The sequence below is a fragment of the Somniosus microcephalus genome, chromosome 9 (genome assembly GCF_052327205.1).
Source record: "Somniosus microcephalus isolate GS21.2 chromosome 9, FLI_Smic_1.0, whole genome shotgun sequence".
Taxonomy (NCBI): Eukaryota; Metazoa; Chordata; class Chondrichthyes; order Squaliformes; family Somniosidae; genus Somniosus; species Somniosus microcephalus.
The window spans coordinates 99,212,320-99,356,498 of record NC_140995.1 but is presented as its reverse complement, the minus strand read 5'-3'; positions in this window follow the sequence as shown (position 1 = coordinate 99,356,498).

Here is a 144,179-nt window from a genome sequence, read left to right as displayed (position 1 = left end):
TCTCTGGACTTATGTAAACAGTCAACTGGAATATCTCCAAAACAAGTTCTGTGTAGTAAGCTCCTTTGCAGTGACCTTATGGGAATATTGATGTCAAGCAGCAACTATTCCGGAATTGTGAAATAAAATTATGCTGCTGTACATCAAAAAAATGTATAGCACAATTATGTTGATCCGATAGTAACAGGCAGCAATTTATACTGTTTTAAATGTTGGTCTTGCCAATAACTGCAGGGATATTAGTGAACAAAGACTGAATGGGCCCCTTAATTACAACAGAATGGGGCTTTAATGGGCCTAGGCCAAAATCTGTATTAGTTTGGTCTGTTTGTTTTGCACTGACCTGTGGAGCCATTGTCTGGTATATGTTTTTATGTTACAATTTAATCAGTTTATTGAGGTTTAGCTTTCAAAACTGACACTTCTCAGCCAGTTTTACATGCCAAACTTGTGAAAACTGACTGAGTTTACTTTTACCTGACCTCCATCCAAGTTCACTGCACATAACAAATGCTTCTATGGAGTATAAAGTATAAGGTTTGTGTAAATGCCCCAAGATGAATGTTACAAGATTTATGCTTCAGATATTGTCCATTAAAATCTTACTGTGCTCCAATACTGTCACCTAATTATCCCAGTTATTTCATACCCATTGCGATCATTGCCTTGTGTAAATAAATGCTGCCCTCCTTAGGGGACTGTAGCACAGAGAGTGTTAGAAGTGTCTTTTCATCTCAGGAACTCATGTTTGAATGCAGCCCAAACTACGGGGATAAAGGTCCAATCTCTTATGGCAGTTTTTGATTCCAGCGCGGAATTCGCAGTTCAGTTCCTAATGCGTACAAGTTCACAGCATAAAATGGTCTTCCCAATGTGGTATTAACTGATTCTGATTTTGGAGTCTTATTTAGAAACTCCACAAGAATAATAAAGATCAGATAGTTTGATGCATCCCTCTGCTCCACTGTCAGTGACAAAACTTTAATCCATTACACACCCACACTCTGGAATTTCCTTTCTAAATTTTGCTGTCTTGCTACATTACTCCCAATTCCTGGGACTAGGGACAGGGTCACTGGCAAGGCTTGCGAAGCTAAGCAGAGCCAGGCCTGGTTAGTACTTGGAGGGGTGACCATCAGGGAAGACCAGGTGCAGAAGGTCACGGAAGGAGCCCCGAGGAGGGGCGGTTGGTGAGAAGGTCACGGAAGGAGCCACGGGAGGAGCGGCTGGTGAGTAGGCCTGGGCGGTGGGCTGAAGATTGTCAGACAGGAGGAATGGTGGAAATGGAATGGTGGCGTGCACCGACGCAGCGGCTTTGCTTCTCCCAGTCATGGGAGCTTGCAAGATCACATTTCGTTGTTCATGTACTTGTGCAATGACAATAAAGTTGAATTATTATTATTATTATTATTATTATTATCTATAAAATCCTCCTCAATTCCTAACTCTTTGATCATGCCTTTGGCCACCACCCATAACTTCTATTTTAAATCTGCTCTATGTTTGTTATTTCCCCCCACCCTTCCTCCCCCTGGACCTTTTTTGAAGCACCTTCGAACATGTTGCTACAATAAGGGTGCTTTATAAGTGCAACTTATTGTTAAAAGGATAAGTTGGGAAGAATTAGTATAGAACATAGACTTTCAAATTGGGGACCCTGGACCTAGGGGGTCTGGGACAGATTCTCAGGGGATCCCCAAAGTCATATATTGTTGTGTGTTGATAAATGATTGCACTATTTTCGTTTGGCTAATTGACATTGGCCCATATTTTCCGATCGCAGGCCTCCCGCGGGCGGACGCCTGCGATCTGGAAAAATCTGCGCCCTTACCTGAGGGCTCCCAGGACGCACAGGCTTCAGCTCCTGGGCTTCTCCAAACTTGAAGTGCGCAGGGCCCACGTATCCCAGAGGCGCATGTAGTTCGCAGCATCCCTGGGATCACGTAGGCCATGGGGAGCCAATCACAGAAGGGAATCTCCCTTCATACACTTAACAGGAAGACCTGTCAAATATATGAATGGAGATCAATGAAAAAACATAGTAAAACTTTAAAAAATTTTTAAATCACATTTTTTAAATGACTTGAAATTACAGTAAATTTAAACAAAAATTTAATTTTTGAAAAAAATTAAAGTTTTTTATGGGGCTAAAAATAAACTTACCTTTTTTAAAGTATTTTTAAATGATAAATCAGTGAAAAAATTTTTTTCAACTCTTATCCTGGTAAAAGCAGGCCTTACGCCTGCTTTTACCAGGCGTAAGAATTGTAAGGGTTTTCTGCGAGCGGAGGGTCTCCAAAAAGTGGAACTATCTGCCCGCAGAGGCCCTTCTCCAGTGCAGCCAGAGGATCTGTCAAGACCATTCTTGACAGATTGGAAATGTCGGTTTTCAGCGCATGCACTGTGTATGCCTGAAACCGGCATTTCCGATGTCTCTCCGGGTGGCTGCACAGCTCGTACCCACCCATAGGGATCGGAATATCTGGGCCATTGTCTTTTGGAAGAAGAGCAGGGGGCACCTGGGAATGTGTCAGTATCTACAGTGAATCCCCATACAGAATCTTTTAGAAATCATTAGTATAGAGAATCAGGAAATAGCAGATGTGATTAAATAAATTCTTCATATTAGTCTTCACAAATGAAGGCCACAGTCCAATCATGTTATGAAGAAACACAACTAATTAAATATCTAGAAGGCAGTTAGACCAGTGCGAATCACCTTAGAATCCTTAAGAAAATTAAAGAGGAAATGGATGAGTCCCAGTTAGAGCACAACAGCAGAGTGTTAGAAGACTTTCCAACTCAGGAACTTATGTTTGAATGCAGCTGGGAAATAGTTATTATTTGTAAGAGCTTCATAAATATGGATGCTATACTTAAAGACAGCAGGATAACAAATGTAGCATTTTGGGTTTTGCCGACATCATGTGAGCAGGAGGGAGTCTACAGCTTAGTGGTAACATTCCCACTTCTGAGCTAGAAGGTGCAGGGGCTGAGCTCTGCTCCAGGCAGTCTTGGCGATTGGAGACCTGAGCTTCAGTTTGAAATTCTGGGTTGACTTCCAGCTGGATAGTCATGTCAGTGGGTGTGGGTGGTCCTCCACCTCATTGTGTGGGATGTGGGAGCCCATAATATCCTCCCGCCATATAGGACTAAGAACCCAATCAGCTGATATAAAAGATGGCTAGTCATGGAAGGGGCATTCACATCACAGCTTGTCAGACTGCTAATCAGTCTGCAAATTCTTCCACTAATTCACACTCTTCTCCAAGGAGAGTGTGAAGATACAAAAACCACAATAATTGAGCACAATTTTGTCAATTTATAATATTTCATATGCATTAAATACAGCCTTTTGTCTCAACATTTAAAGCCATCCAACATGAATCTAAGTTATTGCTAAATAGGAAATAATGGGAAACCATTGACTTCACACCCTGGTGGTAGCATTGTTCCCAAGTGGGAACAGCCATCAAACTCTTCATTTGTGCATGTGACTGTAGCTTCTAACCCAATGGGGTTCAATCAGCAAAGGGTCATATCATTAAAGACATGCCTTTGGACATTGTTGGTCTCCTTTGTTTTCAGTCAGTGTGGATGGAAGATTCATTGTGGGTTAATTAAATCAGAAAAGGCTTTTTATACACATATTTAATTAAAAAAACATTTTTAAAATTCATTTATGGGATGTGGGCATCGCTAGCAAGGCCTGCATTTATTACCCATTCCTAGTTGCCCTTGAGAAGGTGGTGGTGAGCTGTCTTCTTGAACCGCTGCAGTCCGTGTGATGAAGGTACTCCCACAGTGCTGTTAGGTAGGGAGTTCCAGGATTTTAACCCAGCAACGATGAAGGAACAGCGATATATTTCCAAGTCAGGATGGTGTGTAACTTGGAGGGGAACTTGGAGGTGATGGTGTTCCCATACACCTGCTGCCTTTGTCCTTCTAGATACAGGTAGACTACCTTTTATCCGAACTTCCGAAAACCGAAACCCTCTAAAAACCGAAGGTTTTTTCGTTCAGCGTAAGTCGTGCGCACGACATGACCAGAGTGGCGCACGACTTACGCTGAGCAGAGGGTCAGCGTAAGTCGTGCGCACGACCCCGACCCCCGCCGACGACCCCCCGCGGGACCCCCCCGCGGACCCCCGCCGACCCCGACTCCCGCCGACCCCCCCCGCGGACCCCCACCGACCCCCCCGCCGACCCCGACTCCCGCCGGGACCCCCGCCGACCCCCCCGCCGACGCCCCCGCGGACCCCCCCGTGGACCCCCCCGCCGACCCCGACCACCGCCGACCCCCTGCCGACCCCCCCGCGGACCCCCGACGACCCACCCCCGACAAATTTCCCAGTCTTATAAAATACCTTCCGAAATCCGAAATTTTCCGAAAACCGAAACACAGCTGGTCCCGAGGTTTTCGGATAAAGGATAGTCTACCTGTAGTAGAGGTTGCAGGTTTTGGAGATGCTGTCGAAGAAGCCTTGGCGAGTTATTGCAGTGCATCCTGTGGCTGGTACACACTGCAGCCACAGAGTGCCAGTGGTGGAGAGAGTGAATGTTTAAGGTGGTGGATAGGCTGCCGATCAAGCAGACTGCTTTGTCTTGGATTGTGTCGAACTTCTTGAGTGTTGTTGGAGCTGCACTCATCCAGGAAAATACAGAGTATTCCATCACACTCCTGACTTGTGCCTTGTAGATGGTGGAAAGGCTTTCAGAAGTCAGGAAGTGAGTCAGTCGCCGCAGAATAACCAGCATCTGACCTGCTCTTGTAGCCACAGTATTTATGTAGCTGATCCAATTAAGTTTCTGGTCAATTGTGACCCCCAGGATACCTCAGCAAGAGAGAGATTTCTTTCCCTAGTTATCTCATAATTCTCAACGAATATACATTCCCTTGAGGAACAAAAACTCCATGGGAAAAGTAGTCCAACTGTAGCTACCTAGAGAAGTTAAGGATAGTATTAGTTAAAAGAAAAGGCTTACAATGTTGCCAAATAGAATAGTAAGCCTGAGGATTGGGAAGGTTGTAGAAATCAGCAAAGGATGACCAAGAAATTGATAAAGAGTGAGAAAAGAGAATATGAGAGTAAACTAGCAGGAAATATAAAAACAGATTGTAAGAGCTTTCATAAGTTTGCAAAAAGGAGGAGAGTATTGAAAGTAAACATGGGTCCCTTAGAGACAGAGACAGGAGAAATTATAATGTTAATAAAGAAATGGCAGCGAGGCTAAAAAAATATTTTGTATCTGTCTTCACAATAGAAGACACAAAAAAATATCAGAAATAATGGGGAACCAAGGGTCTAATGTGAGTGAGGAACTTAAAGCAATTAATATTAGTAAAGAAAAAGGACTGGAGACAATAATGGGACTAAAATTTGACAAATCCCCTGGACCTGATGGCCTATATCCTAGGGTTTTAAAAAAGGTGGCTGCAGAGAAAGTGGATGCATTGGTTTTGATCTTCCAGAGTTCCCTAGGTCTAGAACGGTCCCCGTAGATTGGAAGGTAGCAAATGTAACCCCGCTTTTCAAGAAAAGAGGGAGAGAAAAACAGGGAACTATAGGCCAGTTAGCCTGACATCAGAAGTAGGGAAAATGCTAGAAGGTATTATTAGAGTTAACATGGTTTTATGAAAGGTAAATTGTGTTTGATAAATCTATTAGAGTTTTTGAGGGTTTAACTAGCAGGGTAGATAAGGGGGAACTAGTGGATGTAGTATATTTGGATTTTCAAATGTCATTTGATAAGATGCCACACAAGAGGTTGTTACACAAGATTAAGGCTCATGGGATTAAGGGGTAACATATTAACATGGAGTGAGGATTGGTTAATGGACAGAAAACAGATGAATAAACGGGTCATTTTTGGATTGGCAGGTTTTAACTAGTGGGGTGCAGCAAGGATCAGTGCTGGGGCCTCAGCTATTTACAATCTATATTAATGACTTAGATGAAGGGGCCAAGTGTATTGTATCCATGTTTGTTGATGATACAAAGCTAGGTGGGTAAGTAAGCTCTGAGGAGTACACCAAAAGGCTGCAAAGGGATATAGACCGGTTAAGTGACTGGGCAAGAAGTGGCAGATGGAGTATACTGTGGGGAAGTGTGAAATTATCCACTTTGATAGGAAGAATCAATAGGCAAAATATCTTTTAAAAGGTGAGAGACTAGTAAATGTTGGTATTCAGAGGGATTTGGGCATCCTTGTAATTCACAGAAAGTTAACATGCAGGTACCGCAAGCATTTAGGAAAGCAAATGGTATGTTAGCCTTTGTTGCCAGTGGGTTGGAGTATAAGAGTAAGGAAATCTTGCTGCAATTATATAGAGCTTTGGTGATACCATGCATGAAGTACTGTGTACAGTTTTGGTCTCCTTACCTAAGGAAGTTACCTTAGAGGGAGTGCAACAAAGGTTTACTAAATTGATTCCTGGGATGAGAGGGTTGTCCTATGAGCAAAAATTGAGTAGAATGGGCCTATATTCTCTGGTGTTTAGAAGACTGAGAGGTGATTGCACTGAAATGTATGAAATTCTTAGAGGGCTTGACCGGGTAGATGCTGAGAGGTTGTTTCCCCTGGCTGGAGAGTCTAGAACTAGGGGTCATAGTCTCAGGTTAAGTGGTCGGTCATTTAGGACTGAGATGAGGAGAAATTTCTTCACTCAGAGGGTTGTGAATCTTTGGAATTCTCTACCCCAGAGGGCTGTGGGATGCTCAGTCGTTGAGTATATTTAAAACTGAGATTGATAGATTTTTGGACAGAGGTAATCAAGGGATATGGGGATAGTGCGGGAAGGTGGAGTTGAGGTAGAAGATCAGCCATGATCTTATTGAATGGCAGAGCAGGCTCGAGGGGCCATATGGCCTACTCCTGCTCCTATTTTTATGTTCTTATGTTCTTAACTGGACAAAGACTCCAAGCTGGCATATGAACAGGTACAGCCAGTAACAGAGAAATATATGACCAACTAGTTTGAGATTAGCTAGCTTGAAAGTGAGTTGTCACCTAGAACAGAGGCGTGGCTGCCATTTATTATTCTACATGTAAAAGCAGTGGTAGAAAATTGATGAATCACATTGTGAAAACTGTATTCTGTTCATTTCTGTAACGTAAACCAGTTAGTTTACAATTGTGCCTCAGTTTATTAGAGCGCTTTTCAGCCTGCACTCTATACAGAATGGAAAATAAATGTGGCAGCACATATGAGATTCAATTGCGATTACTTGCCAGCGAGTGTTTCCAGAATGATAGTGGTGTGCTGCATTCTGCACAACATTGCACAGCAGAGAGGATTGCAGGTGGAGAAGGACAAAAGGGTTCATCACTCATCTTTGGAAGAGAACATAAAGGAGGAGGAGCAGGAGCAGGATGAAGATGGGGCACCCTTTGCCAGACCAGCTGCTTACATTGCTGCCCGGGGTGCCAGGGATGCCCTAATATTGTGAAGGTACACCTAGTGTGAATCATAAGAAATGAAATCCTGCGGTTCGCTCCCACCACCAGGACCAGCCCCTCTCCCTTTCCACGAACAGTCCTTCAACCACTCATCTGCCAAATTGGCCCTGTCATGTATTTACATTCATCATGAAAAAAGGGAAATGGCGAGTTGATACCCGGAATGCAATAATGGGCAAGATGTGGAAATGGTGCTAATCAATAAATTTTATGTGGCAGTATAAAAGGAAACTAAACAATGTAACATTTTGTCAAGCACCCATATGCATACCATTGGTGAAATACAATAGCTTTCCCTTTTGCTTCCTGCCACTTCTACGTGTTAAGAAGAACATATTAGCATAAGAATTGGGAGCAGGAGTAGGCCATACGGCCCCTCGAGCCTTCTCTGCCATTCAATAAGATCATGGCTGATCTTCGACCTCAACTCCACTTTCCTGCCTGATCTCCATATCCCTTGATTACTCTTGAGTCCAAAAATCTATCTGTCTCAGCATTGAATATACTCAACGACTGAGCAACCACAGCACTTTGGGGCAGAAAATTCCAAAGATTCACAACCCTCTGAGTGAAGAAATTCCTCCTCATCTCAGTCTTAAAAGGCCGACCCCTTATCCTGAGACTATGCCCCCTAGTTCTAGACTCTCCAGCCGGGGAAAACAATCTCTCAGCATTTATCCTTTCGACCCCCCTCAGAATCTTACATGTTTCAATGAGATCACCTCTCATTCTTCTAAACTCCAGAGTATACACCCAATCTACTCAATCTCTCCTCATAGGACAACCCTCTCATCCCAGGAATCAATCTAGTGAACCTTTGTTGCACTGCCTCCAAGGCAAGTATATCTTTCCTTAAATAAGGAGACCAAAACTTTGCACAATTGGTCTCACCAGAGCCTTGTATAATTGTAGCAAGACTTCCTTACTGTAGTACTCCAACCCTTTATTTGCCTTCCTAATTGCTTGCTGTATCTGCATGCTAACTCTTTGCATTTCTTGTACTAGGACATTTAAATCTCTCTGAACACCAACATTTATTAGAAGATCTGTTTTTCTATTCTTCCTACCAAAGTGAATAACCTTACATTTCCCCACATTATACTCCATTTGCCACCTTATTGCCCACTCACTTAAACTGCCTATATCCCTTTGCAAGCTATTTGTGTCCTCCTCACATCTTACTTTTCCGCCTAGCTTTGTATCATCAGCAAACTTGGATACATTGCACTCAGTCCCTTCATCTAAGTCATTAATATAGATTGTAAATAGCTGAGGCCCAAGCACTGTTCCTTGTGCCACCCCACTGGTTACAGCCTGCCAATCTGAAAATGACCCGTTTATCCCTACTCTTTGTTTTCTGTCTGTTAAGCAGTCCTTTATCCATGCTAATACATTACCCCCAACCCCTGGCGCTAACTTTTCAATCATTTTTGACTTAGCGCCCCAAATGGCCCTCATGGGGAATTTCTCCCCCCTTGTGTCGTCTATTGTGAAGACCGATACAAAACATTTGTTTAAAGTCTCTGCCATTTCCTTGTTCCCCAATATAATTTCTCCTGTCTCAGCCTCTAAGGGATCAATGCTTACTTTTCCTATTCTCTTCCTTTTTACATACTTGTAGAAGCTCTTACAAACTGTATATATATTTCTTGCTAATTTACACTCATATTCTATTTTCTCCCTTTTTTTCAAATTTTTGGTCAATCTTTGCTGGTTTCTAAAGCTCTCCCATTCCTCAGGCTTACTACTATTCTTTGCAAAATTATAAGCCTCTTCTTTTAATCTAATACTATCCTTAACTTCTTTAGTTAGCTACGGATGGATCACTTTTCCTGTGGAGTTTTTATTTCTCAATGGAATGTATATTTGGTGAGAATTTTGGAACATTTATTTAAATGATTGCCACTGCTTATCCACTGTCATACCTTTTAATCTAATTTCCCAATCCACCTTATCCAACTTGCCCCTCATACCTATGTAATTGGCTTTGTTTAGGTTTAAGGCTGGAATTTTGCCAGTCCTCAGAGTGCGGGATTGGAGGCAGGACCGCTGTCAAAATCGCAAAGATTGACAGCGGGCAGGAACCCCATTGTCAAGCCACCTCCAATCAATCTTCCTAAGTGCCGGGTCCCCAATTTGTGCAAGGACCCGACACCTAGCGGTGGGAAGAGGATTATAGCCACTTACCTGGCTGTTAACAGGTACTTGATACTTGTTAACAGGCTCTTTTTCAATTTTGCTGCTTCTGCCTCAGGTTCCCTGACATCCGGTCACCATGCCAGGTAAGTGTGGCGTTTTGTGAGTCTGATGTAATGTTTATGCATTGATGACAGCTGCAGAAGTGGTGTGAAGGATCCAATGGTGCACTGGTGAGTTTCAGAGGTAAGGAAATGTTGGGAAAATCATTTTTAATGTATTTACTCTTTTCTGTAGGTAAGATGTTTTGAATTGGCTGTCTAGTCCCACCTCATTGGGAGAACCTCTCTCACCAGTGACAGATCGCTTCTGTAACCGCACCTGCAGCTGCCATCTGTTCTAGCCTAAGGAGGGAGTCACTTGAGAGCCTGGGTGCAAGAGCTCACCTGTGAACAGTCACCGTCAGTGTTTGCAGCACCTCAATGTTGTCAAACACTTAGAAATGAGCTGTCAAAGAAAAATTGTGCGTGGTCCCTTTAAGAAAACCGGCGGATGACGCGTCATCAAATGATGTCATCTGACCGGCTTCTTCTTAATTGGCCAGCAAGCCCACAGGGCAGGCTTAACAAGGCCAATTGACATAAAATCACGTCCATTGGCCGGATGCAGTTGGGGGCGGGACTGGAACCCGGAAACTATCTGACCCGCTCCCAAGCCGCATCCATTTGCAAAATCGCGGCCTAAGACTCTAGTGTCAAACTTAAGAATGTCGGTTTCAAACTCAACGTGAAATTCTATCATATTATGATCACCCTTCTCCAGAGGATCCTTTACTATGAGATTACTAATTAGCCCTGTCTCATTGCACAAAACAAGGTCTAAAATAGCCTGTCACCTGGTTGGTTCCATAACATATTGTTCTAGGAAACTGTCTCGAATACATTCCATGAACTCGTCCTCCAGACTACCCTTGCCAATTTGATTTGCTCAATCTATATGCAGATTAAAGTCCCCCATGATTATTGGCCCAGAAATTCGGCTCTCCCCGGGTGAGTACACACGGGGTACTCACCCGTAGGCTGAATGGAATTGCCGGTTTCCTGCATGCACTGCGCATGTGCGGGAAACCGGCACTTCCGATCCTCTGAATGAAGAGATTCAGAGGTCGAATGCGCGCGCAGGGGAGGCTGCGCGTGCGCTTTGAACTTAGATTTTTTTTACAGGCTTTCCCGGGAGGGTAAGCCTGCAGGATTTACAAATTTAAAAAGCAGGTGTAAGGCCTGCTTTTTGCAAGGTAAGTGGTCAATTAATTAAAATTAATACATTTTTTCCACAGGTTTATTATTTTTAAATACTTTAAAGCAAGGTAAGTTTATTTTTAGCCCCGTTATAATATAGAATTATTTTTTTCAAAAATTTAAATTATTGTTTAAAATAGTTATTTAATGTAATTTATAGTTTATTTAAAAAGTGTGATTTAAAAAAAATGTATTTGAAGGTTTACTGCTATTTTGGGCCCATAGTATTTATAAGTTTTGACAGGTCTACCTGTCAATCTTACGAATGGGCTTTTCCCTCCTCCGATTGGCTGCCCATGGCTCATGTGATCCCAGGGGACGCATCCCACTAACTACGCACCTGGGACACGCAAGCATAGTGCGCCGGCAGCTGGGCCAGGCCCCGGAGTGGAATTCCATGGGGCTCTAGAGCTCAACTGCCGGCGTGCAAGGTAAGTGCAGGTCGGGTGCTTACACCCGCGGGAAGCCCCGGACCCGAATTTCTGGGACATTATATTACCTTTGTTAGAAGCTCCTATTATTTCTTGATTAATACACTGTCCAATGGTATAGCTACTTTTAGGGGGCCTATAAACTACTTCCACCACTATTGTCTGCCCCTTTTTATTTCTTATCTCCACCCATACTGATTCTACTTCCTTATCTTCTGAGCCAAGATCCTTTCTCACTACTGTCCTTATGTCGTCCTTAATTATCAGGGCTACCCCCACTCCTGTTCCAGTCTGCCTGTCTTTTCAATACGTCAAGTACCCTGGAATACTTTGTTCCCAACCCTGGTCACCTTGCAACCATGTCTCTGTAATGGCTAATAGATCATACCAATTTATCACTATTTATGCCACTAATTCATCTATCTTGTTACGAATGCTTTGTGCATTCAGGTAAAGAGCCTTTCGTTTTAACCTTTTACCATTATTCACTGATGCATGATTACCTTTAAACTCTCTGTCCCTCCCTGTCACACACTGTAATGATATCAGCAAATAGAGATGGTATTTGCCTGTTTGATTATGATGCCTTAACAGCATGTTTGCATGTATTGATTGCTTGTGCCTGACCAGCAGAGGGCATGTGACCGAGACAAGCAAGGCAGTTTAGTTTGGTTTCAGTTTAATTCTAGATGCATCACAAGCATTGTGACTCCTGTAAAGCTGTATAAAGAGTTGAACAGACTTTAGATTAAAACTCATTCTCTTTCATAAATGTCTCATCATTGAACCCACAAAGAAATCAATACATGGTGTCAGAAGTGATTGAAAGAGATGAGAAAAAATCTGAAGTTAAATCAGCTCTCCACAGATTAGCAAGCCAAAAGAGAACATCGTTACTTACCAGTAGAGAATAGCTAACGAAGTGAAAAATGGAAGGTTTACTCCCACCGGCGACGCTTCAGTTGACAGGTAATGTGGCTGAAAATTGGAGGAGATTCAAACAACGTGTGGGGTTGTATTTAGCGGCAATCGGAGCTGACGAGCAAAGTGATAATAAGAAATCGTCAGTGTTCTTACATGTCGTGGGTGATGAAGCGCTGGAGGTGTATAATAACTTCACATTCGCTGCTAATGGAGACAAAATGAAGCTAGATAAAATAATGGAACAGTTTGAGGCCTACTGCATACCTAAATGTAACGTGACGTTTGAGAGGCACAGATTTTTCACATGTGTACAGAAAACGGGTGAGACTATTGATCAGTATGTGACTGAACTGAGAAACAGAAGCAAATCGTGTAAATTTGGGGGACTGACAGACTCGCTGATAAAAGACAGACTGGTGTGTGGTATTCCAGATAATGGTCTAAGGGAGAGACTGCTAAGAGAGCAAGATCTAGACCTGGGAAAAGCCATAGCACTGTGTAGGGCAACAGAGACTGTGAAGTTGCAGGCAAAGGAGCTGTTCAGTGACAGTAGCTGCAACGTGGATGCAGTGAGTAAGAACGGACACAAACCGTTTAACAAAAAGAGCGCCAATGTGAAAAAAGAGGCGTGGCCAGCGAACGAAAATGAAAGGGACAATCGAAAGTCATGTAGTCGATGCGGTACACAGCATACACCAAAAAAGTGTCCAGCATATGGTAAAACATGCAATAGATGCAACAAAAACAACCATTATGCCCGTTGCTGTAAGAACCAAGCGCAACAAAGCAAGGTCCATGCAGTAGATGAAAGCGAGATAGAGGAGTTCTATGTAGATGTTGTGTCTGATAACAAAAAAGAAGAAAGAGACTGGATGTTGACACTAAAAGTGAATGACATATACATTCCATTTAAATTGGATACTGGAGCACAAGTTAATGTGATATCAGAGACTGATTTTAAGAAAATTAGACCCAGACCAAAGATACATGGAATAAAAGTGAAAGTGACAGGATACTCAGGTACTGATATACCAGTGAAAGGAAGATGCATTGTCAAAGTAACACACAAGGACAGAGAGCACATGCTAGCATTAATCGTGGTGCCAAAGGATGTGCAAGCCATACTAGGTTTAAAAGCCTGTGAGAGACTGAACCTGGTAAAGAGAGTCCTCGTTGTGGAAAGCGAAGGAGAGACAGTCTATGATGAACTCATGAAAGAGTACAACAACCTATTTAAGGGTCTAGGCTGCCTTCCAGGAGAACACACGATCAGAGTAGATAAAAGTATGACACCGGTCATACATTTATGCAGAAAAGTTCCGTTTGCTCTTCAAAAGCAACTGAAGGCAGAGTTGGACAGGATGGAAAGCCTGAACGTGATTCAAAAGATAGATGAGCCAACTGAGTGGGTGAGTTCCCTCGTCGTAGTGGACAAAAAGAATGGAAAGCTCAGAATTTGCCTGGATCCAAGAGATCTAAACAGAGCAATAAAGAGAGAGCACTTCAAGCTTCCTACACATGAGGAAATCATGGCACAGTTTGCAAATGCAAAATATTTCAGCAAGTTAGATGCATCATCAGGATTTTGGCAGAGGAAGCTGGATGAAGCAAGTTCAAGACTGTGCACGTTCAACAGTCCATTTGGCAGATACAGATTCCTAAGGTTACCATTTGGCATTGCCTCAGCTCCTGAAGTGTATCAGAAGACTATCCATATGATCTATGAGCACCTGGAGGGAGTTGATACATCAATGGATGACATCATAGTATGGGGAACCACGAGAACTGAGCATGACGAGAGACTGAAAAAAGTGCTGGAAGCAACAAGGAAAACAAACCTGAAGCTGAATAGAGAGAAATGCCAGCTCGGGGTGACAGAACTGACATTCGTGGGAGATATCCTTAGCAGTGAGGGCATCAGACCAGATCCCAGAAAGGTGTCCGCCATTGAGAATATGCCAAAGCCACAATGCAAAAAGGACGTGCAGAGGTTTAATGGAATGATCAACTACATGGGGAAATTCATATCCAACCTCTCAGAAAAGATGGCGCCACTGAGAAGACTAACTGAAAAGAACATAGAATGGGAATGGAATCATGAGCATGAGAAGTCATGGAGCGATCTAAAGAAACTGCTCACAGAGGAACCAGTTCTGAGGTTTTATGACCCAGCGAGACCCATCAAGATATCATCAGATGCATCACAGAGTGGGCTCGGTGCCGTTCTTCTGCAACAATATGACTACTGGCAACCTATTGCATATGCATCGCGCTCAATGACAGACGCGGAGACGCGATATGCTCAAATAGAAAAGGAGCTGCTCAGCATCACATACGCCTGTGAAAGATTTCACCAATTTGTGGCAGGACAAACAATCAGTGTAGAGGCTGACCATAAGCCCTTGATTGCATTGTTCCAAAAGCCACTAAATAGCTGTCCGCTTAGAATACAAAGAATGATGATCAGGCTGCAACGCTATACACTGAATGTTGCATACACACCGGGTAAGCTTATGTATACAGCAGACACGTTGCCCAGAGCTGTTGACCCAAGTGAGCCCGCAAACACCACAATGGATGAAAAAGTGAACGCCTACGTGGACATGATCACAAGTGCACTGCCCATAGCAGATGCAAAAATGGAGCTCATAAAGACTGAGACAAACAAAGATGAAACAATGAGACGACTGAAGAAAAGCATCTTGGATGGATGGCCCAACATGAAGCAAGACTGCTCACCTGACATGGCAGAGTACTGGAACTGCAGGGCGGAACTATCAGTGGTCGAAGACATCATCTACAAAGGAAGTAAAATAGTTATCCCAAAAAGTCTGAGAAAAGAGATGCTAAAAAGGATCCATGGAGGACATCTGGGAATCGAAAAGTGTAAGAAAAGAGCACGAGAGTTGATGTACTGGCCACGAATCAACCAAGATGTGACAAATGAGGTGTCAAACTGCACAATATGCCTGAAATATCGAGCAAGCAATCCGGTAGAACCATTAAAGCCACACCCAGCACCAGACAGACCTTACCAGAAGGTAGGCGCTGACCTATTCGTATGTCAAGGGAAGGACTATCTTGTAGTCACAGACCATTACTCCCTGTATCCAGAGGTTTGTAGACTGCACACCACCACTGCAGATGCTGTGATAACATGTATGAAAGCCATATCCTCCAGACATGGTGTGGCAAGCGAGGTCTTCACAGACAACGGACCTCAGTTTTACAATGCAAGTTTCCGACACTTTGCCAAAGAGTGGGACTTTGTCCACACAACGTCAAGTCCTCACTATCCACAGTCCAATGGACTAGTGGAAAAATCGGTCCAGACAGTGAAAAGACTGGTGTACAAGGCAAAAGACAGTGGAACTGACTTCTACCAAAGCATGCTTGTATACCGCACAACGCCGCTCGAGTGTGGTAAGTCACCAGCCCAACTCCTGATGGGACGTCAGCTAAGGTCAAACCTACCCATCCCGGAGAACCTCCTGAAAACAAAAGAGGGGGAGAAAGTGAGGAAGTTCAAAGAGCAACAGAAAGAAAAGCAAAAGTACTACTATGACAGAGGAACACAAAACCTACCTGAACTCCACACTGGTGACCAAGTAAGGTTCAAAGACAAAACAAACATATGGACTCAGAAGGGAACTGTCCTGAGTGAAGTTCAACCAAGATCATACACCATTCAGACAGATGAGGGTGCTGTTCTGAGAAGAAATCGTCGAGATCTTCTCATGGGACCAGCCACAGCAGGTCAAGAGACTGATACTGTTGAACAACCTGATCACACAGCTGAGAACACATCATCTGAGGCAACAACTCAGATTCAAGGACAATCAATCAGAAAATCCTCAAGAAACGTGAAGCCTCCTGAGAGACTCATTGAGCAAATTTAAGGACTATTGTTATAGAAGGAAGTAATGTTATCTTATTCTTTCTTCAAGTTCTAGTGTATTGACATATTTCATGTGAACACACAAAGCAAGGTTAAAAAACCTTGATCATGATAATGATAATGTAAGTTCATTAAGTGTTACAGTTAAAATGCAGATTAATACAAAGAAAACATGTTGTTAGTTAAAAGTAAAATACTTTTGTTTTAAGAAAAGGAGATGTAATGATATCAGCAAATAGAGATGGTATTTGCCTGTTCGATTATGATGCCTTAACAGCATGTTTGCAGGTATTGATTGCTTGTGCCTGACCAGCAGAGGGCATGTGACCGAGCCAAGCAAGGCAGTTTAGTTTGGTTTCAGTTTCATTCTAGATGCATCACAAGCATCGTGTCTCCTGTAAAGCTGTATAAAGAGTTGAACAGACTTTAGATTAAAACTCATTCTCTTTCATAAATGTCTCATCATTGAACCCACAAAGAAATCAATACAACACACTGCTTATCTTTGCCCTACACTGCTCCATTGCCTTGACTTTTCTCTTTAGATTTCTAAATTTCCCCTCACCTGACCCCTACCCTCCCTTTTTTAGTTTAAAGCTCTATCTGCAGCCCTAGATATTCGATTCGCCAGGACACTGCTCCCAGTCCGATTTAAGTGGAGACCGTCCAACCGGAACAGCTCCTTTTTCCCCCAGTATTGGTGCCAGTACCCCATGAATCGAAACCCCTTCCTCCCACACCACTCTTTGAGCCATGCATTTAGGTCTCTGATCTGTTTGTCCCTATGCCAATTTGCGCGTGGCTCAGGTAACAATCCAGAGATTATTTCCTTTGCGGTTCTGCTTTTTAATTTTGGACCCGAGCTCCTCAAACTCTCTCAGCAGCAACTCATTCCTAGTTCTACCTATGTCATTGGTTCCTACGTGGACCACGACAACTGGATTCTCTCCCTCCCACTCCAAATTCTTCTCCAACCACAAGGAGATACGCGTAACCCTGGCACTGGGGAGGCAAAACAGCCTTTGGAACTCCCGGTCATGGCTGCAGAGAACAGTATCTATCCCCCTGACTTTACTGTTCCCCTACCACTACAACATTCCTTTTCACTCCCTCCACTTGAATGGCCTCCTGTACCAAGGTGCCATGGTCAGTTTGCTCATCCACACTGCAGACTTTGCCCTCATCCACACAGGCAGCAAGAGCCTCATACCTGTTGGATAAGGGCAAAGGCTGAGACTCTCCCAGCATTGCACCTGGGGTCCCCTTACCTGCCTGAGTTGCAGTCACACACTCCTGTCCCTGACCACTATCCACACCTGTACCACTACCTAACCTAAGGGGTATTATGTCCGTGATTAATTGAGACACGGACTGCAGGAGTTGATTATAACAAATCTTTACTGAATGGGGACAACCTGGAAACTGAAACTACAGAAGCCTGCTAGGGCCTTTTATACAGGGGTGGTCACTGCCGGTACTGCAGTCTGAGACCAGTTATTCCCTTAAAGGTACATACACAACAATTCCTCCCCTTTTAGATAAACAGTACATAACATCATTTAACAACTAAATAATAACTAATTACAATTACAATTACGGTTGCTAGATACATTGGTTGAAGTTAAGCAATTATAAGTTCAGTCTTTGAGGAGGCTTCCTGATTCTGTCTGGGTAACGCCTCTTTGGGATATCAGGTTCTTCTGGCAAGGTTGAGTCGGGAGCAATGTCGTGGTTTGGTTTGTCTGCTTCCAATATCACCGATTCTGTGGTAGATGCTGTTGTATCCGTGTGTTAATGGAGACACGGAATGCAGGAGTTGGTTTAACAGGTGTTTACTGAACAAAGTCTGGAGGTGAACTAAAAGATACAAGACGCTATACAGGCTTATATACCCGAGTGGTCACTACCGGTATTACAGTACACAGGGGCTCTTAAAGGTACATACACTACAATTCCTCCCCTTTTAGATAATTAGTACATAACATTTTAAGTAATCATTAATTAACATGTTTACAAGAACAATAATCTACACATTTGCTGCAGTTAATGAATTATAAGTCAGTCTCTCTGGAGGCTTCCTGACTCGGTCCGGATAATGCCTCGGTGGTGTAGTAGTTTTTGGTGGTGTAGTAGGTTCTTTTGGCAAGGTAAATTTGGCTTGAATGCCAGTGTCGGGTTCACCTGGTTCCAGTATCACCGGATCGGAGGTAGATACTATGGGTATCTCTGCTTCATCATTAGGCGTATAGAGTTGTGGTGTAGGTTGTCCCTTTTCGGATGACTCTATGATCTGGTCAGCATGGCACCTTATTATGCTTTCTCCAATGTCTACGGTATACATCAGCGGTCCTAGTCATGTGCAAATAGTTCCAGGCTGCCATTTCTCGGTACGGTAGTCCCGGGCCAAAACTTGTTGACCTATCTGGAAGGTTCTAGTTGGCCTTTCATTCATGCCTTGAAATTGCCGGTTCTCTACGTCCCTTCTGATGTTTGGCTTGATCAAATCCAGCCGGCATCTTAGTCTTCTATTGAAAAACATCATGACGGGAGTTTGGTTTGTAACCACATGTGTTGCATTCCTGTACGCAAACAAGAAGTTATCTGCCTTATGCTGTAGATTTATGTCTTCATTGCCCATGGCCTTCATGGCCTTCTTGAAGGTCTGGACAAACCTTTCAGCTAATCCATTGGTGGCGGGATGGTATGGGGCGGACGTGTAGTGCTTAACCCCATTGTTTTTTAAGAACTTCCTGATTTCTTCGGACACAAATTGCGGTCCATTATCAGAACAGGTCTGTTCAGGCAGCCCATTCCTGGCAACTATGGTCCTTAATACTGTGATGGTTTTTTCCGTGGTGGAGGAGGACATCTTTATTACCTCTGGCCACTTGGAGTGTGCATCAACCGCGATTAAGAATATTGAGTCCATAAATGGACCAGCAAAGTCGATATGTATCCTTTGCCATGGAGATGAGGGCCACTCCCATGGATGTAGAGGGGCTTGTGGTGGGGCGTTTTGGACCTTCTGGCATCCTAGACAGCTCTTGGTCATTTCTTCGATGTCTCCATCGATACCTGGCCACCACACAAACGCTCTGGCTAGGTTCTTCATTTTCACTCCACCCAGATGCCCCTTGTGAAGCTCCTTTAGCACTTTATCCTGGAGTTTGGGTGTAATCACCACTCTGGATCCACACAGCAAGGTTCCTCGGCACACTGACAGCTGTTCTCTTCTTTGCGAGAATGCTGGCAACAGTGGTTCGCCATGTGCTGGCCATCCCTTCACCGTTAAATCATAGACTCGCGAAAGAGTCGGGTCATTTCGCGTTTCCTTTTCAATGGTAGAATTTGTTACTGGTAGACATTCTACTATGGTTGAGTGGAACATCTCCACTGGGTCCACTGTAGGTGCCTCTTCTACCGTTGGCAACAGTAGGCGCGATAAACCGTCAGCATTCCCATGCTGTTTTGATCCTTTGTGTTCTATGTCATATTGGTGTGCCCCTAGGAAAAGGGACCACCTCTGTAGCCTTTGCGCTGTCATAATGGGAACGCCCTTTTTAGGGTTGAATATGGAGACAAGGGGTTGATGGTCAGTCAACAAGGTAAATTTTTGTCCGTGCAGGTAATGGTTGAATTTCTTCACTCCCCACACCAGGCTGAGTGCTTCCCTGTCGATCTGGGCATAGTTATGCTCAGCTGAGTTCAATGAGCATGACGCAAAAGCTATCGGCTGCTCCGAGCCATCAGGGAATCTATGCGATAATACCGCTCCTACGCCGTAAGGGGATGCATCGCACGCCAGTCTGATTGGCAGTGATGGGTTGTAATGAGCCAACACTTCCTTGGACGTGATCAAGCCTTTGCATTTATGGAAGGCACGTTTACAGTCTTCGCTCCATTTCCAAATTACTTCCGTTTGTAGCAGTGCATTAAGAGGGTGCAGAACAGTTGACAAGTTCGGTAAAAATTTATGATAGTAATTTATCAATCCCAGGAACGACCTTAATTGTGAGACATTTTCAGGTGCTGGGGCTTTTATGACCGCTTCAATTTTTTCAGGTGACTTGTGCAACCCTTCTTCGTTAATTATATGGCCACAATATGATATTTGTTTCTGGAAAAATTCGCACTTGGGGCGATTTGCTTGTAGGCCCCGTTCTCTCAGCCTAGTGAGCACCTGCTCCAAATTGGCAAGGTGCTCGTTGTCATTTTCTCCTGTTACAAGGATGTCGTCTAGGTAGCATTGAGTCCCCGGAATCCCTTGCAGGACTTGCTCCATAGCTCTTTGCCAGACAGCTGGAGCTGATGCTACTCCGAAAACCAGTCGATTGTACTGGTACAGGCCTTTGTGTGTGTTTATCGTGAGATACCTTTTAGAGGCCTCCTCAACCTCCATCTATAGATATGCCTGTGCCAAGTCAATTTTGGTGAAACGTTTCCCTCCGGATAGTGAGGCAAAAATATCATCTATCCTCGGAAGAGGATACTGTACCGTGTGAAGGACTGGGTTTACAGTCACCTTGAAATCCCCACAGATGCGAATTTTTCTCTGTCCTTCAGATTTATCATTATTCAATGTTTTCTTCATGACCGGGACGATGGGTGTTGCCCACTCGCTCCAATCTACCTTGGATGACACGCCTGCCTTTTCCAAATTCTCCAGCTCTGCCTCGACTGCTGGACGAATTGCGTATGGCACCGGCCTTGCCTTTAAAAACTTGGGAATTGCTGCATCTTCTACTTTTATTGAGGCAGTGATGCCTTTCAAGGTTCCTAGTTCCTGTTGAAACACTTCTTTGGCGTTGGCCAAGATGTCTTTTAATCGTTCAGGTATGACGTCATCATCATTTTTTTTCTTACTGGTCACCGTCAGTGCCTGAATGGAGTGCCAGTCTAAACGTATCTTCCTGATCCATTCACGTCCCAACAGCGGTGGACCACCATCTTGCAGAACGTATAAATACAACTTCTGTATTTCCTTGCCGTTGTATACAACAGGCACCTTTATTTTCCCCCTGGGGTATACTTTCTGCCCCGTATATGTCTTCAAGATAATGGATGTGTCTTTCAAAGGTATATGCGGAAATAGCCGCTCGTAATCCCGTTGACTTATGACGGTCAGAGCTGATCCTGTATCTAGCTCCATTTTAACCCAAATGGTCTGGTAATCTTCTTTGGCAATTACATTATGTAATTTGAGACAGCTTAGTCTCTTGTTTCCGGAGTCGCTATCGCTCATCTGGTCTTCGGAGTTACTGTCCGTCATCATTTGTACCTTTCTGTACTTTTCCTTATTGATTTTTTTTCTGTCAGTGGATTTTTTGTTTCCAGATCGGCATACACGTGCGATGTGTCCCATCTTTCCACATTGCCTGCATGCTTTGTCCTTGAACCAGCAGTCCCTCTGGTCATGGGTGGATCTGCCGCAGCGATAACATCTCTCGAAACCCCGTGTCATTTCATGGGTGCCAAAGTCCTGTGGCTTTTGCTGTATCTCTGCAGCTCCTCTTGCTGCTGCTTCGTATGATACAGCCACGCTGAAAGCCTTGTCTAGTGTCAAATCTTTCTCAGAAAGTAGCCTTTTCTGTGTTCCTTCACTTAGGAGACCGCAGACAAATTTGTTTCGTAGAGAATCTGCCAGTCCTGCCCCGAATTGGCAGTGCTTTGACAGCTTTCTTAATTCGGTGAGGTAATCAGCATTACTTTCATTCTTGTGCTGATTCCTCCTGAAGAATTTGAATCGTTCCGCTATCAGCAGCGGTGTTGGGTTTAAGTGCTCCTGTAGGGTATCAACAATCTCCTTAAAATTCTTGTCCATCGGTTTGGCTGGAGTGATTAAGTTTCGTAACAGCCCGTATGTCCTTGCGCCCATCAGATTTAGAAGTACCGATGCCTTTTTATCATCCTCTACTTCATTCGCTGTGCAATATACCTCTACTCTTTCCACATATGTGGTCCAATCCTCTATATCATTATCGAAAGCAGTAATATTGCCAGTCTTAGGCATCCTGAAAATCAAAAATGGCGCCTCCCGCGCTTTCCCGCCGCTGCCGCTGCTGACAACGCTGTTCTCCGCGGTTTTTATTTACACAGATATTTTTAATAGTTGGAGACTCGTTCCCGCCGGACTCTCTGGGACTTTTCCCTCCCTCTGCTTGGTCCGAACACCGACCTGCTTTGCAGCGCCGGCCGTCTCCCGAGTGCTCCACCCTCCGTCTCTGTTTGCCTCCGCCTTCCGACTCGCTGCTCGGCCCCGCTGCAGAGCCACCTGATTGAGCCCCAGCCCACCGCCCAGGAAGGATTAGTGCAGTACCTGCCACCAGCCCGGCTAGCTGGTGAACTCACAGTTTTTTTTTTTCTTCGACCTTCGTCTGAGGAATCGATCTCCTTGAGCTGCTGCCGAATTGCAGGTAAGTCCGTTTCCAATTTGTCGCCACTGTTGTATCCGTGTGTTAATGGAGACATGGAATGCAGGAGTTGATTTTGTAGTGTATGTAACCTGTTCCACCTTAAGAGGATACCTTAAGGTGATGGACTACTTTTTGATGGCTCCTGTACATTGTAGTACCGGTGGTGACCACACCGGTATATAAACCCTGTGGAGCAAAGTGTATTCCAGTTCAGTCCTGACCCTCAATTACTAAAGACCTGTTTAATTATTTCTATAGTCTGTGTCCAGTTATTCAGCATAACTACATTTGGAAACACAGACTCAACAGTGGCGACGAGTCTGATCTTACCTAGCGGCAGTTGCATCAAAGGAAGCTTCGCCTCTGAAACGGGCGTCGATCAAGGGCATCCACCCTCAACATCCTGCTGGGCACTGCATAGCACAGGAGGCAATCGGGAACCCGGGTTGGTTTCTGGCCACGAAGTCAAACATCAGTGAACATTCCTTCGACGACAGCGGCGGGTAAGCCCGATCGAGCGGCACGGGGGGGAAGTCGGCCGAGTTGTCAGTAAGAGAAGGGGAGGGAAACGACGAAAAGGGCAGAGAACACGACCGCAGCCGGTGTCAGGGGCCGGACTGCAATCGGGGCAGAGACGCGCAGCAGCCAGAAAAGCGTTTATGTCCACAAGAACCGCGGGAGCGGCGGAGAACAAGAGCAGCAGCGTAGGGGAAAATAAAGGACCGTTGGGAGGCGAGAAGCCAACAGTGCGGTAATCGCCATTTTGAGTCGGCGGGGGAAGAAGACAAGCGCGGGAAAGCCGCCAAGCACGGGAAGCCGCCATTTTGAAAAAAAAATAAAATAAAATAATTATCATATCCGAAGGAAAGGAAACTCAACAAGGATGCCAAAAACGGGTAACATCACTGCTTTTGATAGCGATGTGGAAGATTGGGCCACTTATGTGGAACGCGTCGAAGTTTACTGTACAACGAATGAGGTACCGGAGGATAAGAAAGCACTAACCCTATTAAACTCGATGGGTGCGAAGACGTACGGGTTATTAAGGAACCTTGTAACACCAGATAAACCGGTAGGAAAGAGTTTCGCGGATATTGTTACTATCCTGCAAGAGCATTTAAACCCCACGCCACTGCTGATAGCGGAACGATTTAAATTCTACAAAAGAATTCAACTTAAAGAGGAAAGCAACGCTGAATTCTTAATCGAACTGCGCAAGTTATCAAAGTACTGTCAGTTCGGTACAGGACTAGCAGACGCACTGAGAGATAAGTTTGTGTGTGGGCTCCTAAGGGAAGGAACCCAGAAGCGACTGCTAGAGGAAAAGGATCTTACGCTGGACAAAGCTTTCAGCATTGCAGCATCGCACGAGGCAGCAGCACGAGGCGCTGCAGAGATACAGCAAAGGCCATTGGAATTCAGCACCAATGAAATGGCATTGGGCACAGCAAAGTGCTATCGTTGCGGAAGGACAACGCATGACCAGAACCAGTGCTGGTTCAAAGATAAAGAATGCAGGCAATGTGGCAAACTTGGTCACAGAGCGAGAGTATGCCGGTCAGGAAAGAAGACCAGCAGCAAAAAGTCGCCGCAGGAGAAGTACAAAAAAGTACACAAGGTGACAGAGAACAGTTCGGATGAACAGAAGATGGATTCAGACTCCAGCAGTAAGGAACTGGGTTGTCTAAAAATACATAATTTGGGTAACACAGCAGACCACCAAACTATCTGGGTCATGCTTCGGATAGCAGGAGTCCAAGTGAAGATGGAATTGGACACTGGATCGGCATTGACGGTCATGAATAAGAAAGATTACAAAAGGTTATTCCAACATATTCCCCTACGGGATACGGAGATTGTATTGAAAACATACACGGGGCAAATAGTATACCCCATCGGAAAGATAAAAGTAAATGTGGTCTACAATGGTAAAGAAAGTCAGGAAATGGACTTGTATGTGTTACCTGATGGAGGTCTGCCACTACTGGGACGGGAATGGATCCGGAGAATAAATGTGGACTGGCATTCCATACAAGCACTGACTGTAGATTCCTGTAAAGAGGACGACGTCAAACCTAAATGACTGTCCAAAATATTGGACGATGCTAAGGAGGTGTTCCAACAGGGACTGGGAACACTGAAAGGAATTACGGCAAACATCAAGGTTGAAGAACATGCAAACCCAAACTTTTTCAAAGCCAGACCGGTACCTTATGCGATACGACCTGCTGTGGAAGCAGAGCTGGAAGGGCTAGAACGTTCAGGAGTACTGTCAAAGGTGGACTGGAGCGAATGGGCCACACCCATTGTTCCTGTCATGAAGCGTTCATTGAGCAACAAGCCGGGGGAACCTGGGAAGGTTCGCATCTGTGGCGATTTCAAGATCACTGTTAATCCGGTTCTTCACACGGTGCAATATCCGCTTCCGCGGATTGAAGATATCTTCGCTTCGCTGTCTGGCAGGAAACACTTCACCAAGATAGACCTGGCGCAGGCGTACCTACAGATGGAAGTTGATGAAGCGTCACGCCAGTATCTCACGATCAACACACATAAGGGCTTATATCGGTATAATAGACTGGTTTTTGGAGTGGCATCGGCTCCAGCGATTTGGCAAAGGGCCATGGAGCAGGTATTGCAGGGAATTCCAGGCACACAATGCTACCTGGATGACATTCTGATTACAGGAGATGATGATAAGGATCACCTCGCGAATTTGGAGCAGGTGCTCACCAGATTGAAAGAATATGGGCTCAGAGTTAATCGCCAGAAATGTGAGTTCTTTCAAAAGCGAATCTCGTACTGCGGCCATGTCATTGACCAGGAGGGGCTCCATAAGTCACCTGACAAGATCGAAGCTGTTGTGAAAGCTCCTGCTCCGGAAAATGTATCCCAGTTGAGGTCGTTCCTTGGGTTGGTTAACTATTACCACAAGTTTCTTCCAAATTTATCCACGGTGTTACACCCACTGAACACTCTTTTGCAAATGGGAATACCATGGAAGTGGAGCGATGATTGTAAGTGGGCTTTTCAAAAAGCAAGGCACAGATCACCTCTAAGGAAGTGTTGGCTCACTTTAACCCAACGCTGCCTATTCGTTTAGCTTGTGATGCTTCTCCATATGGTATCGGGGCAGTGCTCTCACATAAGTTTCCAAATGGCTTGGAAAGGCCAGTCGCGTTCGCATCCAGATCATTGACCTCCGCAGAGCGCAACTATGCTCAGATAGATAGGGAGGCTCTCAGCCTCGTGTGGGGAGTTAAGAAATTTAACCATTACCTGCAAGGCCAAAAGTTTACGCTGCTGACAGACCACCAGCCGTTGGTTTCCATTTTTAACCCTAAGAAGGGTGTTCCGGTTATGACGGCGCAGAGGCTTCAGAGATGGTTCTCTGTAAACTTTCATGCCAATAAAGCATTTGAATTGGTCCCTTTTCCTAGGGGCACATCAATATGATATCGAATTCAAAGGTACAAAGCAACATGGTAATGCTGATGGGCTGTTGCGCCTGCCACTACCTACAGTGGAAGAGGCACCGGCAGTTGACCCTGTCGAGATATTTCACTCGACCATCTTCGAATGCTTACCAGTCACCAATGCGGGTATTGAGAGAGAGACCCGAAATGACCCGACACTGTCTCGGGTCTATGATTTGACAGTGAAGGGATGGCCAGCACATGGCGACCCACTGTTACCAGCATTCTCAGCCAGACGAGAACAGCTGTCCGTCTGTCAAGGAACATTGATGTATGGAACAAGGGTGATTATTCCTCCTAAATTAAGGGAGAGAGTTCTGAAGGAATTGCATGAAGGTCATCTGGGGGGAGTCAAGATGAAAAGCCTTGCTAGGGCTTATGTGTGGTGGCCAGGTATCGACAAACAAATAGAGGATCTGACTAAAAGCTGCTCAGGGTGCCAAAAAGTTCAAAACGCACCTCCAATTGCACCGCTGCATCCGTGGGAATGGCCTTCAACCCCATGGCAACGTGTGCATATCGACTTTGCAGGTCCATTCATGGATTCCATGTTTTTGATAGCAGTAGACGCACATTCTAAATGGCCAGAAGTGATTAAGATGTCGACCACTACCTCTGAAAAGACGATCGTAGTTCTAAGAACCATATTTGCAAGGAATGGGTTGCCAGAATAAATATGTTCAGACAACGGACCACAGTTCGTGTCAGAAGAATTCCAGAAATTCATGAAAAAGAATGGGGTGAAACACTATACATCTGCCCCATATCATCCGGCTACAAATGGGTTGGCCGAGAGATATGTACAAACATTCAAAAAGGCGATAAAGGCCATGAGCGAAGACCATATTCCACTACAACACAAGGTGGACAATTTCCTGATGGCATATTGAAACGCCACGCATGCAGTGACAAATCAAAGCCCTGCCATAATGTTCTATAACAGAAGGTTGCAGTCCCGGTTGGATTTGTTAAAACCCAATGTGCGTAGGGAAGTCGAAAACAAGCAATTCCAGCACGTAAATAACAAGGCCACTCGGAGTTTCGAAATAGGACAACCAGTGTTGGCCAGGGACTATAGGAATGATAAATGGCAATCCGGAACAATTCGTGCCCGACAAGGACCCTTGATGTACACGGTAGACGTTGGAGAGAACGTAATACGACGTCATGCTGACCAACTTGTGGAATCGAGAACAAGGGTCGACCCCATGTCTACGGCAGAGACACCAGTTTAGGAAGTTATTGAGCCTGTAGCATCTACCTCAGACTCGAACGTACATGATGATGTTCAATCCATAGGAGATCAAATGGATGAGTCACCCCAGCAACGAGAACCAGAGACCCCTGAAAGGCGTTATCCGGCCCGGATCAGGAGGCCTCCTCAGAGACTGAATCTTTGAACAGTTTTGTGTGAAAGTTGTATATATGTTATCCATGTAATGTTTAAATTGGGGTATACACTGTTAAGCTAAAAGGGGAGGAATTGTAGTGTATGTAACCTGTACCACCTTAAGAGGATACCTTAAGGTGATGGACTACTTTTTGATGGCTCCTGTACATTGTAGTACCGGTGGTGACCACACCGGTATATAAACCCTGTGGAGCAAAGTGTATTCCAGTTCAGCCCTGACCCTCAATTACTAAAGACCTGTTTAATTATTTCTGTAGTCTGTGTCCAGTTATTCAGCATAACTACATTTGGAAACACAGACTCAACAGGTTTAACAGGTGTTTACTGAACAAAGTCTGGAGGTGAACTAAAAGATACAGGCCTAGAAATTCACTAGCCTTAGCGCCGCTTTTGAGGCGCTAGAGGGACTAGCGCCAGAGTTATGGCCATTAGAAAAATTGAGTGGGGCCCTAAAGCGGCGTTGCACCGGTAGCGCTGCGCCGGCACCGATGACGTCATCGGTGTGCGCAGCGTCCCGGTTGCCGTGGTAACCCGCCCGAACTCCAAAATTGAGTTGCGGCCGCCTCGCCCGTGGCAGCCGCAAGCAACGTTCTGTAAAAGGTGCCTTGCTGAAGTTAGCGCCGGCGCATTAAGGTCGCGCGGCGGCCGGCCGCTTCCCCGGCGGCCGCCTGCCCGCACCTCCCTCCCCGGACTCCTCCAAGACCCCCCCGCGGCACAGATGCATGTGGGCCGCGAGCCCGGCACTTCTCCGAGGTGCCGGGCTCATTTTTATTCAGCCGTCAACGGCCAGCGGTCGGGTGCAGGCAGCTCCTCCTTAACGGAAGGAGGAGGCCTGCACTTCCCCAGCCTGCCGCACCGCATCGGGCGCCGCAGCGCCGGAACAGCGCCGCAATGGGGCAGGTAGCGCCCATTGGGAGGCGCTGAAACCCTCCAGTAGCGCCGGCAGCCGTTTGGGCGCGGCGCTACTGAATTTTTGGCGCGCGCAGGGGGACTTAGCGCCGGCACTAACTTCCGGCGCTAAAGCCCTGGCTGCGCCAAAACCCAATTTCTAGGCCACAAGACGCTATACAGGCTTATATACCCGAGTGGCCACTACTGGTATTACAGTACACAGGGGCTCTTAAAGGTACATACACTACAGATGCAATTGGTACTTCGGTTTCATCGCCAGGTGTATCAGATCGTGGTGTGGAGTTGACGTTTTCCAGTGACTCTAGAATCTGGTCAGCATGGCGTCTTACAATGCTCTCTCCAACATCCACGGTATACATGAGAGGTCCTTGCCATGTACAGATCGTTCCTGGCTGCCATTTCTCTGTGCGGTAGTCCGGGGCCAAAACTGGTTGACCTATCTTAAAACTCCTGGTCAGCCTTTCATTCATATTCTGAAACTGCCTGTTCTCCACATCTCTTCTGACGTTTGGATTAACCAAATCCAAGCGGCATCGTAGTCTTCGATTGAAGAACATCATGGCTAGAGTTTGGTTGGTAACCGCATGTGTCGCATTCCGGTAGGCAAACAAGAAGTTATCCACCTTGTGTTGTAGGGGTATATCTTCATTACACATTGCCTTGATAGCCTTCTTGAATGTTTGAACAAACCTCTTGGCCAATCCATTAGTGGCTGGATGATATGGGGCGGATGTGTAATGCTTAACACCATTGTTCTTTAAGAACCTCCGGAACTCTTCAGACACAAACTGTGGTCCATTGTCAGAGCAAATCTGTTCAGGCAGCCCATTCCTGGTGAATATGGTTCATAAGACTGTGATAGTTTTTTCTGTGGTGGTTGAGGACATTTTTATTACCTCTGGCCACTTTGAATGTGCATCCACCGCAATTAAAAACATCGAATCCATAAAGGGACCAGCAAAATCAATGTGCACCCTTTGCCATGGAGATGAGGGCCACTCCCATGGATGTAGAGGGGCTTGTGGTGGGGCGTTTTGGACCTTCTGGCATCCTGTACAGCTCTTGGTCATCTCTTCGATTTCTCTATCGATTCCCAGCCACCACACAAACGCTCTGGCTAAGTTCTTCATTTTTACCCCTCCCAGATGACCCTCATGAAGCTCATTGAGCACTCTATCCTTCAATTTGGGTGGAATTACTACTCTGGATCCACACATCAAGGTTCCTCTGCACACTGAGAGCTGTTTTCTTCTCAGCGAGAATGCTGGCAGCAGTGGTTCGCCATGTGCTGGCCATCCCTTCGCCGTTAAATCATAGACCCAGGAGAGTGTCGCGTCATTTCGTGTTTCCTTTTCTATGTTTGCATTCGTCACAGGGAGACATTCGACTATAGTCGAGTGGAATAACTCCACTGGATCCACTGCCAGTTCTTCTTCCACCGTCGGCAACGGTAGGCGCGACAATCCATCAGCATTCCCATGCTGTTTAGTTCCTTTGTACTCGATGTCATATTGGTGTGCCCCTAGGAAAAGGGACCACCTCTGTAGCCGTTGTGCCGTCATTATCGGTACGCCCTTCTGAGGGTTGAAAATGGAGACGAGAGGTTGATGATCAGTTAGTAGAGTAAATTTCTGACCGTGCAGGTAGTGATTGAACTTCTTCACCCCCCACACCAGGCTGAGGGCCTCTCTGTCAATCTGGGCGTAGTTACGCTCGGCTGAAGTTAACGAGCGTGATGCAAAAGCTATCGGCCTCTCTGAACCATCAAGGAATTTATGTGACAGTACCGCTCCAATGCCGTAGGGAGACACATCACACGCCAGTCTTATCAGTAGTGATGGGTTGTAGTGAGCCAATACTTCTCTTGAAGTGATTAGATCCTTACTCTTCTGAAAGGCCCGCTTACATTCATCGCTCCATTTCCATGCTACTCCCGTTCGTAGTAGGGCGTTCAGTGGATGCAGAATTGTGGACAAATTCAGCAAAAACTTATGGTAGTAATTCACCAATCCAAGGAATGACCTCAGTTGCGACACATTTTCAGGTGCTGGAACCTTAACTATCACTTCAATTTTGTCAGGGGACTTATGTAACCCCTCTTCGTCAATCACGTGGCCACAATACGATATCCGTTTCTTAAAAACTCGCACTTGGGGCGAATGGCTCGCAGCCCATGTTCACGTAGTCCAGTGAGCACCTGCTCTAGGTTGGCAAGGTGTTCACTGTCATCTTCACCTGTCACTAGGATGTCGTCCAATTAACACTGAGTCCCCGGAATCCCTTGCAGGACTTGTTCCATTGCTCTTTGCCATATCGCCGGAGCTGATGCTACTCCGAATACCAGTCGATTATACTGGTAAAGACCTTTGTGAGTGTTTATCATGAGATACTTCCTAGAGGATTCTTCAACCTCCATCTGCAAATATGCTTGTGCTAGGTCAATTTTTGTAAAACGCTTCCCTCCAGATAGTGAGGCAAAGATATCTTCTATCCTTGGAAGAGGATATTGTACTGTGTGAAGGACTGGGTTCACTGTCACCTTGAAGTCCCCACAGATGCGAACCTTCCTTGGCTCCTCAGACTTATTGTTTAATGTTTTCTTCATGACAGGAACGATGGGTGGCACCCACTCGCTCCAGTCTACCTTAGATAACACGCCTGCATTCTCCAGATTCTCCAGCTCTGCCTTGACGGCTGGGCGAATTGCATATGGTACCGGTTTTGCTTTGAAAAACTTGGGAATTGCTTTCTCCTCTATTTTTATCGAGGCGGTTATGCTTTTAAGAGTGCCCAGTTCTTGTTGAAATACCTCTTTGGCGTCAGCTAAGGTTGTTGACAATCGTCCAGGAGTGACGTCGTCATCCTTTTTACCAGCCACCGTCAGTGCCTGAATGGAGTGCCAGTCTAAACTTATCTTTCTGTTCCATTCACATCCCAATAATGGTGGTCCACCATCTTGCAGAATGTAGAGATACAATTTCCGTATTTTCTTGCCTTTGTATTTGATAGGCACCCTTATTTTTCCTCTGGGGTATACTTTTTGCCCCGTGTACATCCTCAAGACAATGGATGTCTCTCTCAAGTGTATGTGTGAGAATAGCCGCTCGTAGTCTCGTCGATTCATGACGGTTAGAGCTGATCCTGTATCCAATTCCATTTTGACTTGGGACCCTGCTATCGTGAGGGTGACCCAAATGGTTCGGTGATCCTCTTTTGCGATTACGTTGTGAAGTTTGAGACAGCTTAGTCTCTTGTTCCCGGATTCACTATCGCTCATCTGGTCTTCGGAACTACTGTCCGTCATCTTTTGTACTTTCCTGTACGGTTCCTTAGTAGCCTTTTTGTTGTCGTTGGTCTTCTTCCCAGACCTGCAAACTCGTGCAATGTGTCCCATCTTTCTGCATTGCCTGCATATTTTGTCCTTGGACCAGCAGTCCTTCTGGTCATGGTTTGTTCTGCCGCAGCGATAACATTTTGCAAATCCCCGTGTCATTTCGTGGTTGCCGTATTCCTGTGGCTTTTGTTGTATTTCCGCAGCTCCCCTTGCTGCTGCTTCGTATGATACTGCCACGCTGAAAGCCTTATCTAGCGTCAGCTCTTTCTCTGAGAGTAACCTCTTCTGGGTTCCTTCACTCAGGAGTCCACAGCCAAATTTGTCCCGTAAGGTATCTGCCAGTCCTGCTCCGAACTGGCAGTGCTTTGATAGCTTGCGTAGTTCCGTAAGGTAATCAGCATTGCTCTCATTTTTATGCTGATTTCTCCTGTGGAATTTAAATCTTTCTGCTATCAGCAGCGGTGTAGGATTTAAGTGTTCCTGTAGGATAGCAACAATTTTGTTAAAACTCTTTGCCTTCGGTTTGGCTGGAGTAATCAGGTCCCGCAATAGGCCGTACGTTCTTGCGCCCATTAAATTTAGCAATACCAATGCCTTTTTCTCATCAGCTATTTCGTTTGCCTCGCAATATACCTCGACTCTTTCCACATACGTGGTCCAGTCTTCTATTGCATTATCGAAGGCAGTGATATCGCCAGTCTTTGGCATCTTGAAAATCAAAGATGGCGCCTCCAGCGCTTTTCCTTCATCCCCGATGGATCAAAATGCCGTCTCCCGTGCTTTTCCTTCTTCCCCGCCGAGTTAAGATGGCGCCTCCCGCGCTTTCCCGCCGCTGCCGCTGCTGCCAACGCTGTTGCTGGCGATTATATTTATTTTACTATCCTGTAATGGCGACGCCCTAAGATCTTCGCGCCTCCCCGATCGCTGCTGCCAACGCCGCTCTCCGCGGTATTTTTATTTTTCTATCGCGCTTCAATATTTGCTCCGTTAATTGAAGAACCATTCCCGTCATGGAGCGGACCCTCTGGGACACTTCCCTCCCTCTTCTTAGGTCCGAACGCTGCCCGGCTTCAAAGCACCGGCCGCGCCCTGTGTGCTCCACCCTCTCTCTCTCTCTTTGCTTCCCGACTCGCTGCCCGGCCCCGTTGCAGAGCCACCCGATCAAGCTCTAGCCCGCCGCAGCCCAGGAAGGATCAGTGCACTACCTGCCACCAGCCCGATTAGCTGGGAAACCACAGACTGGAGAACCAAGCCTGGCTCTCGACAGTCTCTCCTGCGACTTTTCAATTCGATGATTTGGAGAGCGGTTGCCCACGGTCGACGCCCGTTTCTCGAGTTCCTTTGGATTATTTTTTTTTCTTTTTTCTGGCTTCGACCTTCAATAACGTCGTCTGAGGTGCTGCCGAGTTGCAGGTAAGTTCGTTTCTTACTCGTCGCCGGTATTATGTCCGTGTATAATTGAGACACGGACTGCAGGAGTTGATTATAACAAGTCTTTACTGAATGGGGACAACCTGGAAACTGAAACTACAGAAGCCTGCTAGGGCCTTTTATACAGGGGTGGTCACTGCCGGTACTGCAGTCTGAGACCAGTTATTCCCTTAAAGGTACATACACAACAAGGGGTGTGACTGCCTCCAGGATCAAGGTGTCCAGGTAACTCTCCCGCTCCCTGATGCCCCGCATTGTCTGCACCATGGACTCCAGCTCACCAACTCAGAGCTGAAGTTCCTCAAGTTGCAGACACTTACTGCAGACGTGGTTGTCCGGGATCGTAATGCTCACCACAAACTCCCACATGCTGTGTAGTGTATGTACCTTTAAGAGAGAACTACTTTTACAGCTCCTGTATACTGTAGTACCGGCAGTGACCACACCTGTATATAAGCCTTGAGCAGGCATCTGTACTGTTAGTTTTTAGACTACCCTCATCCAGTAAATACCTGTTGATTGTTGATCTGCAGTCTCCGTCTATTTATTGAAGAACACCATACCATAAGATTCACGGATTCAACAGTGGCGACGAGGTCGATTCGAGTCTACCTGCAACTCTGCATTTCCTCCCAGGGATTCGCTCCTGGAGGACAGTGGAAGAAAGTCGAGGCCAGAAGCACGGGCGTCGACCACGAGCAACCGCCCAGTCATCCGGCAGAGAGTGAACATCGCAGGGGAGGCTGTTGAGAGCTGGGCTTGGTTCTCCAGCCACGACGATCCAGCAACAGGCTGGCAACAGGTACAGCGCAGGCCCTTCCCGGACAGCGGCGACTGGAGCCGACCGATGGCACAGAAAATGCCGAGCAGCGTCGACGGGGTAAGAGAGAGGGTAAAGCGCACAGGGCGCAGCCGGGGGTTGAAGACCGAGTGGCGTCGACGGAAAACAAAAAGAGAGAGAGGGTAAAGCACAGCTGGGGTTCAGGGCCGAGCGGCGGCAACGAGAGAGGCGCACAGGAGAACGCGCAGAGCGCAGCCAGAGCTCAAGGGCTGAGCAGCATCCGCGGGGAAAGAAAGGAAGTGCGGGAGACGCCATTTGAGCCGCGGAGAAGAAGGGAGAGCGCGGGAGACGCCATTTTTGAAGCCGCAGCGGAGAAGAAGGGCGAGCGCGGGAAGAAAGGAAAGCGTGGGAGACGCCATTTTGAGCCAGCGGAGAAGAAGGGAGAGCGCGGGAGACGCCATTTTAGCCAGTCTAACCACACCCAGGGATGCTGAAGAGTGGCAGTGTCACAGCATTCGACAATGAAGTCGAAGATTGGGCGACATATGTGGAACGCATTGAGGTGCACTGCAAGGCGAATGAAGTGCCAGATGCCAGGAAAGCACTGGTTTTGTTGAATTCCATGGGTGCAAAAACGTATGGCTTACTGCGAAACCTAGTAACCCCAGAGAAGCCAGTGGATAAGGATTTCGAAAGCATAGTGGAAATCCTACAGGACCACTTAAACCCCACACCGCTGCTGATAGCAGAAGGATTTAAGTTCCACAAAAGGAACCAGCATAAAGATGAAAGTAATGCTGAGTATTTAACGGAACTGCGCAAGCTATCGAAGCACTGCCAGTTTGGAATGGGACTAGCAGATACGTTAAGGGGCAAGTTTGTGTGTGGGCTTCAAAGTGAAGGAACCCAGAAACGGCTTCTATCAGAAAAGGATCTTACGCTGGACAAGGCTTTCAGCATGGCAGTATCACATGAAGCAGCCGCACGGGGCGCTGCAGAGATACAATGGAGACCGCAAGAATATGGCACCAATTAAATGTCATATGGAGCAGGGAAGTGTTATCGCTGCGGCAGAACAACACACGACCAGAAGGATTGTTGGTTCAAGGACCAAGTGTGCAGATAGTGTGGAAAAGCAGGACACATAGCAAGAGTCTGCAGGTCAGGGAAGAAAACCAGCAGCAAGAAATCTCCACAGGAGAAGTACAAAAAGGTACATAAGGTGACGGAGAATCGTTCAGACGAACAGAAAAGTGATACAGACTCCGGAAGCAAGGAGCTGGGTTGTCTGAAACTACATAATGTAATCAAAATGGAGGATCACCTGACTATCTGGGTCACGCTCAAGATAGACGGAGTCCAAGTGAAAATGGAATTGGACACAGGATCAGCCCTAACAGTCATAAACCGAAGGAACTACAAGCGGCTATTCTCACATATACCCTTGAAAGCTACAGAGATTGTCTTGAAGACGTACACAGGGCAAAAAGTCTACCCCAAAGGAAAAATAAGGGTGAACGTGATATACAACGGCCAGGAAATACCAAAAATGGATCTATATGTATTGCCAGATGGAGGACCACCACTACAAGGACGTGAATGGATCCGGAAGATACAATTAGATTGGCATTCCATACAAGCACTGAAGGTTGAGGCCAAAAAGGATGACGACGTCACACCTGGACGACTGTCAAAAATGCTAACTGACGCACAAGAAGTGTTCCAGGAGGGACTCGGAACATTAAAAGGCACAACAGCGACGATTAAAATAGAGGAAAATGCAAGCCCAAAGTTTTTTAAGGCCAGACCGGTGCCTTATGCGATCCGCCCAGCTGTCAAAGCAGAACTGGAAGGTTTGGAACATTCAGGAGTACTGTCCAAAGTGAACTGGAGCGAGAGGGCTACCCCCATCGTTCCTGTAATGAAGAGGTCGTTGAGTAATACGCCTGGGGAACCAAAGAAGGTTCGCATCTGTGGAGACTTTAAGGTGACATTGAACCCAGTCCTTCACACGGTACAATATCCACTTCCGCGGATTGAAGATATTTTCACCTCGCTATCTGGAGGAAAATGCTTCACTAAGATTGATCTGGCCCAGGCGTACCTGCAAATGGAGGTAGAAGAAGCCTCGAAACAATACCTCACGATCAACACTCACAAAGGTCTCTACCAATACAACCGACTGGTGTTCGGGGTAGCATCGGCTCCGGCTATTTGGCAAAGGGCAATGGATCAAGTCCTGCAAGGGATTCCAGGGACCCAGTGTTATTTGGACGACATCCTCGTCACGGGCGAAAATGACAGTGATCACCTCGCCAACCTGGAGAAGGTGCTCACTAGATTGAAGGAATATGGGCTCCGAGCTAATCGCCACAAGTGCGAGTTTTTCCAGAAGCAGATCTCGTATTGTGGCCACGTTATTGATGAAGAGGGGCTACATAAGTCCCCTGAAAAGATTGAGGCAGTAGTCAAGGCTCCAGCACCGGAAAATGTGTCACAGCTGAGGTCGTTCCTCGGGCTGGTGAACTACTACCATAAGTTCTTACCAAATTTGTCTACAGTATTACACCCACTGAACACCCTACTGCAAACGGGGGTACCATGGAAGTGGAGTGACGAATGTAAACGAGCTTTCCAGAAGTGCAAAGAATTGATCACATCAAAAGAGGTGTTGGCCCATTTCAACCCAGCACTACCAATTCGGTTGGCGTGTGATGCATCACCCTATGGTATTGGAGCGGTGCTATCGCACACATTCCCAGACGGGTTGGAGAGGCCAGTAGCCTTTGCGTCTCGGTCACTAACCTCGGCCGAGCGCAACTATGCCCAGATTGACAGGGAGGCCCTCAGCCTAGTATGGGGAGTAAAAAAGTTCAACCACTATCTGCATGGGCAGAAGTTCACCTTGCTGACTGACCACCAACCACTTGTCTCCATCTTTAATCCAAAGAAGGGCATTCCGGTGATGTCTGCACAACGGCTACAAAGATGGTCCCTTTTTCTGGGGCGAACCAATATGAAATAGAGTATAAGGGCATGAAACAGCATGGAAACGCTGATGGGCTATCATGCCTGCCACTGCCTACTGCGGAAGAAGCACCAGCAGTGGACCCTGTCGAAATATTTTATTCGTCGATAATTGAACACTTGCCAGTAACTAACGCGGATATAGAGAAGGAGACCCGAAATGATCCGACACTGTCTCGGGTATATGATTTGACGGTGAAGATATGGCCAACACATGGCGACTCACTGTTGCCAGCATTCCCATCCAGAAGAGAACAGCTGTCAGTATGCGAGGGGACAGTGATGTGTGGATCCCGAGTGGTAATTCCACCCAAGTTAAGGGAGAGAGTGCTCAATGAGCTTCACGAAGGCCATCTGGGAGGGGTGAAAATGTGAAAGCCTTGCTAGGGCTTATGTGTGGCGGCCAGGGATCGATCAACAAATCGAGGACCTAACAAAGAGCTGCTCAGGATGCCAGAAGATCCAAAATGCACCACCACATGCCCCTCTGCACCCATGGGAGTGGCCCTCCTCTCCATGGCAACGGGTGCATATTGATTTTGCTGGTCCATTCATGGACTCAATGTTCTTAATAGCAGTGGATGCGCACTCGAAATGGCCTCAGGTGATCAAAATGTCCTCCACCACCACGGAGAAAACTATTGCAGTCCTATGGACCATATTTGCCAGGAACGGCTTGCCAGAGCAGATTTGCTCTGATAACGGACCACAGTTTGTGTCCGAAGAGTTTCAGAAATTATGAGAAGGAATGGGGTAAGACATTACACATCCGCCCCGTATCATCCAGCCACAAATGGATTGGCTGAGAGGTTCGTACAAACCTTTAAAAAGGCAGTAAGGGCCATGTGCGATGATGACATTCCACTACGGCATAAGGTGGACAATTTCCTGTTAGCCTACAGAAATGCGACACATGCAGTTACCAACCAGACCCCGGCCATGATGTTCTTTAACCGAAGGTTGAGATCTCGTCGGGATTTGCTCAGACCAAATGTGCGAAGAAATGTTGAGAATAAGCAATTCCAGCACATCAATGAGAAGCTGACAAGGAGCTTCAATGTAGGACAACCAGTCTTGGCCCGCGACTACCGAACAGAGATATGGCAACCCAGAACGATATGCACACGGCAGGGGCCACTAATGTACACAGTGGATGTCGGGGAGAACATTGTGAGACTCCATGTCGACCAGATCCTAGCGTCACAGGAACGAGTCAACCCCATGTCTCGCGTACCTGGGGATGAACCCGACATACCGGTAGCATCTACCCCAGAAACAGTAGCAGCGGAAACTGATGAACTAACCGACGACAGGGGGCCAGAATCGCCTCCGCACCAAGAACAAGACACTCAGGAAAGGCGCTATCCAGAAAGGATCAGGAAGCCGCCCCAAAGACTGAATCTATAAATGGACTATTTCAGTTAATGTGCATGTTAAAGTGTTAACTGTTATTTGAATGTTATGGTACTGTTAATCTAAAAGGGGAGGAATTGTAGTGTATGTACCTTTAAGAGAGAACTACTTTTACAGCTCCTGTATACTGTAGTACCGGCAGTGACCACACCTGTATATAAGCCTTGAGCAGGCATCTGTACTGTTAGTTTTTAGACTACCCTCATCCAGTAAACACCTGTTGATTGTTGATCTGCAGTCTCCATCTATTTATTGAAGAACACCATACCTTAAGATTCACGGATTCAACATGCTGCAGTTGTGGCACACCACCTGTGCTGCCATCCCTTTATAAACTTGTTTTCATTATTTAGTTAATTAAAGTTTGTGGGCTAGAAATTCATTATAGCCCAGGAATGGGCGGCATCATTAGAAAAGTTTGAGAATTAGCGCCAGATGCTAATGCTTTAGACTGCATGCAAAATTCATTCTCACTGCTCAAAGAAATGATAGGAGTGCTAATTCAAGTCTTAAAGGCCTCGGGGGATAAATTGGGTGCCTTTGTGCCTCCCGTTAGTGCCTCCGGGGCGCTACTGGCTTTGCTAGTACCGACGGCCACGAGATTGAGCTGGAGGTTTGCGGCCACAGTAACCACTTGCGCCACAATCTCCTGCGCCCGGAGATCATGATGTCATCCGGGTGTGCAGCGCCCCAGCTCAGAAATTGACTCTCGCCCCCTGCCTGAGCACCTGCCGTTAGCAACAACAGGTATAGGGAGGCGGTTTGCAGTCAGATGGGCGTTGGAGGAGTGCTATATAAAGGGGTCAACTTCCGGGGTTTTATTTGTTGGCAAACAATGCTGTCTTGTCAGTTTGACAGAAGCAGACAGGCGTTTTGACCCATTTGACCATTTTCAACTTGAAGGAGTATTCTGGCTGAGAAAAATGTATCACTTTAATTTGGGTTACATTTGATAGTGCCACATTTCCATCATTTAATGGGGGCTGTACTGGCACTGGACCTCGCCCTCCAGCTTCAACGTCAGAGGCATTGGAGGCAGAGCAAAAGATTGCAAAATGTGGCCAGAGGGAGGAGGACCAACAGGGCTCTCAACAGGAGGCCTTACCCTCCCAGGGTATTCCGGGAGCACTTCTCCTACATTTATCTCTCAGAGGAACAGTGCCTTAGAAGGCTCCGCTTCAGCAAGGATGTGGTCACAGAGCTTTGCCACCTCCTGCAGTCAGACCTCCAGCTGTTAAGTATGTGTATTGTATTGAACAATTAACACAAAGACTTAAACGTATAACTCAAACAGGCCTTTACTGGTTGGAGGTAGGGACTGCACATAGGTCTTTACTTCATGCCCACAGGCGGGAACTGAGGGGAATCAGTACCCACAGTACTATTTATACCCCTATGGCCAGGAGTGGTACTGCGTATCACTACGCCCAACAAGTAGTGCAGTCCTGTCCATAGGTTCAAAGTAGCACACATATTACATACACAACATTCCTCCCTTCCTAGCTTTACAGTCATCTCCCCATTTAACATAACGTAATAACATATATACATATATAACTTCAGGTTTACATAACAGAATAACATAGATACATAGATAACTTCATGTCAAAAACAGATCACAGATTCAGTCTCTGCGGAAAACAGTTCACAGATTCAATCTCTGTGGTGTAGTCGGTTCACGTTGCTAGAGTGACTCATTCAATAGTCCTTCCATGGATTTAACAGTTTGAACTTCCGAACTGAATTGGCTCCGTTCGGAGGGACCACGTGTGTGATCTGGTAGAGGTGATAATGGTTCAGATGGGTCATCTTCTGTTTTTACTTTTCCTTTTCTGCTTCTTGGAGACTCTCTGGGCTCCATTGTCAGCTGCCACAGCTGCCAGCTGCATGCGCAGTTCCTCCTTCTCTTCCTCCTGTTTCCGTCGTAGAGCCAGCTTCTCCCGATGTTCCGTAGACTTTTGGTGCTCCTCCATGATTTCTGCACTTTGGGAGTCGAAGTTACAAGCTGGGCAGGACAGGACATCGTAATATTCGGTGTCGTCCTGAGCTAGACCAGTGAGAGGGTCGTCTATTTCCTCCATACCTAGCTGGACGTTAGCCAGCTCTTGTTCCAAATCCAGACATCTTTCCTGAAGAGACTTCTTCATGTGTACCTCTGCATCCAGCTTTTTCTGGGCTTTCAGCAAGTCGTTTACTAGTGACCTCATTTGTGATTTTAATACTTCAACTTCCTTTGGAGATTGATTGATCGGACTATGCAATCCCTCTACCGGAGCAGCTGTTTCAGCGGTCTGTTGTTCTACGTTGACGTGAGTCAGCGTACTTTTGGCATCCAAGGGCTGCTCTGTTGCAGTCATCTCAGTCTGTGTTGCCACCTCAGCTCTTCCAATAACCTTTGAGAGCTCCGAACCCCTTTCGTTTGAATATTGAAGTTCATGTTCAAGTTTTTCCCATTTCAGAGTCCTGTCCTTCAGCATATGCAGGAGTTGGCTGACCGTTAACTCCTCTGACATCAGACGTTTTGTGTGCTCCTGCTCCATTTTTTCCATCAGCTGCTTCTGTTGTCTTTCCAGATTCTCCAACTCTATATCAAAGAACTCTTTCGTTGCATTCAACTCTTGCTCAAAACGGCGAAGCATTTGTTCTAATTGCTGTTGTAGTTTGAAATGGAGTTGAGTTCGAGCCCGGTGTCCCTCAGAAATGGGCACATCAGTAGACTTGCCAGACTCAGAATCCACAGTTAAACTATGTTGTTGTTGCTCAGTGGAATTCTGTGCTGAAACTTTGTCTTTTGCACCTGAGTTGGGCTTACCATCATCCGTTCCAGAGTCTGGGCCGACTATCTTCACCGAGTTCTCACTCGTTATTGTTTGTAGGAAATGCCAGTCCATATTCATTTTCCTAATCCACTCCCGTCCTAGTAGTGGAGGACCTCCTTCAGATATCACATATAAGTCCATTATTTGACTGTCTTCGCCCTTGTGGGCCACTGCAACCTCTATTTTCCCGATGGGGTACACTCTTTGCCCCGTGTATGTTTTCAATATAATCCCCGTATCCTGTAGGGGAATATGTTGGAATAACTTTCCGTAATCTTTCTTATTTATGACCGTCAATGCCGATCCAGTGTCCAATTCCAGTTTTACTTGGACTCCTTCTATCTGAAGAGTGACCCAAATTGTCTGGAGGTCTGCACCCTTACCAGCGTTGAGTACTCTTAAGCTAGCCAGTTCATTACAGCTTAAGCTAGCCAGTTCATTACTGCTAGCGTCTGAATCGGACTCCTGTTCGGTCACCTTGTGTACCTTTGCGTATTTTCCTTGCGGTGACTTCTTGTTGCTGGTCTTCTTCCCTGACCTGCATACTCTAGCTATATGTCCAAGCCTACCACAAGTTCTACATTCTTGGTTTTTAAACCAACACTGGTTCTGATCATGCGTTGTCTTTCCACAACGATAACATTTGCCAGAACTCACACCCAATTTGTGTGCACTGAGCTCCGGTGACCGTAGCTGCATTACTGCCGTGCCTCTCGCTGCGGCTTCGTGTGCTGCTGCCATAGTGACCGCCTTCTCAAGCGTCAGCTCATTCTCCTCGAGCAGTCGCTTTTGTGTATCCTGTTTAAATAAACCACACACAAATTTGTCTCGTAGTGCATCTGTCAATCCCGTTCCAAACTGGCAATATTTCGCTAATTTACGCAATTCCAGCAAATATTCAGCATTGCTTTCATGCTGTAGCTGCCTTCTGTCGTAAAATTTAAATCGTTCCGCTAGCATCAGCGGCGTGGGGTTTAGATGATCTTTCAGGACAGTAACAATCTCATCGAACGTCTTATCCGCCGGTTCATCTGGTGATAACAGGTGTTTCAATTGCCCGTACGTCTTCGCACCCATTAAATTTAATAATGTTAGAGCTTTATCTTGGTCACGAATTTTATTGGCCTTACAATAATTTTTTACTCTTTCAACATATATGGCCCAATCTTCGAGGTCACTATCAAAGGTGCTAATATTCCCGTGTTTAGGCATTGTAGATTTGCAATTTCTCAGATTTTATTTTCTTTACTTGTTATCAAAGATGGCGGCTTCCCGCTCTTGCCGTCGTCCTCCGCCCACAAAATGGCGGTTTTCCCGCGCTTGGCGGTCTTCACCCGTCCCCCGACGCCGTCTCCCTTCAGCCCTCGAGTGCGGCCCTTATCTTCGCCGCGATCGATAGCCCGCGCTGTGCACCGCGACTCTCGCACCTTGAGCTTCTGCAGCCGCCGCGCCTTTCAGTCCGAGTGCGGCTCTTATCTTTGGTCCCGATCGCTGGCCCGGCTGCGCCCCTCACTTCAAAGCGGCCCGGCCCTTATCTGCCGATCGCTATCGCCCTACCTCTCTCTCTTCCCCAGTCCTGTCTTTGCTCCGGTTCACAAGCTGATGGAGGCTTCAGGGTCCTAATGCCTGTCGCTTCCAGTCGCTGGAAGCTGTCAGGATTTCTGCTGCCCTTCAGTTTTGAGTGGGGTGTTGAGGATTGAAACCTCTCTTCAACGTCCTGTCTTTGGACGAAGCCGCCTGGAATAACTGCCGCAGGGTAAGAGCCTGACTCGTCGCCAGTGTTAAGTATGTGTATTGTATTGAACAATTAACACAAAGACTTAAACGTATAACTCAAACAGGCCTTTACTGGTTGGAGGTAGGGACTGCACATAGGTCTTTACTTCATGCCCACAGGCGGGAACTGAGGGGAATCAGTACCCACAGTACTATTTATACCCCTATGGCCAGGAGTGGTACTGCGTATCACTACGCCCAACAAGTAGTGCAGTCCTGTCCATAGGTTCAAAGTAGCACACATATTACATACACAACACCAGCCTCAGCCCAGGACAAGGACGTCTCTCTTAGTGGCAGTGAAGGTCACAGTTGCTCTCAATTTCTACACCAGCGGCGCCTTCCAGGCTTCAACAGGGGATATTGCAAACATTTCACAGTTCGCCGTCCATCGCTGCATCCGGGAGGTAACAGGCGCTCTCTACAGAAGAAGTAGGGAGTACATCTCATTCCCCATGACCAGAGAGAAACAGGGTGAACACTCATGAGGCTTTGCAAGGATAGTAGGCTTACCCATGGTTCAGGGCGCCATTGACTGCACCCACGTGGCATTGCGGGCACCTCATCACAATGCAGAGGTGTTCCGTAACCGCAAAGGCTACCACTCTCTGAACGTTCAGTTGGTGTGCAACCACAGACAGCACATCCTCGCCATCAATGCCCGCTATCCTGGCAGCAGCCACGATGCATTCACCCTGCGACAGACCGGTGTCCTAGCACACGATGCTCGCGGCTGCCTGCTCGGAGACAAGGGTATCCACTTGCCACCTGGCTGATGACACCCCTCCACAACTCCAACACTCCTGCTCAGCACACATACAATGAGACCCATAGCATCACCAGGAACCTGATCGAACACACTATTGGGGTGCTAAAGCAATGGTTCCGCTGCCTTGACCGCTCTGGAGAAGCCCTGCAGTACTCCCTTGATCGAGTGTCCCTTTTCATCGTTGTGTGCTGCATGCTGCACAACTTGGCCATTCTGAGGGCCCAGCCATTGCCACTAGGGATTGCAGGTCCACCTCAGGAGGAGGAAGAGGGAGAAGAAGAGAACAAAGCGGAGAAGGAGGATGAAGAGGAGCAGCAGCAACGGAGGAGGGAGCCACCCAATCATGATTTTGCAAGGGCCGTTTGTAAGCGCCTCATTACACAGTGCTTCCAATAAATGATATATCACATGGCATTTCTGCAGCACAACCACATCATTACATCCAGCTCACAGCCCCTATCACTGGGAAAAGGTCAAATGAGAAACATCACAAAATGTGCAACGTCAAATTAACAATTTAATATCGAACTCAACTCTCTCTTATGAAACACAACTATTCATAAAGAAACACAACAATATATTTATAAACACATCAATTTATTAACACACACTACCCCCATTTGCTAATAAAGTATTCTTCGCTCCCCCTTCTTCAATGATTTTCCTCCCCTTTGCAATTACCCCCTCCCAACACTACTGCTCCTCCGTAATTTTATTTAATTAAATTTAATTAAATAAAACAAGATCATATAGGGATGGCAGTGCAGGCGGTGTGCCTCAACTGCAGCATGTGGGAGTTTGTGGAGAGCATTGTGATCCCGGACAACCACGTTTGCAGTACGTGCCTGCATCTTCACAGAATCACAGAATCACAGAAACCCCACAGTGCAGATAGAGGCCATTTCGGCCCATCGAGCCTGCACCGACACATATCCCACCCGATCCCTGTAACCCCTACACCAACACATAACCCACCCTATCCCCGTAACCCCACGTATTTAATCCCCCTAACACTAAGGGTCAATTTATCATAGCCTTGAGGAACTTCAGCTCAGAGTTTTTGAGCTGGAGTCTGAGGTGCAGACATTGCGGGGCATCAGGGAGGGGGAGAGTTACCTGGACACTTTGATCCAGGCGGCAGTCACACCCCTTATGTTAGGTAGTGGTACATGTCTGGTTAGTGGTCAGGGACAGGAGGGTGTGACTGCAACTCAGGCAGGTAAGGGGACCCCAGGTGCAGTGCTGGAGGAGCCTCAGCCTTTGCTCTTGTCCAGCAGGTATGCGGTTCATGCTGCCTGTGTGGATGAGGGAAAAGCCTGTAGGATGGATGAGCAAACTGACTCTGTCACCATGGTGCAGGAGGCCATTCAAGTGGGGGGAGTGAAAGGGAATGTAGTTGTGGTCGGGACAGTATAGTCAGGGGTATAGATACTGTTCTCTGCAGCCGCAACCGAAGATTGTGTTGCCTGCCTGCTGCCAGGGTTAAAGACATCTCCTCGCGGTTGGAGAAGAACTTGGAGTGGGAGGGGGAGGATCCAGTTGTTGTGGTTCACTGGGAACCAATGACATAGGTAGAACTAAGAATGTGTTTCTGCTGAGGGAGTTTGAGGAGCTCAGATTCAAATTAAAAAGCAGAACCTCAAAGGTAATAATATCTGGATTGTTACCCGAGCCATGCGCAAATTGGCATAGGGACAAACAGATTAGAGGTTTAACTGCATGGCTCAAGGAGTGGTGTGGGAGGAAGGGGTTTTGATTCATGGGGCACTGGCACCAGTACTGGGGAAAGGGGGAGCTATTCCATTGGGATGGACTCCACTTAAACCAGGCTGGGACTAGTGTCCTGGCGAACCAAATAACTAGGACAGTAGACAGGGATTTAAACCAATGAAGGGGGGTGGGAGGATTCAGGAAAGAGTAAATTTAAAAGCAGCGAGAGAAATGTCAAGGCTCTAGAGCAGAGTAGAGTTTTGGGTATAAATAAGCAGAGTGGGTCAGGAAGGGACAGAGAGAGTAACAAAGGTAATAAGGCATCAGTGACTAAGGTGACATCAGGGAAAAATATAAATAAGTCAAAGCTAAAAGCATTATATCTGAATGCACGAAGCATTCGCAACAAAATTAATGAATTAATAGCGGAGATAGAAATTAACAGGTTTGATCTAACAGCCATAATGGAGACATGGTGGCAAAGTGGCCAAGGTTGGGAAATATATATTCCAGGATACTTAACTTTTAGAAGAGATAGGCAAAATGGAAAAGGAGGAGGGGTAGCCCTGATAATAAAGGGTGGGATAAAGACAGGAGAGAGAAAGGATCTTAGCTCCGAAAATCAAGAAGTAGAATAAGTTTGGGTGGAGCTAAGAAACAGCAAGGGGCAGAAAACATTGGTGGGAGTTGTTTATAGGCCCCCAAACAGTAGTTGTAATGTAGGGCAGAGTATAAATCAGAAAATTAGAGGCGCATGTAACAAGGGGAATACAGTAATCATGGAGGACTTTAATCTAAATATAGACTGGGCAAACCAAATTTGCAGTAATAGTGTGGAGGATGAATTCATGGAATGTATGCAAGATAGTTTTCTAGATCAATATGTTGAGGAACCAACTAGGGAACAGGTTATTTTAGATCTAGTGTTGTGCAATGAGAAAGGATTAATTAATAACCTTGTAGCAAAAGGGCCTTCAGGGAAGAGTGACCATAATGTGATAGAATTTTAAATTGAGTTTGAAAGTAATTTACTTAAATCCAAAACTAGTGTCTTAAATCTAAACAAAGCAAAGTATGAGGGGTGAGGTGTCTAAGATAGATTGGCAAACTACATTAAAGGTACGATGGTAGACAAGCAATGGCTAGCATTTAAATAATTAATACAACATTTACAACAAATATACATTCCTTTAAGGCACAAAAACCCCACTGGAAAAGTGGTCCAACCGTGGTTAACAAGAGAAGTTAAAGATAGTACAACATCAAAGGAAGGGGCTAATAATGTTGCCAAAAAGAATAGTAAGCCTGAGGATTTGGAGGATTTTAGAATTCAGCAAAGGAGGACCAAGAAATTGATAAAGAAAGGGAAAATAGAATATGAGAGTAAACTAGCGAGAGACATAAAAACAGGCTGTAAAAACTTCTATAGGTATGTAAAAAGGAAAAGATTAGTGAAAGTTAATGTGGGTCCCTTACAGGCTGAGATAGGAGAAACTATATTGGGGAATAAGGAAATGACAGAGAAATTAAACAAATACTTTGGGCTCGAATTTCATCGGGCCGTTGAGGCAGGATTGGAGGCATGTGGGGGGTTAAAATTGCGAAATCAGGGGGCACGAACCCATCCTGCCCCAACCCGCCTCCATGCCCGTTTCACAGGAGGCGGGTACCCGACCTGTGCTGGGAGCTGCCTCCCCGAGGCGGGAAGGGGATTAGTGCCAATTAACTACCTGTTAACAGGTAGTTAACAGGCAGTTTTTAGCCTAATCCCTATTTTTATCCCTGAAGTGTGGGCTTCCCGACGGCTCCAAACCACGGCAAGTTAGCGAGGTGGACCGTCAGGCTGAAGGACTGGGAGGGTTCGAGATGTCCGGTGTTCAGGTGAGTGATGGGTGTATGAGTGCAGAGGTAAGTGTGTTTGGTGTGTGTAAAGTGTTTAAATAAGTTTTACTTATCTTTTCTTACTATACAGCCTTCCTTCCTTCAGGTCTCGGGAGTCTCTCATCTCACCAGCACAGAAAGCAGGATGGCTGCGAGCTGTCAAAATCTGCTGCATTCTGCTTTCTGTTCTGGAGAGATCTCTAAATCAACCTGAGAGGAAGGAATTAACTTAGAGTACAGATTGTCAGTGTTTGACAGCTTCAAAGAGCTGTCAAACGCTGATATTTCATCTGTCAAAAGCTCTTGACAGATGAAATGTCAATCTGTGACATCACCTGTTGTCGGGTGGCCCTTAATTGGCCTGCTGAGCCTGCTGGGCGGGCTCAACAAGGGCAATCAAGTGAAAATTGGCCCCAACTCGATGGAGGCAGGACTACAACCCCCAAAGTTGTAGTCCCACCTCCTACACGCCTCCATTGATAAAGTCCAGCCCTTTGTGCCTGTCTTCATAGAAGAAGACTCAAAAACCTTCACGGAAATAGTGGAGAACCAAGGCTCTAGCGAGAATGAGGAATTGAAAGAAATTAGTATTAGTAAAAAAATAGTACTGGAGAAATTAATGAGACTGAAAGCCGATAAATCCCCTTGGACCTGATGGCCTACATCTGAGGGTTTTGAGAAAGGTGGCTATAGAGATAGTGGATGCATTGGTTGTCATTTTCCAAATTCCATAGATTCTAGAATGGTTCCCGCGGATTGGAAGGTAGCAAATGTAACCCCACTATTTAAGAAAGAAGGGAGAGAGAAAATGGGGAACTACAGACCAGTTAGCCTGACATCAGTAGAAGGGAAAATGCTAGAATCTATTATTAAGGACATGGTAACAGGGCATTTAGAAAATAATAATAGGATTGGGCAGAGTCAACATGGATTTATGAAAAAGAAATTGTGTTTGACAAATCTGTTGGAGTTTTTTGAGGTTGTAACAAGCAGAATAGTTAAGGGGGAACCAGTGGATGTGGTGTATTTGGATTTTCAGAAGGCATTCGTTAAGGTGCCACACAAGAGGTTATTAATCAAAATTAGGGCTCATGGGATTGGGGGTAATATACTAGCATGGATTGAGGATTGGTTAACGGACAGAAAACAGAGATTAGGAATAAACGGGTCATTTGCCTCGCCCTGGCGGGGCTGCAACAGCGCCACATTAGCGCCATCTGCTGGTGCTAATGGGAGGCGCTATGATACTGAATTTCCCCCCCATGTATTTCATTAACTTAGCTTACAGTTTAGTTTTTAAACTAATTACTAGATCGAGTTTAAGTTTGAGGTTGATGAAATTAAATATTTACCTGTAACACAAAGTATTGGAGGCAAAAAGCAACACCTCCTTCCCCCTCTGCTCCAAATTCCCACTCTCTTCAAATTCTCAAGTTCAACACTCTGCTTAAGTGTACTCCGTTTAAGACCCTCTGTGCAGACCACTCTGTCGCACGTGCTGCAGCAGGCTGCTCAGATCCCTGTTCTGACTGCTGAGATTCTTTTGGCCTACACCCTCTGGGTTTTGGAGCCCCAGAGAGCCCTGCCAAAGACTGCTCCATTGCACCTGTGCAGGGGCAGATGCAGCCATTGGGAGACGAGGCAGCATGTCAGGTATTGGCTGTGGTTGTGCATTGGGTGGGAGCACTTTGAGTGGCGTTCCCAGTCCCATGTCCCCTTTTATCATCATCCCTCTCCTGGGTCAGTGTCACATCACTCCTACCACTCTGCTGCTGCAGACAAGTTTGGTGGAGATCAGTGATGTGCTATAAGGCCATGGATACGATATCTGTCATCCTGCTTAAGGCAGCAGACATCTCTTGCATGGCCATGGTCATGGCCTGCAAGGACTCATTTGAGAGCCATATTTGAAGTTCCATGGAGGTGGCCACTCTCTCCATGGCAAACATTCTCACAATTCGCTGTGCCACCAATCCACTAGCGATCAAGTTGGACCCCTCCATTCTCTATGCTATTGTGCAGAGTGTAGAAACCCGACTAACTGTCAAGTGGACTCACCGAAGTGCGAGAATCTGCGCTGGTTTATGGCTGTACGTCTGTGATGGTGCGCCGTTAGAAAGAATGAGCTCCTCTGAGGAATCATCCTCATGGATGTCCTGTGACACTTGCTGTATGCATGAAGGCCTTGGAAAACAAAAGAAAGGGATATGATTTGGTCGTGGTAAAGTCACATTCTTGACAATCACCATATTCAGTCTTCTCATCGTCAGTCATTGATGAAATAATGTCAGCATATGTGTGTCAGTGATATTTGTAATTCTGTCACCAGCTATCTGCGAGCTTCCTGTCTCTCCATCCCTGACTGAGAGGGACGCAGATGAGCCACTTATCTCCAGCACATCCTCCTCTATCTGTGAGCTTGTCTACTTGTGGCGGGCCACTTCTAGTCCTCTCCCTCTCCCTTGCATTTTGTGTTTCCTTCTCCAATAAGGTGCGTAAAACAGATCTGTGTGTGAGTGAAGATGAGATATTCATCCAATGGTTGCAGTGCATTCTGTGAAGGTGACTATGAGACAGATGCATCACATTGCATAAGGATTGGGGTGAGTGTCACCGGTGGATGGATAAATGGAGAGGTGATGAAGTGTATAGAAAGTGAAGGATGGGTGCTGCTGAAAGTTGAATGGGTGAGATGAGTGATGTGATGGAGAACACTTAGCAAGACAGAGTGATGGCAGGGGGGGTGGGGGGGCATCTTAAATGACAGGATATAGTTGATTCAGCAAATATACTCACTTTTCCTGACCTAGTTAGGTCATAAATTGCTTCCTTTATTGCATCCATGATCTGGGCACAGCATTCCTGCTGCTCACCTCCTCAGCTGCCTCCAACCACGCCTTCCTGATGAGAGCTGCAGGTTTCTTCCTCCCGTTGCTGGGGACAAGTATGTCCCTCCTGCTCCTGACTGCAACCAGCAGTAATTCCAGTGATGCATCATTAAACCTGGATGCTGTCCTTGCTCTATGTTCACCATCCATCCTGAACATCTCCAATTTCCATTTGTGCACTGTCCCTTTAATTACAGCTGAGATTGCATCATGCGGGTGTGCATCACTCCCGCTGCGCAGCTTGGAGGCGCAAATCCCGGAAGTCAAAATTAATCGGTATAATTGAGTTGAGAGCGCAGATTCTGACCTGCTCAGTTGACTTCCGGGTTTCCCACGCAATTCCACCGCCCCCCACTCTGAAGCCACCTTCATATTAATATTGGAGCCGTATTGTTATGAGGTAAATTGCATTGACATTCATTATTATGGCATGCGGGTAATACATTCTAACAAAAACGATGCACAGCTTTTGTGACTGCTCCCCCTCTTCAAACATTTTTTCATGAGCGGGATGTCAGGGGGGGTTGTGGGTGATATATTTAGAAAGTTCGTCTGCAATGATTTCTTAGAAATTTGAATTGTACCAGCCCGCATTTCATTTAACATATTTTCTATTCACACTGCAACTTTCTCTTTAACTTTGTGTGTGTCGGGCATGCTCAGCGTAACACTGACATGAATCTGTGATAACATGTGCCATGGGAAAGGAAGCAAGTTGAAGATCTAAATCAGATTGTTTCCTTTGCCTTGCTCAAATCAACTTAGATATAACTCAGTTGTACACTGGCACAGGAGTGTGATTATTTTTGTACTCTTAAGCTGCTAATACCTAATCCACTCCTATAAATGGGATTCTGCATTATTTCCATTACAGTTCCTGGACGTGGCAAGATGCCAAGTGTTGTTACAATTGAAATTGCACATTACATCACAATAGTAGTGAATAGTCTCATCGTTTACTCCTCAATTACATTTTTGCTGTTTTAAGTTTGGAAACAATCCCTATTTGCATATCTGGTGTAAAATGAATTTAACTGATAAGTTACTCTGAATGATACTCAGTTTGAGGGCGGCTCACTCACTTATAGTGACAGTCTCAGTCACATCAATGAGGGGGTGATGGATGTTCCGCTTGCAATGATGTCATAACGTAACATCTTTTAGCTCAAGAAGCTCCGTAAAGTCTGGTGCCAGGAAATTGAACTTTGACCTCTTCCTTCCCAATACCGCTGCTTAGTAAGGCAAAAGTAAATGGTTATTTGCCCTCGAACCCTCCAATTACTGCACACAAACCAGGCCTTAAATAATGCCCATTAAAAGATTGTGAGAACCAGATGTTTTGCCCTTAACAATCAAAGTGGTATTTCGTAATACTATGAAAACAAACGACAACTGATTAGAAGAATAGAAATGTTAAGAATCATATTATCTTGCCTATCTGTATATGCAGCAAGGTTGAGGCAAATTCATTTGGATGCAGATGACTATTCTTGAAGACTCACACAACAAAACACATGGGATTAAGTGCCTGTGGATCATATTTCCTTGATTTACTGAACTGCCATGACTTTTAAACATCTTGAAGTTGAAAGAAATGGAACTTGGACTCCGCAAGAAGGTATCATATTTCAATAAAGGTTTTTATTCTGACTTTAAAAAAAAATGTCTAAGACAGATGCAAGGAACGCATATGATAAGCTTGCTAATAAGTGACAGAATGGAGAAGTGACATAAGCATCAATAAATAAACCTAGTCACAGGTCTGAAACCACCGGTTTGTCCCTGGTTGCAGAGCCTTCCCAAAGTTTCCACTGCACAGTTCAAAGCTTGAACTTCAGCTACATGACACCAGTGCTAAAGCTGCAACACACCATTCGTACAGTAGCATAACTGGCTTGCTTTCAAAGTCAAGAGGTTTTACTGTAAGGAAATTAGCAATGTTGCAGCTTTTGATGATAACATTTACAAAATAATGCTAGATCCATAGAGGCCTTCATTTACACATCAGGAAATGATCAGACACTGGTGATGTTGTTTGAAAAGTACCCACTCTGCACTGGAAAGGGAAGCAAGAATTCTCGGTGAAACTTCAGATAAACTATTTGAGAAAATAGTTTATATATCTTAATAATTTCAAGCAGATGTGTGCAATGTTGATCTCCAGTGTTTTCCTTGTAGTTTTGACATACATGCTCAATTGCATTACACACAAATGTGTGAATACTGAATATTTCAGTCAATTGATTTTAATGGATAACATATGCCCTCCCTGCCCCCACTTTTCTTCAATATTCTTCCTGCCGGAGTAGTTCTACAGGAGCCAACAGCACTCTAGTACCTTGCCGAAGTGGTCATTCTTCAGATGTGAGCCTGGGCAGCGAATGCTCGTGCCTACTCGATGATAGAGAATATCACAGCTGAGCCCAATATTGTTCTCACTCAATGTCTACTCATTCCAGCAAGAGCCATTGGAAAGCAATCAGGAGTCAGATCCCAAACTAACTTTTCCTTCTGAGCCCAAAAGCCAATATAATGTTCCACCTACTGCCCATCTGACATTAGTTAGCTGAACACGATTTCAGAATTGAACATAGGGGAGCCAGTGGATAATATTCTAACATTTCCTGAACTTTTTGAATAATGTGAATACTTTCTCAGATAATTTATTTTAAATCATTTCTATGCTCTTATTTCAGTTCTAACATTATTTACAGTTATTACATTTAGGGTTCTTTAAAAAATGCAAAATAGCAAAAGTTCCCCTTAAAATGATCCAAACACATCTTTGAGGATAAGTGAGGGCTGATGCTATGTCTTTTTCTTAATTACTTTGTTCAAACATCATGAGGCTGATTTTCCTGCCCCAGGCCCAGAGGCACCTAAATGTCCTGCACTGGGCCATTAACAAGAGCTTCTCATGAGCAGGTATGATATTACCATTGGGCAAACTTTTGTATTCCATTACTGCGGAGAAGGAAGTGGTGTAGGAGAGGAGGGAGGAGAGGAAAGGGAGGACACATTTGAGGAGGATATATCTCTTCAAGAAATTACACCCTCCCCCTCCCAAGAATATACAGGCAGCGCATGTTCTATGCAGGCCTTAGTGAGGTCTCTATATTAGAAGAGTTTTTTAAATTTATTCATGGGATGTGGGCGTTGCTGGCAAGGCCTGTAAGGGGTGGCGTGTGCCCAGTCAGCTCTGCCCCCGACTGTCTCTGAGCGGTTCAAATCGCTCCCACACCCCTGTGTTCTAGACACCAGACTTAGGCACAGGCGGCGATACAGAAATAGAGTAGACAATTGGTTTGGTACAAGAAAACTGTAATTTTATTAAAAGGCACAACAATAATACAATACTGGAAAAAATCACTAGAATAATTACAGGCATACAATGTTACACTTAATTGGGAATGGGGAACACACGGCATATCGAGGGAGTGAACACATTAAAAATCCCCCTACCCTTATCCCACCCCCAATACCTAACTAGATTAAGCTATGAGGGGCCAGGGATTTATGCTTACCAATGGGATTTCCTTGACAATTCAAAACCTGTTGATCGAGCCGGTTGTGGTCTTGGGCTTCGCTCTTGTTGTCCTTTGGGGCCCGCCATCGTCACGTGGTCACAGGGCGCGGCGATGGAGTCGTCTGTGCGAATTACCCTCCTTTTCCTCCGTACTCGGGTACTTTACTTTGCAGAAATGGTTCTTCTTCCGGTGGCGGTTTGGTCGCCGATGGTTTTGTTGTGGTTGGGGCTCAGTTAGCGGTTTATATTGTCACTGTGATTTTTCTACCCATGCTTCAAATGCCAGCTTATAACTAGGCTGGGGTATGTACCCGCTCGTCCCCAATGCTTCTTTTTCGCTGCCCTTCTCTGCCTTATCGGGTTTATCATTCATCTCATCTCGTCTGCCCATTTGTGGCCCCGTGTGTCCTGTGTGTTTTCGAATTCGGGTCCCGTTCCCCCGCGTATGGCCCCCGGTGTAGTAATGGGCGTCCTCGGTGTCGAGCAGCGCGGGGAGGGAGAAGCGAGCCCACGATGAGGCACGAAGCAAGAGCGAGAGGCAAGAGAGTGAGAGAGCCCTGGCTACCGGTGGGCCTACAGTTATACCCGGTTCTTCACCCCTTATCTGCGCGTCAAATCAGGTCAGTTCTTTGTTTAAAATTTTGGCGGGCTTGTCTAAAGTGATTACAGTCATCCACTTTAACAGCTTTTGGGGTGGTTGTCTCCTGGTTTAATGGCTTCAATATCCTGGCTGTTTGTTATTTATGAAATTTAATCATCTTTTCCTGGCTTGGTGGCTGCATTGAGCGGTTACCGATTATTTATGCAAAAAGTTAATGGCCTCAAGATTAGGTCCATCCTGACTTGATCTGTTCCAAGATGAAGAATGCATATTCTGTGTTTACCTTGCTGTCTGGCTTCACAAAGTCTTTCACAGATCCATGCATGTTAGGTTTCGTTTCAGGTTTTGAAAGGGCCTGCCTTTTGCAGGGCCTTGCTTTTAAAATCCTGTACGTTTTGGTCACGAGGTTTCAGAAGCCATTTTGGGTACCCTTTTTAATAACTTGTCCAAACAGGGTCCCTTTGTCCATAACTTTTGGGGAATGTGGGAATTTTGAGAACCCTACAGGCCAGCATTTATTGCCCATCCCTAATTACCCTTGAGAAGGTGGTGGTGAGCCGCCTTCTTGAACCGCTACAGTCCGTGTGGTGAAGGTACTCCCAGTGTTGTTAGGGAGGGAGTTCCAGGATTTTGAAGCAGCGACAATGAAGGAATGGCGATATATTTCCAAGTTAGGATGGTGTGTGACTTGGAGGGGAACTTGCAGGTGGTGGCGTTCCCATGCGCCTGCTGCCCATGTCCATCTAGGTGGTAGAGGTCGCGGGTTTGTGAGGTACTGCTGAAGAAGCCTTGGCAAGTTGCTGCAGTACATCTTATAGATGGTACACACTGCAGCCATGTTGCATCAGTGGTGGAGGGAGTGAATGTTTAAGGTGGTGGATGGGGTGTCGATCAAGCGGGCTGCTCTATCCTGGGTGGTGTTGAGCTTTCTGAGTGTTGTTGGAGCTGCGTTCATCCAGGCAATTGGAGAGTATTCCATCACACTCCTGACTTGTGCCTTGTAGGTGATGGAAAGGCTTTGAAGAGTCAGGAGGTGAGTCACTCACTGCAGAATATTCAACCTCTGACCTGCTGCTGTAGCCAGAGTATTTATGTGGCTGGTCCAGTTAAGTTTCTTGTCAACAGTGACTCCCAGGATGTTGATGTGGGAGATTCAATGATGGTAATGCCGTTGAATGTCAAGATGAGGTGGTTAGACTCTCTGTTGTTGGACATGGTCATTGCCTGGCACTTGTGTGATGCAAATGTTACTTGCCACTTATCAGCCCGAGCCTGGATGTTGTCCAGGTCTTGCTGCATGCAGGTATAGACTGCTTCATTATCTGAGGAATTACGAATGGAAGAACATGGTGCAATCATCATCGAACATCTCCATTTCTGACCTTATGATGGAGGGAAGGTCATCGATGAAGCAGCTGAAGATGGTTAGGCCTAGGACACTGTCCTGAGGAACTCCTGCAGCGATGTTCTGGGGCTGAGATGATTGGCCTCCAACAATCACAACCATCTTCCTTTGTGCTAGGTATGACTCCAGCCAGTGGAGAGTTTTCCCCCAATTCCCATTGACTTCAATTTTACAAGTGCCTCTTGGTGCCACACTCGGGCCAAATGCTGTCTTGATGTCAAGGGTAGTCACACTCACCTGCCCTCTGGAATTCAGCTCTTTGAGACTAAAGCTGCAATGAGGGCAGGAGCCGAATGGTCCTTGCGGAACCCAGACTGAGCATCTGTGAGCAGGTTACTGGTGAGTAAGTGCTGCTTGATAGCACTGTTGATGGCACCTTTCATTACTTTGCTGATGATTGAGAGTAGGCTGGTGGAATAGTAATTGGGTGAATTGGATTTGTCCTGCTTTTTATGGACAGAATATAGTGCACTTCACCAAAGAGTTAATTGTGGAGCTGTGCCACCTACTTCATGATGACCTCGGGCATTGTCCTCCACCTGTGCTTCTTTCTCTTTGGCTGTGTAGGTCACAAATGCATTCAACTCTCATGGCACCAGGTCATTTCTGGCAGCCACAGGGGTTCTGTATGATATCACCCAGGCAATTATTCACCAGGTGACTGAAGCACTTTTCCACAGAACTGGGGAATTCATCCAATTTGGCATCACATCAAAGCCGGAAGCAAAATAGGGCCATTCCATTTTAGGGTGGTGCTGGGCTTTTCCAAGGTGCAAGGTGTGATAGGTGATATCCATGAGGCTTTGCAAACTCCCATGATAAATCCCCTCAACCTCCTCAACTGAAAGAGTCAGCAGTCACTGAATGTCCAGGTTGTGTGTGAGTACATGTATAGAATCCTGCATGTCAATGCAAGATTTGCTGAAAGTTGCCACAATGATTTTAGTATTCGGCCCTCTCAGAACTCTTCAAGAAAGAAAACTATGTGAATGGTTGGCCTGTGCATGACAAAACATATCCACTGCTGCCATGCATATGAACACTTTTAAGAGTTGCATGGACAGCTGCAGAGAATCTCTAAAATGAGCCGCATGTCTTTACCAGAGTGGCCGCTGTGGATTTCAGGATGTTAAAGAGGTGCTTTCACTGTCTAGACAGGTCAGGTCAGAAAGGGCTCTGCAACAGGCTCTAGATCATGTATCCTGCATAGTTGTAGCCTACTGTACAACTCTGCAATGCAAAAAGGCCTGGACTTGGGCATTCCTGGGGAGGTGTCCTTAGCTGCTTTGCAGGAGAGCTTTATGATGACTGTCACTCCAAGGGCTCCTCAGTGACTGCTGCAAGGGGCATCAGAACATAACTGATCATTGATGTGTTTTCACCTCTTTGTCACCACTGTCATAACTCCTTCTCTCCTGTCTTCAAACAATGACAAATTCTTCAAACCAGTACCTATCCTAGAGCATCACAACAGATTAAACCTCTTTGGCCCTACTTGATCATGCAACTAATAATCATCTAATTGAATAAATTAGCATAAAATAATTGCACCCTTTCTTAAATAACTATGATCACCATAAATATGAAAGCATGATATAAGTGCAAATTCTTTTTAATACAACCAAGGCCAAAGTGAACAGAAGTCAACCCGCTCTTTCCTCACACCGTGCTTCTCACGGGTACCTAATGTGATGGACAGCAGATACCAGGAACTCCTCATGAGCAGCAAGGTAAGCAGCACAACTCACTGTATCAGAAACGGCATGAAGCACAAACCATACCCCATTGACTGGTGGTTGCACCAGTGGAAGGTGAGGAGCTTCAGCAGCAACTGCTTGCCTCTTTGCAACTCGATCATGACAGGCATCAAGCCCTTGTCCCTGACATCTACTTTCAGAATACAACAGGCATTTACTTTCAGAGTTCTTATTTCCAGCATCTTCTGTTTTGATTTGAGAATTAAAATAGATTTGTGTGATTGTGAGAGATATACCACAGCTTACACAACACTTAATAGACATGACAATTAGTGTTTCACCAGAGGGAGCTCAAAAATTCAAAAGCATCCCACGCAACATCTGGCCTACCAAATTTAACTATTCCTGAAAAAGTGCTCTGCAGCAACCCACACAGAACCTCACAGACTAGGCCACCAGAAGTAGCAGATCTTACCTGGTGAATTCAAATGTGCAATGTTCGTTTTGGCTTAGCAAACAAATTATAAATTGTGTGCAAGCTATTTTGACCCAAAGGGCACATGGGAATAGTTGACCTGATGCCTCAACAACAAGCAAAACAACTGTAAAATAACATTTGTAAACATTTGACAATCGCAAAATACAGATGGCCGGAACTGTAAGCTTCAGCGGGAGCGATAAAGGGAGATATTGGATTTGACGTCCGTTATACACCCCACCCTAGTTGGGATGGGAGCACAGCAGGTGGCCCATCTGGTATCGCCTCTTTTACGCTCCTGCTGAAGTTTAAACTTCTGCCCAGATGTTTCACAAACCTGCGCCATTTGTTTTTCCCAGATAAGGCAGCTCATTTCCCTGCTTTAGATGCCATGATCCTAATAATGCTAACAATAATAATAATATTAAAAGTTAAAGATAGCTGCCATAGCTATGTCGTGGCTTGTGCCCTGTTCTCGTCCAGAAGTAGGTGAGCCAGTGCTTCAGTGTGGTATCCCCTACTCACCATTCAGTTACAGAGTTCAAGAAAGTCATCAAAGTGATGCAATGATATGGAAACAGCAGTATGAATTTGAACTAAAAATGGAAAGGAAAGTAATCTTTGGCCTGCCCTTAGAATTAGAAGCATCCTGCTATAGCCAATAGCTGACAATATGATGCGCTTTAGGGGGAACAAAGTGAATGAAGTTGTCATCATAAAGTCAAGGCACATGTCTTGTTGTTTAAAAAGGGAGAAAGGGATAGACCGAGTAATTACAAGCCAGTTAGCATAACCTTGGTGGTGGACAAATTATTGGAAAAAATTTTGAGGGACAGTATTAATCATCATTTAGAAAGGCATGGATTTATCAAGGACAGTCAGCATGGATTTGTTAAGGGAAGGTTGTGTCTGACTAACTTGAGTGAATTTTTTGAGGAGATAACAAGGAGGGTCGATGAGGGTAGCGCATTTGATGTAGTCTACATGGATTTTAGCAAGACTTTTGACAAGGTCCCACATGGCAGACTGGTCAGAAAAGTAAAAGCCAATGGGATCCAAGGGAAAGTGAGAAGTTGGATCCAACATTGGCTCAGTGGCAGGAAGCAAAGGATAATGGTCGACAGGTGTTTTTGTGACTGGAAGGCTGTTTCCAGTGGGGTTCCCCAGGGCTCAGTACTAGGTCCCTTGCTTTTTGTGGTATATATCAATGATTTAGACTTCAATGTCGAGGGCATGATTAAGAAGATTGCAGATGATACAAAAATTAGCCATGTGGTTGATAGTGAGGAAGAAAGTTGTAGACTGAAGGAAGATATCAATGGACTGGTCAGGTGGGCAGAAAAGTGACAAAAAGAATTCAATCCAGAGAAGTGTGAGGTAATGCATTTGGGGAGGGCTAACAAGGCAAGGGAATACACAATAAATGGTAGGGCACTGATAAGCTTAGAAGAACAGAGGGACCTTGGAGTGCATGTCCCCAGATCCCTGAAGGTAGCAGGATAGGTAGATAAGGCGGTTAAGAAGGCATATTGGATACTTTCGTTTATTGCCGAGCCATAGACTATAAGAACACGGAGGTTATGCTTGAACAGTATAAACACTAGTTAGGCCTTGTAAGGGGTTTTAGATCGCAGAGGTTTCTCTCTCTAGAGGCCTCTCTCTCTTGCACAGTAAAACCGTGAGTGGTTCGACCCACTTGCCCCTTAGATTCTGTACTCTGGACTTTGGGGCAGGAACTACAATGTAGAGAAAACTCTTATAGGCCAAGTTTGATGAAACGAAATGGAATTTTATTGCATAATGTAAAACAAATCAAATGCAAGCAACTAAGAGGGTACATGGGAGGGAAAAACACAAACAAATCATAATGACACAATACTAACTAAGGCAAATACAGGCATATTGTACTCTACAAAGATCATCATGAAATGGGGAAACACACAGAACATCGAGGGACAACAACTCATGTTAATTATACCCTTAAATGTCCACCCCCTTAAACCTATCTAGATCCGATTATGAAGGGCCAGAAACATGCTCACCAGTCCAATGGGAAAAGTATAGAGTTTTGAAGTCTTGTCTTTTGATCCTTTCAGGCGTCCTGTCTCCACGTGGTTAGTGGAGCCCCAGCGAGCTGCGCCACATCTCTCTCCTGAGGTGGGGGTCGGGGACGGCTGGACACCGGCTGGCCTGGATGTCGGCGGGTTCGGGGATCGTCTGCTCGACCCCGGTCAGAGGAGCCTCAGGCTGGCCCCCATAGTTTCTTCTGTAGTTTTTTGTTGTCTCTTCTCCCGAGCCAGAGTGGGTTGATGGCCTCCCATTTCGTCAACGGCCCGGGGTTGGTCGATGACCTCCCGATGTTTTACCCCGGGGCGGGACGCCAGCTCGAACCGTCTTCTTCCAGCGGTGACACCACCGATACGATGGTAGCACCACGATGACTGCTTTTTTTTTGCTACCCCCGGGTTCCCCAGATATACTTCTCAGGAGAAGCCTTTTTCTCCCGCCCAAATCAGGTTAGTCTTTGTTCAACTTTTGGCGGGCTTATCACACAGCGGGGTAGTCATTATATTTTAAAATACTTTGGGATGGCCGGTAAAGGGCCATCTCTGGTCTGGAATGACCTTCATTGTTTTTAATGTCCTGGTGATGTCCTTAACAGGTCCTTGATGCTCTTCTCATGAGTATGAAACTGTTCCCTTTTGTCTGGGTAAACATTTAGATGGCCTTTATCTACAGGCCGATCTTGACTGGATCTGCATCCAATCTATATTTATATGTGGGTGTCTGGTTTCGTTCTCTCAGAAACGGCTTCCAGAACTTACTGTGGGCTGAATCCACAAAGCTGCCTGAGGACTGCAGGAACCATTTTAAAGTGTCCCAATAAGTTGGTCACGGGGTCTGGCGGCCATTTTGAATGCCCCTTTTTCTTAGGCTTCTTTTAAAACAGTCTTTAAAATCATGGCCTCTTCTGCCATTCGACCCTTTATAATATAAAGTTCAATTTTGCGAATCCTACAGTCTCAGCTAGAGTACTGAGTACAGTTCTGGTCACCACATTACAGGAAAGATGTGATTGCACTAGAGAGGGTACAGAAGAGATTTACAAGGATGTTACTAGGACTGGAGAATTTTAGCTATGAAGAAAGATTGGATAAGCTGGGGTTGTTTTCTTTGGAACACAGTAGGCTGAGGGGAGACTTAATTGAGGTGTATAAAATTATGAGGGGCCTAAATAGAGTGGATAGGAAGGACCTATTTCCCTTAGCAGAAGGGTCAATAGTCAGGGGGCATAGATTTAAAGTAATTGGTAGAATGATTAGAGTGGAGTTGAGGAGAACTAATTTTCACCCAGAGGGTGTTGGGGGTCTGGTGTCACTGCCTGAAAGGGTGGTAGAGCATAGAACCTCATCACATTTAAAAACTACTTGGATATGCACTTGAAGTGCCGTAATCTACAGGGTTACAAACCAAGAGCCGGAAAATGGGATTAGGCTGGATAGCTCTTATTTGGCAGCACAGACATGATGGGCCGAATGGTCTCCTTCTGTACCGTAAATTTCTGTAAGTTTATGATTCATGGGTTATTAAATGTGTTTAAATAAGCACAGAAACTGTGAAACCCTGTTGGAAATGTAATATTAAATTTGTGGACGAGCAGTTAATCTTTGGATACATTAAGAGGGAACTACGTGAGAGGTTGCAGCACAGTTAATGCACATAGCAGACTTTTATCTAAATATATACAAAGTGTACCCTGTGTGCTATAATCGCCTCTGCTGATCGCGTTCTTATTCTGCTTGTTGCAGGGCAAGGGCAGAAACGGGTGGCACATTCCACTAGGAAGAACTGCTCCCAATGCCAGGGCTGTCAGGATTCCATGTAGTCTGTGCACCATGTCAGTCCTCTGCCCCTATGCAATAATAATACTAATATTTGGAAAGGCATTCATTCTGTAAACTGGGCACCAGTTGCTGCACTGCTGTTAGTTACAATCCAGGTAACCGGAGGGCAGTCGGTGATGGGATTGAAAGTGGAAGCCTGTCCTGATGGAAGCAACTGCAAAACATATATGATGTAATAGTTAAAATTTAAAAAATATTTAAAAATATTCAATTAAAAAAATATTATGCTGAAGATTTCTGCTCCAATCTGGAGCTCGTGGGACACTCGAACTCCTGTGAGCAGCCACAGTTGTCATTAAATCACATTTCACTGGTCTCCACTAAATTTAGGTCAATAGCGGTGGTTCCTATCCTAAAACTGGAGGAGAAAACAGGGTCCTCAATGCGATTATCAAGCAAAGAAATCAACAACTTACATGTGCAGTAGTCCCTCCTTCGATTATCGGTGCATCATAGCTTTCTTAGCATCTAATTATAGAGCCATAGGCCTAGAAATTGGGTTGGGGCGCCAAAGTGGCGCAAAAGTCGCCTGAGCGCAGGATTTAGTGCAGCGTTCGAGGCTTTAGCGATCATCAGATATTCAGTTCCATTGCCCCTAGAGGGAGATGGGGCGAGGCTCGAGGCGCTCCGCGTCCCTCTTAGGGCGCTGAAACTGAATATCGCAGCGCAACGTGCCGCAGCGCCACACGCTTCGGCACGGCACGCTGCGGTATTGCAGGTCTTCCTCCCATTGTTAAGGGGGAGGGGCTTGCAACAGCGCGATCCCCGCTTGCGAGTGCCGGCAAACGAGCCCGGCACCAAGGAGAAGTGCCGGGCTCTCGGGAAACAGCCGGCAATGCCGCGGGGGAGGGGGGTCAGGAGGCCGGGGACGGAGGTGCTGGCAGGCAGCCACCGAAAAAGGCGGCCGCCCCGCACCTCCACCTTAACTTGCGCCGCTGCCTGCACAGTAAGGCCCCGTGAACCGGGCGCGGGTAGCGAACGGCGCTACAGTGGCGTTCGCTACCAAATATCGCGAACGGGGCGCGAATGGGGCGCTGCGCACACCGATGACGTCACCGGTGGCGGCACAGCACAAATGGCTAACGCCACCATTAGCGCCCCTGCTGAATATCGCGGGAAGCGCAGCCAGTGGCGCTACAGCCACTGACTGCCTCTTTAGGCGCTAACAGGTGGCGCTACTCACCCAATTTTTCCCCCATAGAGTCATAACGACACAGAAGGAGGCCATTCTGCCCATCGAGTCTGTGCCGGCTCTCTATAGAGCAATCCAGTCAGTCCCATTCCCCCACTCTATCCCCGTAGCCCTGCAAGTTTATTTCCCGCAAGTGCCTATCCAGTCTCCCCTTGAAAACATTGAGTGTCTCCACTTCCACCACTTCCGTTGACAGTGAGTTCCAGGTCCTCATCACTCGCTGCATAAAAAAGTTTTTCCTCACATCCCCCCTGTATCTCTTGTCCAAAACCTTAAATCTGTGTCCCGTAGCCCTTGTACCATCAACTAGTGGGAACAGCCTTTCCCAGTCTTGTCTAACCAAACCCGTCACAATCTTGTACACCTCTATCAAATCACCCCTCAACCTTCTTTGCTCTAATGAAAACAAATCCAGCTTCTCCAACCTGTCTTTGTAGCTAAGATCCCCCATCCCCGGAACCATTCTGGTAAATCTCCTCTGCACCCTCTCAAGTGCCTTCACATCCTTCCTAAAGCGTGGTGACCAGAACTGGATGCAATACTCCAGTTGTGGCCTAACCAGCGCTTTATAAAGGTTCAGCATAACTTCTCTACTTTTGTACTCAATACCTCTATTTATGAAGCCCAAGATCCCATATGCTTTGCTAACCACTCTCTCAATATGTCCCGCCACCGTCAGGGACCTATGCACATTAACTCCCAGGTCCCTCTGTCCCTGCACATTCTTTAAAACTGCGCCATTAAGTGTATATTGCCTCTCCCTGTTCCTTCTGCCAAAATGCATCACCTCACACTTCTCTGTATTAAATTCCATCGGCCACTTGTCAGCCCATTCTACTAGCCTTTCTATGTCCTGTTGCAGTCCATTGGTATCATCCTCACTGTTTCCCACACCACCAAGTATGGTGTCATTGGCAAATTTAGAAATTCTACTCTGTATTCCAATATCCAGGTCATTTATATATATCAAAAAAAGCAGTGGCCCCAGCACTGTCTACCATCTTCCAGTCTGAAAAACAGCCATTTACCACAACTCGCTGTTTTCTGTCCTTAAGCCAATTCCTTATCCAAGCTGCCACTGACCCACCTATTCCATGAGCCTCAATTTTGTTAACCAGCCTTCTATGTGGTACTTTGTCAAACGCCTTCCTAAAATCCATGTAGACAACATCCATTGCATTCCCTTCATCAATCCTCCCTGTTACTTCATCAAAAAATTCAATTAGGTTAGTCAAACTTGATCTGCCTTTTACAAATCTGTGTTGGCTCTCATTAATTAGCTTAATTTTTTTCTTGATTATTGTTTCTAAAACTTTACCCACCACTGATGTTAAATTGACTGGCCTGTAGTTACTAGGATTGTCCTTACACCCATTCTTGAACAATGGTGTCACATTTGCCACTTTCGAATCCTCAGGCACTTCCCCTGCATCTAGGCAAGATTGGAAAATGTTGGCAAGCCCTTCTGCTATCTCCTCCCCCAATTCCCTTAGCATTACGGGATGCAAGCCATCTGGACCAGGCGACTTGTCCACTCTAAGCATACCCAGTCTTTCTAGTACATCCTGTCTATCAATTTTCATCCCTTCCATTGCATCTAAATTTTCCACTTCTACCGATACAAAGTACTCATTGAGTATTCTAGCCTTGCCCTGCACCTCTAAGCATATATCGCTTTCTTTGTCCCTAATAGGCCCCACCCTACCTCTTACTAACCACTTACTGTTTACATGCTGGTATTCTACTCTCATATTCTCTCTTTGCCAATCTTATTTTCATCTTCACTTCCCCTCTCAACTTATTGTATTTGGTCTGGTTCTCCCTTGAAGAATTCACCTGACATTCATCATACACCCTCTTTTTTTGTTTCATCATCTTCTCTATCTCCCTCGTCATCCAAGGAGCCCTTGCTTTGGTTCCCTTACCCTTCCCTCTTGTTGGAATGTACCTAGCCTGTACTTGGAACATCTCCTCCTTAAAGATCACCCACTGTTCCATTACAGTTTTTCCTGTCAGTCTTTGGTTCCATTTTACCCTGGCTAGATCCTTTCGCATCCCATTGAAGTTAGCCCTATTCCAGTTTAGAAGTTCCACTTTAGATTGTTCCTTGCTTCTCTCCATTGCTAATCTAAATCTTATGATACGATGATCACTCGTACCCAAGTGTTCTTCCACAGACACTTGGTCGACCTGGCCCACCTCATTCCCCAGCACCAGATCCAGCAACGCCTCCCTCCTAGTTGGGCCAAGAACATACTGGTCAAGGAATTCTCCTGAACACATTTCAGAAAATTCTCCCCCTCCTTTCCTTTTACCCTAGCATTATACCAATCGATATTTGGGTAATTAAAGCCCCCCAATATCACCACTCTATAGCTCTTGGATATCTCTGCAATTTCCCTGCAGATTTGCTCCTCTACCTCCCTCTCACTATTTGGAGGCCTGTAGAATACCCCCAATAGTGTGATCATACCCTTTTTGCTCCTCAACTCTAACCAAATGGATTCTGTCCTTGTCCCCTCAAGAACATCCTCCCTTTCCAACACTAAAAGTTCTTCTTTAATCAGCACTGCCACCCCATCTCCCTTTTTTCCTTTCCTATCTTTTCTGAACATCTTGTACCCTTGAATATTAAGTGCCCAGTCCTCACCGTTTTTAAGTCATGTTACCATATTGCCACAACATCATATTGCCACACGGCTAATTGTGCTTGTAGCTCACCAACCATATTCACCACACTTTGTGCGTTGACATGCATGCATTCTAAACCAATTTTTGAATTTTTCGTAGTCTTTCTTAGTCTGCTCCTATCTAATATGGTACTACTTCCGTCTCCAGCACTACCTTCCCCTCTAATACCATCCAACACTCATTCTTCCATGCACCCCATTCCTCCCCTCCACTCCTACATGCTGGTGCTCATCCCCCTGCCAAGCTAGTTTCAACCCTCCCCAACAGCACTAGCAAACCTCCCCGCAAGAATATTGGTCCCGGCTCTGTTGAGGTGTAACCCGTCCGGCTTGTACAGGTCCTACCTTCCCCAGAAATGGTCCCAATGCCACAGAAATCTAAAGCCCTCCCTCCTGCACCATCTCTCCAGCCACGCATTCATCTGTTCTATTCTCCTATTCCTGTACTCACTAGCACGTGGCACTGGGAGTAATCTGGAGATTACTACCTTTGAGGTCCTACTTTTTAATCTCTTTCCGAGCTCCCTATAGTCTGCCTGCAGGACCTCATCCCTCTTTCTGCCAATACGTTGGTACCGATATGGACAACGACCTCTGGTTGTTCACCCACCTCCCTCAGAGTGTCCAGCAGCCGCTCAGTGACATCCTTGACCCTGGCACCAGGCAGGCAACATACCATCCTAGAGTCACGTCTGCGTCCACAGAAACACCTATCTGTTCCCCTAACCAATGAATCCCCTATTACTATTGCTATTCCACTCTTCTTCCCCCCACCCTGTGCAGCTGAGTCACCCGCGTGCCATGGCCTTGGCTCTGGCTGCTCTCCCCAGAGGAGCCATCACCCCCTCCAGTTTCCAGAACTGTGAACTGGTTAACGAGAGAGATGCACTCTGGGGATTCCTACCCTACCTGCCTGGTCCTCCTACTCTGTCTGGTGGTCACCCATTCCCTCTCTGCCTGCACGTTCTGAGGCTGCGGGGTGACCACTTCTAGAAACGTGCTTTCCAAATATTTCTCAGCCTTGCGGTTGCACAGTAGTGACTCCAGCTGCTGCTCAAGCTCCGAAACCCGGAGCTCGAGTTGCTGCAGTTGGCGACACTTCCTGCACATGTGGTCGTCCAGGCCACAAGAAGCATCCAGTATTACCCACTGTTGTATGAACGCATTCGAGCATAGAACCTGGCAGACAGGCTTATAACTGCGATGTTCTCTTTATTGGTAAAATGGCTGACTGCTGCTTTCCTGGGTAATTCCCATAATGCAATGCACATTACATTACCGTATTAACTGGTGTTAAACTCGCATATTACATTACCATATTGACTGGTGTCAAACTCGCAATCAATACACGACATCCCCCTTTTCCTTGGAAACAAACTTGCAGTTTACAAACAGTTGCTTACAATAACACTGCATAACTTATTTGATTTATAAACTTTTTACAAACTTGTGTCTTACCACACAACTAAATAATTCCCAGGTTTAAACATTTAACATCACCCATGCAGTTCTCGCACAGTTTATGTTGTGACATAATCAGACAGTCTTTGGGGTTTTCTTTTAACCCTTTGAGGTCTGGCTCTATTGGGTATGTCTGACATGTTGGTGTCAGTGGGTATTGCCTGTGTCACAGTGGTATGTGTGTCAGGGTCTATCATACTGTCCTCAGTCCCTTGTGTTTCCTCCTGCTCATGGAGTGTCTCCTTTGGTCCATTGGTTCTGTATTTCTTCACAAACGTAGTGTTTCTCGAGTAGCATGCTCCTTCTGGAGATTCCACTACTACTTGACTCCCTGTTTTACTCAAAACTTTGTGGGGTGTGGCATTAAAAGGAGTGGTGAACTTGTCCACTTTGTCCTGCCGTACCAGCACCGTGTCGCCAACTTCCACCTCTGAGTATTGTGCTCTCCGCTGTTCATCTGTATACAGTTTGGACTTGCATTTTTGTTCTGCGTCCCGGTCACGTACTTCCATGTCTGCGCGCGACTCTGTGATGTCTGGCAGCTTTCCTCTCATTTTCCGTTTAAAGAGCAGCTCTGCCGGGCTCTTTCCTGTCATGGCATGGTCAATGCTCCTGTACACAGTCACATATTTTCTAAGTTCACATTTCCAATCTAGTCCTTCTGACTGAGCAATTCTGATTCTCTTCATCAGCGATGCATTCTGGCGCTTGACTTCTCCGTTAGCCTGAGCCCATTTTGCTGTCGTTTTCAGGTGTTTGATCTCGTTGTTTTCACAGTATTCTTTGAATAATTCAGATCTGAATTGGGGACCATTATCAGATTTGCAGGTGATTGGCAAACCATGACGGCTGAAGATTGACTCTAAACTATCAATAACCTTCTCTGTTGTTGTGGAGGTCATGATGTCGTATTCATAGTAGCGACTATAATAATCAACTACCACAAGAATGGAGTGGTTGGATGGCAAGGGTCCCAGTAAGTCTATAGCTACATCCTGCCAGGGGCCCTCCGGTAATGGTGTTGGTCTCAACGGTTCAGGTGGGTCGGGTCTGGCTACTATCTGACAGCCGTGGCACTCTTTACAGTGTTTTTCAGCTGCCTTGTCCATGCCAGGCCACCAAACCTTGGTTCTGAGATGTTGCTTTGTTCCAACTATTCCCAAGTATCCTTCATGTGCTAACACCAGAGCTCGTGCATGTAACACTGTGGGTAGCATGCTGCGTGTTCCCCGAAGAACTAGGTACCCCACGACGCACAACTCGTTTGCAATTGCTGCATAAGCTTTACAGTTCTCAAAATGTCCATTTGTGATTGCCTTCCGTACCTCAATCAGCTCTGGGTTGGTAGCAGAGGCTTCCTCCACCTCTCTAGTAGTGAGTAGTGAGTGCTTTTGGTGTCGCACTCACAGCTACAAATCTCACGTATTCATCTGAGCCATGAGAATGTCTCTCCTGTTTTGCTGTCTCCCCCAGCAATTGCGACAGTGGGTCTGCAATGTTTTGCTTACCTGGAATGTGTATCACCTTAAAATCGTACGGCTGTAATCTAAGTACCCATCTCTCTATACGGGCACAGGGTTTAGAGTGTGGGCCGTATATCACTTGTAGTGGCTTATGGTCAGTTACCAAGTTAAATTTTTGGCCATACACATATGGATGCAGCCTCTCACAAGCCCATACAAGAGCTAAGGCCTCTCTCTCTGTTTGAGCGTATTTCCTCTCACAGTCTGTTAAACTACGACTTACATAGCATATTGGCACCTCTTGTCCCTGTTGGTTCTGAACTAGTACTGCGCCTAAACCTACAGGACTGGCATCTGCTATCACCTTGGTTGGTGCGTCCTTATCAAAATATGCTAAAGTGCCAGCTCTGGCCAACTCTTCCTTGAGTGCACTGAATGACTGTCTCTGTTGTGATCCAAATTTAAATGGTGTGTCTTTTCTCGTCAGGCGTCGCAGTGGCTCTGATAGCATTGCAAACTGCGGGATGAATCTGCTACTGTACCCAATGAGTCCCAAGAAACTCCTCACCTCTGTAGCATTCTCTGGTTCCCGAGCTTCTGCTACCGCTCGCACTCTGTCTGCTGTTGGTCCAATGCCCTTTTCAGACAACAGGATTCCCATGAAAATCAATCGGTCCATGTTGAATTGGCACTTCTCTGAGTTTAGTGTCAGTCCACTTTCCATTAGTCTGGTCATGACAGCGTGCAGGCGTCTGTCGTGCGTTCCCTGGTCGTGTGCATGCACGATAATGTCGTCTGAGATGTTTTCAACACCCTCTATTCCAGCTAAGGCATTAGCTACCTCGTGCTGATATTGCTCACTAGCTGAAGATACACCGAATATCAGCCTCTTGTACCTGTATACTCTGTTATGTACTGCAAACGTTGTGATTTCTCGTGACTCAGGGGTCAGTTCTAGCTGGTGATAACCCCATTTCAGGTCTAGCTTACTAAACACCGTCGAGCCGTTCATACCTTGGAGTATCTCATCAACGGTGAGGATTGGATATCGTTCCCTCACTATTGCCTGGTTTGCTCGTCTCATGTCTAGGCATAACCTTACATCCTTATCCGCCTTTGGTACAATAACCACAGGATTTACCCATGGGGTGGGACCAGTTACAGGTTCGATAATGTCCATGTCTCTCAATTGTTTTATTTTGGCCTCTACTGCCCCCCTTAAGTTGAATGGTATACGCCTGAGTGGCTGGGCCACAGGCTTCACTTGTGGGTCGATATACAAACTGATCTGTTTTGTGTTCAGCCTTCCTACTCCCTGGAACACCTTTGGATACCGCTGTTCTAGTAGCTGTCTTACATCTACCACAGCTGAGACATCTGCGCCTATTTTTAAAACTCCCAGTTTCATGGCTGTCTCCCTTCCTAGCAACGGTTCTCCATGGCCTTTAACCACAATGAACTCCGACTGCTCCGTTCTCTTACCTATTGTAATCCCACATGTGAATACACCTTTAACTGACAGTGGTCGGCTAGAAGCATAAGAGAATAACTTTCTCTCTGTCTTAGGGACATGTGGCTGACACTTAATGTGTTCTGACTTTAATCCTTCCCATGTATTCTCATCTATCACATTATTAGTTGCACCCGAATCAATTAACATTCTCAGGTTTACTCCCCCCACACAAAAGGTAAGTCTCTCTGTCACGTTATTTCCAGTAACAGCCAACGCAAAGTCATTTTGTTCCTCTACATTGTTCACACTGTGGCCTAGAAATTGGGTTTTGGCTTAGCCAGGGCTTTAGTGCCGGAAGTTAGTGCCAGCGCTAAGTCCCCCTGCGCGCGCCAAAAATTCAGTAGTGCCGCGCCCAAACGGCTGCCGGCGCTACTGAAGGGTCTTAGCGCCTGGAAAAGGGCGCTAACTGCCGTTTATCGCCGCAATTCCGGCGCTGCGGCACCCGATGTGGTGCGGCAGGCTGGGGAAGTGCAGGCCTCCTCCTTCCGTTAAGGAGGAGCTGCCTGCACCCGGCCGCGGCCCGCGCAAATCTGTTTAAAAATGAGCCCGGCACCTCGGACAAGTGCCGGGCTTGCATCTGTTCCGGGGGGGGGGCGGGGAGAAGTCCGGGGAGGGAGCTGCGGGCAGGCGGCCGGCGGGAAAGCGGCCGGCCGCCGCGGGGCCTTTAATGCACCGGCGCAAACACATGTTGGACTCTGTTGCCAGAGTCTTAGTTGCGGCTGCCACGGGCGAGGCGGCCGCAACTGAATTTCGGCGCTGGGGCCCGTCGGCATGGCAACCGGGACGCTGCGCACACCGATGACGTCATCGGTGCCGGCGCAGCGCTACCGGTGCAACGCCGCTTTAGGGCCCCAGGGAATTTTTCAACTGGCCATAACTCTGGCGCTAGTCCCTCTAGCGCCTCAAAAGCGGCGCTAAGGCTAGTGAATTTCTAGGCCTGTGTTTCTTTGTACCCTTTGTGCGGCATACTTTGGAGAAATGATCCTTTCCATTGCACTTATGACACGTTTGTCCGCGTGCTGGGCATTTCGGATCTCTGCCCGTGTGGTCTGTGTGTCCACATCTGTAACATTTCCTTTCGTTCCTATCGCCATTACCTTTTGGTTTCTCTGTCGAGCTTTTCGCATAATACCCTCTTTTCTGTGTAACACAACGAACAGTATCTGTCTCCGCCTTCTCTGTACATGACATGGCTGACATCTGCTCCTCGATGTTTTCACATTGTGAGGCCAATTGTAATGTGCGGGCGAGCGTTAGACCATACCCTTCCTCTAGCAATTTCCTCCGCACATAGGCTGATGTACACCTACTCAGGATAGCATCTCTTATTTGATTATCCGCATCCCCCCCAAAAGCACAGTCTTTAGCAGCCTGCCGCAAGTGATTAGCAAATTGTTGCACAGTCTCACCTGCCTTCTGGGACAACTTATGAAAAGCCTGTCTAGCAAATGCTGCGTTGACCTGGGGCATGAAGTAGTGATTCAAAGCACTAACCGCCGCCGTGTAGTCTGCTGGCTCTCCTATGTCCGGTAGAGTCGAAAAGATATCCTGGACATCTGGTCCTGCTAGGTGTCGAAGTAGAGCTCTTCTCCTCTGCTTTGTGGCAGCTGGAGAGGTATTGTCGATAATGAGTCCTTTGCAGTCGGCATAAAGCTCAAAAGACGTTAACCACCTCGTCCACCTTGGACCCAACGTGGCTGGCTCGGCGAAGCATGCAAAAATTTTGAATGCCGGTCTTCTCCATCCTAGCTAACTAAAACTTGGGCATCTACCTATTTAAAATGATTCCTGTTCAGTATCCTCGTCGCCAATGTTGTATGAACGCATTCAAGCATAGAACCAGGCAGACAGGCTTATAACTGTGATGTCCTCTTTATTGTGTAAAATGGCTGACTGCTGCTTTCCCGGGTAATTCCCATAATGCAATGCACATTACAATACCGTATTAACTGGTGTTAAACTCGCACATTACATTACCGTATTGACTGGTGTCAAACTCGCAATCAATACACGATACACACATGGCACAGGATGTGCAAATCACGGGACTGAGCTGCCCTGCCATGCCTCTATTTACCAGACTATGGAGATAATTTAGCAGAACTAAACTTAACAAGAAACACTCAACAGCTACCCACCAAGCAGCACTTCCCTCTATTAGATAGGCTATGAACTACTTAGCAGAAATATACTGAAAACAGAACATAAAACTTACCACAGATACTCACCCTATACTCACCTCTCAGTTCACTTGTGCCAGCGACACCTTTGAATTCTGACATCACTCCTTCGTCGTGTCGCTTGCCGACTGTCCACCTTGCAGGTAGTTTGCTCGCTCAGACTCCCAGGTCTCTGCTCTGCGCTTGCCTTCATCCCCGGTCTCTGACACCGTTCCTCCCACAGGTCCACTCGCTCAGACTCTCAGGTCTCTGCTCTGTGCTGTCTTTACCCCCGGTCTCCAACTCTGTTCCTCCCGCAGATCTGCTCGCTCAGACTCCCAGGCCTCTGCTCCGTGCTGCCTTTATCCCCAGTCTCCGATTCTGTTCCTCCCGCAGGTCCGCTCGCTCAGACTCCAAGGCCTCTGCTCCACGCTACCTTTATCCCCGGTCTCCGACTCCGTTCCTCCCGCAGGCCTGCTCGCTCAGACTCAGATGTTATTTATTACTCTGTAGAATGGAAATCTAATATTAAAATTCATCTCATACTAAAACATAGTGATTAATTAGTAGCTGAAAAACATTTACAATAGTAAATTAGAAAATAGAAAATAGTAAATAGAAAAGCAGTTACAATAGTAAAAGGGTGTAAAGATAAACCCAGCAACTACAGGCCAGTCAGTTTAACCTCGGTAGTGGGGAAGCTTTTAGAAACAGTAATCAGGGACAAAATTAACAGTCACTTGGATTAATTAAGGAAAACCAGCACGGATTTTTTAAAGGCAAATCATGTTTAACTAACTTGATAGAGTTTTTTGATGAGGTAACAGAGAGGGTTGATGAGGGTAATGCGGTTGACGTAGTGTACATGTACATAATAGGCTTGCCAGCAAAGTTAAAACCCATGGAATAAAAGGGACAGTGGCAGCATGGATACAAAATTGGCTAAGTGACAGGAAACAGAGTCAGACTGGAGGAAGGTATACCGTGGTGTTCCCTAGGGGTCAGTTCTAGGGCCACTGCTTTTCTTGATATATATTAATGACTTGGACGTGGGTGTACAGGGCAGAATTTCAAAATTTGCAGATGACACAAAAGTTGGAAGTATAGTGAACAGTGAGGAGGAGAGTGATAGACTTCAGGAAGACATAGACAGGCTAGTGAAATGGGCAGACACGTGGCAGATGAAATTTAATGCAGAAAAGTGTGAAGTGATACCTTTTGGTAGAAAGAATGAGGAGAGGACATATAAACTAAATGGTACAATCCTAAAGTGGATGCACGAACAAAGAGACCTGGGAGTATGTGTGCATAAATCGTTGAAGGTGACAGGGCAGGTTGAGAAAGCAGTTAAAAAGGCTTACGGGATCCTGGGCTTCATAAATAGAGGTATAGGGTACAAAAGTGTAGAAATTATGATGAACATGTATAAAACACTGGCTCGGCCCCAACTGGAGTACTGTGTCCAATCCTGAGCACCACATTTTAGGAAGGATGTGAAGGCCTTAGAGAAGGTGCAGAAAAGATATACGAGAATGATTCCAGGAATGAGGGGCTTCAGTTACGTTAATAGACTGGAGAAGCTGGGGTTGTTCTCCTTGGAGCAGAGAAGATTGAGAGGAGATTTGATAGAGGTGTTCAAAATCATGAGGGGTCTGGACAGAGTAGATAGCGAGAAACTGTTCCCATTGGCAGAAGGGTCGAGAACCAGAGGACACAGATTTAAGGTGATTGGCAAAAGAACCAAAGGCGACGTAAGAAAAAACTGTTTTAAGCAGCGAGTGGTTAAGATCTGGAATGCACTGCCTGAAAGGGTGGTGGAGGCAGATTCAATTGTGGCTTTTAAAAGGGAATTGGATAAGTATCTTGTAGGGGGGCATCTTTTACCTGGTTTATGGTAATTCACCTGGTCAGGCAGCCTTTTTCCACTGCACGGTGACCAATCCCAATCAGCGGTTTCGAATCGCTAAACCACCCCTTCCAGTTCTGACTGGAGGAACTTATAATTAATGATATATTAAAATGGACAAATGGTCTGGATGCGAGAAAGTCAATTTTACTAAAACTAAGAAAATACAACACACGATCTTGTAATCACGGTAAAATTGCTTAAATAGGGGAGGAAAAAAACGGACACAACGAGGGAAATCGACTAAAATAACAATTCTTAACGAAATCCCCACTTTACCCCCACCCCTAAGCCTACCCTAAGTTGCCTTGTGGAAGGCCAGAAAAATATATGCTCACCACTATGATGCCAGCTCCGTGCCCCACGAGATCTTCACTGTCCTGAAGTAAAGAAACACCCCAGTGTTTAAAAAGTAAACTGCTGGTGTTCTTACTTCTTCAGACAGACTCCCATGCTGTAGAGGGCACACGGAGGCAAGCCAGAGAAAGAGAGATGCCTCTGAGAAGCTATCTCTTATACTCCAATTTTGGGGCCCAAATGTTCCCGCCCAGATCCGGAAGTTTCTGGGCTAAAACAAAAGGGATCCAACTGTCCCCATTGTCCAGTAATGGGTGATTCAAACCCATTCAATTTTAAACTGTTCCTCTTCTCAGTTTAAGTGTCTCTTCTGTGATAGCTGCAGTTTTGAATGTGTCTTCATTCATCCTGATGGGTTTGAATGGAGTTGTATTACTATGTAAACAGAAACCCATTGTCTGTGGCCAACTGAGACTGCAGTCTCAAGTGGTTACTCCTTGTGCAAACATCCTTGTAGCAGTTTCTGTAAACAAATCGATTGTCTCTGCAGGGAGGGGCTTCCTGAACTGCCTTTGATTGGCAGATTCAAATGGGCTACTCCCCAGTGTAAACAAACAGCTTGTAGGTTACCTGACCCACCCAATACCACATGGTGATTGACAGCTCGGGCTCCATTCAAATGCTAATGGCCTGTCTGTCCTTTTTCCTGCTGAAAATTCTGTTTCCATGAGGTTCAAAACTCAAGAGTACATCCTTTTCTTTAATAAAATGTACTAGCTTAAAGTGTGCGATTTATACAAAGTCCTTTGAGTCCAGTGTCTACGTGCTGCTTAGCTCATGGGCTCCTTAACGCAGCCTTTTGCGGTTCTGGGCATGTTTTAAAACATTGTCCAACCCAGAGACAATTTAAATCACACAAACTCTTCATCCACGATGTGGATTAATATTTCCTGATCTTCGGGGCTGAGGGGATTTTGTGAACCCCTACATTCCCCCCTTGGATACTCCCAACTTGCTTGTAGTATCCTCTTGAAGAAGTGAGCAAAATCTTCTGACCCCCAACAAACAACCATCCCCTGTATTTACCTATGGCTACCTATCACTGATCCCCCGACCCGTTTATTTCCCTCCAATCCAAGAAAAACCGTGGTACGGTAGGCATCTACAGATACACCAATTACAAAATGTTACAATAAGGGTCTCATATCCCTGCACCACTTGTTACATTATAACATATTACAAAATGTTGCAATCTTGGTTATACAATGTAATCAAAATGATTCCAAGCACGGAGAGGGTCCTACGCCTCTGCACCACTTGGAACTGTAAAACAAAATACAAAAATGTCCATTAAACATTTGAAACAAAATGCTGAAATAAACCCCGACCATCATGTGCCAATGATGGGTCGCGAAATTCGAGTGGATATTGCTCCTCCCACCCGGGCAGTAAATGTTCCTTCCACCCCCCCCCCCCTTTAATGGTCTTAAACTTTTAAAACATACAGAATGGATTTTTATGGAACAGTCTGATCCACCAGCCCTGAGCCATTCCCTTGTCCCTTTGTGGAGGCGAGGTACCCCTCATGTTTCACAGACCGAGACCGGAGAGTATGGGATCGCGACTCCCAATCCCTCACCCTCCCGTCTTCCCTCGACTGGCTGCAGAAAATGATGGGTGCCTGTGTGGCGGCTCTCACTGGCCCCACACTCAAACTTGGATCCCAGATCCGGCCACCCACTCATCCTTCCCAGCCACACTTACACTCTAACTTTGCCCGTGGGCCCCGGGTGAGTTCCTCCCTTCCCCGAACGCACCCACACGACTCTTTGGTCTCCCCCTCCCCTTTACAATCTTTCCCAGGCCATCACCACCCACTCCCGGGGAACGCGTCCCTATCTGACAAGGCGCCCGCACTTCCCCATGACTGCTCAATAACGAGGTCTCCCGCAAGTGAAATTTGGTCAGGATAGTGCTGGGTAGCTGGGGCCATGTCTTCCGCGTAGGATGAGTAGGCAGGTTCCTCTGGACCCTGTCCGGTTTCTCCCGAAGGTCGCTGCGGGGTCTCCTCCTGGATTTGTCCAGTGGCGAGGTGATCCCCAACATTCTGTATCCATATCTTCATTCGATGTCCAGCTCGGGCTGGGCGAACAGGGCCGCTCCTTTGTCCACTATCCTGCAAAAGAACTTAAAAGGACATGCAGCCAGGTCTCTCACTGACCTTCTGCCTTAGGTGGAGATATGGTCGGGTCCCTCGACCTCGGACCAAAATACAAGCATTTGGCACACTTATAAACTTAAACTTTAAACTTAAACTTAAAACTACTAGTTACATTCTAAACTTAAAATTTAAACACCTTAAAAGCAAGCTATATACAATGTTAACTTAACACAAAGCTATAATACAAATGCCGCCCGCCTCCGGACGGCCAGGCTAATCTCTGGTGTCACTGTCGCAGATTACTGCTGCCTGCAGCGAAGCTGGACTGCCTCCTGCTTCTGGTCCCTGGCAAGTTATGGCTGCTGATTGGGGACCTCTGCCCTTTGGCTTCTCCCCGGTTCGGGAGTCCGCCCTACTCCACTGTAAAGTGGGTGACCATGCTTTCTTGGGCTGGGGCACCCAAAGAGACCTTCTGAGGGGCGTCTCTGTGGGGGAAACTTTGGCTGACGGACCCTGAGCCTGGGTCACAGCCCTAGCTGGCTGGGAACCTTCTCCCCCTGATGCAAACAGCCCGCACTGTTTAATATACCTGGCAGCTTGCCGGTACTCCGGGTTTGTCTCCTTTTCCCTACCCACTCCTGTACTGGGGGCAGGTATCCCCTCACCACCCGCTGCTGGTGGCTGAAAATCTTTCTCTCCAGGTTCAAAACCTGGCACCAGCCCCTTCCATATGTCCCCCGCAAGAGGAATTGCAATCCCTTCCTCCCCAGAGTCCCACACCATAGGGGGAACCACTCTAGAAGCGGGCTGGGAAGCTTGTCCCTTTAAACAGGCGACTGCGCCTGCACAAACCTCCTCCCCGGAGTCCCCCGGCAGAGGCTGTGAAACCTCTGTATTCAACCAGGCGTCTGCGCCTGCATGGGAAAACTGAAGAGGAGCCGCTGGGGTCACAGGCTGGGGAACTGCGCCTGCATGAACCTCCTCCCCGGAGTCCCACGGCACAGGCTGTGAAACCTCTGTCTTCAACCAGGCGTCTGCGCCTGCGCAGGAAAACTGAAGAGGAGCCGCTGGGGTCACAGGCTGGGGAACTGCGCCTGCACGAACCCAGTGTTGGGAAACCTCTTCCCTCAGGCGCGCGACTGCGCCTGCGTGAACCTCCTGTTCAAAAGACTGGGGAATCCCTGTCTCCAGACCAGCGACTACGCATGCGCGGGCAGTCTCTTTTGTGAATGAACTCGCAGCAGCCTGCAGATTTCTACTCTCAGGCGGCTGTTTCTCTGTTTCTGAACTAGATAACTGGTTCAAATTTAAACTTTGGCCAAAACTTAGGTCCCACTGGGGCGCGGAAGTGTCCCAATTGGTGGGCCGGACAACTTTTCCCTTGGAACAAGCCACAGTGCCTGTCTTTACAGCCTGTGAACTTGAACTTGTATGGTCAGATTGATACAATTTGCATTGGTTGGCGTGGAACCACTTTGTGCACCGGGGTAGTTTTACTGCATAGACCATGGGGCTAGCCCTATCAACTATACTATAGGGTCCCATGTAGAGTGGCTCTAAACTGCCCACCTGGGCATAGTTTCTTACCATCACTAGGTCTCCTATCTCCCACTGGTGGCTCCTGCTAGGCTCGAGCAGCAGCTGATTATTCCGATGCTGCTTCCCCATGCTGTCTGCTGCCTGCCCATAAATTCATTTGAGGTGTTCTAGGAGGGTTTGGGCGAATTTATCCCGGTTTATTTCCTGCAGTTGTACTTCAGTGAGGACTGGGGCAAGGACATGAGTGGGGGTCCTCATAACTCTGCCGGTCATGAGCTCATGTGGTGAATGTAGTGTATGTACCTTTAAGGGGAGAACTACTTTTTACAGCTCCTGTATACTGTAGTACTGGCAGTGACCACACCTGTATATAACCCTGAGTAGGGATCTGTACTGTTAGTTTTAGAGTAACCCTCATCCAGTAAACACCTGTTGATTGTTCCTCTGCAGTCTCTGTCTATTTATTGAAGGACACCATACATCAACATTCACGGATTTAACATTGGCGACGAGTCGATTCGAACCTACCTGCAACTCTGCAGAAGAAGGCCGATTCCAGGGGCACGGGCGTCGACCATCCGGCGGAGACTCCAGCGAGATGGGCTGGCAGCAGGTAAGGCACAGACCCTTCCCGGACGGCGGTGGCTGGAGCCGACCGACGGCACAGGGGAAGGCTGAGCAGCGTCGACGGGGTAAGAGAGAGGGTAGAGCGCACGGGGCGCAGCCGGGGTACAGGACCGAGTGGCGTCAATGAGAGAGGCATGCAGGAAAACGCACAGAGCGCGGCCGGTGTTCAAGGGCTGAGCAGCGTCCGCGGGGGAAGAAAGGAAAGCGCGGGAGACGCCATTTGAGCCACAGCGGAGAAGAAGGGAGAGCGCGGGAGACGCCATTTTTGAGCCACAGCGGAGAAGAAGGGAGAGCGCGGGAGACGCCATTTTTAGCCACTCTAAACACACCCAGGGATGCCGAAGAGTGGCATTGTCACAGTGTTCGACAATGAAGTCGAAGATTGGGCGACATATGTAGAATGCATAGAAGTGTACTGCAAGGCGAATGAAGTGCCAGATGCCAGGAAAGCACTGGTATTGTTGAATTCCATGGGTGCAAAAACGTATGGCTTACTGCCAAACCTAGTAACCCCAGAGAAGCCAGTGGAAAAAGATTTTGAAAGCATCGTGGCAATCCTACAGGACCACTTAAACCCCACACCGCTGCTGATAGCAGAAAGATTTAAGTTTCACAAAAGGAACCAGCATAAAGACGAAAGTAATGCTGAGTATTTAACGGAACTGCGCAAGTTATCGAAACACTGCCAGTTTGGAACGGGACTAGCAGATACTTTAAGGGACAAGTTTGTGTGTGGGCTTCAAAGTGAAGGAACCCAGAAACGGCTTCTATCAGAAAAGCTGGACAAGGCTTTCAGCATGGCAGTATCACACGAAGCAGCCGCATGGGGCACTGCAGAGATACAACGGAGACCGCAAGAATATGGCACAAATGAAATGTCATATGGAGCAGTGAAGTGCTATCGCTGCGGCAGAACAACACACGACCATAAAAGGATTGTTGGTTCAAGGACCAAGTGTGCAGACAGTGTGGAAAAGTAGGACACATAGCAAGAGTCTGCAGGTCGGGAAAGAAAACCAGCAGCAAGAAATCTCCACAGGAGAAGTACAAAAAGGTACATAAGGTGACGGAGAGTAGTTCAGATGAACAGAAAAGTGATACAGACTCCGGAAGCAAGGAGCTGGGTTGTCTGAAACTACATAATGTAATCAAAATGGAGGATCACCAAACTATCTGGGTCACGCTCAAGATAGACGGAGTCCAAGTGAAAATGGAATTGGACACAGGATCAGCCCTAACAGTCATAAACCGAAGGGACTACAAGCGACTATTCTCACATATACCCTTGAGAGATACAGAGATTGTCTTGAAGATGTACACGGGGCAAAAAGCCTACCCCAAAGGGAAAATAAGGGTGAACGTTATATATAACGGCAAGGAAACACCAAAAATGCACCGAAATGTATTGCCAGATGGAGGACCACCACTACTAGGACGTGAATGGATCTGGAAGATACAGCTAGATTGGCATTCCATACAAGCACTGACTGTAGATGCCAAAAAGGATGACGACGTCACACTTGGACGACTGTCAAAAATGCTAACTGATGCACAAAAAGTGTTCCAGGAGGGACTCCGAACACTAAAAGGCATAACAGCGACGATCAAAATAGAGGAAAATGCAAGCCCAAAGTTTTTTAAGGCCAGACCGGTACCTTATGCGATCCGCCCAGCCATCGAAGCAGAGCTGGAAGGTTTGGAACGTTCAAGAGTACTGTCCAAAGTGGACTGGAGCGAGTGGGCTACACCCATCATTCCTGTAATGAAGAGGTCGTTGAATAATACGCCCGGGGAACCAAAGAAGGTTCGCATCTGTGGGGACTTTAAGGTGACAGTGAACCCAGTCCTTCACACGGTACAATATCCGCTTCCGCGGATTGAAGATGTTTTTGCCTCGCTATCTGGAGAAAAACGCTTCACTAAGATAGATCTGGCCCAGGCGTACCTGCAAATGGAGGTAGAAGAAGCCTCGAAACAGTACCTCACGATCAACACTCATAAAGGTCGCTACCAATACAACCGGCTGGTGTTCGGGGTAGCATCAGCTCCGGCTATTTGGCAAAGGGCAATGGATCAAGTCCTGCAAGGGAATCCAGGGACCCAGTGTTATTTGGACGACATCCTGGTCACTGACAAAAATGACAGTGATCACCTCGCCAACCTGGAGCAGGTGCTCACTAGATTGAAGGAATATGGGCTCCGAGCTAATCGCCACAAATGCGAGTTTTTCCAGAAGCAGATCTCGTATTGTGGCCATGTTATTGATGAAGAGGGGTTACATAAGTCCCCTGAAAAGATTGAGGCAGCAGTCAAGGCTCCAGCACCGGAAAATGTGTCACAACTGAGGTCGTTCCTCGGGCTGGTGAACTACTACTATAAGTTCTTGCCGAATTTGTCTACAGTACTGCACCCACTGAACACCCTACTGCAAACGGGGGTACCATGGAAGTGGAATGACGAATGTAAACGAGCTTTCCAGAAGTGCAAAGAATTGATCACATCAAAAGAGGTGTTGGCTCATTTCAACCCAGCACTACCAATTCGGTTGGCGTGTGATGCATCACCCTATGGTATTGGAGCGGTGCTGTCGCACAAATTCCCGGATGGCTTGGAGAGGCCAGTAGCCTTTGCGTCTCGGTCACTAACCTCAGCCGAGCGTAACTACGCCCAGATTGACAGGGAGGCCCTCAGCCTAGTGTGGGGAGTGAAAAAGTTCAACCACTATCTGCACGGGCAGAAGTTCACCTTGCTGACCGACCACCAACCACTTGTCTCCATCTTTAATCCAAAGAAGGGCGTTCCGGTGATAACTGCGCAACGGCTACAAAGATGGTACCTTTTTCTAGGGGCGAACCAATATGAAATCGAGTATAAGGGCACGAAACAGCAGTGAAATGCTGATGGGCTATCATGCCTGCCACTGCCTACTGCGGAGGAAGCACCAGCAGTGGACCCTGTCGAAATATTTTATTCGACTATAATTGAATGCTTGCCAGTAACTAACGCGGATATAGAGAAGGAGACCCGAAATGACCCGACACTGTCTCGGGTATATGACTTGACGGTGAAGGGATGGCCAACACATGGCGACTCACTGTTGCCAGCATTCTCATCCAGAAGAGAACAGCTGTCAGTATGCCAGGGGACCTTGATGTGTGGATCCCGAGTGGTAATTCCACCCAAGTTAAGGGAGAGAGTGCTCAATGATCTTCACGAAGGCCTTCTGGGAGGGGTGAAAATGAAAAGCCTTGCTAGGGCTTATGTGTGGTGGCCAGGGATCGATCAGCAAATTGAGGACCTGACAAAGAGCTGCTCAGGATGCCAGAAGTTCCAAAATGCACCACCACATGCCCCTTTACACCCATGGGAGTGGCCCTCCTCTCCATGGCAACGGGTGCATATTGATTTTGCTGGTCCATTCATGGACTCAATGTTTTTAATAGCCGTGGATGCGCACTCGAAATGGCCTGAGGTGATCAAAATGTCCTCCACCACCACGGAGAAAACTATTGCAGTCCTACGGACCATATTTGCCAGGAACGGCTTGCCAGAGCAGATTTGCTCTGATAACGGACCACAGTTTGTGTCTGAAGAGTTTCGGAAATTTATGAAAAGGAATGGGGTAAGGCATTACACATCCGCCCCGTATCATCCAGCCACAAATGGATTGGCTGAGAGGTTCGTACAAACCTTTAAAAAGGCAGTAAGGGCCATGTGCGATGACGACATTCCACTGCAGCGTAAGGTGGACAATTTCCTTTTTGCCTACAGAAATGCGACACATGCAGTCGCCAACCAGACCCCGGCCATGATGTTCTTTAACCGAAGGTTGCGATCTCGTCTGGATTTGCTCAGACCAAATGTACGAAGAGATGTTGAGAATAAGCAATTCCAGCAGATCAATGAGAAGCCGACAAGGAGCTTCAATGTAGGGCAACCAGTCTTGGCCCGCGACTACCGAACAGAGAAATGACAACCAGGAACGATATGCACACGGCAGGGGCCACTAATGTACACAGTGGATGTTGGGGAGAACATTGCGAGACGCCATGTCGACCAGATCCTAGAGTCACAGGAACGAGTCAACCCCATGTCTCGCGTACCTGGTAATGAACCCGACATACAGGTAGCATCTACCCCAGAAACAGTAGCATCGGAAGCTGATGAAACAACCGACGACAGGGGGCCAGAATCGCCTCCGCACCAAGAGCAAGACACTCAGGAAAGGCGCTATCCAGAAAGGATCAGGAAGCCGCCCCAAAGACCGAATTTATAAATGGACTATTTTCAGTTAATGTTGCATGTTAAAAGTGTTAATTGTTAAATGAATGTTATGGTACTGTTAATCTAAAAGGGGAGTAATTGTAGTGTATGTACCTTTAAGGGGAGAACTACTTTTTACAGCTCCTGTATACTGTAGTACCAGCAGTGACCACACCTGTATATAACCCTGAGTAGGGATCTGTACTGTTACTTTCAGAGTAACCCTCATCCAGTAAACACCTGTTGATTGTTCCTCTGCAGCCTCTGTCTATTTATTGAAGGACACCATACATCAAGATTCACGGATTTAACAGTGAATGCCCTGTACTCTTGGACTGGCTGGCCCGGATCCCCTTGAGGATCAGAGGTAGGGTCTCTGCCCATTTTTGGGGTGACTCCACTGTCTCTTTCCTCAGCCGTTCCTTAATGGTCCGGTTCATGCGCTCCACAATCCCTGAGGACTGGGGATTGTAAGCGACATTGCATTTCCCCTGAATACCAAGCAGCCTGAGGGTGTTCTGCATGACTTGGCCAGTGAAGTGGCTTCCCTGGTCGGACTCCACTAACTGGGGCAGTCCCCACCGCGAGAATACCTCCTTCACCAAGATCTTTGCAGTCCCCATTGCTGTGGCCGTTGCAGGGGAAGGCTTCCACCCACTTGGAAAACACATCCACCAGGGCGGGGCAGTATTTGTAGCCTCCCTGGGTGGTGGGCAAGGGCCCTATATAGTCGATCTGGATCGACTGCCATGGTCCCTCCACCCTCTTAATGTGTCCCATGGGCACCTTCCTTTTGTGGGGATCGGGATTATTTGCTGCACGCACAAGACAGCTAGCACAGAACTCACGGACATCATCCCGGAGTCCTGGCCACCATCCTGCCTGTTCCACCCGTTGCCAGGTGGTCTCAGGCCTGGGGTGTCCCGCTCCCGGCCCCTCATGGGCCAGCTGAAGGAACTCCCTCCGGTGTTGCTGGGGTACTACCCACTGTTCCCCCCTGAACAGCATGCCTTCCCTTATGGAGAGGGGCGCTGCGCTGTAGGGGCCTTCTAACTTCCTGCCCTCCATCACTGCGCTAATGACAACTTTCAGGACTGATTCCTGGGCTTGGACCGTCTTGAGGTCTGGGGCTAACACTACTCCTGATTTTCCCTGTGTCCCATCCCTGCCTGTTATCGCTGCCACTGGCCTGGACTCATATGGGTCCCAGAAAGTGCCTGCCCGTGCACCCTTCTTGGCCAGCATATCGGTTAGCTGCTTGCCTTGGCTGCGGGGTTCCATGAAGGAATGGGCTTTCACCTTATGGATGAAAACTGCACCTTCCTCCCCCACAGCTGCCAGGATTTTCTCCAGCAGGTGCTTTACTGTCAAGGGCTTCCCGTCGGCTGAGGTATGCCCATGGCGGGACCAGAGGGCCAAGTACTCCGTACACGAGTTGCAAGTGAACATACTGTCAGAGCAAATCATATACGGGGTAGGGAAGATGTCGGGGTGTGTAACCATGCACATCACCGCGGACAGTTCAGCCTGCTGGGCACTCATGGTGTTAGGGAGCTTGATTGCCAAGGCAATGTCTGCCGTTGGGTCAAAGATCCTGCAACCCGTGAGTCGTACTCCAGCGGATACCATGCTGGAACCGTCTACATAGATCTCGCGGCCCGTGGGATGTCTCGCGGCCCGTGGGATGTATCCCGGCCCGTAAACCTATGTTCACTTCCCATACCCCATCTATGGAACATTGATGGGCTGTTCCAGGGTATACCATATTGGCCGCAAGCATTGGCTCGCAAAGGCCCTTTACCTTCAGATCCATCTGTGAGAGGAGAAGGGTCCAGCGTGCAATGTGGATGCTGCTGACTGTCCCATCTTTAATCCTCCCATCCAAAAGCATCTGAGTGGGTGTGTGGTGTGTGAGGAGGGTGATGGGAGAGGTGCCTGTGAAAATTAAAGATCTTTTCACAGCCCAATGTGTGGCCAAAAGGTGCCGTTCACAGTTGGAGTAGCTTCTCTCCACATCTGTGAGGACTCTGGAGGAGTAGACCACGGGCCTTAGCCTGCCGTGCAGCTCCTGGAGCAGCACAGCACTCAGGCTATCCCCACTGGCTGCTACCTCCAGAAAAAACTCCCTTTTTCCATCTATCGCTCCTAGGGCTGGTGCAGTCTGCAGGTCTCCCTTTAACTTAACAAATGCCGCCTGGCATCCCTCATCCCAGGACCACTCCACTCTCTTGTGTAGGAGACGGAGCAGAGGGGCCGCTGTGGTTACATAGTCCTCTATAAAATCCCTGCAGTGCCTCGTCAATCCCAGGAACGACCTCAACCCTCTTACTGAATTGGGAATCGGTAACTCCTGGATCGCTTCCCTCCTTGCCTTATCTATGGCCCTCTCTCCTGTGCGGACAGTCAGACCCAGGAATTTAACCTCTTGCTGACCGATCTGCACCTTCTTGGGGTTGACTTTAAACCTCTTTCTCTGCAGCAGCTCCAGCAGCTCAGCCAGCAGTGGGCCATGCTCCCCGACCGAGTCAGTAAATAAGAGCAGGTCATCCACATACTGCAGGGCTGACTGAACTCCTTTAAACTATCCTTCATGCATTGGTGGAAGATGCTGGGGTTGTTGTGGAAACCCGGTGGCAGACAGGTCCAGGTATACTGCTGTCCCTTAAAGGGGAAGGCAAACTTATATTGGTCCTCCCGTTTTAAAGGGATGGACCAGAACCCATTCGAAATGTCCAGCGCCGTGAATGTGTTCGCGGATGCTGGAATACTGCTAATAAGATTAGCCACTGCTTCTACTGTGGGGGCACACGCGGGGATATTGCTGTTAAGCACCCGATAGTCCACCATGGCTCTCCATGAATTGTCCGGATTCCTAAACGGCCAAAGTGGAGAATTAACATGTGTGGCTATGGGCCTCAACACTCCCTGTTTAACTAAGGAGGTGATGGCTGCCTCCATGTCGGGTTCTGCCTCCTTGGGTGTTGTGTATGTACCTTTAAGAGAATAACTGGTCTCAGACTGCAGTACCGGCAGTGACCACCCCTGTATAAAAGGCGCTAGTGAGCCTCTGTGTTTTTAGTTTTCACTATGGACTTCCACCAGTAAAGACCTATTTTGTTCACTCCTGCTGTCCGTGTCTCAATTATTCATGGACGTAACACTGGCAACGAGTAAGAAACGAACTTACCTGCAACTCGGCAGCACCTCAGATGACGTTATTGAAGGTCGAAGCCAGAAGAAAGAAAAATAAATAAAATCCAAAGAAACTCGAGAAACGGGCGTCGACCGTGGGCAACCGCCCTCCAAATCGTCGGATTGAAAACTTGCAGAAGAGACTGTCCAGAGCCAGGCTTGGTTCCTCGGTCTGTGGTTTCCCAGCTAATCGGGCTGGTGGCAGGTAGTGCACTGATCCTTCCTGGGCTGTGGCGGGCTTGAGCTCGATCGGGTGGCTTTTCAACGGGGCCGGGCAGCGAGTCAGGAAGCAAAGAGAGAGAGAGAGGGTGGAGCACACAGGGCGCGGCCGGTGCTTCGAAGCCGGGCAGCGTTCGGACCTAAGAAGAGGGAGGGAAGTGTCCCAGAGGGTCCGCTCCACGACGGGAAAATAATAAAAGAAAAAAAATCAATATTAAACACGCAAGAAACCGTGGAAAGCAGCGCTAACAACAGTGGGGAAGAAGGCAAAGCGCGGGAGGCGCCATTTTGTTAAATCGGGGAAGAAGGCAAAGCGCGGGAGGCGCCATTTTAGATTTGCAAGATGCCGAAGACTGGCTGTATCACTGCTTTTGATAATACAATAGAGGACTGGACCACGTATGTGGAAAGAGTCGAGGTATATTTCGAGGCAAACGAAATAGCGGAGGGGAAAAAGGCATCGATATTGCTAAACTTAATGGGCGCTAGAACGTACGGCCTATTGCGGGACCTGATTACTCCAGCCAAACCGAAGGCGAAGAGTTTTAACGAAATTGTTGCTGTCCTATGTAATGATATCAGCAAATAGTGATGGTATTTGCCTGTTTGATTATTTATGCCTTACCAGCATATTTGCCTGATTGATTATTTATGCCTGACCAGCAGAGGGCATGTGAGAGACAAGCAGTTTAGTTTTAGTTTCGTTTTAGATGGATCTCTAAGATGGTGTCTCCTGTAAGGCTGTTAACTGAGTTGAACAAACTTTAGATAAAAAGTCATTCTCTTTCATGAATGTGTCGTCATTGAACCCACATACAAATCAATACATGGTGTCAGAAGTGATTGAAAGAGATGAAGAGGAAAAATCTGAAGTAAAATCAGCTCTCCACATATTAGCAAGCCAAAAGAGAACATCGTTACTTACCATTGGAGAATAGCTAACGAAGTGAAAAAATGGTAGGATTACACCCATCGGCGAAGCTTCAGTTGACAGGTAATGTGGCTGAAAATTGGAGGAGATTCAAACAACGTTTGGAGTTGTATTTAGCGGCAATCGCAGCTGACGAGAAAAGTGATGAAATGAAAGCGTCAGTGTTCTTACATGTCGTGGGTGATGAAGCGCTGGAGGTGTATAATAACTTCACATTCACTGCTGATGGAGACAAAATGAAGCTGGATAAAATAATGGAACAGTTTGAGGCCTACTGCATACCTAAACGTAACGTGACGTTTGAGAGGCACAGATTTTTCACATGTGTACAGAAAACGGGAGAGACTATTGATCAGTATGTGACTGAACTGAGAAACCGAAGCAAAACGTGTGAATTTGGGGGACTGACAGACTCGCTGATAAAAGACAGACTGGTGTGTGGTATTCCAGATAATGGTCTAAGGGAAAGACTGCTAAGAGAGCAAGATCTAGACCTGGGAAAAGCCATAGCACTGTGTAGGGCTACAGAGACTGTGAAGTTGCAGGCAAAGGAGCTGTTCCGTGACAATAGCTGCAACGTGGATGCAGTGAGAAAGAACGGACACAAACCGTTTAACAAAAAGAGCGCCAATGTTGAAAAAAGAGGCGTGGCCAGCGAACAAAAATGAAAGGGGCAATCGAAAGTCATGTAGTCGATGCGGTACACAGCATACACCAAAAAAGTGTCCAGCATATGGTAAAACATGCAATAGTTGCAACAAAAACAACCATTATGCCCGTTGCTGCAAGAACCAAGTGCAACAAAGCAAGGCCCATGCAATAGATGAAAGTGAGATAGAGGAGTTCTATGTAGATGTGGTGTCTGAAAACAAAAAAGAAAAAAGAGACTGGATGTTGACACTAAAAGTGAATGACATACACATTCCATTTAAATTGGATACTGGAGCACAAGTTAATGTGATATCAGAGACTGATTTTAAGAAAATTAGACCCAGACCAAAGATACATGGAATAAAAGTGAAAGTGACAGGATACTCAGGTACTGATATACCAGTGAAAGGAAGATGCATTGTCAAAGTGACACACAAGGACAGAGAGCACACGCTAGCATTAATCGTGGTGCCAAAGGATGTGCAGGCCATACTAGGTTTAAAAGCCTGTGAGAGACTGAACCTGGTAGAGTCCTCGTTGTGGAAAGCGAAGGAGAGACAGTCTATGATGAACTCATGAAAGAGTACAACGACCTATTTAAGGGTCTAGGCTGCCTTCCAGGAGAACACACGATCAGAGTAGATAAAAGTATGCCAACGGTCATACATCCATGCAGAAAAGTTCCGTTTGCTCTTCAAAAGCAACTGAAGGCAGAGTTGGACAGGATGGAAAGCCTGAACATGATTCAGAAGATAGATGAGCCAACTGAATGGGTGAGTTCCCTCATCGTAGTGGACAAAAAGAATGGAAAGCTCAGAATTTGCCTGGATCCAAGAGATCTAAACAGAGCAATAAAGAGAGAGCACTTCAAGCTTCCTACACGTGAGGAAATCATGTCACAGTTTGCAAATGCAAAGTATTTCAGCAAGTTAGCTGCATCATCAGGATTTTGGCAGATGAAATTGGACGAGGCAAGTTCAAAACTGTGCACGTTCAACAGTCCATTTGGCAGATACAGATTCCTAAGGTTATCATTTGGCATTGCCTCAGCTCCTGAAGTGTATCACAAAACTATCCATATGATCTATGAGCACCTGGAGGGAGTTGATAAATCAATGGATGACATCATAGTATGGGGAACCACGAGAACTGAGCATGACAAGAGACTGAAAAAAGTGCTGGAAGCAACAAGGAAAACAAACCTGAAGCTGAATAAAGAGAAATGCCAGCTCGGGGTGACAGAACTGACATTCGTGGGAGATATCCTTAGCAGTGAGGGCATCAGACCAGATCCCAGAAAGGTGTCCGCCATTGAGGATATGCCAAAGCCACAATGCAAAAAGAACGTGCAGAGGTTTAATGGAATGATCAACTACATGGGTAAATTCATATCCAACCTCTCAGAAAAGATGGCGCCACTGAGAAGACTAACTGAAAAGAACATAGAATGGGAATGGAATCATGAGCATGAGGAGTCATGGAGCGATCTAAAGAAACTGCTCACAGTGGAACCAGTTCTGAGGTTTTATGACCCAGCGAGACCCATCAAGATATCATCAGATGCATCACAGAGTGGGCTCGGTGCCGTTCTTCTGCAAAAATATGACTACTGGCAACCTATTGCATATGCATCGCACTCAATGACAGACGCGGAGACGTGATATGCTCAAATAGAAAAGGAGCTGCTCAGCATCACATACGCCTGTGAAAGATTTCACCAGTTTGTGGCAGGACAAGCAATCAGTGTAGAGACTGACCATAAGACCTTGATTGCATTGTTCCAAAAGCCACTAAATAGCTGTCCGCTTAGAATACAAAGAATGATGATCAGGCTGCAACGCTATACACTGAATGTTGCGTACACACCGGGTAAGCTGATGTATACAGCAGACACGTTGTCCAGAGCTGTTGACCCAGGAGAGCCCGCAAACACCAAAATGGATGAAAAAGTGAACGCCTACGTGGACATGATCACAAGTGCACTGCCCATAGCAGATGCAAAAATGGAGCTCATAAAGACTGAGACAAACAAAGATGTAACAATGAGACGACTGAGGAAAAGCATCTTGGATGGATGGCCCAACATGAAGCAAGACTGCTCACCTGACATGGCAGAGTACTGGAACTGCAGGGCGGAACTATCAGTGGTCGAAGACATCATCTACAAAGGAAGTAAAATAGTTATCCCAAAGAGTCTGAGAAAAGAGATGCTAAAAAGGATCCATGGAGGACATCTGGGAATCGAAAAGTGTAAGAAAAGAGCACGAGAGGTGATGTACTGGCCACGAATCAACCAAGATATGACAAATGAGGTGTCAAACTGCACAATATGCCTGAAATATCGAGCAAGCAATCCAGTAGAACCACTAAAGCCACACCCAGCGTCAGACAGACCTTACCAGAAGGTAGGCGCTGACCTATTCGTATGTCAAGGGAAGGGCTATCTTGTAGTCACAGATTATTACTCCCTGTATCCAGAGGTTTGTAGACTGTTCACCACCACTGCAGATGCTGTGATAACATGTATGAAAGCCATATTCTCCAGACATGGCGTGGCAAGCGAGGTCTTCACAGACAACGGACCCCAAGTTTTACAATGCAAGTTCACTTTGCCAAAGAGTGGGACTTTGTCCACACAACATCAAGTCCTCACTTTCCACAGTCCAATGGAGTAGTGGAAAAATCGGTCCAGACAGTGAAAAGACTGATGTACAAGGCAAAAGACAGTGGAACTGACTTCTACCAGAGCATGCTTGTATACCGCACAACGCCGCTCGAGTGTGGTATGTCACCAGCCCAACTCCTTATGGGACGTCTGCTAAGGTCAAACCTACCCATCCCGGAGAACCTCCTGAAAACAAAAGAGGGGGAGAAAGTGAGGAAGTTCAAAGAACAACAGAAAGAAAAGCAAAAGTACTACTATGACAGAGGAACACAAAACCTACCTGAACTCCACACTGGTGACTAAGTAAGGTTCAAAGACAAAACAAACATATGGACTCAGAAGGGAACTGTCCTGAGTGAAGTTCAACCAAGATCATACACCATTCAGACAGATGAGGGTGCTGTTCTGCGAAGAAATCGTCGAGATCTTCTCATGGGACCAGCCACAGCAGGTCAAAAGACTGATACTGTTGAACAACCTGATCACACAGCAGGTCAAAAGACTGATACTGTTGGACAACCTGATCACACAGCTGAGAAACCATCATCTGAGGCAACAACTCAGATTCAAGGACAATCAATCAGAAAATCCTCAAGACACGTGAAGCCTCCTGAGAGACTCATTGAGCAAGTTTAAGGACTCTTGTTATAGAAGGAAGTAATGTTATCTTATTCTTTCTTCAAGTTCTAGGTATTTACATATTTCATGTGAACACACAAAACAAGGTTAAAAAACCTTGATCATGATAATGATAATGTAAGTTCATTAAGTGTTACAGTTAAAATGCAGAGTAATACAAAGAAAACATGTTGTTAGATAAAAGTAAAATACTTTTGTTTTAAGAAAGGGAGATGTAATGATATCAGCAAATAGTGATGGTATTTGCCTGTTTGATTATTTATGCCTTACCAGCATATTTGCCTGATTGATTATTTATGCCTGACCAGCAGAGGGCATGTGAGAGACAAGCAGTTTAGATTTAGTTTCATTTTAGATGGATCTCTAAGATGGTGTCTCTTGTAAGGCTGTTAACTGAGTTGAGCAAACTTTAGATAAAAAGTCATTCTCTTTCATGAATGTGTCGTCATTGAACCCACATACAAATCAATACATCCTACAGGAACACTTAAACCCTGCACTGCTGTTGATAGCAGAAAGATTTAAATTCCACAGGAGAACTCAGCACAAAGATGAGAGCAATGCTGAGTATCTTACGGAACTACGCAAGCTATCAAAGCACTGCCAGTTCGGAGCAGGTCTGGCAGATACCCTACGGGACAAATTTGTCTGTGGACTCCTGAGTGAAGGAACACAGAAAAAGTTACTCTCAGAGAAAGAGCTGACGCTAGATAAGGCTTTCAGCGTGGCAGTATCGTATGAAGCAGCAGCCAGGGGAGCTGCAGAAATTCAACAAAAACCACAGGAATACGGCACCCACGAAATGACACGGGGATTTGCAAAATGTTATCGCTGCGGCAGAACTAACCATGACCAGAAGGACTGCTGGTCCAAAGACAAAATATGCAGGCAATGCGGGAAGATGGGACACATTGCACGAGTTTGCAGGTCTGGGAAGAAGACCAGCGACAACAAAAAGGCTACTAAGGAACCGTACAAGAAAGTACAAAAGATGACGGACAGTAGTTCCGAAGACCAGATGAGCGATAGTGAATCCGGGAACAGGAGACTAAGCTGTCTCAAACTTCACAATGTAATCGCAAAAGAGGATCACCGAACCATTTGGGTCACCCTCATGATAGCAGGGTCCTAAGTTAAAATGGAATTGGATACAGGATCAGCGCTAACCGTCATGAATCGACGAGACTGCGAGCGGCTATTTTCACACATACCCTTGAGAGAGACATCCATCGTCTTGACGACGTATATGGGGCATAAAGTATACCCCAGAGGAAAAATAAGGGTGCCTGTTGAATACAATGGCAAGAAAATACAGAAATTGTATCTCTACATACTGCCAAATGGTGGACCACCGTTATTGGGACGGGAATGGATCAGGAAGATAAACTTACATTGGCATTCCATTCATGCAATGACGGTGGACGGTAAAAAAGATGAAGACGTCACTCCTGGACGATTGTCAACAATCTTAGCTAACGCCAAAGAGGTATTTCAACAAGAACTGGGCACGCTTAAAGGCGTAACCACCTCGATAAAAATAGAAGAGAATGCAGTTCCCAAGTTTTTCAAAGCAACACCGGTACCATATGCAATTCGCCCAGCCGTCGAGGCAGAGCTGGAGAATCTGGAGAAGGCGGGCGTGTTGTCTAAGGTCGACTGGAGCGAGTGGGCGACACCCATCGTTCCTGTCATGAAGAAAACGTTATGCAATAAGTCCAGGGAGCCAAGGAAGATTCGCATCTGTGGGGATTTCAAGGTGACGGTGAACCCAGTCCTTCACACAGCACAATATCCTCTTCCAAGGATAGAAGACATCTTCGCCTCACTGTCTGGAGGGAAGCGTTTTACAAAAATTGACCTAGCACAAGCATATTTGCAGATGGAGGTTGAAGAGTCCTCTAGGAAGTATCTCACGGTAAACACTCACAAAGGTCTTTACCAGTATCATCGATTGGTATTCGGAGTAGCATCGGCTCCGGCGATATGGCAAAGAGCGATGGAACAAGTCCTGCAAGGGATTCCGGGGACTCAGTGTTACTTGGACGACATTCTTGTAACAGGTGAAGATGAGAGTGAACACCTTCACAACCTAGAACAGGTGCTCACTAGACTACGGGAACATGGGCTGCGAGCCAACCGCCCCAAGTGCGAATTTTTTAAGAAACAGATATCGTATTGTGGCCACGTGATTGATGAAGAGGGGTTACATAAGTCCCCTGACAAAATTGAAGCGGTTGTTAAGGCCCCAGTGCCTGAAAATGTGTCGCAACTGAGGTCATTCCTCGGATTGGTGAATTACTATCATAAGTTTTTGCCGAATTTGTCGACAATTCTGCACCCACTGAACGCCCTGCTACGAACGGGGGTAGCATGGAAATGGAGCGATGATTGTAAGCGTGCTTTTCAGAAGAGTAAGGACTTAATCACTTCAAGGGAAGTTTTGGCTCACTACAACCCAGCACTGCCAATCAGGCTGGCGTGTGATGCGTCTCCCTACGGCATTGGGGCGGTACTGTCACATAAATTCCTTGATGGTTTAGAGAGGCCGATAGCTTTTGCGTCACGCTTGTTAACCTCTGCCGAGCGTAACTACGCCCAGATTGACAGAGAGGCCCTCAGCCTAGTGTGGGGGGTGAAGAAGTTCAATCACTACCTGCACGGTCAAAAATTTACTCTACTAACCGATCATCAACCTCTTGTCTCCATTTTCAACCCTCAGAAGGGCGTACCGATAATGACAGCACAACGGCTGCAGAGATGGTCCCTTTTCCTAGGGGCACACCAATATGACATCGAGTACAAAGGAACTAAACAGCATGGAAATGCTGATGGATTGTCACGTCTACCGTTGCCGACGGTGGAAGAAGAAGACCTTGCAGTGGATCCAATGGAGTTATTGCACTCGACCATAGTCGATTGTCTCCCTGTGACGAATGCAAACATAGAAAAGGAAACACGGAATGACCCGACACTATCACGGGTCTATGATTTAACGGTGAAGGGATGGCCAGCACATGGCGAACCACTGCTGCCAGCATTCTCGCCGAGAAGAGAACAGCTGTCAGTGCGCAGAGGAACCTTGATGTGTGGATCCAGAGTAGTAATTCCACCTAAGTTGACGGATAGAGTGCTCAATGAGCTTCATGAGGGTCATCTGGGCGGGGTAAAAATGAAGAAGTTAGCCAGAGCGTTTGTGTGGTGGCTGGGAATCGATAGAGAAATCGAAGAGATGACCAAGAGCTGTGCAGGATGCCAGAAGGTCCAAAACGCCCCACCACAAGCTCCTCTGCATTCATGGGAGTGGCCCTCATCTCCATGGCAAAGGGTGCACATTGATTTTGCTGGTCCCTTCATGGACTCGATGTTTTTAATTGCAGTGGATGCACATTCAAAGTGGCCAGAGGTAATAAAAATGTGCTCAACCACCACGGAAAAACTATCACAGTTTTACGAACCATATTCGCCAGGAATGGGCTGCCTGAACAGATTTGCTCTGACAATGGACCACAGTTTGTGTCTGAAGAGTTCCGGAGGTTCTTAAAGAACAATGGTGTTAAGCATTACACATCTGCCCCATATCATCCAGCCACTAATGGATTGGCCGAGAGGTTTGTCCAAACATTCAAGAAGGCTATCAAGGCAATGTGTAATGAAGATATACCCCTACAACACAAGGTGGACAACTTCTTGTTTGCCTACCGGAATGCGACACATGCGGTCACCAACCAAACTCCAGCCATGATGTTCTTCAATCGAAGACTACGATGCCGCTTGGATTTGGTTAAGCCAAACATCCGAAGAGATGTGGAGAACAGGTAGTTTCAGAATATGAATGAAAGGCCGACCAGGAGTTTTAAGATAGGTCAACCAGTTTTGGCCCGGGACTACCGCACTGAGAAATGGCAGCCAGGAACGATTTGTACACGGCAAGGACCTCTCATGTATACCGTGGACGTTGGAGAGAGCATTGTAAGACGCCATGCTGACCAGATTCTAGAGTCACTGGAAAACGTCAACTCCACACCACGATCTGATACACCTGCTAATGAAATCGACGTTCCAATTGCAGCTACCGCAGAACCGGTAATATTGGAAGCAGATGAACCAAACAACGACATTGATCCCGACTCAACATTGCCAGAAGAACCTGATACCCCAAAGAGGCATTATCCAGACAGAATCAGGAAGCCTCCTCAAAGACTGAACTTATAATTGCTTAAACTTAACCAATGTATCTAGCAACAGTAATTGTGATTGTAATTAGTTATCATTTAGTTGTTAAATGAATGTTATGTACTGTTTATCTGAAAGGGGAGGAATTGTTGTGTATGTACCTTTAAGAGAATAACTGGTCTCAGACTGCAGTACCGGCAGTGACCACCCCTGTATAAAAGGCGCTAGTGAGCCTCTGTGTTTTTAGTTTTCACTATGGACTTCCACCAGTAAAGACTTATTTTGTTCACTCCTGCTGTTCGTGTCTCAATTATTCACGGACGTAACATTGGGGAAATTGTACTGCTTCTGTGGTCGGGCCATGGGGTCCCCGTGTATTTTAACCTCAAACCCTGTGATCCTCCCGCAGTCGCGTTTATGGGTGGCAAATGCTGTGAGGTTTGCCTGCACGACTGCTTGCAGTGCCTCCGGGACACTATTTACCATGAGCCCGAGGTCGTAACCTTCTTTGGGCTTCACAGTACACAGGGTCCCCTTACCCTCCTTGGCCGGGATGACCACTACACCTTCTTCCCTGTCTGTGCTAGCTCCCCAAAGGCAATGGTTGCGGAGATCCATGAGGATCCCGTGGCCCACCAGGAAGTCGGCTCCTAGGATCCCCTTTCCTTCCTCCTTATTCCACTTTGCCAGGATGCACGTCCACTTAGTTTGGAGTGTGCCCAGACGGACTGAGAGGGGTCTGGAGTATACCCCCGCCTGCTCCTGACCGGTGAATCCTGATACTATGTATGGAACCCCGTCAGACAGAGGTGAGGTGGTGGGATTATCCGTATGGATCACGGTGCATGATGCCCCCATATCCAATAGATAAGTCCCTGTAACCTTCTCTACCTCCATCTGTACGAGTGGTCTCTTCCATTCATCATACCGGAGATTACACAGATGAACAGGCTGCGCGGGCTCCAGTCATTGTGGGGAGGCAGAGGTGGGCGAGGGGGCTGCAGCACCACTGATGGCTGCTACCTTTCCCTGATTGGCCCTGAGGAAAGATTTTATCGACTCCATGACGGACTCGACTGTATCGGGAGCAGTTTCTGTCTCTGCCTTCTGAGTTGGGGCTGCGGGGGTCCTGGCTTTATCGTCTCTCCCAGGCTTTTTACAATCCCTGCGCCAGTGGCCCTCCTCCCCGCACCTGTAACAAGTGACCTTGTTCTGGGAGGGCTGGCTCCCCTCCTGGCACCACTCTTTCTTGTATTGAGCCCCAGGTTTAACCTCGTGGACCTTACCCTTTTGCTGGGGGGTCCCACTATTCCTACCGTTCCTATATGCTACCGTGAGCTGCTGGATTACAGTCTCTTCGGTTGCTAGGGGGTCTCGGTGGTCAAACCAAGTATCAGCCTTTGCTTTTATCTGGGGCAGGCAATTGGACACCAGGCAACGAAGCCATTGGGTCCGCTGCTGCGGGTTCAGGTGTGCCCTATTTTGTCCCCCTGTAAACGCGCTGTTGTAGACTGGCCACAGCCTGTCTGCAAATGCCTGTGGGATCTCCCCTTCCTTCTGCAGTGTTTTCCCTGTGTGATCAAACGGACTGCTGTCGTTCGCACCCATGGCTTCCAGTATTTCCCCCTTTAGGTCCTCAAAACCCTTCTGCCCTCTCTTAGCCTCATCTGAAAGGGTCTGATAGAGCTTACTATCTACAGAGAAAAGCAACATTTTGGCTTTCTCTTCGTCATCACAGCCATTAACACAGGCTACCTGTTCTATCCCTTGGAAGTGCACTGAGGGGGTCTCCCTTTTCGGAGAGCAGGGGAATATGTTTCACCAGGCCTCTGAGCTGTGGGGTATCATAGGGTACCAGATAGGTATGATGGACAGCCCCTGGGTCATTATCGTTCATGGGCGGACCGTACCTCCGTTGTCGGAGGGGGTACACTGGTCCTGGTCCCTGCCTGCCTAGCGGGACCTGCTGGTATTCTCCTACCACCCCATTGTCCATCACTTCTTGCTGCCAGAGCTCCTCAAAACTCGGAGCTGTGGGCTGCGGTCTTGGGATCACTAATTCCCTGGCCAGCTCTGTTCTGGGTGCTGCCTGTGGGATGGTTTGATTTGGGCGGCTGGTACTGTCCGACGGACTTCCCTTTGGACTTATGAGACATACCATCCCTTTAGTCCTTAATAACTCCATACCCAAACTCTCTATCTTTCTGTTACATGGGGTATGATCTGCTCCACTAAACCTTTGGTCGCAGGCAGCTTATAAGCTGCCTTTGCCTCCCTAACCATTTCCTCCTGCTCTGTTACTTCTAAGGTGAGGCGGGCATTCTCTTCCCGCAGTCTCATCTCATTACTCTTAGCTTCTGTAATTTGGCACTTTAGGAACTCTATCTTGTGCCTCGCATGGCTTTTGCCCTCGCTAGCTTCTTGGGTGAGGTGTGCATTTTCCTCCTGTAGCCTCATCTCACTGTCCTTAGCCTCTGTGACTTCCTGCACAAGGCGCTCTATCTCCGCCTGGCATTTCGTGACCTCTAGTGTGAGGCGTGCATTTTCTTCCCGCACCCTCATCCCACTATCTCTGGCCTCATTCATTTCTCTTATGAGGCGTTCTACCTCCACCTGGCATTTTCCAAACTCTGACTCCCGATTCTTGGCCTCTGTAACCTCCTCCCACACCCTCATCTCGCCCTTCTTAACCCAGCCACCTATACCATAATAGGTCAGCTTACATGCTGCCGCTAACTTCTGCAGGGCTATCCACAGACTGAAAGCAAGAAAAGCAAGAGCTGATGCTTTCTCCAGATCCAGACCACTTATCATATCAAAAACTGCCTCCAGTCCTGCCGCGGTCGCCAATTTGTAGGGGGGCATCCTTTACTCGGTTTACGGTAATTTACCTTCCTTTACCTGGTTTATGGTAACTTAACTGGTCAAGTAGCCTTTTTTTTCACTGCACTGTGACCAATACCAATCAGCGGTTTCAAATCGCTAAACCCACCCTTCCAGTTCTGACTGGAAGAACTTATAATTAATGATATATTGAAAATGGACAAATGGTTTGGATGCAAGAAAGCCAAACTTTATTAGCTAAATAAACTACACCACACAATCAATGTAATCACGGTAAAATTGCTTAGATAGGGGAGGAAAAACAGGCATAACGAGGGAAAACGACTAAAATGACAATTCTAATGAAATCCCACTTTACTCCCCACCCTATGCCTATCCTAAGTTGCCTTGTGGAAGGTCAGAAAAATATATGCTCACCACTATAATGCCAGCTCCATGCCCCATGAGATCTTCACTGTCCTGCAGTAAAGAAACACCCCAGTGTTTAAAAAGTAAGCCGCTGGTGTTTTTACCTCTTCAGACAGACTCCACGCTGTAGAGGGCACATGGAGGCAAGTCAGAGAGAGAGAGATGCCTCTGAGAAGCTATCTCTTATACTCCAATTTTGGGGCCCAAATGTTCCCGCCCAGATCCGGAAGTTTCTGGGCTAAAACAAAACGGATCCAACTGTCCCCATTGTCCAGTAATGGGTGATTCAAACCCATTCAATTTTAAACTGTTCCTCTTCTCAGTTTAAGTGTCTCTTCTGTGATAGCTGCAGTTTTGAATGTGTCTTCATTCATCCTGGTGGGTTTGAATGGAGTTGTATTACTATGTAAACAGAAACCCATTGTCTGTGGTCAACTGAGACTGCAGTCTCAAGTGGTTACTCCTTGTGCAAACATCCTTGTAGCAGTTTCTGTAAACAAATCGATTGTCTCTGCAGGGAGGGGCTTCCCGAACTGCCTTTGATTGGCAGATTCAAACGGGCTACTCCCCAGTGTAAACAAACAGCTTGTAGGTTACCTGACCTGCCCAATACCACAGGGTGATTGACAGCTCGGGCTCCATTCAAATGCTAATGGCCTGTCTGTCCTTTTTCCTGCTGAAAATTCTGTTTCCATGAGGTTCAAAACTCAAGAGTACATCCTTTTCTTTAATAAAATGTACTATCTTAAAGTGTGCGATTTTTACAAAGTCCTTTGATTCCAGTGTCCAAGTGCTGCTTAGCTCATGGGCTCCTTAATGCAGCCTTTTGTGGTTCTGGGCACGTTTTAAAACATTGTCCAACCCAGAGACAATTTAAATCACACAAAGTCTTCGTCCATGATGTGGATTAATATTTCCCAATCTTCGGGGCTGAGGGGGTTTTGCGAACCCCTACAATCTGAAGGAAAAACATTTTCAGGGCTATGGGGAAAGGGCGGGGGGAGTGGGGCTAGCTGAGAGTCGGCACGGGTTTGACAGGCTGAATGGCCTTCTTTTGTGCTGTAACCATTGTATGATTCTATGAATAATAGAATCTAAACTGACTGAAGAATGTATACCTTGGAGCTATTGGTTCTAATGTGGTCTATACTCAGCATATCTCCATTTGACAACCTTGAACATATTACAAAAGTGCAGAAAGAACTGCTGCAAGTATTTCTACCTTCAGTGAACAGGTCTCTGGGATTTGAATGAGTTATCCAGCTCAAGCACGAATACCTTCACCTGAGTCCAATATATAGCACCAAAAGTATAATTCTTCCAGTGCTGATGGTACAGAATATTCAATTACTTTCAGTTTTTTTATTGCTACTTCTCTATTATTGCTGCTTTTTAAAGTTTCAATTCTTTTCCGTTTCTTTTTTAAAATCTAATCATTTTACTTTTTTACTGTTTGCTTCTTTGTTTTTGTGCTCTTTATTAATTCTTCTCACTAGGTTCTTCTGGACCATTTACTCCTGCACCTTGTCATAGATCAGGCTGCTGTCAGCTGTTGTTGAGCTAGGCCACTAGAAGATGCATGACGTCAATGTTGAAAATATTTACAATCCTTATTTCCTTTGTCTACTATAGAAAGTGTCTGGCCTTTGCATCATTGCAGCATTGTGGCTGACTTTGGGAATCCACTGTACTGGGCATTGCGGGTAAATGGTGGCACTTGCAATGTTCCTGGAGCACCACAATTGTCAGCTTGGCACAGTTAGCAGCCTTCCTTCCTCAGAATTAGGTGGTTGCGAGCTTAAACCCCTTTCCAGGATTTCAGCACATAATCTAGGATGGCATTCGAATGCTGTAGTGAGAGAGTGCTGTAGTGTCTGTGGTACTGTCCATTGAATCAAATGTCGGCAGTGAAATTTAATAGCGTAAAACGGGGTAATAGCGAATCGACAGCTTTGACTTTGTTAGAAAATAAAATCGAGCATGGTGTAAAATGGGCTCTCGATTCGCTATCATCCAGTTTTACGCTATTGTTCCCTCACCTTAAGGAGGTTAAACTGGCCTAAGAGAAAATCTCGTGAGGATTCACCAGGATGGTTCTGAATGAACTGAGCTATGAGTGGATAAACTGTACCTATATTATCTGGCAATGAGGAGGTAAAGGAATTATCTGATTGAGGTGTTTAAATAATGAAGGGAAGTGATGTAACAGTTTGGGAATGACTTTTCCCTTTACTGGAAGAATTCAGAATAAGGGGACGCTCCTTAAAATCTATCTCTTTGACCAAGTTTTTGGTCACCTGTCCTAATATCTCCTTATGTGGCTCGGTGTCAAATTGTCTTTGAAATTGCTCCTGTGAAGCACCTTGGGATGGTTTACTATGTTAAATGTGCTATATAAATGCAAGTTGTTGTAGTAATCATTTGTTTAGCTTTACTCACAAATTTGCTGTTTTCAGTCCATGGTTTAAAATGTTGTTTACATCTGCTGCAAGTGAAACAGCCAATGGAAGGATGAAACATTAATCCACATATTCAGCTGTGGACTGCAATCAGGAACCAACTAAGCATCTGAAATGGCCCTAGGAAGGCAAAGCCAGGTATTTAGTCAGCAAAATTGCTGTATAATTGGGCATTACAGAGTGAGCAAAGACAGTTTTACAAGCAAGATGCTTCAAATCCTACTGCAAGGCAGGGAGGCACACACTTTAGCGAACTAATACGATAAGAAATATAATTGATAAATAATAAATAAATGAGCAACTGCTAAACACAATTATAACCCCAAGTAGCAGCTGGTGTACTAGGCATGGGAGGAAGTAGCTGAAAGCCGGCAGCTTCAGTGAAGTATAGTGCTGGATGTGGCTGGCTCACATGCAGGCCTCAGGCAATTCACAGCCCACAGAGGTCCAGGGCCTCCAGAATCCCAGCAGGCTATCGTAGGAACCTTCAAACCAGCCAGTGCACTTACCCCTTGCAGAAGTCAATCACTTGGTTGGGTTTTAGATAATGTGTCACTCATCTAAAGCAAAGCACAGGACCATGAACTTCAGCCAGGAAGATGAACACACTAAACAGTAAATAAAATAAATATATGACATTTGGTTTGAAGATCGGGCTGGCTATTTATTCTTCATTGGTTGCAATATAGTAGGAAGTGATCCTTTGGATTAGTGGCAGTATTTCCACTTATGAGCCAGAAGGGTTGGGTTCGGGCCCCACTTCAGACAGCCACGGCTCTGAATTCTGGATTGACATCCAGCGTGGATACTTGAATCTGATGGGTGCCCGCCCCCCCCATCGTAAAGAGCTCTGTAGCCTTGGTTGCAGCCCAGCTGGGAGAAGGTACCTGGAAGATAAAAACTATGAGGAAGGCAACGGGAAACTATCTCAGCTACTCTTCCCTAGTAAGTGGCTCAAGAATCTCATGTGTGAGACTGGAGTCAGAACCTGCCCTAAGGCAGAACACAACAGATGGACTGGACAATATAGCAGGGCCCCCAAGCATTAAATGACAATAGCTGGTATTTGAAGAACTGAATATGAAAATGTAGGACCAGATGGTTTGGTCACAGTTAGTTGTCAGATGTCTGCTTCTTTAAGCAATGGTGCAGCTGTGGCACTTCTTGGAGGCATCTGGAGTCAGTGGCTGGCACACCAGTCTTCCTTGCTGCATTGCTGGCACCACTGGCAATTCTTCATTGGCATTTTCACCTTCTTATTCTAGCATAGATTTGCCAACTTCATCATCACTTGTCTACTGAGGCTTCTTTTCCAGAGCAAAGTTATGGATCGTTCAGCAGAGGAATTATCCTGGAAACCCTGGGGAGTTGGGATGCTTCTGTAAGGCTGCTCAGCTGGTACAGATATGAAACAAAAATACATTTGAGAATTCTGGTTTGCAACACCCACTCTATCCTGTCTGCGATGGTGCATAGGTGTCACGAGCTACTGCTGCATAGAATAGCCTTTGTCTTCCCAGAGCAATCCTTCCACTCTTCAACCCCTTTCAACTGAGGACAGCACAGATGATTGCCTTTACATGAAGACATCATGAGAGTTTCTGAAGAGGCAGATATTCAGCTGCATGATTCTGTGTTGATGGTTGCTTACTAGGGGTGATTTTACAAAAATGTGTTCTTGTTGGTGAGTCTCAGCCACAGGGAGAGCATATTGGGAAATTGTGGGTGAGGGTGCCACAGCACTCCCTGCTGGGAGCCCTGTTATGTCATCACTGGGGTAATGAAATCTCTATTAGGTCATATAGGGCACAGCATTGTGCACGGTATCCTGAATGACCACATGGGTGAAGTCAATATTCCTCTGGACTCTAGGAATGTCAACAATATTGTGTTGGCCTCTCGTGTTGTTGCTTCTTATCAGTGGCAAAAGTGATAATCCTGCCAGCAGACCAGTGATCAGGTTCATCACATGGGTGGGGGGATGGAGGCGGGGTTTTGTGGTGGAAGGGGCATCTGTAAGAAATCGTGGAGTGGAAGGAATAATAGTCTGTTACGGGTTCCCATGATCAGCAGTTTGCCTAAGTTGATGACATAGAAGGATTCCAGTCATGTCAGGAAAAGAGTTGTACAGAGAGCTGAATTACGAGGTCAGTATTACGTCCGTGAATGATTGAGACACGGACAGCAGGAGTGGAACAAAATAAGTCTTTACTGGTGGAAGTCAATAGTGAAACTAAAACAACAGAGGCTCACTAGCGCCTTTTATACAGGGGTGGTCACTGCCGGTATTGCAGTCTGAGACCAGTTATTCTCTTAAAGGTGCATACACAACAATTCCTCCCCTTTTAGATAAACAATACATAACATTCATTTAACAACTAAATGATAACTAATTACAATCACAATTACGGTTGCTAGATACATTGGTTAAGTTTAAGCAATTATAAGTTCAGTCTTTGAGGAGGCTTCCTAATTCTGTCTGGATAACGCCTCTTTGGGGTATCAGGTTCTTCTGGCAATGTTGAGTCGAGATCAATGTCGTTGTTTGGTTCATCTGCTTCCAATATCACCGATTCTGCGGTAGCTGCAATTGGTACGTCGATTTCATTGCCAGGTGTATCAGATCATGGTGTGGAGTTGACGTTTTCCAGTGACTCTAGAATCTGGTCAGCATGGCGTCTTACAATGCTCTCTCCAACGTCCACGGTATACATGAGAGGTCCTTGCCGTGTACAAATCGTTCCTGGCTGCCATTTCTCAGTGCGGTAGTCCCGGGCCAAAACTGGTTGACCTATCTTAAAACTCCTGGTCGGCCTTTCATTCATATTCTGAAACTGCCTGTTCTCCACATCTCTTCGGACGTTTGGCTTAACCAAATCCAAGCGGCATCGTAGTCTTCGATTGAAGAACATCATGGCTGGGGTTTGTTTGGTAACCGCATGTGTCGCATTCCGGTAGGCAAACAAGAAGTTGTCCACCTTGTGTTGAAGGGGTATATCTTCATTACACATTGCCTTGATAGCCTTCTTGAATGTTTGGACAAACCTCTCAGCCAATCCATTAGTGGCTTGATGATATGGGGCAGATGTGTAGTGCTTAACACCATTGTTCTTTAAGAACCTCCGGAACTCTTCAGACACAAACTGTGGTCCATTGTCAGAGCAAATCTGTTCAGGCAGCCCATTCCTGGCGAATATGGTTCGTAAAACTGTGATAGTTTTTTCCGGGGTGGTTGAGGACATTTTTATTACCTCTGGCCACTTTGAATGTGCATCCACCGCAATTAAAAACATCGAGTCCATGAAGGGACCAGCAAAATCAATGTGCACCCTTTGCCATGGAGATGAGGGCCACTCCCATGAATGCAGAGGAGCTTGTGGTGGGGCGTTTTGGACCTTCTGGCATCCTGCACAGCTCTTGGTCATCTCTTCGATTTCTCTATCGATTCCCGGCCACCACACAAACGCTCTGGCTAAGTTCTTCATTTTTACCCCTCCCAGATGACCCTCATGAAGCTCATTGAGCACTCTATCCGTCAACTTAGGTGGAATTACTGCTCTGGATCCACACATCAAGGTTCCTCTGCGCACTGACAGCTGTTCTCTTCTCGGCGAGAATGCTGGCAGCAGTGGTTCGCCATGTGCTGGCCATCCCTTCACCGTTAAATCATAGACCCATGATAGTGTCGGGTCATTCCGTGTTTCCTTTTCTATGTTTGCATTCATCACAGGGAGATATTCGACTATGGTCAAGTGGAATAACTCCATTGGATCCACTGCAAGGTCTTCTTCTTCCACCGTCGGCAACGGTAGGCGTGACAATCCATCAGCATTTCCATGCTGTTTAGTTCCTTTGTACTCGATGTCATATTGGTGTGTCCCTAGGCAAAGGGACCATCTCTGCAGCCGTTGCGCTGTCATTATCGGTACGCCCTTCTGAGGGTTGAAAATGGAGACAAGAGGTTGATGATCGGTTAGTAGAGTAAATTTTTGACTGTGCAGGTAGTGCTTGAACTTCTTCACCCCCCACACTAGGCTGAGGGCCTCTCTGTCAATCTGAGCGTAGTTACGCTCGGCAGAAGTTAACGAGCGTGACGCAAAAGCTATCGGCCTCTCTAAACCATCAAGGAATTTATGTGACAGTACCGCCCCAATGCTGTAGGGAGATGCATCACACGTCAGTCTGATCGGCAGTGCTGGGTTGTAGTGAGCCAATACTTCCCTTGAACTGATTAAGTCCTTACTCTTCTGAAAAGCACGCTTACAATCATCGCTCCATTTCCATGCTACCCCCATTCGTAGCAGGGCGTTCAGTGGGTGCAAAATTGTCGACAAATTCGGCAAAAACTTATGATAGTAATTCACCAATCTGAGGAATGGCCACAGTTGCGACACATTTTCAGGCGCTGGGGCCTTAACAACCGCTTCAATTTTGTCAGGGGACTTATGTAACCCCTCTTCATCAATCACGTGGCCACAATACGATATCTGTTTCTTAAAAAATTTGCACTTGGGGCGGTTGGCTTGCAGCCCATGTTCCTGTAGTCTAGTGAGCACCTGTTCTAGGTTGTTAAGGTGTTCACTGTCATCTTCACCTGTCACAAGGATGTCGTCCAAGTAACACTGAGTCCCCGGAATCCCTTGCAGGACTTGTTCCATCGCTCTTTGCCATATCGCCGGAGCCGATGCTACTCCGAATACCAATTGATGATACTGGTAAAGACCTTTGTGAGTGTTTATCGTGAGATACTTCCTAGAGGACTCTTCAACCTCCATCTGCAAATATGCTTGTGCTAGGTCAATTTTTGTAAAACGCTTCCCTCCAGACAGTGAGGCGAAGATGTCTTCTATCCTTGGAAGAGGATATTGTACTGTGTGAAGGACTGGGTTCACCGTCACCTTGAAATCCCCACAGATGCGAATCTTCCTTGGCTCCCCGGACTTATTGCATAACGTTTTCTTCATGACAGGAACGATGGGTGTCGCCCACTCGCTCCTGTCGACCTTAGACAACACGCCCGCCTTCTCCAGATTCTCCAGCTCTGCCTCGACGGCTGGGTGAATTGCATATGGTACCGGTGTTGCTTTGAAAAACTTGGGAACTGCATTCTCTTCTATTTTTATCGAGGTGGTTACGCCTTTAAGCGTGCCCAGTTCTTGTTTAAATACCTCTTTGGCGTTAGCTAAGATTGTTAACAATCGTCCAGAAGTGACGTCTTCATCTTTTTTATAGATAACCGTCATTGCATGAATGGAGTGCCAATGTAAGTTTATCTTCCTGATCCATTCCCGTCCCAATAATGGTGGTCCACCATTTGGCAGTATGTAGAGATACAATTTCCATATTTTCTTGCCGTTGTATTCGACAGGCACCCTTATTTTTCCTCTGGGGTATACTTTTTGCCCCGTATACGTCGTCAAGACGATGGATGTCTCTCTCAAGGGTATGTGTGAAAATAGCCGCTCGTAGTCTCGTCGATTCATGACGGTTAGCGCTGATCCTGTATCCAATTCCATTTTAACTTGGGACCCTGCTATCGTGAGGGTGACCCAAATGGTTCGGTGATCCTCTTTTGCGATTACATTATGAAGTTTGAGACAGCTTAGTCTCCTGTTCCCGGATTCACTATCGCTCATCTGGTCTTCGGAACTACTGTCCGTCATCTTTTGTACTTTCTTGTACGGTTCCTTAGTAGCCTTTTTGTTGTCGCTGGTCTTCTTCCCAGACCTGCAAACTCGTGCAATGTGTCCCATCTTCCCGCATTGCCTGCATATTTTGTCTTTGGACCAGCAGTCCTTCTGGTCATGGTTAGTTCTGCCGCAGCGATAACATTTTGCAAATCCCCGTGTCATTTCGTGGGTGCCATATTCCTGTGGTTTTTGTTGAATTTCTGCAGCTCCCCTGGCTGCTGCTTCATACGATACTGCCACGCTGAAAGCCTTATCTAGCGTCAGCTCTTTCTCTGAGAGTAGCTTCTTCTGTGTTCCTTCACTCAGGAGCCCACAGACAAATTTGTCCCGTAGGGTATCTGCCAGTCCTGCTCCGAACTGGCAGTGCTTTGATAGCTTGCGTAGTTCCGTAAGATACTCAGCATTGCTCTCATCTTTGTGCTGAGTTCTCCTGTGGAATTTAAATCTTTCTGCTATCAACAGCGGTGCAGGGTTTAGGTGTTCCTGTAGGACAGCAACAATTTCGTTAAAACTCTTCGCCTTCGGTTTGGCTGGAGTAATCAGGTCCCGCAATAGGCCGTATGTTCTAGCGCCCATTAAGTTTAGCAATATCGATGCCTTTTTCTCCTCCGCTATTTCGTTTGCCTCGAAATATACCTCGACTCTTTCCACATACATGGTCCAGTCCTCTATTGTATTATCAAAAGCAGTGATACAGCCAGTCTTCGGCATCTTGCAAATCTAAAATGGCGCCTCCCGCGCTTTGCCTTCTTAACCGATTTAACAAAATGGCGCCTTCCGTGCTTTGCCTTCTTCCCCGCTGTTGTTAGCGCTGCTTTCCACGGTTTCTTGCGCGTTTAATATTTTTTCTTTATTATTTTCCCGTCGTGGAGCGGACCCTCTGGGACACTTCCCTCCCTCTTCTTAGGTCCGAACGCTGCCCGGCTTCGAAGCACCGGCCGCGCCCTGTGTGCTCCACCCTCTCTCTCTCTCTTTGCTTCCCGACTCGCTGCCCGGCCCCGTTGAAGATCCACCCGATCGAGCTCTAGCCCGCCGCAGCCCAGGAAGGATCAGTGCACTACCTGCCACCAGCCTGATTAGCTGGGAAACCACAGACCGGGGAACCAAGCCTGGCTCTTGACAGTCTCTCCTGCAAGTTTTCGATCCGACGATTTGGAGGGCGGTTGCCCACGGTCGACGCCCGTTTCTCGTGTTTCTTTGGATTTTATTATTTTTTTCTTTCTTCTGGCTTCGACCTTCAATAACGTCGTCTGAGGTGCTGCCGAGTTGCAAGTAAGTTCGTTTCTTACTCGTCGCCAGTATTACGTCCGTGAATGATTGAGACACGGACAGCAGGAGTGGAACAAAATAAGTCTTTACTGGTGGAAGTCAATAGTGAAACTAAAAACACAGAGGCTCACTAGCGCCTTTTATGCAGGGGTGGTCACTGCCGGTATTGCAGTCTGAGACCAGTTATTCTCTTAAAGGTGCATACACAACAGACAGAACACAAAAACAGGCCTTCAAGGCATAGCTATGCTGATAAGGGATTTAGCAAGGAGCCTTAAAGATAAACAAGCTGTCTCTTGAAAGGGCAACAAGACATTCAGGCAGAGATAAGGAGGAAAATGACCTCATGATGCTGGGAGGGGGTTGCCATAGGTACCTACTCCTCTGTAATTGTACAATTGAATGGGTAAAAATAATTGACGTGAGGTAGCCACCGGCCCACCAAGATTAAGGTATATAAACGGGCAGCCGAAAGGGAAATACTGGCAGAGAGGGGAAGAGCTTCCCCGGAGAGGCAGAGAGAGGGAAGAGCTTCCTCAGAGAGGCAGAGAGAGGGAGCTTCCTCGGGGAGTGAGAGGCGAAGCTTCCCTGGTGAGGCAGAGAGAGGGAGAGCTTCCCCGGAGAGGCAGAGAGAGGGAAGAGCTTCCTCGGAGAGGCCGAGAGAGGGAGCTTCCCCGGGGAGTGAGAGAGGGAGCTTCCTCGGAGAGGCAGAGAGAGGGAGAGCTTCCCCGGAGAGGCAGAGAGAGGGAAGAGCTTCCTCAGAGAGGCAGAGAGAGGGAGCTTCCCCAGAGAGTGAGAGAGGGAGTTTCCCCGGAGAGGCAGAGAGTGAGGGAGCTTCCCCAGAGAGGCAGAGAGAGGGAGCATCCTCGGAGAGTGAGAGAGGGAGCTTCCCCGGAGAGGCAGAGAGAGGGAGAGCTTCCCCAGAGAGGCAGAGAGAGGGAGCATCCTCGGAGAGGCCGAGAGAGGGAGCTTCACCGGAGAGGCCGAGAGAGGGAGCTTCCCCAGAGAGGCAGAGAGAGAGAGCTTCCTTGGAGAAGCAGAGATAGGGAGCTTCCCCAGAGAGGCAGAGAGAGGGAGCTTCCTTGGAGAAGCAGAGAGAGGGAGCTTCCCCAGAGAGGCCAAGCAAGGGAGCTTCCCCAGAGAGGCAGAGAGAGGGAGCTTCCCCGGAGAGGCAGAGAGAGGGAGCTTCCCCGGAGAGGCAGAGAGAGGGAGCTTCCCCAGGTAGGCTGAGAGAGGGAGCTTCCTCGGAGAGGCAGAGAGAGGGAGCTTCCTCGGAGAGGCAGAGAGAGGGAGCTTCCCCGGAGAGGCAGAGAGAGGGAGCTTCCCCGGAGAGGCAGAGCGAGGGAGCTTCCCCGGAGAGGCAGAGAGAGGGAGCTTCCCCGGAGAGGCAGAGAGCGGGAGCTTCCTCGGAGAAGCAGAGAGAGAGAGCTTCCCCAGAGAGGCAGAGAGAGGGAGCTTCCCCGGGGAGGCAGAGAGAGGGAGCTTCCCCAGAGAGGCAGAGAGAGGGAGCTTCCCCAAGGAGGCAGAGAGAGGGAGCTTCCCCAAGGAGGCAGAGAGAGGGAGCTTCCCCAGAGAGGCAGAGAGAGGGAGCTTCCCCGGAGAGGCAGAGAGAGGGAGCTTCCCCAGAGAGGCAGAGAGAGGGAGCTTCCCCAAGGAGGCAGAGAGAGGGAGCTTCCCCGGAGAGGCAGAGAGAGGGAGCTTCCCCGGAGAGGCAGAGAGAGGGAGCTTCCCCGGAGAGGCAGAGAGAGGGAGCTTCCTCGGAGAGGCAGAGAGAGGGAGCTTCCCCAGAGAGGCAGAGAGAGGGAGCTTCCCCGGAGAGGCAGAGAGAGGGAGCTTCCCCGGAGAGGCAGAGAGAGGGAGCTTCCCCGGAGAGGCAGAGAGAGGGAGCTTCCTCGGAGAAGCAGAGAGAGAGAGCTTCCCCAGAGAGGCAGAGAGAGGGAGCTTCCCCGGGGAGGCAGAGAGAGGGAGCTTCCCCAGAGAGGCAGAGAGAGGGAGCTTCCCCAGGGAGGCAGAGAGAGGGAGCTTCCTCGGAGAAGCCAAGAGAGAGAGCTTCCCCAGAGAAGCCGAGAGAGGGAGCTTCCTCGGAAAGGCAGAGAGAGAGAGCTTCCCCGGGGAGGCAGAGAGAGGGAGCTTCCTCCAGGCCGATTCAACGCTGGCTTTGGCCTAACACCCTGGTCATGCTCAACCTCTGAGGTGGATTCCATGCTGGTTTCAGCCTAACACCACCGCCAGTCTTGGGAGACAACCAAAGAGGAAGAGACCACTGCTGCAGGCTGCAGGGATCTGATTCGAGACCATCGTTCTGCCTCAACATCCGTCCGTCCATCCGTTCCCGGGCCGGTAAACCACTCACATCTGTTACGGGTTGTATGTCCACTATTGCACGCTGTACTTAACCTTAACTGCCACTCCTTAATAAAGTGACCCATGACTCCTAAGACCCTTTGGGTAATCTGTGTGTGACCTGTGATCCAATTCTTACAGATCCCAGAGCGGCAGTGACCTACAGTTTCTTTGTTGGGCCCGGACCACTCCTGCTGCTCCTGGCCCCACAATGATAAGTTTTACACTTACTTTACAAAGCCTCCTCTGGATGTCCGCCAAGCTTTACTGAGCGGGCCATTAACACTGTTCTCCGTCAGGTAGAGAAAGTTAAAACTCCCGCTAAAGTTTTACGCCAACAGTAATTCTAGGCTTCTGACTTTTCATCGGGCAGAGGGAATTAAAGTTCTCTCAAGTTTTATGCCAACCTTCACCCATAGACATGTACTTTTCAATGGGAATCACTGGATAACAAACAGGATTGGAAACTCTAGCTGATTCCCCCACCCCCCTCCACCGTCCTCCATAGCATAGAAACACTAAAGCCAATTGCAGTGTCCTAAATGCTGGCCCGGCTGAGCTAAGCTGTATTAGTACAGATGAGGGATGGAACAAGGGACCTTCGTGATCTATTTGGCTCATTACCACATAGGATGGCGTATTCATTTGTTTGTTGTGCGGATTGGGATGAAACCCTGTTATTGTTATTTCACAGTCACTGTTACTTTTCTTTAGCTTGGAAAGCCGAAAGTGACAATAACAAGACTCCACCATATTAGCTGTACATTCATTGTTGTTGGCCCTGAATTCACAGTCGGCAGCGTAGCTAACGAGTACGCCCCAACATTAGAACAAAATCTGCACTTACCTAGTGCAAACCCCCCTTCGAAAAGTTGCTTTCCAATGCTGCACCGTTGTGCGCAGCGTAGTGGCCCGCGTATCCCAGGGGTGCACCGTTGTGCGCAGCGTAGTGGCCCGCGTATCCCAGGGGTGCACCGTTGTGCGCAGCGTAGTGGCCCGCGTATCCCAGGGGTGTACCGTTGTGTGCAGCGTAGTGGCCCGCGCACCCCAGGGGTGCACCGTTGTGCGCAGCGTAGTGGCCCGCGTATCCCAGGGGTGCACCGTTGTGTGCAGCGTGGTGGCCCGCGTATCACAGGGGTGCACCGTTGTGCGCAGCGTAGTGGCCCGCGTATCCCAGGGGTGCACCGTTGTGCGCAGCGTAGTGGCCCGCACATCCCAGGGGTGCACCGTTGTGCACAGCGTAGTGGCCCACGTATCCCAGGGGTGCACCGTTGTGCGCAGCGTGGTGGCCCGCACATCCCAGGGGTGCACTGTTGTGCGCAGCGTGGTGGACCACACATCCCAGGGGTGCACCGTTGTGCGCAGCGTAGTGGCCTGCACATCCCAGGGGTGCACCGTTGTGCGCAGCATAGTGGCCCGCGTATCCCAGGGGTTCACCGTTGTGCGCAGCGTGGTGGCCCGCGTATCCCAGGGGTGCACCGTTGTGCGCAGCGTGGTGGACCGCACATCCCAGGGGTGCACTGTTGTGCGCAGCGTGGTGGCCCGCACATCCCAGGGGTGCACCGTTGTGCGCAGCATAGTGGCCCGCGTATCCCAGGGGTTCACCGTTGTGCGCAGCGTGGTGGCCCGCGTATCCCAGGGGTGCACCGTTGTGCGCAGCGTGGTGGACCGCACATCCCAGGGGTGCACTGTTGTGCGCAGCGTGGTGGACCACACATCCCAGGGGTTCACCGTTGTGCGCAGCGTGGTGGACCGCACATCCCAGGGGTGCACTGTTGTGCCCAGCGTGGTGGCCCGCACATCCCAGGGGTGCACTGTTGTGCGCAGCGTGGTGGCCCGCACATCCCAGGGGTGCACCGTTGTGCGCAGGCGAACCTGGGACCACGTGGAGCGGTGCTCCTTTCACTTCCTGACTCTTAACCAATCAGAAAACAAAGGATATTGTTGATTTGCCCATAACGCATTATAAATAAGTTTAGCAGCCAGAAATGCTATTTTATTAATAAATTACCATCATTGCAATAGTATTTAACACACAAACCAAGATTATAATACACAAACCTATAATTACAGTCATTTTTTTTAATTCATTCACGGTTGTGGACATTGCCTTACAGTCCTATCGAATTTGTTTCTCCTCTATTAGACTAACTAACTTTTGATTAATTTAAATAATCTAAAATCGAGAGTTTAAATGTCTGATAATATGAGGAAATCATGAAAGTGAATTAAGTCCTATCTAAATAGAACATGGGAATTAAACCGAAACTAAAAATGCTTTTGGACAGCAAAGACGCTGACACAGAAAGGCCCTATTTTCAAACTCGAACAATGAAAGTTTCTTTCAAAGTTTCTATCTGCTCAGATGTGAACCAGTGCCTCATTGTTATGGGCTGTAGCATAAACTAATGCAATTTTCTCCCCCTCTCCCCACCTTACATTGTGCAACAGGCTCCTTTGCCTGTTTGCACCAGACGTAAACATTTTCAGGGTAATGAATGCGCAGTAGGTGGGCAATTAGCCCAATGTTCGCCAGCACATTGATTTGAATGGGTCGGTGAAACGCGCAGCGAAGCTGATGCGCAGTCAGAATTTGACAGATCGCAAGGTCGGGATTTGGGCATGCGCATGTGGCAATCCTGAACTTGCAGTCAGTTTCAAAGGCGGTATGATGGCGTACTCTGAGAATATGCCATCATACCGACCACAAATTCAGGGCCATTATTCTAAAGTGTTAATGTCACAAGTGTTGAATAAATCCTACTGTACCACTGGCAAATTACTTCGTTACTGCTAATCAATAACAGAGCCGTCAGTTTGATTGTTGTTTAAACTTGGCAAAGGCTCTTATTGTACTGGTTCCTAGTACAGATGGAAAATACTTTTTCAGAGGAGAATCATGCCGCCTCCCCTTTAATTCTGCTAGTAAACAAATGTTCCCCTGTTGATCTTGCATGGTAAATTAGTTACAAAATGGTCACATATTTCAAAACAAAAGTCTCCTCTTATATTTAGAATCCTGCAGTTATTTTTAGATGTGTTTTTCTGTCTATCTTCATCATGAAATTTAATCTGTCTTCACATCCAATGATGATACTATATAATGTAATGTATGTTGATATTCCGATAATTGTGCTGCAGAATGGACGGAAGCTGGTTTACATCCACGATCCTCAAGTCTGATCTTAATGTCGGCTGCGCAGTCAGAGGAGGAGTTGCACAGAAGCCAGGCAAATCCCTACAGGGATGGGAGGAAAATGGGCAGACAGCTTGTACAGTGCACCTCTGACAACTTCTAAATCCTGCCTTTAAGAATGGAATAATCAAAAAGTCTGGGAGGAGGTTGCCTGCAGATGCACAATATAACTGTTAATAGTTTTATGCAACATCTGTCAAGCAGACCTAAAACTATACTGAGATTCAAAAATATTCTTTAAAGAAGCAATGCATTGAAACACTTTGGCCGCAATTTTGCCAGCGCTCAGAGAGGTGGGTCAGAGGTTAAAGTGCTATTGATTGACGGCAGGTCCCAAACCCGCCGTCAACCCGCCTCCAAACAGCTTTCCCAAGTGTCGGGTCTTTGATTTGCGAATGGACCCAACACCTAGCGGCGGGAAACGCATTAAAGGCAATTACCTACCTATTAACAGGTACTTGTCAGTAGTTTTCAGCCTGTTTTTGGATTTTCCTGCTTCTGGGTCGAGTTTCCCGATGTCCAGACACCATGCCAGGTAAGTGTGGTGTGCTGTGAGTCTGGTGTAATGCTTGTGAAAAGATGACAGCTGCAGAGGTGGTGTGAAGGATGCAATGTTGCACATGGTGAGTTTCAGAGCAAAGAAAATGTTGGTTATTGCATTTTTAAAACATATACAGATTTCTTTAGCTTGCACGTTTTGAAATCCAACTATATGTCCAGTGCCACCTCTTTGGGAGAACCTCTCTCACCAGTGACAGATCGCTTCTGTCATCTCACCTGCAGCTGCCATCTGTTCCAGCATATGGAGGGAGTCATTGGAGAGCCTGGGTGCAAGAGTTCACCTTTATGCAGTGATTGTCAGTCTTTTCAGCACCTCAATGCTGTCAAACACTGAGAAATCAACTTGTCAAAATAAAATTGTGTGTGGTCCCTTTAAGGAAACCAGCAGATGACGCTTCATCAAATGACATCATCAGACCCGCTTCCTGTTAATTGGCCGGTAAGCCCGGCAACCAGCTGTCCTGCACCCATCCCGACACCGATCACAACATCGCAGCCTTTATCATAACACAAATATCATTGTGATGAAAAGGACATATAGCTCTTTGCGTTTCCAAAACAAAAGCAAATTGCCTAACACAGTACCCCAGCACATTTTGGGGGAAAAATGTGCTCGCGCCCCCAAGGGGGCGTTAACGGGAGGCACAAAGTAACCAAATTTTCCCACTTTAAATATTCTGATTAAACCCTTTCTATTTTTGATAAAAATGGAGATTAATCTCTGGGGTGTTACAAAGAGGTAAAATATTATGGAAATGTATTTGTTATCAACAGCAACAGCACTATATTTTCCACTGATATTCGGTCCTTCATCTGATATAACAGTTATAAATTGAGGAAAATTGCCTCTGTGTAAGGAACACAGAGGCAAGTTGAGTCAGTAATGAAATAGTTGAGTGTAGTGGGGTGAGGAAAATAAGCAGTAGATGTCGCTGGAGGCATACTTGATTAATCATCTCAGCCTTGGTCTATGGTGACTTTATTAATGTAATTAGGAAGGAGGAGGCTTAATGGAGAAGCCCAGTGTACCTCTGCAGATAACTAGGCCTTTACATTTTTGACTTTGTGTATTGCATTAATTGTAATATATTTTAATTTGTTATGGGTTGTCAATGCATCTGTTTCAGATCCAGTAGTTCTAAGTTTCTTTGCGGTTTGGACTTAAGACATCTGCACATAAGAAGTTCTCTTTCCACTAAATGCAAAACTAAGTTACAAAATGCGCCTGCTCATCTGATTCTGATGTGCCATAAGGCAATGATTAATGGTCTCTGAGTTAGTAACTATTTTCACATTTAACCTGTTTTCCTTAGTGCCCTTTGGTTTGTGTTAATGAAAGGGAATGTACTGTTGAACCCATATGTGGCAATCCCACAAAAAGAGCTTTAATCAGTGCTGACTAGTGAATGGGATCATTCTTGAAAATATGTACTTTTAATTATGTAAAAGTATTTCATCATCCACAATAAAACACTTCATTTTCCCTCAATGTCTCATAATTAATTGTATTTGATGTGTCTCTAAAAAGGAATGCAAAACTTCTATTCTTATAAAAATATCACATCAATCACTTCAACTAAAAAACGTCCGTGGTAATGCTGCCCTCATTGCATTTCTGAACTTTGTTTTATCATTTGGTTCCTTTTCAATTCACATATGCTTTTTTATTTACACTTTCACCAAAGCCAAGAAAGCTAGATGCTATAAATGTGCCTTAATTAAGCCCTTTTTAACTGAAGTAATAGCTTTAATGTTTACCCATGGTACTTCCAAGCAGCAGAATTTATTTTTTTACCAGGACACCACACAAAATCAAGATAGAACAGCACCATTAGAGTTCTGAGTTGAAAACATTATGTCAAGAAATCTCTTTTTTAAAGAGAAATACTTTAATAAAGATTGTTCAAACTGAATGTGACCATCCAGTTAGTAGATTTTTAGTCAGTTCAATGATGGCAGATACCTACAAATGGTGACTTACATCTGGAGATAACAAGGTATGCACAGATAAGAAATATCATTATAGTGCATCTATCCAGAAGGAACCTGCATCTCTTAAATGATACCAGAGTTTTTGCCTCCATTACCCTCCCCTGAAGTTCATTGCAAGAGATGGATTGTTTACATTTTTTATATTGCTAGCCAGTAGCCACTTTCCTGCTCCTGGATTTACAGCCTGTGAATTGCCCCATTCATTTTAATCAACAGGAAAATCACGTGCTGGCAAGTACAGAAGCAGAACACTCTGGCCCTTGTGTTTGCTTCAAATCTTTTTCAGACAGTCTGGTAACTAAAACTGATCACCTGATTCCAAAACAGAAGGTAGCCCCATGGTTACCTGCCGGTTAAATTTTCTAACTTCAGTTGAGTGTTCATTGTTATCGATATTGAGTGTTACTTGGTTATGCTGGGCTCCAACTGAGGGATAGATAAACACTGCCATTGTATAATATTCCCCTTCCCATGTGTGTCACATTTGGAGTCAGCAGATCACATGGTGACCTTCGTGATTCTGAAGGAAATGTCAAAATACTGCAATGTCTGTTCAACTGCTGGAGAAGATGTGTGGATAGGTGGTGGCAATCATACTTCCGCGGGAGAAGAAAAGGTGAAATCTATCGATCAACCCATGTCTGTCTGCCTGTGTCTATCTATCTCTCATGAGAACATATCAATCTATCTATCTCTCTATCTGCTTGTGTATCTTTCTTGCATTCTCCCACAATTGCTCCACTTTCTATCACAGGTATTAAAAACATCATGCGATTCTCAGATAATTCCATTTAATTAACAATCTTTCCACAACGATGAGTGAAGTATTCATAGGCCTCTGCAGTTTCAAATCCTGGAAACAATGCTGTATCTTGTGTGCTGTCGTGCTGGAGAAGCACTTCTTGAAATGATGCTGTAATATGGAGGAACTTCGGCTGCTGTAGGATTCACCCCAATTACATTGCAAGGTGATTCCACAGTGTTCGCAGCAACAGAGAAACGACTGCTCATACAAAAAAATCTTTACAAGTGGACAAAATGTATAATAAGATAACAAAAATGAAGGAAACCATAATCATAGAAACTAAAAGGAGAACACACCACAAGAAGAAATCTGCATGGGTTTCAATAAAAATATACCAGTGATGACATGAATATTTTATATGAAACACACTGTACCATGGTATTTTAAATTGGCTAAGATTAACGGAATAATTTTCCAACTTTGCGCTTCCAGCAGGAAGTCTCGACCACCAGCACACACAGTAAATATCTGGGCTTGCACTGCACATGATTTTCCAAACATTTAAATTAATGGCCAGAAAATGATGTCCAATGCATGCCCCAATTTCCGATACGTGCTGCTGGTGGGTGAGGCTCCCCATCAGTGGTTCTTCTGACAAGATTTGTGAAGCGGAACTCTAGGCTCCAGATGCACTTCTCTAATAATTAATTCCGAGCACCAATTCAATTTAACACTCCATCCACAAATTCAAAAAAAAATTCAAATTGAGCATTGTGAATAATTTGTTAGCAAACTTCTGTGCCGAGGCCACCATGATATGCTGCTTGTTGCTAACTGAAGTTACGTTAGAATCTGTATCCTAAGTTTGTTTTCTCTTTGTCGTTTGCAACGTGGCCATTAACACATTGAGGTCTGTATTTTCCTTTGAATGTAAAATTGAATGAAAATGAAATGTGAGCAAAATACTGAGGAATTTGTCTTGAACCATAAACAGACCCAGGATATCCATTTGTATTGCTAGTTGCATATAACTGTCAGCAGTGAAGGGCTGAAATGTAACTCGCAGAAAAAAACCAGCTTGAGGTAAATTTTCATCTTCACCACACAGCCGTTAATCTGATGGAACGGATCACCCACCTGTTGCAGAACCTGCCCGATTTTCATTCTGTTGATCTATAGGTGTGGAAATGATACTTTGGTTGTGTAATTTCACATTTCATGGAATCATGAAGCTTTACAACTCCCTTTTAAAATTTTCTATGGAATCATCTTCCACCACCTTTTCAGGTGGAGCGTTCCAGATCCCAAAACTCTCTGAGTGAAAACATTTCTCCTCATCTCCCCTCTAGATCTTTTCCCAATGATTTTGAATTTAGGATCTCTAGTTATTGACCCACTCACCAGAGGGAATACTTTTTCCTTATTTACACTATCAAAACCTCTCATCATTTTGAAAACCTCTATTAGGTCACCACTTTTCCAACCTCTCCTCATAATGGAAGTCCTTCATCCCTGGTAACATCCTGGTAAACCTTCTCTGTACCCTTTCGAAGGCCTTTACATCTTTCCTGAAGTGTGGTGCCCAGAATTGTCCACAATACTCCAGCTGAGGCCTAACCAGTGATTTATAAAGTTCTAGCATGATCTCTTTGCTTTTATATTCTATTCCTCTATCTATAAACCCAAGTAACCCAAAAGTTTTTTTAACTACCTTATCAACTTGCTCTGCCACCTTTTAGGATTTGTGTATATAGACACCATGGGCGAGAAATTCATTATAGCCAAGGAATGGGCGGTGTCATTGGAAAAGTTGGAGAAATAGCGCCAGGTGCTAATGCTTTAGACTGCACGCAAAATTCATGCTCACTGCTCAAAAAAATGATTGGAGTCTTAATTCAAGTCTTAAAGCCAAAGTTCATTGGCGTTACACTCAAAGGGTGGACCAACATCAAGTATGGTCTAATCGCAAGTCATGATTGACAGGCTTTTTTCAGTACTTAAAGGGGAGGTTCATTGATGCTGCAGAACCTCATTCTCAGCATTGCTGGCTGTGCAGCTGCCTCAGCAAGCTGAAGCAGGACAAAGAGAAGGAGCTGGAGGACTGAAGCAGCTGTACTCATGGCAGATCCAGGGAGCGAGCCCACAAATTTTGTGATCAAGCATTGGAGGCGTTGGGGTTCGCTGTGGAGAGATGGAGGGCGGTGCTCTACCCGGCAAGTGGCAGGAGGCCCTCACCGCAAGTCTTCCCAACCATATGGAGTGAGGTAGCACAGCACATCTTGGGCAGCACTGTGGTCCCCAGGACCCACACACAGTGCAAGAAGAAATTTAATAACCACGGCAGCACGGTGGCATAGTGGGGGCAGCACGGTGGCATAGTGGTTAGCACTGTTGCCTCACAGCGCCAGGGACCCGGGTTCGAATCCGGCCTCGGGTGACTGTCTGTGTGGAGTTTGCACATTCTCCCTGTGTTTGCGTGGGTTTTCTCCGGGTGCTCTGGTTTCCTCCCACAGTCCAAAGATGTGCGGGTTAGGTTGATTGGCTATGATAAATTGACCCTTAGTGTTAGGGGGATTAAATACGTGGGGTTACGGGGATAGGGTGGGATATGTGTTGGTGTAGGGGTTACGGGGATCGGGTGGGATATGTGTCGGTGCAGGCTCGATGGGCCGAAATGGCCTCTATCTGCACTGTGGGGTTTCTGTGATTCTGTGATTCACACTTGGGTGGTCAGAGTAATGAAAGCTTCAACAAATGCTACATCTGTACCACAATAATGAAAGGAAACTTTCTTATGTAGAAAGTCATTAGGAAATGGAATAGCTTTTCAAAGGGAAGTGGATAAATATTTGACAAAGAAAATTTTAACAGGGTATGGGGCAGTGCAAGGGAATGGGACTAAGTGAGACCATGCATAGATGGAAAGGAACTTACAGGGTTATGGACAAAAAGCGAGGACGTGGGACTAAGCACGAGTGCTCTTTCAGAGTCAGCACAGGCACAACAGGCTGTAAGTTTCAAGGGTCTAGAAATTGGATCACGCCCGATAAAGGGCGGCGTTATGGGCCAGCGCTATTTTCCTGCACCCGTTCAAAGTGGTGCAGGCTGCACGCAAAATTCATGCTGCTTTCTCATTATAATGATTGGCGCGCTGATCACAGCGCTAAACGTGCTGCTGATTGGCTTACCGCTCAATGGGGGAGGCCAATATCAGGTGCAGTCTACTGGCCAGTAATGTTTGGCCTAAGCTCTCTGCACTACTTAAAGGAGAGGTGCTTTGTTGCAGAAGCACCTCATTGTTATTGTGGATGAAAACATGGCTCAGCAACCAAGGGAGTGAGCACAAAGGTTTTCGGATGCTGGGCTCTAGGCCTTGATCATGCATGTGCAACGAAGGCAGGCTGTCCTGTTCCCATAGGGTGGCAGGAGGCCATCAAAGGCCACTTGCAGAAGGCTGTGGGAGGAAATAGCTGACTACATCACGGCCACCAGTGTTGTCCCAAGGACCTGGATCCAGTGTCAAAAAAGTTTAATGACCTCACATGGCAGGTCAAGGTGAGTGAAGGCTTCAGCCAATACCATATCCCACCATCTGCAGCACAAGCCTCACACATTGCTCAATCTACCACACCCCCATCACTCACCTACCAGCAATCTCTACTTATCACCACTCATAACTCAAAATCAGAGCTTCACTTCACCCTCACAACCTTACCACTGCTGCAAGGCTCACACCCACATCTCACACCTTGCACACACTGACAACTATTCAACTATGGCAGGCACATCACCCAAACACATTGCATCACACTCACTGACACACTTCCCTTTCTCTTGCAGGCAAAGGTGGCGCATAACAGGAGGGAGCAATGGCAAATGGGCGGCAGCCAAGCCACAATACAGAGCCTGACTGACCTGGAGGTGCTTGACAGTGACGGAGTTCGTGCCCACTGAAGAAATTGAAGCCGTTGCTGAAAATGACGGTTTGATCATACCTAATCCTTCTTCTCGCATCCCATTTCCCCCTCATCCCACAATCTCTACTCACTTACAAGCTGCTGATGCTTTATGCATGGACATCTTGCCTTCTCCCCATCCTTCACCACAACCCGACCCTTGTCGCTTTCTGCTTTTAGATACCCAAGAACTGCTAGCAGGCCAGCCTGTCCATGAACTTGTGGAGGAGAGTGATGGAGGAGAAGAAAAAGACACATAGGCACTGCATCTGAGACTCGCAGACACCAGCTCAGAAAATGGCACTGTGTGGAATTTAGAGGGTAGTATAGTGGCGGGATCTGCACATAGTTAGGCACTGGGCACGAGTGGGCTGCAGCCAGGCCAGGAGGAAGCGGTAGCTCAGGTACCAGCTCCCCGGAGGGCGAGTTCGCACACGAATTCTGCTGCGCATGACTCAGATGATGACCTCGATAGGGCGACCTTCAGAAGAAGGGTGATGGCCATGCACATGGAAATGCTAGGTAAAAAAGCAAGCCTGCCTGCCAGAGAGCCTCTTGTCAGTGTCAAGGAGCATGGAGGAGTCCGGCTCCAACATTGCACGTAGCTTTGTGCAGAGCTTGGAGCCCATGATTTCCAGGGTGGAAATGATGGACAACTCCAGGAGAACTTGTGGAGCCAGCCATGACGCTAGGTGTGATGGTTCTCATTTCAGCTTTGTGCCCAGGAGAACACTGTGATGTTCCGTGACAGAGGGACGGTATGATGGGGAAGTGCTGAGCATCAGGAATCTGGGATTTCATTCACTGGAATTGGAGTCTGATGAGATGCTCATGGACAGCCCATCCGGAACAGGGATTTGTTGCCTGCCTCCTTCCTCCCTCCTCGTCCTCTTCCTCTTCCTCCTCCTCCTCTCCCTGAGGTGGTCCCACAACCCCTGGTGGCAAGGGCTGTGCCCTCACCATGGCCAAGTTGTGGAGCATGCAGCAGACCACCACAAAATGGGACACCCGCTACGGTGACTACTGGAGGGCTCCTCCTGAGCGGTCAAGGCCGCGGAACCATTGCTTGAGCACTCCGATGGTCTGCCTGATGATGTTCCTGATGGCAGCATGGCTGTCATTATATGAGTGCTGGCCACGTGTGGTGGGGTGGTGGAGGGGAATCATCAGCCAGGTGCAGAGCAGATAGCCCTTGTCTCCAAGCAGCCACCCTCGGGTTTGACGTGGTGGCTGGAAGTTTGCTGGCACACCGGACTGGCACAGGATGAAGGCATCATGACTGCTGCTAGGATATCAGGCATTCACCATCATGATGCATAAGAACATAAGAACATAAGAAACAGGAGCAGGAGTAGGTCAATCGGCCCCTCGAGCCTGCGCCGCCATTCAATAAGATCATGGCTGATCCAATCTTGGCCTCAACACCACTTTCCCGCTCTCTCCCCAAACCCCTTGACTCCCTTGTAGTTGAAATGTCTGTCAATCTCCGCCTTGAATATATTCAATGACTCCGCCTCCACAGCTTTCTGGGGTAGAGAATTCCAAAGATTCACGATCCTCTGAGAGAATAAATTCCTCCTCATCTCCATCTTAAATAGGCGACCCATTATTCCGAAATTATGCCCCCTAGTTCTAGATGCCCCCACCAGGGGAAACATCCTCTCAGCATCCACCCTGTCAATCCCCCTCAGAATCTTGTATGTTTCAATAAGATCACCTCTCATTCTTCTAAACTCCAATGAGTATAGGCCCAACCTGCTCAACCTTTCATCATACGTCAACCCCTTCATCCCAGGAATCAACCTAGTGAACCTTCCCTGCACTGCCTCCAATGCAAGTATATCCTTCCTTAAATATGGAGACCAAAACTGTATGCAGTACTCCAGGTGCGGTCTCACCAGCACCCTGTAAAGTTGCATCAAAACTTCCCTACCTCTTGCCATAAAGGCCAACATTCCATTAGCCTTCCTAATTACTTGCTGTACCTGCTTGCTAACTTTTTGTGTTTCATGTCCTAGGACCCCCAGATCCCTTTGTACCGCAGCATTTTGTAATCTCACTCCATTTAAATAATAATTGGCTTTTTCATTCTTCCTTCCAAAGTGGATAACCTCATATTTTCCCACATTATACTCCATCTGCCAAATTTTTGCCCAGTCACTTAACCTGTCTATATCCCTTTGCAGACTCTGGAGGCGGGACAACAACTTTCGGGGTTGTAGTCCCGCCTCCATCAAGTTGTAGCAAACCCACGTGATTTTGACTTGATTGGCCTTGTTGAGTCTGCCCAGCAGGCTCAGCAGGCCAATTAAGGGCCACCCGGCAACAGATGACGTCACAGATTGATATTTCATCTGTCAAGACCTTTTGACAGTTGAAATATCAGCGTTTCACAGCTGTTTGAAGCTCTCAAACACTGACAATCTGTACTTCAAGTTAATTCCTTCCTCTCAGGATGATTTAGAGAGCTCTCTGGAACAGAAAGCTGAATGCTACAATTTTTGACAGATCGCGGCCATTCTGCTTTCTGTGCCGGTGAGATGAGGGACTCCCGAGACCTGAAGGAAGGAAGGCTGTAAAGGTAAGTAAAACTTCTTTAAACACTTTAAGCACACCAAACACACTTACCTCTGCAGTCATGCACCCATCACTCACCTGAACACCAGACATCTTGACCCCTCCAAGCCCTTCAGCCCGACGGCCCACCTCGCTAACTTGGCATGGTTTGGAGCCGTCGGGAATCCCACACTTCAAGAATGAAAATAGGGTTTAGGCTAAAAACTGCCTGTTAACTACCTGTTAACAGGCAGTTAATTGGCATTAATCCCCTTCCTGCCTCGGGGAGGCGGGTCCCAGTGCGGGTCGGGTACCCGCCTCCTTTGAAACTGGCATGGAGGCGGGTTGGGGGCGGGATGGGTTCGTGCCCCCCTGATTTCAAGATTTTAACCTCCCACACGCCTCCAATCCCGTCTCCATGGCTCAATGGAAATCCTGCCCTTTGTGTCCTCCTCACATCTTGCTAACCCACCTACCTTTGTATCATCAGCAAATTTGGCTACAGTGCACTCGGTCCCTTCATCCAAGTCATTACTATAGATTGTAAATAGTTGAGGCCCCAGCACTGATCCCTGTGGCACCCCATTAGTTACTGATTGCCAACTGGAAAATGACCCTTTTATCTCGACTCTCTGTTTTCTGTTAGTTAGCCAATCTGCTATCCTGCCAATATATTACCCCAACCTTGTGTGCTCTTAAACGCTGGGCATAGTCGCACAATAACTGCACATTAAGTGATTGGTAGCCTTTGCGGACACAGAACATCTCAGGATTGGTTTACAGTGCCCGCAAAGCTACATGGGCGCAGTCAATGATGCCCAGCACCATGGGGAAGCCCGCTATCCTGGCAAAGCCACATGTACACTCATCCTGCTTCTCTCTGTTCACAGAGGAGACAATGTAATCCCTTCTCCTGAAGTCGAGAGCCTCAGTGATCTCCCGGATGCAGCGATGGATGGCGAACTGGGAGATGTTAGCTATGTCTCCAGCTGCAGACCGGAAGGATCTGCTGGTGAAGAAACTGAGGGCCACGGTGACCTTGAGAGCCACTGGGAGAGCCGTGGTTGCCCTGCTCTCAGGCTCCAGGCCTGGTTGCAGGAGGTGGCAGAGTTCTGTGACCACCTCCTTGGTGAAGCGGAGCCTCCTAATACACTGCTCATGGCTTAAGTTGAGGTAAGAGGAGTGCTCACGGAAGACCCTCGGTGGGTAAGGCCTCCTGTTGAGGGCCGTCCTGCCTCTTCTCCTCCCTCTGCGAGCATCTTCCTCGCTGCCTCTGCTCCCTCTCCCGAAGATACTCGAGCGCGAGGGGGGCTGCCAGTAGAGCCCCCAGGACTGTGAGCAAGTGGTGTGAGCAGAAGCCTTTAAATGAGAATGAAGGTGTTCTCCACTTGCACCAACACAACCTGTGACCTCAGGAACTTGAAACAAGTTTAGAAAGCTGCAAGAGTTGCAGAAACTTAGACAGAGCCACTCAAACTGAGAAACCACATCAGCTGCAAGTTGTTGATGATCACTTTAAATAGTGCTGCTCGGGACTCCATCCTGCTGCTGAACGTTTGGTCAGCTGGATGTGATTAAGAGAGTGCAGTGGAGCAGTGATGTCCAAAATGGCAGATCGTGTGTCAAATGAGTGTTGCACACTCATTGACGTCATGATTGTAGTGTATGTACCTTTAAGGGGAGAACTACTTTTTACAGCTCCTGTATACTGTAGTACCGGCAGTGACCACACCTGTATATAAACCCTGAGTAGGGATCTGTACGGTTAGTTTTAGAGTAATCCTCATCCAGTAAACACCTGTTGATTGTTCCCTGCAGACTCTTGTCTAATTATTGAAGGACACACAACATCAAGATACACGGATCTAACATTGGCGACGAGAAGATTCAAACCTACCTGCAACTCGGCATCACCTCCCAGGGATTCGCTCCTGGAGAACAGTGAAAGAAGAAGGCCGAGTCCAGAAGCACGGGCGTCGACCATCCAGCGGGGACTTGAGCATCGCAGGGGAGGCTGTTGAGAGCTGGGCTTGGTTCTCCAGTCACGGTGGTCCAGCAAAACGGGCTGGCAACAGGTACGGCGCAGACCCTTCCCGGACAGCGGCGGCTAGAGCCGACCGACGGCACAGAAAAAGGCTGAGCAGCGTCGACGGGAGAAGAGAGAGGGTAGAGCGCACAGGGCGCAGCCGGTGTTCAGGACCGAGCGGCGCCGACGGGAGAAGAGAGAGGTTGGAGCGCATAGGGTGCAGCCGGTGTTCAGGACCGAGCGGCGTCAACGAGAGCGCACAGGGCGCAGCCGGTGTTCAGGACCGAGCGGCGTCAACGAGAGAGAGCAGAGCATAGCCGGTGTTCAAGGGCCGAGCAGCATCAACGAGAGAGAGAGGTGCGCAGGAAAATGCGCAGAGCGCAGCCGGTGTTCAAGGGCCGAGCAGCGTCAGCAGGGAAGAAAGGAAAGCGCGGGAGACGCCATTTTGAGCCGCAGCGGAGAAGAAGGGAGAGCGCGGGAGACGCCAATTTGAGCCGCAGCGGAGAAGAAGGGAGAGCACGGGAGACGCCATTTTGAGCCACAGCGGAGAAGAAGGGAGAGCGCGGGAGACGCCATTTTGAGCCAGTCTAACCACACCCAGGGATGCCGAAGAGTGGCAGTGTCGCAGCATTCGACAATGAAGTCGAAGATTGGACGACATATGTCGAACGCATAGAAGTGTACTGCAAGGCGAATGAAGTGCCAGATGACAGGAAAGCGCTGGTATTGTTGAATTCAATGGGTGCAAAAACGTATGGCTTACTGCAAAACCTAGTAACCCCAGAGAAGCCAGTGGAAAAGGATTTTGAAAACATAGTGTCAATCCTACAGGACCACTTAAACCCCACACCGCTGCTGATAGCAGAAAGATTTAAGTTTCACAAAAGGAACCAGCATAAAGATGAAAGTAATGCTGAGTATTTAACGGAACTGCGCAAGCTATCGAAACACTGCCAGTTTGGAACGGGACTAGCAGATACTTTAAGGGACAAGTTTGTGTGTGGGCTTCAAAGTGAAGGAACCCAGAAACGGCTTCTATCAGAAAAGGATCTTACGCTGGACAAGGCTTTCAGCATGGCAGTATCACATGAAGCAGCCGCACGGGGTGCTGCAGAGATACAACGGAGACCGCAAGAATATGGCACAAATGAAATGTCATACAGAACAGTGAAGTGCTATCGCTGCGGCAGAACAACACACGACCATAATGATTGCTGGTTCAAGGACAAAGTGTGCAGACAGTGTGGAAAAGTAGGACACATAGCAAGAGTCTGCAGGTCGAGAAAGAAAACCAGCAGCAAGAAATCTCCACAGGAGAAGTACAAGAAGGTACATAAGGTGACGGAGAGTAGTTCAGACGAACAGAAAAGTGATACAGACTCCGGAAGCAAGGAGCTGGGTTGTCTGAAACTACATAATGTGATCAAAATGGAGGATCACCAAACTATCTGGGTAACGCTCAAGATAGCATGAGTCCAAGTGAAAATGGAATTGGACACAGGATCAGCCCTAACAGTCATAAACCAAAGGGACTACAAGCGGCTACTCTCACATATACCCTTGAGAGATACAGAGATTGTCTTGAGGACGTACACGGGGCAAAAAGTCTACCCCAAAGGAAAAATAAGGGTGAACGTTATATATAACGGCAAGGAAACACCAAAAATGGACCTATATGTATTGCCAGATGGAGGACCACCACTACTAGGACGTGAATGGATCCGGAAGATACAGCTAGATTGGCATTCCATACAAGCACTGACTGTAGATGCCAGAAAGGATGACGACGTCACACCTGGACGACTGTCAAAAATGCTAACTGACGCACAAGAAGTGTTCCAGGAGGGACTTGGAACACTAAAAGGCATAACAGCAATGATCAAAACAGAGGAAAATGCAAGCCCAAAGTTTTTTAAGGCCGGACCGGTGCCTTATGCGATCTGCCCAGCCGTCGAAGCAGAGCTGGAAGGTTTGGAACGTTCAGGAGTACTGTCCAAAGTGGACTGGAGCGAGTGGGCTACACCCATCGTTCCTGTAATGAAGAGGTCGTTGAGTAATACGCCTGGGGAACCAAAGAAGGTTTGCATCTGTGGGGACTTTAAGGTGACAGTGAACCCAGTCCTTCACATGGTACAATATCCGCTTCCGCGGATTGAAGATATTTTCACCTCGCTATCTGGAGGGAAACGCTTCACTAAGATTGATCTGGCCCAGGCGTACCTGCAAATGGAGGTAGAAGAAGCCTCGAAACATTACCTCACGATCAACATTCATATAGGTCTCTACCAATACAACCGGCTGGTGTTCGGGGTAGCATCAGCTCCGGCTATTTGGCAAAGGGCAATGGATCAAGTCCTGCAAGGGATTCCAAGGACCCAGTGTTATTTGGATGACATCCTGGTCACGGGCAAAAATGACAGTGATCACCTCGCCAACCTGGAGCAGGTGCTCACTAGATTGAAGGAATATGGGCTCCGAGCTAATCGCCACAAATGCGAGTTTTTCCAGAAGCAGATCTCGTATTGTGGCCACGTTATTGATGAAGAGGGGTTGCATAAGTCCCCTGAAAAGATTGAGGCAGTAGTCAAGGCTCCAGCACCAGAAAATGTGTCACAACTGAGGTCGTTCCTCGGGCTGGTGAACTACTACCATAAGTTCTTGCCGAATTTGTCTACAGTACTACACCCACTGAATACCCTACTGCAAACGGGGGTACCATGGAAGTGGAATGACGAATGTAAACGAGCTTTCTAGAAGTGCAAAGAATTGATCACATCAAAAGAGGTGTTGGCTCATTTCAACCCAGCACTACCAATTCGGTTGGCGTGTGATGCATCACCCTATGGCATTGGAGCGGTGCTGTCGCACAAATTCCCGGATGGCTCGGGGAGGCCAGTAGCCTTTGCGTCTCAGTCACTAACCTCAGCCGAGCGTAACTACGCCCAGATTGACAGGGAGGCTCTCAGCCTAGTGTGGGGAGTGAAAAAGTTCAACCACTATCTGCACGGGCAGAAGTTCACCTTGCTGACTGACCAACAACCACTTGTCTCCATCTTTAATCCAAAGAAGGGCATTCCGGTGATGACTACAAAGATGGTCCCTTTTTCTAGGGGCGAACCAATATGAAATCGAGTATAAGGGCACGAAACAGCATGGAAACGCTGATGGGCTATCACGCCTGCCAGTGCCTACTGCGGAGGAAGCACCAGCAGTGGACCCTGTCAAAATATTTTATTCGACTATAATTGAACGCTTGCCAGTAACTAACGCTGATATAGAGAAGGAGACCCGAAATGACCCAACACTGTCTCGGGCATATGACTTGATGGTGAAGGGATGGCCAACACATGGCGACTCACTGTTGCCAGCATTCTCATCCAGAAGAGAACAGCTGTCAGTATGCCAGGGGACCTTGATGTGTGGATCCCGAGTGGTAATTCCACCCAAGTTAAGGGAGAGAGTGCTCAATGAGCTTCACGAAGGCCATCTGGGAAGGGTGAAAATGAAAAGCCTTGCTAGGGCTTATGTGTGGTGGCCAGGGATCGAGCAACAAATCGAGGACCTGACAAAGAGCTGCTCAGGATGCCAGAAGGTCCAAAATGCGCCACCACATGCCCCTCTACACCCACGGGAGTGGCCCTCATCTCCATGGCAACGGGTGCATATTGATTTTGCTGGTCCATTCATGGACTCAATGTTTTTAATAGCCGTGGATGCGCACTCGAAATGGCCTGAGGTGATCAAAATGTCCTCCACCACCACGGAGAAAACTATTGCAGTCCTACGGACCATATTTGCCAGGAACGGCTTGCCAGAGCAGATTTGCTCTGATAACGGACCACAGTTTGTGTCCGAAGAGTTTCGAAGATTTATAAAAAGGAATGGGGTAAGGCATTACACATCCGCACCGTATCATCCAGCCACAAATGGATTGGCTGAGAGGTTCGTACAAACCTTTAAAAAAGCAGTAAGGGCCATGTGCGATGACGACATTCCACTGCAGCATAAGGTGGACAATTTCCTGTTAGCCTACAGAAATGCGACACATGCAGTCACCAACCAGATCCCGGCCATGATGTTCTTTAACCGAAGGTTGAGATCTCGTCTGGATTTACTCAGACCAAATGTGCGAAGAGATGTTGAGAATAAGCAATTCCAGCACATCAATGAGAAGCCGACAAGGAGCTTCAATGTAGGGCAACCAGTCTTGGCCCGCGACTACCGAACAGAGAAATGGCAACCAGGAACGATATGCACACGGCAGGGGCCACTAATGTACACAGTGGATGTTGGGGAGAACATTGTGAGACGCCATGTCGACCAGATCCTAGCGTCACAGGAACGAGTCAACCCCATGTCTCGCATACCTGGTGATGAACCCGACATACAGGTAGCATCTGCCCCAGAAACAGTAGCATCGGAAGCTGATGAACCAACCGACGACAGGGGACCAGAATCACCTCCGCACCAAGAGCAAGACACTCAGGAAAGGCGCTATCCAGAAAGGATCAGGAAGCCGACCCAAGGACTGAATTAATAAATAGACTATTTTCAGTTAATGTTGCATGTTAAAGTGTTAATTGTAATTAGTTGATATTTAATTGTTAAATGAATGTTATGGTTCTGTTAATCTAAAAGGGGAGGAATTGTAGTGTATGTACCTTAGTGTATGTACCTTTAAGGGGAGAACTACTTTTTACAGCTCCTGTATACTGTAGTACTGGCAGTGACCACACCTGTATATAAACCCTGAGTAGGGATCTGTATAGTTAGTTTTAGAGTAACCCTCATCCAGTAAACACCTGTTGATTGTTCCCTGCAGTCTCTTGTCTAATTATTGAAGGACACACAACATCAAGATACACGGATCTAACAATGATCTGCCTCATTTCCATTTCTGTAGTGAATGCTGGCAAAGGCAGCGCTGCTGACCTGCCGAAAATGGCAGGCGCCGCGGGACCCGCCGGAAGCGGGTGGAAGCGAGCCGGCTGCCATTTTTTCTTTAAAACGGGCCATAACGCCCGCTGCTAAACCCTAGAATTTCTGGGCCTATGATTCTATGAATTTCCAATCTACAACTACTTCCATTAATATAGTGCCTTTAACATAAAGAAATGTTCCAAAGCGCTTTACAAATAGGTGAAAGAAAACTGATGCCAAGTTAAAAGAGAGACATAAGAACATAAGAATTAGGAACAGGAGTAGGCCATACGGCCCCCCGAGCCTGCTCTGCCATTCAATAAGATCATGGCTGATCTTCGACCTCAACTCCACTTTCCCATCTGATCCCCATATCCCTGGATTCTCCAAGAGTCCAAAAATGTATCTATCTCAACGACACAGCATCCACAGCCCTTTGGGGCAGAGAATTCCAAAGATTCACAACCCACTGAGTGAAGAAATTCCTCCTCATCTCAGTCTTAAATGGCCGACACCTTGTCCTGAGACTATGCTCCCTAGTTCTGGACTCTCCAGCCAGGGGAAACAACCTCTCAGCAACTACCCTGTCAAACCCCTCAGAATCTTATATGTTTCAATGCAATCACCTCTCATTCTTCTAAACTCCAGAAAGTATAGGTCCAACCCACTCAATCTCTCCTCATAGGACAACACTCTCATCACAGGCATCAATCTAGTCTAAGTAGTCCCAGACAACTCCTTTACAAACCCAGACAGCATCTACAAAGACCCAGGCAGCTCATTTTAGAGACGCAGACAGCTCCTACATACTCCCAGATAGCTTCTACACAAAAACAGACAAATCCTGCATAAATCCAGACATCTCCTACACAGACAGAGGGAGCTCCTACACAGAGCCAGACAATTCCTACACAGACCCAGACTGCATCTACAAAGACCCAGGCCACGCACTGTAGAGACCCACACAGCTCCTACACAAATATAGGAAGCTCCTACACAGATCCTGCAGGTCTTACGTAGATTTAGACAGCTCCTACATAGACTCACACAGCTCCAACAGGGAGCTGCGTTACAGACACTCCTACACAGACCCAGGGAGCACCTATATTGACCCAGGACCTCCTACACAGACGAAGACTGTTGTGCACAGGACCATACAGTTCCTAGAAAGGCTCAGACTGCTCCTACGCAGAAACAGAGGGGGTGATTCATTCAGAAGTCGGAAAGGAGGCGGGACTACAACTTTCGGGGTTGTAGTCCCACCTCCATCGAGATGCGGCCAATCCACGCGATTTTAACTTGATTGATTTTGTTGAGCCCGCCCAGCGGGCTCAGCAGGCCAATTAAGGGCCACCCGGCAACAGGTGACATCACAGACTGAAATTTAATCTGTCAAGATGCTTTGACAGATGAAATATCAGTGCTCCACAGCTGTTTGAAGCTGTCAAACACTGACAGTCTTACTTCTAACCTGAGTCCTTCTACACAGACTCAGTTAGAAATCTCACCGGCACAGAAAGCTGCAGGCTGTCAATTTTGACAGATCGCAGCAATTCTGCTTTCTGTGAACATAAGAACATAAGAACATAAGAAATAGGAGCAGGAGTAGGCCAATCAGCCCCTCGAACCTGCTCCGCCATTCAATAAGATCATGGCTGATCTGATCCTAACCGCCAATCTACTATCACAGAACCATCCCCTGAATCTAACAGAATTAGACACACGAAATAGGAGCAGGATCAGGCTACACGGCCCCTGGGCCTGCTCCGCTACCCACAGGGCCATGTCCGATCCGAAACTAGACTCATGTCTAAATTCCTGCCCGCTCCCCGTAACCCTTAATTCCCTTTACTTCTAGGAAACTGTCTATTTCTGTTTTAAATTTATGTAATGATGTAGCTTCTACAGCTTTTTGGGGCAGCACATTCCATGGACCTACCACCCTCTGAGTGAAGTAGTTCCTCCTCATCTCAGTTTTGAAAGAGCAGCCCCTTATTCTAAGACTATGCCCCCTAGTTCTAGTTTCACCCATCATCGGGAACATCCTCCCCGCATCCACACGATCCAACCCCTTCACAATCTTATATGTTTCAATAAGATCGCCTCTCATTCTTCTGAACTCCAATGAGTAGACTCCCAATCAGCTCAACCTCTCCTCATATGTCCATCCCCTCATCACCGGGATTAACCGAGTGAACCTTCTTTGTACTGACTCGAGAGCAAGTATGTCTTTTCTTAAGTATGGACACCAAAACTGTATGCAGTATTCCAGGTGTGGTCTCACCAATACCTTGTACAACTGAAGCAATACCTCCCTATTTTTATATTCTATCCCCCTAGCAATGAAAGCCAACATCCCATTGGCCTTCTTAATCACTTGCTGCACCTGCATGCTAACCTTTTGAGTTTCGTGCACCAGGACCCCCAGATCCCTTTGTACTTCAGTACTTTCCAGTTTCTTGCCATTAAGATAATATCTTGCTCTACAATTTTTCCTGCCAAAGTGCATAACCTCACAATTTCCAGTATTGTATTCCATCTGCCAAATCTCTGCCCACTTACTTAGCCTGTCTATGTCCCCTTGCAGGTTTTTTATGTCCTCCTCACTCACTACTTTCCCTCCCATCTTAGTATCATCTGCAAACTTTGATATGTTACACTTGGTCCCATCCTCCAAATCGTTAATATAGATTGTAATGAGTTGGGGACCCAGCACTGACCCCTGCGGAACACCACTAGTTACTGATTGCCAGTCTGAGAATGAACCATTTACCCCAACTCTCTGCCTTCTGTTAGATAGCCAATCCTCTATCCATGCCAGAATATTACCCCCAATCCCGTGATTTTTTATCTTAAGCAATAATCTTTTGTGTGGCACCTTGTCAAATGCCTTTTGGAAGTCTAAATACACTACGTCCACTGGTTCCCCTTTATCCACCCCATATGTTACTTCCTCAAAGAACTCCAGCAAATTTGTCAAACATGACTTCCCCTTCATAAAACTATGCTGACTTTGTCCTATTAAATTATGATTATCCAAATGTCCTGTTACTGTCTCCTTAATAATGGACTCCAAAATTTTACCTACCACAGATGTTAGGCTAACCGGTCTATAGTTTCCAGCCTTCTGTCTACTGCCCTTTTTAAATAAGGGTGTTACATTAGCAGTTTTCCAGTCTGCTGGGACCTTTGCTGAGTCCAGGGAGTTTTGGAAAATTATTACTAATGCATCCACAATCCCTACCGCCACTTCCCTCAAGACCCTAGGATGTAAGCCATCAGGTCCAGGTGATTTATTCGCCTTGAGTCCCATTAATATACCGAGTACCACTTCCTTAGTGATTTTGATCGTGTTTAGCTCCTCCCCCCCATAGCCCCCTGTTTGTCCAGTGTTGGGATATTCTTAGTGTCCTCTACTGTAAAGACTGATACAAAATATTCATTCAGTGTTTTTGCCATCTCCATATTTCCCACCATTAATTTCCCAGTCTCATCCTCTAAGGGACCAACATTTAATTTAGCCACCCTTTTTCTTTTTATATAACTATAAAAACTCTTACTATCTGTTTTTATATTTTTTGCTAATTTACTTTCATAATCTATCTTCCCTTTCTTAATCAATCTTTTTGTTATTTTTTGCTGTCTTTTAAAGTTTTCCCACTCCTCTATCCTCCCACTAGATTTGGCTACCTTATATGCCCTTGTTTTTAGTCGAATACTATCCTTAATTTCTTTACTTAGCCACGGATGGCTGTCTTTTCTTTTACACCCTTTTCTTCTCAGTGGAATATATATTTTTTGGAAGTTGTAAAATAACTCCTTAAATGTACACCACTGATCATGTATCGTCTTACCCTTTAATCTATTTTCCCAATCCACTCTACTCAATTCCGCTCTCACACCTTCATAGTCTCCTTTATTCAAGCTTAGCATGCTTGTTTGAGATCCAACCTTCTCACCCTCTAATTGAATATGGAATTCAACCATGTTATGGTCACTCATTCCAAGGGGATCCTTTACTAGGACATTTTTAATTAATGCTGTCTCGTTACACAGGACCAGATCTAAGGTTGCTTGCCCCCTGGTCAGTTCAGTTACATACTGCTCAAGAAACCCATCCCTAATACACTCAATGAACTCATCCTCAAGGCAGCCCTGCCCAATTTGATTTGTGCAATTAATATGATAGTTAAAATCCCCCATAATTATAGATGTTCCCTTATTACAAGCCTCAACTATTTCCTGATTGATACTCCGTCCAACAGAGATGCAACTGTTCGGAGGCCTATAGACTACGCCCACTAGTGTTTTTTTCCCCTTATTATTCCTTATCTCCACCCAAACTGTTTCATTATCCTGATCTTTTGACCCAATATCATTTCTCTGTATTACAGTGATTCCTTCCTTTATTAACATAGCCACCCCACCTCCCTTTCCTTCCTGCCTGTCCTTCCTGATCGTTAAATAACCTGGTATGTTTAATTCCCAGGCATTGTCACCCTGCAGTCATGATGATGGACTCCCCGAACCTAAAGGAAGGAAGGCTGAAAAGGTAAGTACAGGTAATTTTAACTTCTTTACACACTTTAAACACACCAAACACACTTACCTTTGCACTCATGCACACATCACTCACCTGAACACCAACATCTCGACCCCTCCAAGTCCTTCCACCCGACGGCCCAACTCCTCTAACTTGGCGTGGTTTGGAGCTGTCAGGAATCCCACAGTCAACATCAAAAATAGGGTTTAGGCAGGCAGTTAATTGGCACTAATCCCTTCCCGCCTCGGGGAGGTGGGTCCCAGTGCGGGGCGAGAACCCACCTCCTTTGAAACTTACATGGAGGCGGGTTGGGGGCAGGATGGTGTCGGGACCCCCGAATTCGGGACTTTAACCCCCCACACACCTCCAACCCCGACTCCATGGGTCGATGAAAATCAACCCCAGACAGTTCGATTCACAGGCTCAGAAAGCTCAATTCACATTAGGAGAGGTGACCAAAGCTTGGTTGAAGAGAGGTTTTGAGATTATTTTTCAAGGTGGAGAGGTTCGTGGACAGTGTTCTACAGAGTAGGACTGAAAGCCTTTCCACCATTGGAAGGCTGAAGGGAAGGGGGATGCACAAAAGATAGAATCAGAAGAATGGACTGTTCAGGAGGAAATATAGGGCTTGTAGGGAAGAGGAAATGATTTTAAAGTTCATGGGTTCAGGACTGGGAATGAATGTTGGTCAGTGAGGATGGGGGTGATAGGCAAAAGGCACTTCATGCAGGACAGAATATGAGACATTTTTGGACAAGTTGCTGTTTATCATGGAGGAGGACAGGATGAAAACAAGGAAAGTGTTACCGTAATCAAGTCTGGAAGTGGCAAAGACATGGATAGGGGTTTCAGTGGTGATGGGGCTGAGGTAGAAGTAAGTGGCCTTGGTGATGGATAGGATATGGAGTTTAAAGCTCAGTTCAGGCTGTTAATGTCACAAATGGTGTTGGTTGTTGCTTATCGCATTCTCCTACGTTTGTGAAGAAAAAAAGCAGAGGGGACATTTATAAATATGTAGGTGCATTTTTCTATTTGAGTATGGTGCTACTATAACACTGTTAAACTGTGCATAGAAATATGAGTTTTACATTTTGTTCAAAACAGAGACAATAGTGTGAATTTGATACATCCCAATGGACCTGCGTTTATCTCCATGATCTCCTTCCATGTAGAGACCTTTCTGAGAATTGTGGGTGACTTTCTGCTAATGTTGAACAGGTGGTCTTGAAGTCAATGGAAATAAAAATTGCGAGAGATGTAAAACGGGGTTGCTGATTTGCTATCACCCGTTTTACAATATCGTAGAAGGCCAAAATTTACCCCAAGATCCAACAAACAGCAAATAAATGAATGACCAGGTAATCTGTTTTTTGTGGTGGAAATTGAGGGATGAATGTTGGTCAGCACACCTGGAGAACTTTCCCTGCTGTTCTTTGAGTAGTGCAAATGAGGGTCCTTTATATCCACCACAGGAAACACACAGGGCCTTGATGTAGCTCTGACAATGAAACACTCCCTCAGTACGGCACTAAAGCATCAACCTAGATTATGTGCTTAATTCTGCAGTGGGGCTTGTACCCACAACTTTCAGGCTCAGATGCAAGAGTGCTACCAATGGAGTCAAGCAGCTTGCGACTGTTCCGAAAATATTAATGGACACTACAAATACTGGCTAAATTACATAAAATATTACTGAAAAGGAAAAAAAATAGCCCATTTATCTCTAGCAAAAAATTGTTTTTGTTGAATCTGCTAATTAGAAAAGCCCTCCGGTGATGTAATTTATAATTTCCGCTTTGCATTTTGCCCAGATGAGTTATAGAGTCATAGATTCATAGGGCAGGATTTTCATTGGGCCATGGAGTCGGGATTGGAGGCGTGTGGGGGGTTAAAATCCCAAAATCAGGGGTCCCGACCCCATCCTGCACCCAAACCCGCCTCCCTGCCAGTTTCAAAGGAGGCGGGTACCCGCCCCGCACTGGGACCCGCCTACCCGAGGCGGGAAGGGATTAGTGCCAATTAATTGCCTGTTAACAGGTAGTTAACAGGCAGTTTTTAGCCTAATCCCTATTTTTAAGGGAGAAGTGTGGGATTCCCGACAGCTCCAAACCACGCCAAGTTAGAGGAGGCGGGCTGTCAGGTTGAAGGACTTGGAGGGGTCGAGATGTTGGTGTTCAGGTGAGTGATGTGTGCATGAGTGCGTTTGGTGTGTCTAAAGTGATTAAAGAAGTTTAAATGACCTTTTCAGCCTTCCTTCCTTTAGGTCCCGGGAGTCCCTCATCTCACCGGTGGGCGGGCTCAACAAGGTCAATCAAGTTAAAATCGCGTGGATTGGTCGCATCTCGATGGAGGTGGGATTACAACCCCAAAAGTTGTAGCCCCGCCTCCAACCCGACTCCTGAATGAAAATCCTGCTCATAGAGTCATAACAGCACAAAAGGAGGCCATTCAGCCCATCGAGTCCGTGTCAGCTCTCTGTAGATCAATCCAGTCAGTCCCATTCCCCCGCTCTATCCCCGTAGCCCTGCAAGCTTATTTCCCTCAAGTGCCTATCCAGTCTCACCTTGAAAACATTGAGTATCTCTGCTTTCACCACTTCCGTTGGCAGCGAGTTCCAGGTCCTCACAACTCGCTACGTAAAATAGTTTTTCCTCACATCCCCCCTGTATCTCTTGCCCAAAACCTGTGTCCTTGTACCATCAACTAGTGGAAAGAGCCTTTCCCCGTCTAGCCTATCTAAACCCGTCATAATCTTGTACACCTCTATCAAATCACCCCTCAACCTCCTTTGCTCTAATGAAAACAAATCCAGCTTCTCCAACCTGTCCTTGTAGCTAAGATCCCCCATCCCCAGAACCATTCCAGTAAATCTCCTCTGCACCCTCTCAAGTGCCTTCACATCCTTCCTAAAGTGTGGTGACCAGAACTGGACGCAAAAATCCACATCAGAGCAGTGGGAGTCTTTCAGAAAGGAAATAGAGAGAATACAACACCAACATGTTCCTGTAAAGGTCAAGGGTGGGACCAACAATCCCAGGGAACCCTGGACGTCAAAGGATATATAAGAATGGATTAGGAAAAAAAGAGAGGCTTTTGGCAGATACAAAGGACTAAAAACAGTGGAAGCCCTAGAGGAGTATAGAAAGTGCCGGGGGGTACTTAAAAAATAAATTAGGAGAGCGAAGAGGGGGCATGAAAAAACACTGGTGGGCAAAATAAAGGAAAATCCAAAGGTGTTTTATAAGTATATGAAGGGCAAGAGGATAACCAGGGAAAGAGTAGGCCCATTAGGGACCAAAGTGACAATCTGTGTGTAGAGCCAAAAGATGTAGGAGATGTTTTAAATGAATACTTTATATCTGTGTTCACTATGGAGAAGGATGATGTAGGCATAGAAATCAAGCAGGGGGGTTGTGATATACTTGAACAAATTAGTATTGAGAGGGAGGAGGTACTAACGGTTTTAGCGGGCTTAAAAGTGGATAAATTCCCAGGCCCAGGCGAGATATATCCCAGGCTGCTATGTGAGGCAAGGGAGGAGATTGCAGGGGCTCTGACAGAAATTTTCAGAACCTCTCTGGCCACAGGGGAGGTGCAGAGGACTGGAGGACAGCCAATGTAGTATCATTATTCAGGAAGTGTAGTAGGGATAAACCAGGGAATTACAGGCCAGTGAGCCTAACATCAGTGGTAGGGAAATTATTGGAAAAAATTCTGAGGGACAGAATTAGTCTCCACTTGGAGAGGCAAGGATTAATCAAGGATAGTCAGCATAGCTTTGTCAGGGGGAGATCATGTCCAACCAATTTGATTGAATTTTTCTAGGGGGTGACTAGGTGTGTGGATGAGGGTAGTGCAGTTGATGTAGTCCCCATGGACTTCAGTAAGGCTTTTGACAAAGTCCCACATGGGAGACTGGTCAAGAAGGTAAGAGCCCATGGGATCCAGGGTAATTTGACACATTGGATCCAAAATTGGCTCAGTGGCAGGAGGCAGAGAGTGATGGTCGAAGGTTGTTTTTGTGACTGGAAGCCTGTCTCCAGTGTTGTACTGCAGGAATCGGTGCTGGGTCCCTTGCTGTTTGTAGTGTACATTAATGATTTAGATATGAATGTAGGAGGTATGATCAGTAAGTTCGCAGATGATATGAAAATTGGTGGAGTGGTAAATAGCGAGGAGGGAAGCCTCAGGCTAAAGGACGATAAAGGCGGGTTGGTCAGATGGGCAGAACAGTGGCAAATGCAATTTAACCCTGAAAAGTGTGAGGTTATGCATTTTGGGAGGACCAACAAGGCAAGGGAATACACAATGAATGGTAGGTCCCTAGGAAGGACAGATGATCATGTACATAGATCCCTGAAGGCAGCAGGACAGGTAGATAAGGTGGTTAAAAAGGCATATGGGATACTTGCCTTCATTAACCGAGGCGTAGAATATAAGGGCAGGGAGGTTATGATGGAGCTGAACAAAATGTTAGTTAGGCCACATGCTGGAGACCGGTAAGCCTGACATCGGTAGTGGGGAAAATGCTAGAGTCCATTATAAAAGATGTAATAGCAGAGCACTTGGAAAACAGTGACCAGATCGGACAAAGTCAACATGGATTTACAAAAGGTAAATCGTGCTTGACTAATCTACTGGATTTTTTTGAGGATGTAACTGGTAAAATAGATAAGGGAGAACCAGGGGATGTGGTGTATTTGGACTTTCAAAAGGCTTTCGATAAGGTCCCACATAAGAGATTAGCGTGTAAAGTGAAGGCACATGGGCTTGGGGGCAAGGTATTGACTTGGATAGAGAACTGGTTGGCAGACAGAAAGCAAGGAGTTGGAATAAACGGCTCTTTTTCCGAGTGGCAGGCAGTGACCAGTGAGGTACCGCAGGGATAAGTCCTTGGACCCCAACTATTCACAATATATATTAATGAACTGGACGAGGGAACTAGATGTAATATCTCCAAATTTGCAGACGACACAAAGCTGGGTGGGTGTGTGTGCTTTGAGGAGGATGCCGAGAAACTCCAGTTTGATTTGGACAGGTTGGGTGATTGGGCAGAAGCATGGCAGATGCAATATAATGTGGATAAATGCGAGGTTATCCACTTTGGTGGCAAAAACAGGAAGGCAGATTATTATATGAACGGCAATAGATTGGGAGAAGGGGAAGTGCAACGAGACCTGGGTGTCCTTGTGCACCAGTCGCTGAAGGTAAGCATGCAGGTGCAGCAGGCGGTTAAGAAGGCAAATGGTATGTTGGCCTTCGTAGCGAGAGGGTTTGAGTACAGGAACAAGGATGTCTTGCTGCAGTTGTACAGGGCCTTGGTGAGACCACATCTTGAGTATTGTGTGCAGTTTTGGTCACCTTATCTGAGGAAGGATGTTCTTGCCATGGAAGGAGTGCAGCGAAGATTCACCAGGCTGATACCTGGGATGGCAGGAATGACGTATGAGGAGAGATTGGGTCGATTGGGCTTGTACTCGCTGGAGTTTAGAAGAATGAGAGGGATCTCATTGAAACTTATAAAATTCTAACAGGACTAGACAGACTAGGTGCAGAAAGGATGTTCCCGATGGTCGGGGAGTCCAGAACCAGGGGTCACAGTCTAAGGATAAGGGGTAAGCTATTTAGAACAGAGATGAGGAGGAATTTCTTCACCCAGAGAGTGGTGAACCTGTGGAATTCTCTAACAAAGAAGGCAGTAGAGGCCAGTTCATTAAATATATTCAAGAAGGAGTTGGATATATTTCTTCAGGCTAAAGGGATCAAGGGATATGGAGAGAAGGCAGGAACAGGGTACTGAATTTGGATGATCAGCCATGATCTCATTGAATGGCGGAACAGGCTCGAGTGGCCGAATGGCCTACTCCTGCTCCTATCTTCTATGTTTCTATGTGCAGTTCTGGTCACCACACTATAGGAAGGATGTGATTGCATTGGAGAGGGTGCAGAGGAGATTCACCAGGTTGTTACCTGGGCTGGAGCGCTTCAGCTATGAAGAGAGACTGGACAGGCTGGGGTTGTTTTCCTTAGAGCAGAGAAGGCTGAGGGGGTACCTGATTGAGGTGTACAAAATTATGAGGAGCATAGATAGGGTAGGTAGAAAGGAACTTTCCCCCTTAGTAGAGGGGTCAATAACCAGGGGGCACAGTTTCAAGCTAAGGGGCAGGAGGTTTAGAGGGGATATGAGGAAAAACTTTTACACCCAGAGGGTGGTTGGAATCTGGAACTCACTGCCTGTAAGGCTGGTAGAGGCAGGAACCCTCACAACATTCAAGAAGCATTTTGATGAGCACTTGAAACGCCATAGCATACAAGGCTATGGACCAAGTGCTGGAAAATGGGATTAGAATAGACAGGGCTTGATGGCCGGCATGGACACGATGGGCCGAAGGGCCTCTTTCTGTGCTGTATAGCTCTATGACTCTGACTATTGTGGCCTAACCAGCACTTTATAAAGGTTCAGCATAACTTCTCTTCTTTTGTACTCAATGTGCTCGATTTTCATTGGGCCGTTGAGGTGCGATTGGAGGCGTGTTGGGGGTTAAATCACTAAATTGGGGGGGCATGAACCCATCCTGCCCCCAACCCGCCTCCATGCCAGTTTCAAAGGAGGCGGATACCCGACCTGTGCTGGGAGCCGCCTCCCCGAGGCGGGAAGGTGGTTTGTGCCAATTAACTGCCTGTTAACAGGTAGTTAACATGCAGATTTCAGCCTAATCCCTATTTTTATCCCTGAAGTGTGGGATTCCCGACAGCTCCAAACCACGCCAAGTTAGCGAGGCGGACCGTCAGGCTGAAGGGCTTGGAGGGTTCGAGATGTCCAGTGTTCAGGTGAGTGATGTGTGCATGAATGCAGAGGTAAGTGTGTTTGGTGTGTGTAAACTGTTTAAATACATTTTATTTACCTTTACTTACCTTTACAGCCTTCCTTCCTTCAGGCCTCAGGAGTCCCTCATCTCATCGGCACAGAAAGCAGAATGGCCGCGAGCTGTCAAAAGTTGCAGCATTCAGCTTTCTGTTCTGGAGAGATCTCTAAATCAGCCTGAGAGGATGGAATTAACTTAGTTTACAGATTGTCAGTGTTTGACAGCTTCAGAGAGCTGTCAAATGCTGATACTTCATCTGTCAAAAGCTCTTGACAGATGAAATGTCAATCTGTGATGTCACCTGCTGCCGGGTGGCCTTTAATTGGCCTGCTGAGCCCGCTGGGCGGGCTCAACAAGGTCAATCAAGTGAAAATCGTGTGGGTTGGACACAACTCGATGGAGGCGGGACTACAACCCCGAAAGTTGTAGTCCCGCCTCCTACACGCCTCCAGAATCAAAATCCAGCCCATAACCTCTATTTATGAAGGCCAAGATCCCATATGCTTTGCTAACCACTCTCTCAATATGTCCCGCCACCTTCAGGGACCTATGCACATTAACTCCCAGGCCCCTCTGTCCCTGCACACTCTTTAAAACTGTGCCATTAAGTGTATATTGCCACTCCCTGTTTCTTCTGCCAAAATGCATCACCTCACACTTCTCTGTATTAAATTCCATCTGCCACTTGTCTGCCCATTCTGCTAGCCCTTCTATGTCCTGTTGCAGTCGATTGGTATCATCCTCACTGTTTGCCACACCCCCAAGTTTGGTGTCATCAGCAAATTTAGAAATTCTAGTCTGTATTCCAATATCCAGGTCATTTATATATATCAAAAAAGCAGTGGCCCTAGCACTGACCCTTGGGGAAATTCTAAAATAATAATATATTTATAATATGAAATTATAAAAGTACATTAGTGACAGCAACTATATAATGGAGGAATGTTTGAAGTAGTGAATAAGTTGTTTTAAGGCAGGAGGAAGAAAGCCTACCATTTTGTATTTGGATCAGACATAATATATATGGCATGGGACCTTGAAGGGATAATTACTAGTCCTAGCCCTTTTCGGGCTACCGCGGATCAGGCGTATTCCCCAGATGTTCACCTTCAGCTAAAGTTAGAGATAGCCGAATCCTATAAGACGCTTAATTGGGTCTAAAGGTCCAGACTATCTCTCTCTAGAGGAAAGGAACAACTTGAAACATAGAAACATAGAGGATAGGAGCAGGAGTAAGCCATTCGGCCCCTCGAGCCCGCTCCACCATTTAATGAGATCATGGGTGATCATTCAAATTCAATACCCTGTCCCTGCTTTCTCCCCATATCCCTTGATCCATTTAGCCTCAAGAAATATATCCAACTCCTTCTTGAATATATTTAATGAATTGGCCTCAACTGCCCTGTCTGGCAGAGAATTCCACAGGTTCACCACTCTCTGGGTGAAGAATTTCTTCCTCATCTCAGTCCTAAATGGCTTACCCCTTATCCTTAGACTTGAAGATGTTACCGTCCTCCAGATAGCACTTTTATAAGTTCAACTAGACTGTAACCTTCCGGATATTATGAAGGTCCGGAATACTCCCCCAGAATTCTGCAACTCCTCACCAAAGAGTGTACAGAGATTGAGTTTGCGAGTTTGATACAGAAGTACTCTGTGAGACAAGTCTAAAAACATATATAGATTTATGAAAGAACCGACATGTAGTTAACAACTGGTGATTCAGTCGCAACATTAACAGTTCAAAAACAAATAGCTTATAATTCTAATTCTCAGAGATCCTTATTCTCAAATCTTAACTTCGTTACATTTTTACATTTCTTACTTATTTCTAATCCAGGATATCCACCAAAATCAAAATACCTTGATTACCCAAGACTCAAAGAGTTGTAGGCTTACAGAGTGGTTCTCTGAAGCTGAGAATTGCTTGCCCCTTCCAGTGACTTCTGACTTTCTATTTGAAAGTTCTATATTTTATACCCTTTTTTCAGTGGTATATCATTTGAAGTTTTCTGCTGATGTAAGCTAATTATCTCTAGTCATCTTTCTGATGACTTCTTTCTATTCTTACTGTCAATTCAGCTGTTAGCTTGCAGAATTCTGTCTGCTGTGTAGGTGTTCAAAACTTATCATAAAAACGGTTATAACAGATGTATCTATTTGATGCCATTTTTACGAAGGTCTTCTATTAAATTCTTAAATCACCTTAGCTGGTTGTAAGCAGGCTTCGTGTCTCCTATGTGTTCCAAGTTCAACACAAAAA